The following is a 124,047-nucleotide window of genomic DNA, read 5'->3' on the forward strand; positions in this document are numbered from 1 at the left end:
AGCCTACATAAGGTGCATTTTCTATTTATACATTCTGTCTAAACGACTAAGGCCTTAACTTGTAGAATGGTGACGACTGGCTGAGTAACCTTAAGTAGTTACATGGTCCTCTAAACCTATAGAGCTTCAACTACTGTATTTACACAGTATGTGTGAGAAGTGCTTAAACAAGGCTTATATTTGTGTTTATTTAAAGTGCTAAAAATGCACTGGTCAGACGAGTGGCGCTGAAACGAGACGTTACCGTCTCCCAAGTGGACAGAACGTCCAGATAAAAAGCTAGACCATTTAGATGAGGATTGGAGTTATCTTGCTTCCCATGTTTCCTCCTCCACCAAATTCAATCTCAGCATCTCTGCTCCCATGGTCTGGTCTCTAAATCAATGTCTCTCTCTGGACATTCAGGCTCTATATGATTGGGCTGTTATTCAAATCGTAAAACTGTCAAACTGCTGAACTTTAATAACAGTGTGGTGAGACATAACACTACGCTACATCCAGTGGGTGCTTGGGTCCTTAGGTTTTGACCTGTGAACATTCTCTGATCTAGAGGCTGCCCTAAGGAATGCATTCCAGGGACACAAACAGAAAAGGCCCCCATTATATTAGGCTTGATCTGGATTACAGGTGATCCAAGAGATCACATTCACACACACACACACACACACCATCCATGGCTAATAGCACAACTGTACAGAACTTTTTCTATTTCATGAACATAATCCTCATACCCAGCTCCCTTCCGCATTTGCACGTTCTAGGGTGGACCATTCTGGGGTTAAGTGGTGGGGTGGCACAGGCCCCTGGCTGGCTTGGCTATAGTCATTTGCTCATCAAAAAGGGTGAGAAGGAGAGTTGTGCATGCTAGTTGTGAGTCGTGCCGTTGTGCATGCTACCAGCTTTGGGACACAATGGCCCTACTGTTCTGTAATCATTTATTACTGGATACCTAATCATTTTCCCCCTACACACTGTGCAGTTGTATGATTATGAGATAATTATTGTGTGAAATAGTGAACTAGAGCCAATTCTCTTCCCATCTATTTTGCAGGGGATTGTTTGCATATGATGGCATCACAAACAACCTCAAGCTGTCGGATTCTGGGGGTAAGCATGAATGACCGAAAACCTATGATCTGCCCTCTTATGACCACTAGGAAATCAACACAAGTCATATCTCTCTGACTTGAACTGCCGCACATAGGCCTACATGAGCTCATGCATTTGATTTATTTATATTCTCCTCTTAAAAACCACAGGTACAAACTTTGTGCAGGTACAAATGTCTAAATACAAAAATACCATCTCCCTCTCTTTCTGCAGCAGGTGATGTGTCTGACCTGGCAGGAAGGTTCCACCCCAGTCGTCCCCTCTGCGGGTTCTGCAGGGTAAGCACAGACGGCACAGGACACTGCATTGTTCTCATTGCCTGGGTGAGCTATGGATGACAATCAAATCATTTCTAGCTCATTACTTAATCAGTCACACACACACACGTGAAGTTCAAACGCTCTTCGAGTAAATCTAAGGCTGGGCCTTTATGAGAAAACATCTAAAACAAGGCAAGCAAGGTAACAAGAATATTTATTGATGATGATGATGWAAATACATTTTCCTGCCTGGTTTTTGTAGGTGGGGGACGAGGTGGATGAGTTTCGACAGGGGGAGTGTGCCAGCCATGTTCCTGCCATCAGGGCTTTCTTCAAGGTAAAACACAGAACATTAGAGACCCACAACAACACAGTAAAAACTGAGACTGGAGTAGTTCAATATAGCTCCATTGGCATTTACTGTAATAAGCTTATTATTATACATTATGTAAATGAAAGGGATCAGTAGCCCAGTTGATATTTACATTTTATTACCATATGAAACATGACTCAATTGACGATAAGAGAATCTTGAAAACACATGACAGACTTTTTTATGTACAACCTTTTGATATGTTGATGTCTTCATAATCGTATTTATTTGACATTTAAGTCAGAAATGTAATCTCTTTTACTTTGTCTATCTCTCACTCTCTCAAATCAAATCAAATCAAATTTTATTGGTCACATACACATGGTTAGCAGATGTTAATGCGAGTGTAGTGAAATGCTTGTGCTTCTAGTTCCGARTATGCAGTAATATCTAACAAGTAATCAAATAAATTCACAACAACTACCTTATACACACAAATGTAAAGGGATGAATAGATTATGTACATATAAATATATGGATGAACGATGGCGTGCGGCATAGGCAAGATGCAGTAGACGGTATAGAATACAGTATATACATATGAGATGAGTAATGTAGGATATGTAAACATTATTAAAGTGGCGTTATTTAAAGTGACTAGTGATACCTTTATTAAGTCCATTTATTTAAGTGGCCAGAGATTTGAGTTTGTATGTTGGCAGCAGCCTCTCTATGTTAGTGATGGCTGTTTAACAGTCTGATGGCCTTGAGATAGAAGCTGTTTTTCAGTCTCTCGGTCCCAGCTTTGATGCACCTGTACTGACCTCACCTTCTGGATGGTAGCGGTGTGAACAGGCAGTGGCTTGGGCGGTTGTTGTCCTTGATGATCTTTTTGGCCTTCCTGTGACATCGGGTGCTGTAGATGTCCTGGAGGGCAGATAGTTTGRCACCGGTGATGCGCTGTGCAGACCGCACTACCCTCTGGAGAGCCTTGTGGTTGAGGGCGGTGCAATTGCCGTACCAGGCGGTGATACAGCCCGACAGGATGCTCTCGATTGTGCATCTTTAAAACTTTGTGAGTGTTTTAGATGACAAGACAAATTTCTTCAACCTCCTTCACAACGCTGCGCCTTCTTCACAACGCTGTCTGTGTGGGTGGACCATTTCAGTTTGTCTGTGATGTGTACGCAGAGGAACTTAAAACTTTCCACCTTCTCCAATAATGCCCCGTCGATGTGGATGGGGTGGTGCTCCCTCTGCCGTTTCCTGTAGTCCACGATCATCTCCTTTGTTTGTTTTTTTTTACGTTGATTGAGAGATTATTTTCCTGBCACCACACTCCGAGGGCCCTCACCTCCTCCCTGTAGGCCGTCTCGTCYTTGTTGGTAATCAGGCCTACCACTGTAGTGTCGTCTGCAAACTTGATGATTGAGTTGGAGGTGTGCATGGCCACGCAGTCATGGGTGAACAGGGAGTACAGAAAATGGCTGAGAACGTACCCGTGTGGGGCCCCAGTGTTGAGGATCAGCGGGCTGGAGATGTTGTTTCCTACCTTCACCACCTGGGGGGRGGCCCGTTAGAAAGTCCAGGACCCAGTTGCACAGGGCGGGGTCTCGASCTTATTTATGAGTTTGGAGGGTACTATGATGTTAAATGCTGAGCTGTAGTCAATGAACAGCATTCTTACATAGATAGGGCAGTGTGCAGTGTGATGGCGATTGCATCGTCAGTGGACCTATTGGGGCGGTAAGCAAATTGGAGTGGGTCTAGGGTGGCCGGTAAGGTGGAGGTTATATGATCCTTGACTAGTCTCTCAAAGCACTTCATGATGACAGAAGTGAGTGCAATGGGGTAATAGTAATTCAGTTCAGTTACCTTAGCTTTCTTGGGAACAGGAACAATGGTGGCCATCTTGAAGCATGTGGGGGCAACGGACTTGGATAGGGATTGGTTGAATATGTCCGTAAACACACCAGCCAGCTGGTCTGCGCATGCTCTGAGGACGCGGCTAGGGATGCCATCTGGACCGGCTGCCTTGCGAGGGTTAACACGTTTAAATGTTTTACTCACGTTGGCCACGGAGAAGGAGAGCCCACAGGCTTTGGTAGCGGGCCGTGTCAGTGGCACTGTATTGTCCTCAAAACGAGTAAAAAAGTTGTTTATTTTGTCAGGGAGAAAGACGTCGATGTCTGCGACGGGGCTGGTTTTCTTTTTGTAATCCGTGACAGTAGACCCTCCCACATACGTCTCGTGTTTGAGCCGTTGAATTTCGACTCTACTTTGTCTCTATACTGATGCTTTGCTTGTTTGATTGCCTTGCGGAGGGAATAGCTGCACTGTTTGTATTCAATCATGTTTCCGGTCGCCTTTCCATGATTAAAAGCGGTGGTTCGCGCTTTCAGTTTTGCTCGAATGCTGCCATTAATCCACGGTTTCTGGTTTGGGAAGGTTTTAATAGTCACAGCGGGTACGACATCTCCGATGCACTTGCTAATAAACTCGCTCACCGAGTCAGCGTATACATCAATGTTGTTGTCTGAGGGTATCCGGAACATATCCCAGTCCACATGATCGAAGCAATCTTGGAGCGTGGAATCCGATTGGTCAGACCAGCGTTGTATTAACCTGAGCACGGGCGTTTCCTGTTTTAGTTTCTGCCTATAGGCTGGGAGCAACAAAATGGATTCATGGTCAGATTTGCCGAAGGCAGAGCACGGGAGGGCTTGTATGCATTGCGGAAGTTCGAGTAGCAATGATCCAGAATTCTGCCAGCTCGTGTCACGGCATTCAATATGCTGATAGAATTTAGGGAGTATTGATCTTAGGTTAGCTTTGTTAAAATCCCCAGCTACAATAAATGCAGCCTCAGGATTTATGGTTTCCAGTTTACATAGAGTCCAGTGAAGGCCTTCCATGGCAGACGAGGGATCTGCTTGGGGGGATATACACGGCTGTGACTATAATCGAAGATAATTCTCTTGGAAGATAATGCGGTCGGCATTTGATTGTAAGGAATTCTAGGTCAGGTGAACAAAAGGACTTGAGTTCCTGTATGTTGTTGTGATGACACCATGAGTCGTTAAACATAAGGCATACATCAATGGACATTGGCGAGTAATATGCTAGGAAGCGGTGGATGGTGTGCTCGCCTTCTGAGTCTGACCAGAAGGCCGCTCCATCTGCCTTTCCTGCGGGGACCGCGTTGTTTTGGATCGGCCTCTGGGATACGATCGCATGTCCAGGGTGGAGGTCCGAACAAAGGATCCGCTTCGTGAAAGTCGTATTCCTGGTCGTAATGATGGTAAGTTGACATCGCTTTTATTTCCAATAGTTCTTCCCGGCTGAATGTAAACACTTGAGATTTTCTGGGCTAACCATGTAAGAAATTGTACATAAAAAACAAATAACTGCATAGTTTTCTCTAGGACCCTGAGCTTGGCGACCATCTCTGTCAGTGCAACTCTCAGCTCTCTCTCTCTCTCTCTCTCTCTCTCTCTCTCTCTCTCTCTCTCTCTCTCTTCCTCAGGAGGCCCATGTGTTCCTCAGTGCAGGTTCTACAGAGGAGGTAACAGAGGAGAGGGTCCTGGCAGTTGTCAGTGAAGCCAGCCAGCAGAATGACACATCCAGAGACCATCTAGAGATGCAAAGATAGAGGAGACTGTGGTGAGACTGAGCGGTGGTGCAGTTCTTAACTCAACCACTGGAGGGCCACATCCACCACCTAAACTGACGTTACATTCCCTCTGACCATGTAAACTCCTTAAAGAAATAATAACTGGGGCCCTGTCTAAAATTAACCTCTACCTCTGAAAGGATTTGATAAGTATAAGCAATATAAGCCTATCATAGGTTTACTAGCATAAAATTGCAGTATCTATCCTATCCATTCTCAGCTAAGGGAGTACGGTATTTTGTACGGAAGCCAGACTCTGACCATTTTCCTCAATCCATCTCTCACCCACAGATAGAGGAGGAGAGGAGAGAGGAGGAACGCAGAATAGCAGCAGAGGAGAGGAAGCGCAGGGAGAGAGAGAGGATACAGCAAGAGAGGAGGGATGCGGAAGAGAGGAGGATGAAAGAGAAAGAGGAAAGGATACAGGAGCAGAGGTCAGTCATGAAAAATACACACACAAATTCACAAATGTGTACTACTTATACACCAGGGTTGGGTGCAATTCGAATTGAAGGCAGTCAATGCAGGAAGTGATTTGAATTTAAAAGTCAGAAATGTAAAAACTTACGAAATAAATAGCTTCTATTTTTTCGTCAGTGAAAATGAATGAAATGTTTTGATAATTGAATTGTAATTTTTGTTTACTTCTTGAATTGACTGCCTTCAACCCTGTTATACACATTTATTTTACAAGTTAATATAATCATTTTCTCTCTCTTTATCTCATTCTCTCAGGAAGTTACAAGCCCAGATTGAAGCAGAGACTCACAAACTAGAAAGACTAAGATGTGGGTGTGTGTGAGCTTATCTGCATGTCTTACATACAGTACACTTCTCCACCATGCACAGGAGCAGCAGCAGAGGGAGTGTGAGCAAGAGACAAGAGGTGGTCTGGCTCACACTGATTCTGTACAGAGAGTAGCTATAAGTATTGCCTTCCTATTTTGTCATTTCAGTGGCAAGTGGCAAGAAAAAGTATGTGAACCATTTGGAATTACCTGGATATCTGCATAAATTGGTCATAAAATTGGATCTGATCTTCATCTAATTCACAACAATAGACAAACACAGTGTACTTAAACTAATAACACACAAATTATTGTATTTTTCTTGTCTGTATTGAATACATAATTTAATCATTCACAGTGTAGTTGCGGATCAGGTTGGAAAAAGTATGTGAACCCCTAGGCTAATGACTCCAAAAGCTAATTGGAGTCAGGAGTCAGCTAACCTGGAGAGGTCTGCACAGCGCATCACCGGGTGCAAACTAKCTGCCCTCCAGGACACCTACACCACCCGATGTCACAGGAAGGCCAAAAAGATCATCAAGGACAACAACCACCCAAGCCACTGCCTTTTCACCCCGCTTCATCCAGAAGGCGAGGTCAGTACAGGTGCATCAAAGCTGGGACCGAGAGACTGAAAAACAGCTTCTATCTCAAGGCCATCAGACTGTTAAACAGCCATCACTAACATTGAGTGGCTGCTGCCAACATACTGACTCAACTCCAGCCACTTTAATAATCGAAAAATGTATGTAATCAACTTATCACTAGCCACTTTATATATAATGTTTACATACCCTACATTACTCATCTCATATGTATATACTGTACGCTATACCATCTACTGCATCTTGCCATCTTGATGTAATGTATCACTAGCCACTTTAAAACATTGCCACTTCATATAATGTTTTCATACCCTACATTACTCATCTCATATGTATATACTGTACTCTATACCATCTACTGCATCTTGCCATCTTGATGTAATGTATCACTAGCCACTTTAGCAAACTGACATTTTGTGTGTGTTTTTTACAGGGCGAGGCAGCCCTAACCAACATCTCCAATATCGTCTCATTGATTGGTCAAATCACATCAAATTTATTTGTCACATACACATGGTTAGCAGATGTTAATGCAAGTGTAGTGAAATGCGTGTGCTTCTAGTTCCGACCATGCAGTAATATCTAACAAAAAATATAACCTAACAATTCCACAACAACCACCTTATACACACAAGTAAAAAGGAATGAATACGAATATGTACATAAAAATATATAAATGAGTGATGGCCGAACGGCATAGGCAAGATGCAGTAGATGGTATAGAGTACAGTATATACATATGAGATGAGTAATGTAGGGTATGCTATTCACAAGAAGCATTCCCTGATGTGAACCATGCCTCGACACAAAAGAGATCTCAGAAGACCTAAGATTAAGAATTGTTGACTTGCATAAAGCTGGAAAGGGTTACAAAAGTATCTCTAAAAGCCTTGATGTTCATCAGCCATTGGTATCAGCCATGACAAATTGTCTATAAATTGAGAAAGTTCAGCACTGTTGCTACTCTCCCTAGGACTGGCCGTTCTGCAAAGATGACTAAAAGAGCACAGCGCAGAATGATCAATGAGGTTAAGAAGAATCCTAGAGTGTCAGCTAAAGACTTAAAGAAATCTCTGGAACATGCTAACATCTCTGTTGAAGAGTCTACGATACGGAAAACACTAAACAAGAAAAGTGTTCATGGGAGGACACCACGGAAGAAGCCACTGTCCAAAAAAACCATTGCTGCACGTCTGAAGTTTGCAAACGTGCACCTGGATGTTCCACAGTACTACTGGCAAAATATTCTGTGGACAGATGAAACTACAGTTGAYTTGTTTGGAAGGAACACACAACACTATGTGTGGAGAAKKAAAGGTTTAGCACACCAACATCAAAAACCTCATCCCAACTGTAAAGTATGGTGGAGGGAGCATCATGGTTTGGGGCTGCTTTGCTGCCTCAGGGCCTGGACAGCTTGCTCATCGACAGAAAAATTAATTCCCAAGTTTATCAAGACATTTTGCAGAAGAATGCTAGGCTATCTGTCCGCCAATTGAAGCTCAACAGAAGTTGGGTGATGCAAGAAGACAACGACCCAAAACACAGAAGTAAATCAACAACAGAATGGCTTCAACAGAAGAAAATACGCCTTCTGGAGTGGCGCAGTCAGAGTCCTGACCTCAAACTGATTGAGATGCTGTGGCATGACCTCAAGAGAGCAGTTCACACCAGACATACCAAGAATATTGCTGAACTGAAACAGTTTTGTAAAGAGGAGTTTTGAACAGAGAAATTCCTCCTGACCGTTGTGCAGGTCTGATCCACAACTACAGAAAATATTTGGTTGAGGTAATTGCTTCCAAAGGAGGGTCAACCAGTTAWTAAATTCAAGGGTTCACATACTTTTCCCACCCTGCACTGTGAATGTTTGCACGGTGTGTTCAATAAAGACATGAAAARGTATAATTGTTTGTGTGTTATTAGTTTAAGCAAACTGTGTTTGTCTATTGTTGTGACCTWGATGAAGATCAGATCAAATTTGATGACCAATTTATGRAGATATCCAGGTATTTCCAAAGGGTTCACATACMTTTTCTTGCCACTGTACACAACTGAAATGCTGCTCTTTTTTTCTGACCCATCATTTCACCCTAATCATTAGATGAAAGGATGTTCATTATCTCTAGAAATAATTTGGACTCACAATCAGATTAATGTGACTAGTTGGCAGACGACTGTTAAACTAATGGTTGGTAATGGCAGACTATCGAGCTATAACCATGGTATTGCACTGAAATATGTGACCCATTTGAGATAACTAGGCGTATGTCGCATTTCACGACTTCACAGGAGAGACATTTTAAATGTATTTTTATTTTTTTTCAAAATACGTTTTTTTGGCTGAAATGCCTTCTGGAACATGTGAACTTTTATGTGCCTTAATAATAAACTTGTATGCCATCTGTAAATATGAATAACATTTTAAAATGATGAGCCTTGTTGGTTAAGCCACAGACAAGTCAGCAACCTTCACACTAACCATGATTGGCTGAGATAATGAGTGGGCTGGACATGCCAGGAGAGGAGTTCGGATTGGTCTGCCATAGAGAAGGCTTCTGTCTATTTGAGCTGATCAGTCTGTGTTGGTAATACTGTCGAACGCTGCTTTTTTATGTATCGTGTAGTGGAGCTACATAAGTGTTGCTCTRCACTTTRTGGAGGATCGAGTTTTGAAATCAGAGGAATTAGAGTATGATAGCTGAAGGGATGGAGAAAACACCTGTCTCCGGATTACATCTTTAAACTAAAGGCAACCGTGGCATGGAATCCGTGACAGGGAGACARGTCCATCATGCATGATGATATATACAGGTAAGATAGTCTAGCTAGCAACATTTTCAGATATTACATGTTTCTWARTTTGAAAGTGGTTTAATTTCAAGCTAAAGTCTACTGTTAGCTAGCTAGCTAACATTAGCTGGCTYGCTCCCTGGCTAACGTTACGTGTATGARGTTATTATTCATATCCCAGAACCGTTGGCTTTGCTAGTTAGAGCCTAATGTTAGCTCGCCTACATTGAACCTGGTTGGTTAGCTCCCAGCAGATTAATGCAGGGTAGTAATGACATGATTTGGCACATTGTTCATTGTTGTTTAACTAGCTAARYTTAGCTGGCTGGCTCGTTAGCTAACGTTACGTGACGTGTGTGATCTTACACGTTGTTTATCTAGCTAGGTTCATTGTTTACCTAGCTAGCTAGCTACATGTCTTTACCTAAAGTGTACTGTTAGCTAGCTAGCTAARGTTAGCTGGCTGGCTCCCTAGCTAAAGTTACATGCATGATGTTATTATTTGTATCCCAGAGCCGTTTGCTTTGCTAGTTAGCTAACATTGAACCTGGTTGGTTAGCTCCCAGCAAATTCATGCAGGGTAGTAACGACATGATTTGGCACRATGTTCATTGTTGTTTAACTAGCTAACGTTAGGTGGCTGGCTCGTTAGCTAATGTTACGTGACGTGTGATCTTACAATCAAATCAAATCAAATGTATTTATATAGCCCTTCGTACATTACCTTGATATCTTCAAAGTGCTGTAAGAGAACCCAGCCTAAAACCCCAAACAGCAAGCAATGCAGGTGTAGAAGCACGGTGGCTAGGAAAAACTCCCTAGAAAGGCCAAACCTAGGAAGAAACCTAGAGAGGAACAGGCTATGAGGGTGGCCAGTCCTCTTCTGGCGTGCCGGGTGAGATTATAACAGAACATGGCCAAGATGTTCAAATGTTCATAAATGACCAGCATGGTCAAATAATAATATCACAGTATTATCGAGGGTGCAGCAAGTCAGCACCTCAGGAGTAAATGTCAGTTGGCTTTTTAGCACGTCCGGTGAACAGGTCAGGGTTCCATAGCCGCAGGAGGAACAGATTGTGAACATACTGCAAGGAATCATCATGCCAGGTAGTCCTGACGCATGGTCTAGGGCTCAGGTCTCCGAGAGAGAGAAAGAAAGCGAGAAGAGAGAATCTAGAGAGAGCATACTTAAATTCACACAGGAACACCGGATAAACAGGAGAATTCCTCCAGGATATAACAAACTGACCCTAGCCCCCCGACACATTAACTACTGCAGCATAAACTACTGGAGCTAGACAGGAGGGGTCAGGAGACACTGTGCCCCATCCGATGATACCCCGGACAGGGGCCAAACAGGAAGGATAAACCCCACCCACTTTGCCAAAGCACAGGCCCCCTCACCACTAGAGGGGGAACTTCAACCACCAACTTACCATCCTGAGACAAGGCCGAGTATAGCCCACAAATCTCCGCCACGGTACAACCAAGGGGGGCGCCAACCCAGACAGGAAGATCACGTCAGTGACTCAACCCACTCAAGTGACGCACCCCTCCTAGGGACTGGCGATGAAAGAGCACAGTAAGCCAGTGACTCAGCCCCTGTTATAGGGTTAGAGGCAGAGAATCCCAGTGAGAGAGAGGGGAACCGGCCAGGCAGAGACAGCAAGGGCGGTTCGTTGCTCCAGAGCCTTTCCGTTCACCTTCACACTCCTGGGCCAGACTACACTCAATCATATTACACGTTGTTTACCTAGCTAGGTTCATTGTTTACCTAGCTAGCTAGCTACATGTCTTAAGCTAAAGTTTACAACACCCSTTGAATATGGCCGGTGTCATTAAACGTCGGCAAAAAGGCGCAATGACATTTTTGKCAGCWAAGCTGGTTAGGCTGTTTTCCTGTTTTCCAGAGTTAAACAAATCATCAGCCAGAGCGTCAAGTGTGCCCTCTGAATGCTCCGAGAGTGAAACGAGATGGGTGGGGCTAACGCATAAGAGGGTGTGAACGATGCTGAGTGGGTGTAGACAAAGAAGATTTCTTCACTAGATACCAAAACATTCAAAGGCCATTTTCTCAAAAGTGAGTTTACAAGTTTATCAACTTTCAAAGCAGAATGACTTTCCCATTGTTCCTCAAAAATGCAGTGTATGCTATACCATTATACCATAGCTCTGAGTCTCTACTTTTATCCAATGTAAAAAACACAATTTCAAATCTTTCTACATARGACCAAATCCAGGTGGTGAGTCACATATGGCAGGTGTGATGTAAAACTCTATTTCTCCTGCAGGAGGCAGCAGCGCTCATGTCTCAACACTACAAACCCTAGGGAGTTTTTCAAGCACTCTTCCTCTTCCTCAAGACCTCTTCCTCTTGCACAGGTGTGTGTGTGTGCGGGTGTGCGCATGCGTGTGTTTATTGATCTCAAAATACTATATGCTGTTATTGAATATCATGCATACAGTTCTCTGTATTGGTATTTCAAGCAATATTCCTTCCACTTTCTTTGTTTGTATCCATGTTTAGGCCTCCATGTTATTTTAATGCAAATGTATTCTACCTGATGTGTATATTTGTGTATTCTCCTTTCACTTCATAGTGAGGCCTACATTCAGACGATACCAACGGACCCTAACAGACAACTCTTTCATATTCAGGAAGTCAGAACCCTCCACTCCCACCTCCCCCCATAGCCCAACAAGGGTCTGTCCCAGCTCTTCTTCCAAATCCTCTAATTCCATCCATCCGCAACAACCATCTTGTGTGGAGCCTAAAATTCCCCTCTCCCATGTCCTCTCAGGCCCCTTCCCTTCCCTTACCCTCCCCAAACCCCCTTCTTCACACGTCCAAGTACCTTCTTCACACGTCCCTCTGTCCCACCCCGGACCCTCTCTCTTCCTCAGGCCAGTCTGCCCCCTCTGCTCCGATCCAGCTCCTTGCCTGCACCGCCTGAGAGCCCCTGGTGGCTGAGAGACCTGGAAACAGAGCTGACAGAGGTGGAGGAAGAGGAGGAGAGGCAAGGAATTAAAGTGGTAGTTGAGAAGAAAGAAAAAGAGGATACAGATGCAGCCACCACTGCAGAGCAGGGGGAGGCGAATGAGGTACTACAGGAGAGGGGATGGATGTGTGTTGTGGAAGAGGAGAGGGATGGAGAAGAGGATGAGGGGATGGAAGGAGTAGAAGAGGAGGAGGAGGAGGAAGTGATTGAAAAGGAAGAGAAGGATAGTAAAACTACTGAGGGAGAGGAGAGAGTGAGAGAATCAGAGGATATAGATGGAGAGGAAGAAGCAGACACAGTATTAATCAGCAATTGAGTTAGACACATCCCTGGATGTAATAATGAATGATGAATAATACACTTGCATACAATCTGCAATACACATGACACAAAACAATTTTAAGACAGCATAAACCTAAAACCAGGTGCTAAAATGAAAATGTTTGTTGGCGCCGTTGGAGATCAAAAACACACGCTAACCCCACAGTTACTCACGGTTTCGTAGACCCCCCTTGAAACCAACAGTTCCAAGGCCGTTGCCTATTTATTAACCAATTGGCAGAAAGTGCCCTGCATGCATCCAAAAAACAATGTCCAGCGTCAATGAAGCCATCAAACTCCCTCAGACCAAACAGTCCTCTCCAACTCCCGATCCGACGAATCCAAACTAGCTCCCGAAGCGACCTTCGTTAATCCAGCCAAGCAGCAAGGGAATTGAGACAACTCTCTCTCTAAAATATTAAACTATAAATCTTATATGTTTAGGTGAGTAAAGTAGAGCGCAGTTCAACCCAATTAGGGGGAAAAAATGATTTTTCGTACATAAAATGTTTTCCCGCTTCACAAGAGCATCTCTCTCCCTATTGTTTCTCTCCTCAGCAACAATGGGAAAACCTGCAAAACCCTCTGCACACCACCCATAGTCCATCTTGATTGGCCCAAATGATCACACACCCTTCAGGTGAACAAAAACTGTCCTAACATATTTAAAGTAACAGTACATAATAATTTAACCAACATAGGCCAACAGCGAAGGCTGTAGTAAAATGTAATTTATGAAAATAAAACCAATCTGATTAAATGTATCCAAAATATACATTCACATATTATTATTACTATTAAACCATAYTTCTAAATACATGTTTTAACAGGGTATTACACACTCCACCTACCAAAAATAGACATGTCCTCATGACAAGTAGACCAGGGTAAAGAACAGTACGTACAAACACAGGAAATGTGTTAACCCTTCTGTTCTGTTTCTTAGAATAACTCAAAGGGAATACAGGATAAGCCTACACATAGTACTACCCAATCCACTTGTATATAGAYGTGATATATCTCACTATAGGAACAGACACCACACTAGGAACTCCAGGTGTATCACAGGTCAYTAGTGTAGGAGCTTTCTTAGTTCTTAGAGATCATCTTATCTCTGCTTCTGCTTCCTTAATTTCTTKTGAGTTGTCTTCAACTGAATCTGATTTCTTAACCTCATTTGTTTCATCCTCATRTGTTCTATAAGTTTCCTCAGCTTCAGTTGCTTCTTCAGTTTTATTTGTTTCTTCAGTGGACTTTCTTTTTCTTCTCCTGTTCTCGCCTTAGGTTCTCCAGTCATTACCTTCCATGTAATGTCCAAGTCCAAACTGTACGTTTCTGACGTTTCTTCATCTTCTTTGTATTGACAGCATTTGACTTTCAAAGGCATAGAAGCCCAGCGATCCGCCAGCTTGTGCTTTCCTTTCAGTCCTAGATTCCATATCAGGACTTCGTCTCCATGTATAAGATGGGAGTAGCGAATCTGCTGATTATATCTTTGTTTGTTTCCTTTGTTCTGTTTGTCAGCAGTGGTCTCTGCAAATTTGTATGCAGCTTGCAACTTTCCTCGTGTCTGACACGTACTTCAGGTAAGTCTTCTCTGATGCTCCATCACTTGAGACTCCGAAGAACAAGTCTATAGGTAACCTTGCTTCAATGCCAAACATGAGAAAGTACGGAGAGTATCCTGTTGCTTCATTCTGAGTGCAACTGTACACATGTACAAYACGTCCAATATGCTGACTCCATTTTATCTTTCTCTTTGGATCCAGTGTTCCAAGCATGTTCAACAACAATGTTCTATTAAATCTCTCAGGTTGTGGATCTCCCTGAGGATGGTACGATGTTGTTCTTGACTTCTCGACTCCAAGCATGCTGAACCTTTAATGTATAAGGAGACTCTCAAAATCTCTTCCCTGATCAAATCATTCTTCGGGGTAGGCCGTAATGGATTAAGTACTTTTCCAACAACACTTTTGTGACCTTGGATGCTTTCTGATCCTTAGTAGGAAACGCTTGAGCATATCTGGAATAGTGATCTGTAATGACCAGGACATTCACTGTTTTACTGGAATATGGTTCAATGGACAGGAAATCCATGCAGACAAGATCCAAACAGGTCCATCACTATGTATATGAGACAATGGAGCAACTCTCTTGGGTAGTTTTTCTCTGGATACAGCGAGCACAGGACTTGCAGTAGTCTTCGACTTCKGATTTCATACGTGGCCAGTAGAAACGGTCTCTTACTAATCCATAAATCTTGTCAAATCCCAGATTACCGAGTCATTGTGTAGTGACTTCAACACCACCTCTCTAAACATCTCTGGCATAAGTAACTGAGTGTGACGAGGTCTATGCAGAGGACTGGTAATCCTGTATAGCACTCCGTCTTCAAACTTGAATTTCTCCCATTCTCTCAGGAGTAGAGATAGCTGGATGTCCCATCTCCATTACTCTTGTGACATCACCCTTCACTAGAGCAGACCTCACCAATGCAGGGATCTTTTTGTTGGGCAGCTGACAGCTCAGTTGACTCAACCTTGGCAGCTGATGAGCACTCAACGTAGTCAGATTGCAGTATACTTGAGGATTGGCATGCATAGAAGCACCCAATTGGTCAATCACTCTGTCTTGAGATGATCGATGAATCAGTCTGATCACAGTGGACATCTGGCACATGGCTCTCACGCATTATGTGGGAATGTTTCTCCAATCTGGTTTCATTTCAGATTTCTCACGATGGGATAGGGAGTCGGCATCAATGTTCTGTTTTCCCGGCATGTACTTAAGACTAAAGTCGTAGGTAGACAACGCAAAAAGCCTACAATGACCAGTAGCATCCAGTTTTGCTGAGGTCAAGACATACTATGTCAGCAGATTGTTGTCTGTTCTCACCTCAAACTTTGATCCGTATAGCTAATCGTGCATTTTTTTAACGACGGCCCACTTTAATGCTAGGTATTCAAACTCATAGGCCGGGTAATTGCACTCAGACGGGGATAAACTTCGATTGATGAATGCAACTGGACGCAGATGTTGATCCTTGTCTTCTTGGTACAATACTCCACCTAACCCTTCACCGCTTGCATCATGTAGTACATCTGGCTGTTGAGGGTTTGCAAAAGCCATCACCGGAGCTTTAGTGAGGCTTTCCTACAGTTTCTTAACTTCTTGTCAATAGGGGGGCGCTGTTTTCACTTTGGAAAAAATCGTGCCCAAATGAAACGGCCTCGTAATCTTTTATAGATCATACAATATGCATATTATTATTACTATTGGATAGAAAACACTCAGAAGTTTCTAAAACTGTTTGAATTATGTCTGTGAGTAAAACAGAACTCATTTTGCAGCAAACTTCCATGCAGGTAGTGAAAAATCTGAAAACGAGGCTCTGTTTCAGGGCCTGCCTATTCAATTGCCTTATATTTATCGATATGCATGCACTTCATACGCCTTCCACTAGATGTCAACAGGCAGTGGAAGATGGAATGGGGTGTCTAGCTTGATCTGAGGTCGAACAAGAGCTTTTGGAGTGGCAGGTCAGGAATTTCCTTTGTCTACCAAGGCGCGCGAAGCACCTCGATATTGTCTTCTGATAAGCGTTCGGTTTACACGGCGAATATCTCCGGCTCTGATTTTATTTGATACATGTGATAATAACATCGTAAAGTAGGTTTTTTCAACCGAGTTTTATCAAATTATTCAACGTTTATTGTGACTTTTGGAGTTTTCCGTTCTTTGCGTCGAGAGAAAATGGGAACGTTATCAACATTGTCTAGCATTGTGGCGCGAATTCGACAGAAGAAAAGGACATTCTAAAACCAAACAACGATTTATTCTGGACCAAGGACTCCTTGTACAAGATTCTGATGGAAGCTCAGCAAAWMTAAGAACAATTTATGATGTTATTTCGTATTTCMGTGGAAAATGTTGATTCCTATTCTCRGCCATTTTGGCGAGCGCTGTCTCGCAATAACGCAAGCTGTTTGTTATGGTAAAGTTATTTTAAAAAATCTAACACGGCGGTTGCATTAAGAACCAGTGTATCTTTCATTTGCCATACAACAAGTATTTTTATGTTTTTATGCAATGTAAAACTATGATTTATACCTCAAATATGTACATTTTTCGAACAAAACATAAATGTATTGTATAACATGTTATAAGACTGTCATCTGATGTTGTTTCTTGGTTAGTGACTAATTATATCTCTATTTGGTCGGTTTTGTGATAGCTACCTATGCGGTAGAAACATGGTGAAAATATGCGGTTGAGTCTTTGGCTATTGTGGTTAGCTAATATAAATACATATTGTGTTTTCGCTGTAAAACATTTTAAAAATCGGAAATGATGGCTGGATTCACAAGATGTTTATCTTTCATTTGCTGTATTGGACTTGTGATTTCATGAAAATTATATTATATGATATCCCTGTCCCGTTAGGCTAGGCTATGCTAGTCAGCTTTTTTGATGAGGAGMYTCCCGGATCCAGGAGAGAGWAGTGGTAGAGGTTTTAAAGGKCATTTCACATTTCTCATCCCACCTAGATCCAAAGAGTACAGAGGGTTTGAGGTACTCTTTGTCTGTTCTTTCCTTGGGCTTCCTTTTTTGGCTGAGGGATGGTAACCATGCAGGAGATGTAGTCTTTCACAAATCTTCTATAATACCCACAGAATCCGAGAAAAGAACACAAAGTAGACACAGTGTCTGGTCTCGGCCATGTGGTTACTGCTTTGATCTTCGATGGGTCTGTAGCCACTTCATCCTGTGATACTATGTGTCCCACATAGTTGACTGACGCTTGGCAGAATTGACACTTGTTCAAAGACAACTTCAGTCCTTCTTCTTTCAAGTGATCCAACACTTTGAGAAGACTCTCTTCGTGTTCTTCCAGTGTCTGTCTGAACACTATCAGGACGTCTAAGTACACTAGAACCTCGAGCAGGTTAATGTCTCCAACGGTCTGTCTATAACACGTTGAAAAGTTGCTGGTGCTCCTGACACACCCTACGGCATCCTCTCAAACTGATAAAATACAGCCGGACATATAAAAGCAGTCTTCTCTTTGTCAGCTTCACTCATCGGTATTTGATCATATCCACTTCTGAGATCAAAAACGCTGAACCATTTGCTTCCATTCAAACTGGTCAGGGCATTTTCAATTTGTGGAACGGTGTATTGGTCAGAAACTGTACTTCTGTTGAGTYGTCTGTCGTCTACACACGTCCATATGTCTCCATACTTCTTCCTCACCACTACAATCCGCGACACATAGAGGCTTCTCGACGGAGAGATGATTTCAGCATCTTTCAGCTTCTTCAGATGTTTCCTTACATCTTCCACATCAGCTGGGGACAGCCGTTGAGACCTCTCCCTAAACGGTGTGTCATCAGTGACTCGAATGGTATGCCGAGTACTCTTGGAACAACCAACATCAAACTCATGAGTTGAAAAAACACAGTCACTGAAGTTGAATGAAGAAGAAGTCAGCTTCTCAGGTAAGTTGTCCTTACTCCTCTCAGGGGCAGCAGGAACAGGAGCTTCATCTACAGGAAACAGGTAAGCAATGGGTATGCCACGTTGTAAGGTTATCTCCCTTGACGATACATTCCTGACTTTAACTGTTATTCTAGACGACACAACCATAGACGTCTGAATTTCAGGTCGCACAATACGTTTTTCTGGAAACCGTAAATCTTCTGGACACTGGGTTTCTGCAGGCCTATCGACCAAAATGGTCTGAGTACAAGGTGATGCAGGAAACTTTGAAATCCCGGTGACTCTTGCTAGTCCACCAGGGGGCAATGTTACAGATTTTGTCTGTGAAAACCATACTGTTCCTTTTTTTCTGCTCATCAACATCAGTTGGTATCTCTTTCATCTACTCATAAGCCTCTTTGATAACAGGATGAACTCATAGTGTGCATAGGAAATCTTCACCTCCTTGCTCTTCGCAAAGCATCATCAGCCTTCTCATCACAGAAGTATTTGTACCAACCAGGATAGAGACTTCACCTTTCACGGCCGGGTCTGGACAAACCAACACAAGTGCTTCTATGGTCTCCGCTACACCTACAACTGATCCTAAAAACTCCAACTTCAACTATAAATAAAGCCATCATAGGGGTATTGCTCTGAGCTAAGGCCCCAAATCGCCAAGGGTTCAATGGGCTTTAATGGCAGATGTGTTAAGTACTTGTTGTAAAAGGATCTGTAGAGTAGGGTAATCTGAGTCCCGCTATCTAGTAAAGCTTTAGCATAGATGCCTTCAATCTGTATAGGAACAACAGCACAAGGGCCCACTGAGCCGATAGGTAGCATATCTTCTGCTTCTTCACGTTTCCTGTTGCACTTGGTGGAACGTATCTTCACCGGGATGTCAGGCCGCTCCTTTACTGGGTCCCGCTGTAGTTTCCCATTGACCGTTTCTGGCTGATGAGACGCTTGTGGACTTTCCTCAGATTTTCTTCACCCTCACAGATTTTCTTCACCCTCACAGTCTCGTTTGAAGTGTCTATCCTCTCCACATTTATAGCAGAATATACCAGGTCGGCCTTTATCCTTAGTGGGGCCTTGAAATGGATCAGCCAGCATTCTTCCTTCTGACTTTGAATGCGCAATCTGTCTTCTGAGTGAGTGTGTCAGGCTTACCTGTGGTGACAGCAGCAAACCTAAGACGAGTCATCTCAGTTTTCAAACCATTCAGTTCTTTCCTCAGCAGCTCCATGTCAGTGTTGACCTCTGTGGGTGCAGCAACAACTGGAGTGACAGCTGATGACATCACAACACATGTGGGAACAGTCCTGTTTTGAATCATATCTTCCTCCTCCCTTAACTCGTGAAGCAGCTCAGAGAAGGTAGGTGGATCACGCAGCTTGTAGGTCATCTGAATGCGAAGAGCAACCATGTCATGTGACTGTACACCTCTCACAACATGTTCAATGAGTTTGCTATTCATCTCAGACAGTTCAATCTCAGTTCGGAAGTTCGGATGAATGACATGCCCAAAGTAAACTGCCTGTACTGCAGGCCCAGAACCTAGGATATGCATATAATTGGTAGCATTGGATAGAAAACAGCTCCTGTTGGATAGAATTGGATAGAAAACAGTTTATCTTTAAAATGGGTGGATAATACTTGTATGTTCGAGGAATTTTATTTATGGATTTCTGTTGTTTTGAATTTTTCGCCCTGCAATTTCACTGGCTGTTGTCGAGGTGGGACGCTAGCGGATTTCAAAAAGGCTTTATGGCGAAAGCATACCATGAGATTATCTGAGGGCAGCGCCCATATCAAATTTTTTTCAAACCAAGCACAGGTGTCACAAAACAAACAACGATTAAATAAATCACTTACCTTTGAAGATCTTCCTCTGTTTGCAATACAAGCTCACAATGAATGGTCGTTTTGTTCGTAAAGTCCTGCTTTATATCCAAAAAAATCTGTTTAGTTGGCGCCATTGATTTCAGTAATCCACTCGTTCACATGCATACAAACGAATCCAAAAATATTGCGGTAAAGTTCGTCCAAACAAGTCAAACGATGGGTCTAATTAATCCTCAGGTACTCTAATATCTAAATGATCAAATTTAAGATGGAGAACAGTATGTTCAATAGGGAAGATAAATAACGCGTGGAACAAGACTTTTCTAATGAGGGATACCTTGGAAAAACTACAACTACTTCTTTGTTTTCCAAAAAACAAGCCTGAAACCCTTTCTAAAGACTGTTGACATCTAGTGGAGCCATAGGAACTGCAATCTGGGTCCTATCTATTTGTTTTTCCCATAGATTAGCATTGAAATGGCTTGTGACCTCAAACACTTTCTGGATGGATTTTCCTCAGGTTTTCGCTCTGCCATATCAGTTTTGTTATACTCACAGACATTATTTTAACAGTTTTGGAAACTTTAGAGTTTTCTATCCAGATCTACTTATATATGCACCATGTTCAATGAGTTTGCTATTCATCTCAGACAGTTCAATCTCTAGTTCGGAAGTTCGGATGAATGCACATGCCCAAAGTAAACTGCCTGTTACTCAGGCCCAGAACCTAGGATATGCATATAATTGGTAGCATTGGATAGAAAACAGCTCTCTGTTGGATAGAATTGGATAGAAAACAGTTTATCTTTAAAATGGTGGATAATACTTGTATGTTCGAGGAATTTTAATTATGGGATTTCTGTTTTTTTTGAATTTTTCGCCCTGCAATTTTCACTGGCTGTTGTCGAGGTGGGACGCTAGCGATTTCAAAAAGGCTTTATGGCGAAAGCATACCATGAGATTATCTGAGGGCAGCGCCCATATCAAAATACTTTTTCAAACCAGCACAGGTGTCACAAAATCACAAACAACGATTAAATAAATCACTTACCTTTGAAGATCTTCCTCTGTTTGCAATACAAGCTACACAATGAATGGTCGTTTTGTTCGATAAAGTCCCCTCTTTATATCCAAAAAAATCTGTTTAGTTGGCGCCATTGATTTCAGTAATCCACTCGTTCAACATGCATCACAAACGAATCCAAAAATATTGCGGTAAAGTTCGTCCAAACAAGTCAAACGATGGGTCTAATTAATCCTCAGGTACTCTATATCTAATGATCAAATTTAAGATGGAGAACAGTATGTTCAATAGGGAAGAATAATAAACGCGTGGAACAAGACTTTTCTAATGAGGGTACCTTGGAAAAACTACAACTACTTCTTTGTTTTCCAAAAAACAAGCCTGAAACCTTTCTAAAGACTGTTGACATCTAGTGGAAGCCATAGGAACTGCAATCTGGGTCCTATCTATTTGTTTTTCCCATAGATTAGCATTGAAATGGCTTGTGACCTCAAACACTTTCTGGATGGATTTTCCTCAGGTTTTCGCCTGCCATATCAGTTTTGTTATACTCCAGAACATTATTTTAACATTTTTGGAAACTTTAGAGTTTTCTATCCAGATCTACTTATTATATGCACATGTTCAATGAGTTTGCTATTCATCTCAGACGTTCAATCTCAGTTCGGAAGTTCGGATGAATGACATGCCCAAAGTAAACTGCCTGTTACTCAGGCCCAGAACCTAGGATATGCATATAATTGGTAGCATTGGATAGAAAACAGCCTCCTGTTGGATAGAATTGGATAGAAAACAGTTTATCTTTAAAATGGTGGATAATACTTGTATGTTCGAGGAATTTTAATTATGGGATTTCTGTTGTTTTGAATTTTTCGCCCTGCAATTTCACTGGCTGTTGTCGAGGTGGGACGCTAGCGATTTCAAAAAGGCTTTATGGCGAAAGCATACCATGAGATTATCTGAGGGCAGCGCCCAATATCAAAATACTTTTTCAAACCAGCACAGTGTCACAAAATACAAAACAACGATTAAATAAATCACTTACCTTTGAAGACTTTCCTCTGTTTGCAATACAAGCTACACAATGAATGGTCGTTTTGTTCGATAAGTCCCTCTTTATATCCAAAAAAATCTGTTTAGTTGGCGCCATTGATTTCAGTAATCCACTCGTTCAACATGCATACAAACGAATCCAAAAATATTGCGGTAAAGTTCGTCCAACAAGTCAACGATGGGTCTAATTATCCTCAGGTACTCTAATATCTAAATGATCAAATTTAAGATGGAGAACAGTATGTTCAATAGGGAAGATAAAATAACGCGTGGAACAAGACTTTTCTAATGAGGGATACCTTGGAAAAACTACAACTACTTCTTTGTTTTCCAAAAAAACAGCCTGAAACCCTTTCTAAAGACTGTTGACATCTAGTGGAAGCCATAGGAACTGCAATCTGGGTCCTATCTATTTGTTTTTCCCATAGATTAGCATTGAAATGGCTTGTGACCTCAAACACCTTTCTGGATGGATTTTCTCAGGTTTTCGCCTGCCATATCAGTTTTGTTATACTCACAGACATTATTTTAACAGTTTTGGAAACTTTAGAGTTTTCTATCCAGATCTACTTATTATGATTGCACATCCTATCTTCTGGGCCTGAGTAGCAGGCAGTTTAATTTGGGCAGGCTTTTCATCCATAATTCCGAATGCTGCCCCCTACCCTAGTGAAGTTAAGAACTTTGTAAACATCTTCTTATGTGGCATTGACATTAGTGACATGCTTGAAACCAATAAATATGCCTATGTGACACAGATGACAGAATTTGGCTCACTATAATAAAGTGTTGATATTCCCATTTTATTCCATACATTTTTTTGCTTTATGTCTCGAGAATAAAACATTTTTAGTTGGCTCGTGAACCCTTTATACACACACAAAAATAGATTTTTCACACATTATAGCCATCAGACAAAAATGGATAACCACGGAAAGTGCAATAAAAACTTCAGCAAACAAGAGCTTGAAGTAATGGTGAAGGAAATAGAAGCCTGGAAAAGGTTGCTGTTGGGGAGACTCGATAACTGCGGGGTCACTGCAGAGACCAAAAAGAGAGGATGGGCGAGAGTGGCCGAGTCTGTCTCTGCCGTTCGGGGATATGGCAAGGGACAGTGACGCCGTAAAATAGAAGAGGAACGACATCAAGTCAGCTGCTAAGAAGAAGGGAGCTGAGAGAAGCAGGGAGTTGAAGAAGACTGGAGGGGGGGTATCGACCATTCATGTGGCCCAGCTGGAGGAGAAGGTGTTGTCCATGATAGGAGAGACGTGGTAGAGGGACTGCGGGCATAGACTCGGACTGCTCAACCCGTAAGTTAGCTAGCTAGCTAACGTGTAACAACATTAGCTAATTAGCCAACATAGCTAACGACATTAACGTTCGCCAAGTTCTTCTTTGCAAATTGACGTACTAACTCTAGTTATATAACATTTCTAGAATATTGAAATATATTGTTAATTACTAGCTAGCTAGATAATGAACGTTTAATTAGTTTTCTTGCAGTATTTTCATTTCTGGTAGCTAACTGTGTCTGTGGCGCAAGAAAACGTTCATGGTTGCAAAAGTATCCAGTCGTGCAGCTAACGTTACACTTGTTTACTTCTCTCCTCATATCAAGTCTACAGCTCTTGAAACGTTGTCATGCTGACACGATGTGTTTGACTTTCCAGAAATATCCATATTCCCCTGAGCCTGGATGTGGGAGCCATGGATCGTCACGATCATATGACAGAAGAACAAGCAGAGGTAGGTGTTTGTTTGATTTCTCATTTAATAAGTTTATTATTATTCTATAATAGGCCTAAAACACATATCATTCCCATAACATTGTATTTTCTCAACAGGTCATCACTGAAGACACGGAGGAGATGCACCTGTTTCAGATCCTTATTCATCATGACACCCCAATGTACGAGCCAGTGCCACCCCGGGCAAGGAGGCTTGCTGGTGTGGAGGAGATGGTGGCTGTCCAGAGGACGCTCCTGGGGGAGGTCACGTCCCTGCGCAGGGTGCAGGAGGAGCTGCTGAAGGTGGAAGGTGAGAGATTAGCCCTGGAGAAGGAGAAGCTAGCCCTGGAGAAGGAGAAGTTTGCCATGGAAAAGCGAAGAAGACTTGAAGATTATTATTCTAAAATAAATCTGTTTCGATATCATGTAAATCTCCTCTTAATTACGTAATTTCTTGCTTCAGCGTTGTATCTACCAACAGCATTGTGGTCAGCGACAACATCCTGGTCAGGTACAGCTGGTGGAATGTCAGGTATATTAGGATGTGGCATCATGTATTGTATGCAGTTGTTATGCAAGWTACATGCTGAGGTTATGATCTTGCATATTTTTGGGGGGCTGTATCAAAGAATTCCCCCAGAGTGGTCAACCTGGATTTCAGGACTCCGATAGATCTCTCTACTAAACTCCTCGTTTTCATCTGAGCGTGGTTGTAGTTCTCTTCTGCATCGTTGTTAGTGTTTAGGATTGGTGTCATGAGCCATGTTTTTTTTGTCCAGAGCCACTATCACCTAAAACCCCAAACATACAAAGTAGTAAATTGATATCATTAGAAGCAACACTATTTTAAGTGTTTCTGTGGACCACAAAACAATTAACTTCGTGTGGCTGCAGGGGGGTAGTATTGAGTAGCTTGGATGAAAGGTGCACAGAGGTGCCCAGAGTAAACAGCCTGCTCCTCAGTCATAGTTGCTAATATATGCATATTATTATTAGTATTGGATAGAAAACACTCTGAAGTTTCTAAAACTGTTTGAATTATGTCTGTGAGTATAACTGAATTATGTCTGTGAGTATAACAGAACTCATATGGCAGGCAAAAACCTGAGAAAAAATCCAAACAGGAAGTGGAAATTATTAGGCTGGTCGATTTTCAACCAAGATCCCATTGAAATTACAGCGAGATATGAATGAGTTTTCACTTCCTACGGCTTCCACTAGATGTCAACAGTCTGTAGAACTTTGTCTGATGCCTCTACTGTGAAGGGATGGCCGAATGAGAGAGGAATTAGTCAAGTCTGCCATGACCTGACCATGCTTTCACCATGCGCGTTCACATAAGAGGGAGCTCTGTTCCATCGCTCATCTGAAGTCAATGTAATTCTCCGGTTGGAACGTTATTCAAGATTTATGTTAACAACATTCTAAAGCTTGATTCAATACATCGTTTGACATGTTTCTACTAACTGTTACTGAACTTTTGGACATTTCGTCAGCTTTTAGGGAACGCGCTTCGTGACTTTGGAATTGTTTACCAAACGCGCAAACAAAAGTAGCTAATTTATTGTGGACCTGGGATTCCTGGGAGTGCATTCTGATGAAGATCATCAAAGGTAAGAAAACATTTATGTCATTTCTGGTTTCTGTTGACTCCAACATGGTGGCTAATTTGACTATTGTTCTGAGCGCCGTCTCAGATTATTGCATGGATTGCAAAGTTTTTTTGAAATCTGACACAGCGGTTGCATTAAGGAGAGGTATATCTATAATTCCATGTGTATTACTTGTATTATCATCTACATTTATGATGAGTATTTCTGTTGAAACGATGTGGCTATGCAAAATCACTGGATGTTTTTGGAACTAGTGAACGTAACACGCCAATGTAAACTCAGAATTTGATATAAATATGAACCTTATCAAACAAAACATACATGTATTGTGTAACATGAAGTCCTATGAGTGTCATCTGATGACGATCATCAAAGGTTAGTGATACATTTTATCTCTATTTGTGCTTTTTGTGACTCCTATCTTTGGCTAGAAAAATGGTATAAGACACATGTATGTCTGAGGAATTTTAATTATGAGATTTCTGTTTTTTTAATTTGGCGCCCTGCACTTTCACTGGCTGTTGTCATATCGAATCCTGTTACCGGGATTGCAGCCCTAAGAAGTTTAAACAGGTATCAGATACATAATAGCCATCCATCAGGAATGTGACCTTCCTCAAACTTGATTCCCAGGGCCTAATTTGATTTAATGAAGGAGTCGTGTATGCTCCCGGGCCATTTGGCAACAACATTTGCGGAGGCTAGTATGACTTTGCAGACTACTTGCGCATTAATAGAATGGAAGTTCTTTCGATTGAAATACATTTCCTTCTCATCACGTGGACCCTATCAGGAGAAATGGTGCAAACTCTACTTATGTAGACATGTTTTGACAGAAGCTTGTCATCGTCACTGACCTTTATTGCCACATGGGTCCCATCCACAGCACCAAGGACATTGGGGAAGTTAGGCACCTCAAGAAACTTTTGTTTGGTGCTTATTTGTTCAGCTGCAGTTGATGGGAACTTGATAAACCTTTGCACATGACGACACAGTGCATCACACACTGCACTAACCACCCGACTCAGAGGACTGACTAACTGTCCCTGCAAGCAAGGCTTGAAAGGATCCCAATGCTAGAAATCTCAGGGCTATTATGATTTGAAGGACGATTGAAAGAGGATAGGATCTCATGGTCTTTCTTTTTAAGTTTTCATTTAGAAGGTCAGCCAACTACATGATAGTGTCGTGGTACTTGATATTTCCTCAGTAAAACATGGTCAGGAACATGTAGAGCAGGGGTGTCAAACTCAAATACCCAGTGGGCCAAAATGTAAAACCTGAACAAAGTCGCGGGCCAACATTGAACAAATGAACCTTTTAATATGGACCCAAACAAGTTTTGCTTTAACATTGAATATGGAACAAGCATCGCTTATTACCATACAATATATAATTTAATAGTGGAGACATGCAAAATCGAATTTCAAATGAAAAAACACATCAATGGCATTCATTTATTAAATAAATAAAATTTAAATAAAAATCGTATGCCTCCTTTCTATTTGCAGCCTTCTGATTTAAATACCAAAATAAACATTTTCCACTGGCTAATAATTTTACAAATAAAATGATAATAAATCAATCAACCATTCAAGCCCATGCCTTGTAGCAAGAAAAAGTGCACAAAGAAAACGTTAATTATTGCACACTGATCTAATCTGATGTGCCCAAGCCAGATACCTGGCATCTCTTCTTGGATGCTAGTTCACTCCTTACTTACAGCCACGTTGACTCCACAAACAAGACAAACAGGTTTGTCTTTTACATATGTAAACAGATATTCTGCCTCCCACTTGTCCAGAAAGCTCCTGTTTTCTGCCTTTCTTTTCGCCATTTTTGGGAAGGGATAGCGCGCTGACAGTTGTAGCGTCTATGTTGCTATGACTACTGTCACAGAGGAGAGGGCGTTTCTGGGTCCTGCCCGAATGGCCCGCGAAAAACAACAGCAGGGCATTATGGGATTCGTAGTATTAGCGGTGAATGCGCTGTATAATACCGGCGGGCCAGCTCTAGTAGTAATTTGGTATTGTCTCGCGGGCCAAATATAATTACCCCGCGGGCCAAATTCCAGAGTTTGACACCCATGATGTAGAGGATCCATCCGATCTCTGAGGGGCCTCTGTGGGTTCTCCCTCTCTCTCCCGCTCTCTAGCAGCTACCTAAAGAACTTCCATCCTTTAATCTACAGTATCATAGTAAGCTTTGAATCACAAAATATTCCTGTTTTATAATTCTGTTGTTATTGTTATTTTAATAACTTTTCTAATCAATACATTTAGCTTTGACATAATTTGATTTTATATGACCATTTCAACAATTATTATTATAATATTCATTATTTTGTCAAATATTTATTTTCCTTTTAACCTTTTATTTACCTAGGCAAGTCAGTTAAGAACAAATTCTTATTTACAATGACGGCCTAACGGTTAACTGCCTTGTTCAGGGGCAGAACAACAGATTTTTACCTTGTCCGCTTGGGGATTCGATCTAGCAACCTTTCGGTTACTGGCCCAACGATCTAACCACTAGGCTACCTGCCGCCCCAAAATATGTCATTAAAGGCTTTTCAAATTAAGGTTTACATTGATGTTTTTAGTTATAATGTATTTTTTAAATGCTCACCTCGTGGGCCCAGTCTGCACAAGACAAGGGTTTAGCTATCCTAAAGTTAAGTACATTTCCAAGAAGAAATCGTAAAGCATTATTTTCAAGGATCCCATTTCTTCTTAATTGTTTTCTTAGGAAGAAACATAGGGGGGGAAAACGTAAGAACATTTCCAATAACTTTATTGAGGAACAGCAACTTTGCTTAACTTTCTTCTTAAGTCTATTGTTAAGGGGAAAAATGGCAGTTAAGAAGATATTTCTTCTTAAGGTTTTGTGAATCTGGGTCCAGCTCCCGATCCGATGAATCCAAGCTAGCTTCCGAAGCCTCTGGAACCATCGTTAATGGTTTCCCGCTTCACAAAAGCATCTCTCGCCCTTTCTTTCTCTCCTCAGTAGTGACGGGTCGTTCGCGAACAAGTTGGCTCTAGGAGCCGGCTCTTGTAGGAGAACGTTGGGACCTGGCTCGCATATCAGAAGAGTCGAATCTATTTATTAAAAAGTAAAATAATTAAGATATGAATAATCAAAATATTTAAATTAATAGAATTAACTAATTCAAAGAACGAAAAAATAAATAAAATAATATAGGCCTAAATGCTCAAGCACACACACATTCGTTCTGACTGTCTGCTCAGACTAACAGCCTCACCTGTTGTTCCTGTCAATCAGACACGTAGTATCAACCAATGAACCAAAGATGCGTGAGGGAGGGCTGAGCCAACTCACTCACAGTCACACAGGAGGACAACTGTGAAAACAACAGCTGGAAAATGATTCGGAGGCACAGTAGCATTTGGATGCATTTTAATAATGTAGACAATGTTAGAGCACAGTGTAGAATTTGCCAAAACAAAATCTCATATGAAGCCGGTTCTACGCACTACCTACACCGGCATATGCGAACTGTGCACCCAACTGTGAAGCTAGCTGTAGCGGAGCTTCGAGAAACTAGCGGGCCTGCTAGTGATAGTGGTGGAGCCAGCACCTCCACACGTGGTCAGTCAAGTAGGCCTACTCCACGATCCACAGCAATGCAGTCTTCTATGGAGCAGTTTATGCCAAAGTCTATGTCTGTAGCAAAACAAGGCCAAATTGATATTGCATTGGCTAAAATGATTGCCACTGATTTCCAGCCATTTTCGATCAAGGAGGACAGAGGTTTTTAGAAATTATAGCAATAGTCTAAATCCAATGTACACAATTCCAAGCAGGAAAACCCTTTCAAAATCACGTATTCCACAACTGTACGAGAGCACACAGGCTTCAGTGCGGGAAAGAGTCCAAAAAGCTACTGCAGTTTGCCTTACCACTGACTGCTGGACATCAAGGCTGCTGGACACCACGTCTTACATCTTGGTTACATGTCATTTCATTGAAGATTTTTCAATGTCTACACCAGATGGGGATGCCTGAGCTGAGGCATAAACAAGACTGCACTACAAAGTGGAATTCAACATTTTACCAGGGCAACAGGAAGAAGAGGGATCAGATGGAGCAGAAGCACCAGCAGTAGTGCCACAAACGTCTGCTGTTTGACGAGAGAGCAACTGGGGATGCAGCACGAAGGAATCCCTCAGCAGATGCCATAATGGAGGTCCGATCCAATTTGGAAGAGCCCCTCCAAAGATCTGCAGATCCTCTGAGCTGGTGGAAGAACGAGGCCTCTGTCTACCCACGGCTTACTAAAGTCATGACAGGGAGACTCTGTATAGTGGCCACATCCGTTCCCTCTGAGGGTCTTCTCCAAAATAGGACAAATAATTACTGAGAGAAGCATCAGCCCCTCGAAAGTGAGGCAGCTTGCCTTTCTGAATGCAAATCTCTCATAAAAGCAAAATATGGTCAGCAATGCTGTGTGCTGCTGGTTATAACATGGTAATAAATAAGAGAGAGAAAAGAGAGACCAGTTTAATGTTTTAACTGGGATGCTGCAGTTTTGCACATTGTTATTTATTTTTCTTTGATATGGTGCAATATTCTATTATGCTGTTCAGATTGTATTCGTTTTGAATGGTTAGATTTATATGTACTTTGTTTATATACATTAAAAAGTTATACTTTAAATGCACATGTTTAATAGCATTTTTTTCATAACAAACCAATGTATTTTTAAATACATTGTGGTTAAGGTAGAGTATGATTTCATTTTATAATTTAATTTTGAATTGTTTTAACACTAATCATAGTCAAACTATCCAAACTGTTAGACTTTAAAAAATACAAAACGTATGTTTTAATTAAAGAGCCGTTTGGGAGCCAAAAGAGCCGGCTCTTTTTGGTGAGCTGAGACGAACGAGCCGGCTCACTGAAAAGAGCCGGAATTCCCATCACTACGAGGCCTCAGCAACAACAGAAAACCGCGTAGCCATCTGCACACCACCCATAGTCCATCTTGATTGGCCCAAACGATCACACACCCTTCACGTGAACAGAAACTGTCCCAACGTTTTTAATGAAACAGTACATAATAATTTAACCAACACAGGCACAACAACGGCTGTAGTAAAACGTAGAGTTTATGAAAATAAAACAAATCTGATTAAATTAATACAAGGTATACAACACATACATCCACATATTATTATTATCACTAAACCATAGTTCTAAATACATGTTTTAATAGGGTATTTCATATGCATACTTCCTTTTATTCTCCTCAGAAGCCGTGATTACACGTTGCATTAACATGTGGTTTTCGTCATGTGATCAAGATGATTCGATCACTATATAATCGTGACTTGTTGCATCTACACATGATAATAAAATGTGTCTCTAGCTGGCCACTGCATCCATATTGTGACCAGATTCCCTGTGCCCTCCCTATATATAAATTAATCAAACCTGCCTTGAACCTACCCTTATCAAATCAAATCATATTTTATTTGTCACATGCGCCAAATACAACAGGTGTAGGTAGACCTTACAGTGAAATGCTTACTTATAAGCCCTTATTAACCAACAATGCAGTTTAGGAAAATACATTTTTTATAAAGTAAGAGATAAAAATATTAAATAATTAAAGAGCAACAGTAAAATAACAATAGCGGTGCTATATACAAGGGGTACCGGTGTCGAGGTAATTGAGGTAATATGTACATGTAGGTAGAGTTATTAAAGTGACACAGGCTGTATAAATCGACAGAAAACAGCACACTTTTACAGTCAATAGTTTATACTCTCATCATTAGAGCCTACCTTTGTTATCCAACGATTTAAGACAGGGCGTAATAGGCTCCTTTCCGGATAACCGTGACCTGTCCACCACCATTCAAATAAATATTCAGAGAATCTCTCCCGTCCCCAAAAAGTCATCGCACAAACGAGCTGAGTATCTGGATGTGTGCACAAAATATAATTGATGCACGGTATAAATTCAAAMGACACGTTGGGCCCTTATGCACACAGTAGAAACAGAAGAAGGTTAAAATACAGAGTAGGCTAAGCACATCTCCGAATGGCGCAACGCATTAATTCAAACATGTCTGTACGGGTTGATCTTTACGCATGGATGTTTACATACGATGTCTTTATAATTCTGTTCATGATTGAAAAGGAAAATGTTTTAAACTCGCTAAAGAAACGGACATATATAGTCCTACAATGGACCACGCATGTAAAGCAAATACTATGGAGGGATAAAGTGTAAATCTAAAAGTAGCCTAGTTCTTCCTATTGTAGGCTACATTATATTGGACAGCGTCAAACAAAAATAGAAAGTTGTGCGCCTTTACGCATCAGTTTGGACATCTTCTGCACTTTATTGCTATAGATAGATTTGTCTGGAAAATGCTCAAAGATTCACAGAATATCCTATAATAAACAGGACTACATTTTATACCAGAGATTGTTATTTTTTATAGGGTTAAACAGTAGRCCACCAAAGGGGGAAAATGTGACATSCTGAGAGAAGAACCAACTTGGCTTCGTTTCCTCCAAATCATTGATCAATGATAATTCACTAACATAGTCTTATTGAGAGTTGATAGACTGATAGCCTGCCCTATACTAGCATTACATAATTTAAACTGAATTATGAATTGGGGATGCATGGGAAGGTGGAATTGGGATTGGGTTCTTCCATTTCCACTCCTACTATTACAGTACTTGACCTTTATGTACAATGTTTTGAAATGTTTGCTTTGCGCTGGCTTTGGATGTGGGAACGGGAGAACCCATTTTGCCCTCATCACAACTTACATATCTTTATTTCTATATGCTTGAGCTAATTTTGCCAATTTTGCCAATAGGCAATTGGTTTGTAATGAAAACTATGATCTTAATTCTGGAGAAATTGTAGAGGTATGATTGTCCGTAATTATACCTCAACTGGCCAGCGTGATTTTTTGTTGTTGAGAAGGCTTGACAACCGTGACGTTAGCCAAATGTTGTGCTTTGGTTGTCAGGATTCGTTTACACTTCAAGGATATCCATACAAGATGCGTCTTCGACTTCCTCTGGATGTGGTTAGGAAGATCTAATCATAGTCACATCACAATGCATTTTTTGACTGTCTACACCTGTCGACAAATGTGTGCACAATCATAGTCAACAAATGTGTGCACAATCAGAATGTGGACAAGATCAGAACAACAGCATGTTGGAACCAGGTATTAACGGGGCTAGGGAAACCTCAGCCCTGATGAAGCAGATCAGCACCCAAAATGGCCATCTATCAATTCGGTAGAGGAGGACTTCCTCACTATGACTCAAGTACAATTGAAAGCATCCTGTCGGGCTGTATCACCGCCTGGTATGGCAACTGCACCGCCCGCAACCGCAAGGCTCTCCAGAGGGTGGTGCGGTCTGCCCATCGCATTACCGGGGGCAAACTACCCGCCCTCCAGGACACCTACAGCACCCGATGTCACAGCAAGGCCAAAAAGATCATTAAGGACATCAAACACCCGAGCCACTGCCTGTTCACCCCGCTATCATCGAGAAGGCGAGGTCAGTACAGGTGCATCGATGCTGGGACCGAGAGACTGAAAAACAGCTTATATCTCAAGGCCATCAGACTGTTAAACAGCCATGACTAATATATTCGAGGCTGCTGCCTATAGGCATAGACTAGAAATCACTGGCCACWTTAAGGAATGGAACACCAGTCACTTTAATCATGTTTACATATCTGGCATTACTCATCTCATATGTATATACTGTTTTCTATACTATTCTACGATATCTCATTCACTTAATAATGTTTACATATCTTCRATTACTCATCTSAWWTGTATATACTATATTCTATACTATTCTACAATATCTCATTCACTTAATAATGTTTACATATCTTCCATTACTCATCTCATATGTATATACTATATTCTATACTATTCTACTGTATCTTAGTCCGTTTCGCTCTGACATCGCTCGTCCATATGTATTTCGTCTTAATTCATTTCTACTTAAATTTGTGTGTATTGGGTATACAATTGATATTCCTTGATATTACTTGTTAGATATTACTGCACTGTTGGCGCTAGAAGCACAGGCATTTCGCTACACCCGCAAAAACATCTGCTTGTCACGTGTATGTGACCAATAACATTTGATTTGATTTGAAGTAGAAAGGAAAGGAGGAACGCAGTGGACGTTGCACACGTATGCACGTACCTCTTATTCAGATCACTCAACTACATCATTCAAAATACAATGATATCGTATTATACAAAATGTTCTATCTTCACATGCAATCTATCTTGCAGGTTGTCACTAGTTTACAGCTATACAGCGCCTTCAGACAATATCCACACCCCTTGTCTTTTTCCAAATGTTGTTGTTTTACAGCCTGATTTAGGATTATTAAAAAAATTACAATTAAAAATMTAAATGATTTTTTGTTTTTACAGCTTTTCTGCTACATATACATACATTGTACTTTTAAAAACAGCAATCACATAACAATAATACATTACCGAACATAAACTCTTAATCCCACCCCGCAGCCGCTCTCAGCCCATCCCACCTATCACCATAGACCACCCTGGTTAGGTTTCCATGTGCCATATATTTGTCAATTGTGCTGTGATGTTTTACATAAATGTTGAACCTTTCTATCAATCAATCAATCAATTTTATTTTATATAGCCCTTCGTACATCAGCTAATATCTCGAAGTGCTGTACAGACACCCAGCCTAAAACCCCAAACAGCTAGTAATGCAGGTGTAGAAGCACGGTGGCTAGGAAAAACTCCCTAGAAAGGCCAAAACCTAGGAAGAAACCTAGAGAGGAACCAGGCTATGAGGGGTGGCCAGTCCTCTTCTGGCTGTGCCGGGTGGAGATTATAACAGAACTATGCCAAGATGTTCAAAAATGTTCATAAGTGACAAGCATGGTCAAATAATAATCATGAATAAATCTCAGTTGGCTTTTCATAGCCGATCATCAAGAGTTGAAAAACAACAGGTCTGGGACAGGTGGCGGTTCCATAACCGCAGGCAGAACAGCTGAAACTGGAATAGCAGCAAGGCCAGGCGGACTGGGGACAGCAAGGAGTCACCACGGGCGGTAGTCCCGACGTATGGTCCTAGGGCCCAGGTCCTCCGAGAGAAAGAAAGAGAGAAGGAGAAAATTAGAGAGAGCCAAGATTTTCAAAATTTCCATAAATGACAAGCATGGTCAAATAATAATCAGGAATAAATCTCAGTTGGCTTTTCATAGCCGATCATTAAGAGTTGAAAACAGCAGGTCTGGGACAGGTAGGGGTTCCGTAACCGCAGGCAGAACAGTTGAAACTGGAATAGCAGCAAGGCCAGGCGGACTGGGGACAGCAAGGAGTCACCACGGGCGGTAGTCCCGACGTATGGTCCTAGGGCCCAGGTCCTCCGAGAGAAAGAAAGAGAGAAGGAGAAAATTAGAGAGAGCCAAGATTTTCAAAATGTTCATAAATGACAAGCATGGTCAAATAATAATCAGGAATAAATCTCAGTTGGCTTTTCATAGCCGATCATTAAGAGTTGAAAACAGCAGGTCTGGGACAGGTAGGGGTTCCGTAACCGCAGGCAGAACAGTTGAAACTGGAATAGCAGCAAGGCCAGGCGGACTGGGGACAGCAAGGTGTCATCATGCCCGGTAGTCCTGACGTATGGTCCTAGGGCTCAGGTTCTCAGAGAGAAAGAGAGAACGAGAGAATTAGAGAGAGCATACTTAAATTCACACAGGACACTGGATAAGACAGGAGAAGTACTCCAGGTAACCAACTGACCCTAGCCCCCCGACACAAACTACTGCAGCATAAATACTGGACGCTGAGACAGGAGCGGTCAGGAGACACTGTGGCCCCATCCGAAGAAACCCCCGGACAGGGCCAAATAGGAAGGATATAACCCCACCCACTTTGCCAAAGCACAGCCCCCGCACCACTAGAGGGAAATCCTCAACCACCAACTTACAATCCTGAGACAAGGCCGAGTATAGCCCACAAAGGTCTCCACCACAGCACAAACCAAGGGGGGGCGCTGTATAGTATCCACAGATTGTAAACTAAAGATGAAAACCTTTCTTATGAGTATTATTATATTATTGATTGATAATATGACTTTCCAAATCATCCAACACTGCTATTTGTAAGGTTCATTTTGTGAATGGTGTGATTTTTTTTAACCATTCCTGAACCTGTGACCAGAAATATAGCATTATGTTAGTGGTAAGGATTTTGTATAATAATTTAAATGGAAAAACTCAGTGTTGAATCAAGTGTTGTTTTTTTGTATCAGTTCATATACCATGTGCCATGGAMTGGTACATGGAAAATCTCTTCCAATTTATTTTGCAACCTGTATGGCGCAGCAGCCAACATTTTTTTCTTCAAATGAAACAGGTAAATTGTTCCATTTATGCCAATCCTTTTCAGCCAATTTGTATCTTTAATATACATAACCAGTCAAAAGTTTGCACACATCTTCTCATTCCAGGGTTTTTCTTTATTTTTACTATTTTCTACAATGTAGAATAATAGTGACGACATCAAATGAAACATGAAATAATGAAATAATACATACTGTATGGAATCATGTAGTAAACAAACAAGAGTTAAACAACTCATATTATGTTTTATATTTGAGATTCTTCATGGGAGCCAGCCTTTGCCTTGATGACAGCTTTGCACACTCTTGGCATTCTCTCAACCAGCTTCATGAGGTAGTCACCTGGAATTAATTTCAATTAATAGGTGTGCCTTGTTAAAAGTTAATTTGTGGAATTTCTTTCCTTCTTAATGTGTTTGAGCCAATCAGTTGTGTTGTGACATGGTACTTGAGGTATACAGAATATAGCCCTATATGGTAAAATACCAAGTCCATATTATGTCAAGAACAGATCAAATAAGAGAAACGACAGTCCATCATTACTTTGAAACATGAAGGTCGGTCAATAAGGAAAATTTGAAGAACTTTGAAAGTTTCTTCAAGTGCAGTTGCAATACCCATCAAGCGCTATGATGAAACTGGCTCTCATGAGGACCACCACAGGAATGGAAGATCCAGAGTTACCTCTGCTGCAGAGGATACGTTCATTAGAGTTACCAGCCTCAGAAATTGGTTCCAACCGCTGTGTCTTTGTGAGACGCAGAGTAGGAGAACGAATGATCTCTGCATGTGTGGTTACCACCGTGAAGCATGGAGGAGGAGGTGTGATGGTGTGGGGGTGCTTTGCTGGTGACACTGTCAGTGATTTATTTAGAATTCAGGGCACACTTAACCAGCATGGCTACCACAGCATTCTGCAGCGTTATGCCATCCCATCTGGTTTCTGCTTAGTGGAACTATCATTTGTTTTATAACAGGACAATGGCCCAACACACATCTAGGCTGTGTAAGGGCTATTTTACCAAGAAGGAGAGGGATGGAGTGCTGCGTCAGATGACCTGGCCTCCACAATCACCCAACCTCAAACCAATTGAGATGATTTGGGATGAGTTGGAATGCAGAGTGAAGAAAAAGCAGCCAAGTTCTCAGGATATGTGGAAACTTCTTCAAGATTGTTGGAAAACCATTCCAGGTGAAGTTGGTTTAGAGAATGCCAAGAGTGTGCAAAGCTGTCATCATGGCAAAGGGTGGTAACTTTGAAGAATTTCAAATATAAAATATATTTTGATTTGTTTAACACTTTTTTGGTTACTACAGAATTCCATACGTGTTATTTCATAGTTTTGATTTCTTCACAACTGTAGAAAATAGTAAAAATAATAATAATAAAAATACCTTATTTATAAACGAACCACCAAGACTCTTCCTAGAGCTGGCCGCCCGGCCAAACTGAGCAATCAGGGGAGAAGGGTCTTGGTCAAGGAGGTGACCAAGAACCCAATGGTTACTCTGACAGAGGTCCAGAGTTCGTCCGTGGAGATGGGAGAACCTTCCAGAAGAACAACCATCTCTGCAGCATTTCACCAATTAGGCCTTTATGGTAGAGTGGCCAGACGGAAGCCACTCCTCAGTAAAAGGCACATGACAACCCGCTTGGATTTTGCCAAAAGCCACCTAAAGGACCCAGACCATGAGAAACAAGATTCTCTGGTCTGATGAAACCAAGATTGAACTCTGGCCTGAATGCCAAGCATCACGTCTGGAGGAAACCTGGCACCATCCCTACAGTGAAGCATGGTCGTGGCAGCATCATGCTGTGGGAATGTTTTTCAGTGTCAGAGACTAGTCAGGATCGAGGGAAAGATGAACGGCGCAAAGTACAGAGAGAGAGATCTTTGATGAAAACCTGCCACAGAGCGCTCAGGACTTCAGACTGGGGTGAAGATTTATCTTCCAACAGGACAACGACCCAAGCACACAGCCAGGACAATGCAGGAGTGGCTTGGGGACATGTCCTTGAGTGGCCCAGCCAGAGCCCGGACTTGAACACGATCGAACATCTCTGAAGAGAACTAAAAATAGCTGTTCGGCAACGCTCTCCGTCCAACCTGACAGAGCTTGAGAGGGTCTGCAGAAAATAATGTACCATCATACCCAAGAGGACTCGTGGCTGTAATCGCTGCCAAAGGTGCATTAACAAAGCAAAACAAAATGGTCTGAATACTTAAGTAAATGTGATATTTCAGTTGTTTTTAAAAATTAATTTTCAACAATTTCTGAAAACCTGTTTTTGCTTTGTCATTATGGGTTATTGGGTGTAGATTGATGAGTTTTTTTTTTATTAACATTTTAGAATAAGGCTGTAATGTAACAAAATGTGGAAAAAGTCAAGGGGTATAAATACTTTTTGAATGCACTGTAGGTAGTCTCTCCCTTTATCCCACAGGGATTACTGAACACAGACAGAGGAATTCAAATGCAAACTCACAATTACTACCAAACAGGTTTTTATGTCTCCTTAAAACCTTTTAACTACTTGTATTTGCTTGACACCGTTGATCTATACGTAGATATATTCCTTTGTCTTCATCACATTCCACTAAAAACAAAGCTTTTTAGGAGTAGGCTACTGCACTACGTGCACCACTATAAATATCGCTGTATTTTATCTGCATATGATGGCGAAATCCTATTGTCCTATCTAGTCATGCTCGGAATGTGTCTTTGTTTGCCATTGCTGTTCTGTATCCCACCCACACATACACCCGCACCGTGAAAATACACCAATGTATTATTGTGAATGCCTTCATAGAGTACAGATAATGACATAGTTACAATTACCACGTCATGGCGATTATTTTTTTGTTGTTGGGTTAAGGTTGAGAGAAAGACCACACCTCACATAGTTATGGCTGATATGAGGTGCTTAGGTAAACCCGTAGACTTAGTATAGTCCAACCGGATTGTCCACCCATACTGTACAGTTCACCCGTAAACTGTAAAGGACAGAATGCAGGTAAATTGACAGTGGTGTGTTGTGACAAGCATTAGTATCTCAGGTGTCTATCAGGTTCTGTTCCGATCCCGATTTGTTTTTGTCCTCTCTGCCTCCATCTGAATCTCTACTGTGAACCTGGTGTACTGTATGTCAAATTCTTCAAACATGTACTGGCAGAAACATTATGACACACTCGTATGACAGGGGCATTCTCTTTTCTGGTTGAACAAACTGGTGAGTGAACACATTATTTAAACACATTGACTGGAAGATACACTACATGACCAAAAGTATGTGGACACCTGCTCGTCAAACATCTCATTGCAAAATCATGGGCATTAATATGAGGTTGGTCCCCCCTTTGCTGCAATAACAGCCTCCACTCTTCTGGGAAGGCTTTCCACTAGATGTTGGAACATTGCTGCATGGACTTGCTTCCATTCAGCCACAAGAGCATTCCTGAGGTCGGGGACTGACGTTGGGCATTTAGGCCTGGCTTGCAATCTGCATTTCAATTCATCCCAAAGGTGTGCGATGGGGTTGAGGTCAGGGCTCTGTGCAGGCCAGTCAAGTTCTTCCACACTGATCTTGACAAACCATTTCTGTATGGACCTCGCTTTGTGCACTGTGCATTGTGCATTGTGCACTGTGCATTGTTATGTTGAAACAGGAAAGGGCCTTCCCCAAACTGTTGCCACAAATTTGGAAGCACAGAATTGTCTAGAATGTCATTGTATGCTGAAGCATTAAGATTTCCCTTCACTGGAACTAAGGGGTCTAGCCCGAACCATGGAAAACACCCCCAGACCATTATTCCTCCTCCACCAAACTTTATACTATGCATTCAGGCAGGTAGCGTTCTCTTGGCTTTACATCACTCCAGCCGACGCTTGACATTGCGCATGGTGATCCTAGGCTTCTGTGCGGCTGCTCTGGCCGTGGAAACCCATTTCATGAAGCTCCCAGCTAACAGTTCTTGTGCTGATGTTGCTTCCAGAGACAGTTTGGAACTCGGTAGTGAGTGTTGCAACCGAGGACAGACAATTTTTACGCACTACGCGCTTCAGCGTTCCCATTCTGTGAGCTTGTGTGGCCTTCCACTTCGCGGCTGAGCCGTTGTTGCGCCTACACATTTCCACTTAACAATAACTTTTTTCAATCTTTACTAATGACATGCCACAGGCTGAGTGCCACAGGCTGAGTAAAGCCAGTGTGTCTATGTCTGCAGATGACTCAACACTATACATGTCAGCTACTACAGCGAGTGAAATCACTGCAACACTTAACAAAGAGCTGCAGTTAGTTTCAGAATGGGTGGCAAGGAATAGGTAGTTCTAAATATTTGAAAACTAAAAGCATTGTATTTGGGAGTAATCATTCACTAAAACCTAAACCTCAACTAAATCTTGTAATAAATCATGTGGAAATTGAGCAAGTTGAGGTGACTCAACTGCTTGGAGTAACCCTGGGTTGTAAACTGTCATGGTCAAAACCTATTGATACAACAGTAGCTAAGATGGGGAGAAGTCTGTCCATTATAAAGCGCTGCTCTGCCTTTTTAACAACACTATCAACAAGGCAGGTCCTATAGGCTCTAATTTTGTTGCACCTGTTGCACTGTTCAGTCATGTGGTCAGGTGTCACATAGAGGGACCTCGGATAATGACCATTCGCTCAGAACATCTTAAATGTACACAGAGAGCTAACATTAATAATATGCATTTATATCTCTCATGGCTTAAAGTGGAGGAGAGATTGACTTCATTACTACTTGTGTTGACATGCTGAATGCACCGAGGTGTCCGTTTAAACTACTAGCATAGAGCTCGGAAACCCATGCATACCCCACAAGACATGCCACCAATGGTCTCTTCACAATCCCCAAGTCAAGAACAGACTATGAGAGGCGCACAGTACTACACAGAGCCACGACTACATGGAACTCTATTCCACATCAGGTAACTGATGCAAGCAGTAAAATCAGATTWAAAYAAACGGATAAAAATACACCTTATGGAACTCTACACACATGTACACATGGATTTTGTATTGTAGATACAGTATGTAATAGTAGAGTAGTGGCCTGAGGGAACACACTTAATGTTTTGTGAAAAGTGTTATGAAATGTAATGTCATGTAATATTTAAATTGTATATAACTGCCTTGATGTTTCTGGACCCCAGGAAGAGTAATGGTGATCCTTAATGAATACAAATACAAACAGCACTTACAGTTCTAGCAGTGCAGAAATTTTACGAACTGACTTGTTGGAATGGTGGCATCCTATGAAGTTGCCACATTGAAAGTCACTGAGCTCTTCAGTGTGGCCATTCTACTGACAATGTTTGTCTATGGAGATTGCATGGCGGTGTGCTCGATTTTATACACCTGTCAGCAATGGGTGTGGCTGAAATAGCCGAATCCACTAATTTGAAGCCGTGTCCACATACTTTTGTATATATAGTGTATGTCGCTCGACTGTGAAGTCTGCAACCTTTAGTCATGCCGTTCCCTTCCCTTCAAATGACTTTGCCCAATCAATTCTATAAAGAGATGTGTAGGTCAGGTGAGTACAGGAGTGATATCTGGTGGTAGAGGAAACCAGAAAGAATGTTTCTCTGTCACATACTCTCTAAAAATGTATCCGACCGTTTCATCTTACAGTTAGAATATTTGCAATGTTTTACAAGACGGCATTGTTAGCCTGACAGGGGTATCACTGCACTGCCTTGCTGGATGCAACACAAAGTGAAATGGAGAGGCACTGCTTAAACTGAGTATGGATGCAGCCAAACTAAATGAAGTGCCGAAAGTAGGCCTAGTGGCATGACTTGTTCGTCGATGAGAAGCCAAGTGAACGTTTAACTGAAGAGTGAGAGGTGCACCTCTACTTTCTGTACATGGGTGCAACACAAGCCCAGCATCATCTCCAGTGCTGTGCTCTTAGCCCAGTTTAGGTTAGAATTGTGAGATGTCTACCCCTGAGTTCAGTTCATTTCAAAGCTGCTTCTGATAGTATGTTATTAGTTCTACTACTGGTGGTGGTGCAAGTGTTGTTGGCATCAGTTACAATGTTCTTGGTTCTAGATTGAGTATTATCTAGTACTGTATCTAGTTCGAGGTTCTAGTTGTAGTAGAGTGAAACTGTTGGTTCTAGAGTGTCATTGGCATCAGAATGTTGTTGATTCTAGTGTCTTTTTAGAGGTTCTAATTCTAGTAGAATATGGTTATAGTGCTAGTATCATCCTGTAGACCATCTGGACTAGGGTGCTGAAGAAGATGGATTCTGACTTCTCCATCCTTCCAGCTGGGCATTTGGCAACCTGMAAGACGTAGCTGAGTAGAGTTAATAGGTCATAGATTTTCACCATGCACTGTCTAATCTCGTCACCCAATCACTATAAATCTGTATAGTTTTTAATCACACCATATTATAGAGATCATTTACATTTCACATATCAGTCTTGTTATTGTCTTCTGCTAATATTAAAACATACAGTGCATTCGGAAAGTATTCAGACTTTTTCCATGTTGTGTTACGTTGCAACCTTATTCTAAAATTAATKAAATATTTTTTTCTCTCATCAATCCACACACAATACACCATAATGACAAAGCAAGAAACAAGATTCTCTGGCATGATGAAACCAAGATTGAACTCTTTGGCCTGAATGCCAAGCGTCACATCTGGAGGAAACCTGGCACCATCCCTACGGTAAAGCACGGTGGTGGCAGCATCATGCTCTGTGGATATTTTTCAGCAGCAGGGACAGGGAGACTAGTAAGGATTGAGGCAAAGATACAGAGAGATCCTTGATGTAAACCTGCTCCAGACTGCTCAAGACCTTAGACTGAGGCGAAGGTTCACCTTCCAACGGAACAACGGCCCTAAGCACACAGCCAAGACAACACAGGAGTGGCTTCGGGACAAGTCTCTGAATGTCCTTGAGTGGCCCACCCAGAGCCCGGACTTAAACCCAAACGAACATCTCTGGAAASATCTGAAAATAGCTGTTCAGCGACGCTCCCCATCCAACCTGAAAGAGCTTGAGAGGATCTGCAGAGAAGAATGGGAGAAAGTCCCCAAATATAGGTGTGCCAAGCTTGTAGCGCCATACCCAAGAAGACTTGAGGCTGTAATATCTGCCAAAGGTGTTTCAACAAAGTACTGAGTAAAGGGTTAATAGGGTTAATAAAGGGTTAATAAAGGGGGAACGGGGAGGGGAGAAATACAAATGTCAGGCCTCTGGTAACGACGTGGCGGCTCCTCGGACCACCTGTGTTAATGAACAAAACAGAGAGAGAGAGAGCGATGAGTCCGGGGTTTCCATACATGCTCTCAACTTGAGCCGTATGGTGTGCTGCCCGGGAATGGGTCCTCTTTCTTTGGCGCAAAGAAAAGGAAGAGGGAGWGACAAGTGAGTCAAACATTTCCTAGTATCTTCTTAGGCGTCTGATCGAGGTGCTTATCATACTCACTCCAGTTCTTCTGAGGTCTAGGCGTACCCTTTGCCTGTCTGCCCAAGCGCTCAAGTGACTGCACCTCTACTTATACACATTTGGGGTAACAATAAGCAAACAATAAAATACTCATCCAGAAGCAGCACACCTAGTGAACTCAAGACCACCTTTATTCCACAAACAGAGAAGCATACAAAGCTCTCCCTCGCCCTCCATTTGGCAAATCTGACCATAATTCTATCCTCCTGATTCCTGATTACAAGCAAAAACTAAAGCAGGAAGTAGGAAGTAGGAACTACCAGTGACTCGCTCAGTGACTCACTCAATATGAAAGTGGTTAGATGAGGCAGATTCCACGCTACAGGACTGTTTTGCTAGCACAGACTGGAATATGATCCGGGATTCATCCAACGGCATCGGCTTCCTCAATAAGTGCATCGACGTCGTCCACTCAGTGACAGTACATAGATATCACAACCAGAAGCCATGGATTACAGGCAACATCCACATCGAGCTAAAGGCTAGAGCTGCCGCTTTCAAGGATCGGGACACTAATKCAGATGCTTATAAGAAATCCCGCTACGCACTCAGACTAACCATCAAACAGGCAAAGCATCATTACAGGATTAAGATTGAATCTTACTACACCAGKTCTGACGCTCGTCGGATGTGGCAGGGCTTGAAAACTATTACGGATTACAAAGYGAAACCCAGCTGCGACCTGCCCAGTGATGCGAATCTACCAGACGAGCTAAATGCCTTTTATGCTCGCTTTGWGGCAAGCAACACTGACGCATGCATGAGAGCACCAGCTGTTCCTGACGACTGTGTGATAGCGCTCTCGGTTGCCGATGTGAGCAAGACCTTTAAACYGGTCAACACTCACAAAAGCCGCAGGGCCAGACGGATTACCAGGATGTGTACAGTACTCAAAGCATGCGCGGACCAACTGTCAAGTATCTTCACTGACATTTTCAACATCTCCCTGACCGAGTCTGTAATACCTACATGTTTCAAGCAGACCACCATAGTCTCTGTGCCCAAGGAAGCGAAGGTACCCTGCGTAAATGATTACCGCCCCATAGCACTCACATCGGTACCCATGAAGTGCTTTGAAAGGCTGGTCATGTCTCACATCAACAGCATCATCCCGGATACCCTAGACCCATTCCAATTCACATACCGCACCAACAGATCCACAGATGAKGCAATCTCAATCGCACTCCACACTMCCCTTTCCCACCTGGATAAAAAGGAACACCTATGTGAGAATGCTTTTCATTGACTACTGCTCAGCGTTCAACACCATAGTGCCCACAAAGCTCATCTCTWAGCTAAGGACCCTGGGACTAAATACCTCCCTCTGCAACTGGATCCTGGACTTCCTGACTGGCCGCCCGCAGGTGGTAAGGGTAGGCAACAACACCTCTGCCACACTGATCCTCAACACTGGGGCCCCTCAGGGGTTTGTGCTTAGTCCCCTCCTGTACTCCCTGTTCACCCACAACTGCGTGGCCAAACACGACTCCAACACCATCAATACATTTGCTGACGACACAACAGTGGTAGGCCTGATCACCGACAACGATGAGACAGAGACCTGGAAGTGTGGTACCAGGATAACAACCTCTCCCTCAATGTGAGAAAGACAAAGGAGCTGATCGTGGACTACAGGAAAAGTCGGGCCAAACAGGCCCCCATTAACATCGACAGGGCTGTAGTGMAGTGGGTCGCCAATGAACTATCATAGTCCAAACACACCAAGACAGTTGTGAAGAGGGCACGACAACACCTTTTCCCCCTSAGGAGACTGAAAAGATTTGGCATGGGTCCCCAGATCATCAAAAGTTCTACAGCTGCACCATCGAGAGCATCCTGACAGGTTGCATCACCGCCTGGTGTAGCAACTGCTCAGCGTCTGACTGTAAGGCGCTACAGAGGGTAGTGCATACGGCCCAGTACATCAATGGGGCCAAGCTTCCTGCCATCCAGGATCTATATACTAGTCTTATACACATCTAGATGTGTAGAGGGTAGTGCATACGGCCCAGTACATCAATGGGGCCAAGCTTCCTGCCATCCAGGATCTATATACTAGTGTCAGAGGATAGCCATTAAAATTGTCAAAGACTCCAGTCACCCAAGTCATAGACTGTTCTCTCTGCTACCGCACGGCAAGCGGACCTAAAGGCTCRTTAACAGCTTCTACCCCCAAGCCATAAGACTCCTGAACAATTAATGAAATGGCCACCCAGACTATTTACATTGACACCCTCCCCTCCATTTGTWTTTTACGCTGCTGCTACTCGCTGTCTATTATCTAAGCATAGTCACTTCACCCCTACCTACATGTACAAATAACCTCYACTAACATGTACCCCTYCACAAGCATTTCACGGTAAGGTCTGCATCTGTTGTATTCGGCGCATGTGACGAATAAAGTTTGARTTGATTTGAGGGACAGGTGGGACCAATTTGAGGTGCCAATTGGTTGCAGCACCTGGACTGGGTAGTATTGGTGTTGAATCACCATCCKTAGTTGGTGCCTGTAGAGCTGTCCATAGTACTGACTCACTTTGGCCTCTCTAGCCCTCTGGAGCTGACCAAGGTCTTGCTCCTTCCTTTGTAGCTCCATGCTGGCTCCCACGTTGCCAGATTATSTAAATGTTATATTTCATTTAACAATTTAAACAATMTAAAGATGTCTCTTTTTCAACAAAACATCTGATTGTTTAATCATATTTGTTTAATATTTGTCTCTCGCCTATCAACTCCCAAGAGTAAAAGCCAAAATCCAGGCAGTCAACAAGTGTTTCGGCTTTCATTCTCTCCATCAACACTCACAAAAATGAATTCCTCTCTGAACAGACATTCCTGAGCGATGATACCAGACATGCCATCTGTCTGTCGTCACTCCCAGTCTGGATACTATCATAGTTGGCAAAGAAAATGGAGGAGAAATGCTTGTGTTCAGTCAAATGTCAAATGGAGACAACTGTCTGACGACTTGAGTGGTTATATATCACTCATACTGTATAAAACTAGCAGAAACAAAAAGCCCAATTAAGAAACAAAAAGCTTAATTTAGAAGTCAGTTTGTAGACATTGAGTTTGAATGATTAGGTATTAAATAAATACCTGACAATATAGGAACAAGGAAGTCTTGGCCAGGGAAAGCAAAAATGGGGAAATAGGTTTGTATTTCTTTCAACTGTCACCCAACCCAACTCTCACGCAACATACCAGATGCTGTCTGTAGATTAGATGATTACGCTTACCGAAAGTCATTCAATTGCAATTATTTCCAATAAAATAGATGATAGAATTTGCAATCTTATCAAATCAAATAAATGCTACCCACGGGAAGTTTAAGATGGATGTGGATAACAGCCAGGTTTAGCATGCAGTGGTGATTTAAGCTGTCAGAAATACAAGAGGACAGGTCAGATTCAAATCATTACTGAAAGTCAAAGATGCTGCGAGTCAACCACCAGAGGCTTAAAACAATAAGAAGAAACGCTTGTTTAGTCATGTCAAGGTGACAAAGTGAGATAATTGCTACATCTCCTCTGTGTCACTGACAAGGGTGTGACTGAATGTTTTTGTCCTGGTCCAACTGACTTTAGCTAAAAACAGCAGTACGTAATGTGATATCATCCAGGAATCTTGTTGTCTTGATTCTATTATAACTTAACATTCACTGATTACGTTTAGACCTATATCTGAACAAAAGTAGTACAACATTTTATGAGATACACATTCCAGCAAAATAAATGTCATCTTGGTCGAATCCAGTGGTTCCCAACCAGGGGTACTAGGACCCTTGGGGGGGGGGGTAATTGGCCTATCCACAGGGGGTACTTGAAACTATTCAGGAGACCATAGGTTTACTGGTAAAATGCTCATGAGGGGGTTCTTCAGGGCAACTCCGTGCATAGCAAAATTCAGTTGATGGTACAGCAACCGAAAAAGGTTAAGAACCACTGGTCTAATCAATAAGATCTAGACTTCACACCATGAATACTAATATATATGAGGAGTCATTTTCTATTTTGTCATCCCTTATTGCGCTTTGTGTCTCTCATGGTTTCATCCTATCCGTAGCCCAATAACAGTGTTATTAGTAGTAAATTAGGCATTTATTACCAATGTTCACAAATTTGATTGTGGTGAGAAARATTAGGTATACATTTCCCAATAAAAAATCATAATAATCCCAATCTGAGCAAAAGCATAGGTAGAGAACCGTAAAGGTCAAATCGGCGTATATTACATTCATTTTAGTAATTTAACAGACACTCTTGTCCGGAGCGACTTAGAAGAGCAATTATGGGGAAGTGCCTTGCCCAAGGTAAAACAGTGAGCTGACATTCCTTTATATTCTATGTATTGTAGCCAGACCTACATTATTTTAGCCATGCTTTGGATCTGCTTAAACCGCCCCCCCCTCCATGATGTAGGCTACATGTGTCTATGCTCACCATGAAACGAGAGATGAGAACCTCTATGAATACCGGGATAAACCTTGTATTTAGAAGTTATTTTCCTGTAACAATTGTTTGTTTTCCGTTGCACATTTTCTAAACCCGAAGCCCTCCATAGGCTACCCTTACCCTTTATTGTTTGGTTGTCCCCTATTGTAGTCCATTCAAGTTGTGATTTTGATCTTGATTCAGTATTTTTCCACCAATGGTTGCACAAATGTAATAATATAATAATAACATATTTGATTTGATTAGCAGATGCTTTAATCCAACACGATTTACAGCCATGTGTGCGTAAATCTTTTGTATGTGTGGCTCCAGCGAGAATCGAACCCATGAGCCTTGGTGTTGTTGGCACCACGCTCTTCTGACTGAGATTGCTTGCTCAACTACATGTAGATTTGCACTGCTGCACTCGCTTGGTCTCATAGTTGGATGGTTGGAAATGAGGCTGTCAACACCTCTGTACAGCCTTGCAATGTGACACCTCAAAATCTATGGCAAGAAAAGGTGTGAAAATGGAATCAAACATATCCAATAAAAAATTTGTTTAATCTTGACACATCTGATCTAACTGAAGATTTCCTTAAATCGGAATATGTCAATGAGGGTAAACAGCGTTCAGAATGTGACACTACCTGTATTCCTGGTGTTAATGACTGGGTTGAGGAGCATATAAGACAGTAGGCAGTCACACAATTAACTTTTATTGCATTGAAATTCAACCTTGCCACTCTGAGGAAGACGTCAGCTTGACATCAGAACCTTAGTCACCTGTTTGCACTCTATACAATGGATTAAAGTGAGCTAAAATAAATCAATCTCTGCTTTTTTTGAAGAGTGCTCCAACTTTCTAACTCGAGTCCTTGAAGGAAGTTTTTCTTGGTAAATCCTGCTCCTGATTTTTGTCATCGGTGTTGAGCACCCCTCCTTTCCTTTGTTTGCCTTTATTGGTGAAGGCCCACCTGAAATCAAGACTGGCAGCATCAAAACAGTTTCATTGAGAGAGATTCTTAAGGCTTAGGATAGTTTTGTTTTCACTGACAATATATTATATTGGTAAAACATTATGAATATGAATTCTGTATCTGAATTGTAACTATAAACTGTGATTGTGTTAGGACTGTAGCCTATGTACCAATTTCTTGTAATCACATATGGGCTGGGCTCCTGTAAAACGTATAGGACCGTAAAATAAATCATCAATCCATCACCAATCATTGACATATGGTTTGTTTTAAGATGGAGGTTTGTGTTTTAACAATCAAAATATAAAGAATACTCAACAACTTTAAGACAACTTTCAGACGACATTCAGACAACATTATGCAATGGTTTGTTTGTTTATTTGGATCCCCATTAGGTTGTGCAGAGGCAGCAGCTATTCTTCCTGGGGTCCACAAAAAACACAAAACATGACAAGTAACAAAACACCGATAGACAAGGACAGTCACACAAACTTAAAATACAATGATATACTGTACAAACAATAAAAAAATATATAATAATAATACAAACAATACAACAACAAAAATGTATGCGTGTTAGAGTGCATCTGTGTGTTTGTGTGTGTACTCTCACAGTCCCTGCCGTTTAATAGTTTTTAAAGGTCATTTTTCTGTTTGCTTGAGTAATTGGACATGGAAGGGAGTTCCATGCGATCATGGCACTGTATAATACTGTGCGTTGCCGTGAATTCGTTTTGGACTTYGGGACTGGGGACTGGTGGCACGTCTTGTGGGGTATGTATGGGGTATGTATGGGTGTCTGAGCTGAATGTCATTTGATTATGCAGACAATCTGGAATTTTCATTACAATAATATTTATCATAAAAACTACAAGAGAAGCAATTCATCTCTCATCAACCCTCAACCAGGAAAGACTGTCATGCATGTTGTTGCCTCAACGTAATCAAGACTAAGGAGATGATTGTGGATTACAGGAAAAGGAGGACCGAGCACGCCCCCCATTCTCATCGATGGGGCTGTAGTGGAGCAGGTGGAGAGCTTCAAGTTCCTTGGTGTCCACATCACCAACAAACTAGAATGGTCCAAACACACCAAGACAGTTGTAAAGAGGGCACGACAAAGCCTATTCCCCCTCAGGAAACTAAAAAGATTTGGAATGGCTCTTCTGATCCTCAAAAGGTTCTACAGCTGCAACATCGAGAGCATACTGACCGGTTGCATCACTGCCTGGTACAGCAACTGCTCGGCCTCCGACCGCAAGGCACTACAGAGGGTAGTGCATACAGCCCAGTACATCACTGGGGCTAAGCTGCCTGCCATCCAGGACCTCTACACCAGGCGGTGTTAGAGGAAGGCCCCAAAAATTGTCAAAGACCCCACCCACCCCAGTCATAGATTGTTCTCTCCACTACCGCACGGCAAGCGGTACAGGAGCGCCAAGTCTAGGACCAAAATGCTTCTCAACAGCTTTTACTCCCAAGCCATAAGACTCCTGAACAGGTAATCAAATGGCTTCCCGGACTATTTGCATTGTGTGTGTGTGTCCCCCAACCCCTTTTTACACTGCTGCTACTCTCTGTTAATCCTATATGCATAGTCACTTTAACTATACATTCATGTACATACTACCTCAATTAGCCTGACTAACCGGTGCCTGTATATAGCCTCGCTACTGTTATAGCCTCGCTACTGTATATAGCCTCGCTACTGTTATTATTTTGTATCGCCTGAGATCCCCAAAGATTGGAAAGCTGCCGCGGTCATCCCCCTCTTCAAAGGGGGAGACACTCTAGACCCAAACTGTTATAGACCTATATCCTGCCCTGCCTTTCTAAACTTTCGAAGGCCCCTTTTTTCTCCACTTCCTGTCTGAATGACGTGCCCAATGTAAACTGCCTGTTACTCAGGTCCTGAAGCCAGGATATGCATATAATTATTACTATTGGAAAGAAAACACTTTGAAGTTTGTAGAAATGTAAAAAAAATWATGTAAGAGAGTATAACACAATAGATATGGTAGGAGAAAATCCAGAGAAAAACCAACCGGAATCTTTGTTGTTGTTGAGAGACCATGCTCTTCCAATGGCCAGTATAAGAGCATACTCAATTCTACATCCCAGGATGCAATTCCTATGGCTTCCACTGGGTGTCAGCAGTCTATATTCAAGGTTTCTCGCTTGTAACTTCAATAACGAATAAAAAATAACAGTTTTAGTCCAGGGACACAGTCTTGGAAATCCGTGTTTGCGAACCAAGAAGACAAGACGCACCTACTAAAATCGGTTTTCTGTTGAACATACTTCAATCCGTAAGAAATATTATAGTTTGATTACATTTTAGGGTATCTGAGGATTAAATAGAACCGTATTTTGACTTGTTGAAACAAAGTTTAGGGGTAGATTTTCGGACTCCTTTCTTTGCATGTTGAACGAGTGGATTACTCAAATAGACGGCGCCAACTAAACAAACTTTTTGGGATATAAAGAAGGATTTTATCTAACAAAACGACACTACATGTTAAAGCTGGGACCCTTTGGATGACAAATCAGAGGAAGATTTTCAAAAAGTAAGTGAATAGTTAATTTATGAAACCTGTGCCGGTGGAAAAAATATTTTGACGTGGGGGCGCTGTCCTCAAACCATCGCATGGCATGCTTTCGCTGTAATAGCTACTGTAAATCGGACAGTGCAGTTGGATTAACAATAATGTAGGCTTTCAATCGATATAGACACTTGTATGTACCTAAATGTTTAATATCCATAATTTTTATGATTATTTATTTGAATTGCGCGCCCTCCAGTTTCACCGGAAGTTGTCCAGCTAGCGGGACGCCTAGGCTTAAGAAGTTTTAACAAACAGATTACAGACCATTTCGAATCCCACTGTACCTTCTCCACTATGCAATCTGGTTTCCGAGCTGGTCATGGGTGCACCTCAGCCACACTCAAGGTTCTAAACGATATCATAACAACCATCAATAAAAGACAGTACTGTGCAGCCGTCTTCATCAACCTGGCCAAGATTTTTGATTCTGTCAATCATCGCATTCTTATCAGCAGACTCAATAGCCTTGGCTTCTCAAATTACTGCCTCGCCTGGTTCACCAGCTACTTCTCAGATAGAGTTCAGTGTGTCAAATCGGAGGGCCTGTTGTCCGGACCTCTGGCAGTCTCTATGGGGGTGCCACAGGGTTCAATTCTCGGGCTGACTCTTTTCTCTTTATTTATCAATGATGTTGCTCTTGCTGCTGGTGATTCTCTGATCCACCTCTACGCAGACGACACCATTCTGTAGACATCTGGCCCTTCTTTGAGCCCTGTGCTAACAAACCTCCAAACGAGCTTCAATGCCATACAAAACTCCTTCCTCCTTCCTGCTCTTCAACCGATTGCTGCCCGCACCCTCCTGCCTGTATGCTCTCGTTGGCTGACCCTCACTACATATTCGTCGCCAAACCCACTCCCTCTAGGTCATCTATAAGTCTATGCTAGGTAAAGCCCCGCCTTATCTCAGCTCACTGGTCACCATAGCAACACTCACCCGTAGCACGCGCTCCAGCAGATACAGTATATTTCACTGGTCACTCCGAAAGCCAACACTTCCTTTGGCCTCCTTTCCTTCCAGTTCTCTGCTGCCAATGACTGGAACAAATTACAAAAATCACTGAAGCTGGAGACTATTATCTCCCTCTCTAACTTTAAGCATCAGCTGTCAGAGCAGCTTACCGATCACTGCACCTGTACACAGCCCATCTGTAAATAGCACACCCAACTACCTCATCCCCATATTGTTACTTATCTTCTTGCTCTTTTGCACCCCAGTATCTCTACTTGCACATCATCATCTGCACATCTATCACTCCAGTGTTAATGCTCAATTTTAATTATTTCGCCTCCATGGCCTATTTATTGCCCTACTCTTCTACATTTGCACACACTGTACATAGATTTTTCTATTGTGTTATTGACTGTACGTTTGTTTATGTGTAACTCTGTGTTGTTGTTTTTGTCGCACTGCTTTGTTTTATCTTGGCCAGGTCGCAGTTGTAAATGAGAACTGGCCTACCTGGTTAAATAAAGGTGAAATTTAAAAAAATAAAAATAAAATTATTCACTGTCTTTTTAATGTTGTTTTTTATTTCCTTACTTATCTATTGTTCACCTTAAACCTATTTTTTACTTAAAAATTGCACTGTTGGTTTGGGCTTGTAAGTAAGCATTTCACCTGTTGTATTCGGCGCACGTGACAAATAAACGTTGATTTGATTTGATGTTAGTTCTGGTTTCTACTGGTTTCTACTTGCCTAAAATCTGTTTACATCTCACCATCTACTAASGTAAGCATCATCAACGCAAGAAAAAGGCATTGATGACAAATCTAATAATACTTATGCATGAGTGAATGGCTGTCATCACCACCAATGATGAACAAAAGACCTTTCTCTCAGCAATTTTTTACAATTTTCTTTTCTCCCTACTTATGTGGACTATTCTGATGCCAAGCCTTTGGCATGCTACCATGAACAGGTTGGACTGGTCTGACTTCCAACACATAGCAGGAAGAACTCTGGGAATTCACCTCCACAAGAGCGTTGGACCTTGGTGTCATTCAGAGCCACAGGACAGGTGTGTGTTAGTATGTGTGTGTGACAGGGAGAGGTGACAATACTGTGGAAAACGGGAGAAGACTACAGAGACAGGAGTGGAGACTGTATTGAAGCTACCAATCTGCAGATATAAAACACTGATCTATAGAGCCTGTGGATGCGCTGCAGCCTGGTGTGGAGGCCTGAGACTGAGACCTAGCCACCTCTATTCTGTCTCTGAAATCACAGGTGAGCACCACCACTAAATACTCTAGTGTTACTCTCATACAGCTTGGTTGGTGGTTCTGATATCATCTTGGTTTCRTCCCAATTCCTAAGTCTTCATAGCTGAGAGGAGGCACTGATGTGGTCAAATGTTGGASCTACTGATAATACTCTTGGTACTGAAGGTATCTCCATATTCTTGTGTGATTTAGGGTCACATTTCCATTAAATGTCATACAATTATTCAATYCAAAAAGGGGATATGGAATTTAATTTGGGAAGAATACCCAAAGTGGAAGAACCTATTTTCCCTATTGAAAGCCAATTCCAATCATGAATAGGATAATAGTGTTTTTTTTCTTTACAAGTTTTTAAATAATGTGGTCAAATGTGGTTCACGTCTTCGCATTGAATTTCTCGTAGCTATTGAAGTAGTTTTGGAAAACCCAGAGCTAGGACAACGGCACTGTGTAACAGAACAACGTATGCTGGAAGATTGTTCACATTGTGGGTGTCAACCCATCTGCCTAAGGAGACTACTATTGAAGTAGCTGGTGCCACAATCAACATAACTTCTGTAACAGAAATATGTAGCCAATGGCCTGTATCCTCTAGGCTGATACTATTAGATTTTTTTAGTTCTGTAATATGAAATTCATATTAATATTATTTCATTTGTTTCGCAATCCATAGCTCAACCAGCCACTGGTATGTCAACACTCATGGAGTGATGGTGTCGCTCTAGATTGCTCTCAAACTGTCTGGTGTCTCAGAAACAAATTGCTGTTTGTGTTCACATACACCGAATACAACAGGTGTAGACCTTACAGTGAAATGTTACAGTGGGTACCGGTACAGAGTCAATGTGCGGGGGCACCGGTTAGTCGAGGTAATTAAGGTAATATGTACATGTAGGTTGAGTTATTAAAGTGACTATGCATAGATAATAACAGAAACTTTAATGAAATAATAAAACAAGCACAATATTTTTTACTTTTAATTCACATAGGAAGTAGCCAATGAAGGACCATATACAAATATACAAGACATATCTCTCGGAGAGATTTATAGTAGATTCATCAACGCCTGAAACAGCATATGAAAAACATGACAGAAACATGAGACACATATTTAAAATATATATTCTATACTATATAGTGGATCTCAATGACATGTTGAACAATAAAGTAGCCCAAAGATATGTACACGTCTCACAGGACCAAGTGTGAGACTGTGCCATATTCCATCTCTGACTCTTCTCCACTCTCCTAGCTCGGCAGGGCACATCTGGCACTTATTCAGCGGTCTTTTCAGGAGGGTGAAAAGTTACACAACATTTAGATAGAAAAGTATTGTGTATAACATGATTTACCAGTAAGCAAAATAGGGAATAATATTGGGTTTATTTGTTGGATTTCTATCTGCAATGTTGTGAACGCTTCACCTCACTGAATGCACTATTAGTCTATGATACACAACAGTTAAGGAAAAGTATAGGAAACAGTGACTGCATTGATCAAGTCTCTGATCTATGCCGTGACCACAGTCAGCTCAGTGGCAATGTTTGCCGATTGTGACAGCCTGGGTGTTGACACTGGTACCACTGTGCCAGAGACAAGCATGGTTGAGTGATCAGTCAACCAACGGATTTAACCGTGATCAGTCAAACAACCTTAGTCATCATCATCAATTATTTATATTTGGGAACACCGATTGGCAGACAATCAGGAGACTGTGGGCCCTTAAAGACCGGTTGAAATGCATACAGTAGTCAAACATGTCGTTTTATTTGTCCGTTCATCAGTCAAACTCATTGTTTGATTTGCAGTCAAGCCACTGTGAAATATGTTTTATGTGCATTGTAAATATGTTGTGTACAGTATGTGCACAGCCGGATCTGGGCATAAGCGACACGAGCGGTCGCTCCCCGACCCAAAGGAACTCAGTCGGGGTTTCAACTTACTGTTGCGAGTTAGAATAGTAGAATTTGGTTGTCTGTCAGCAGTTTGTCTCTTGTTTTGTCAGTCACTAACAATCACTTGAATAGCCATGTCAGCTAACAATTTTTAGATTGATAAGTTAGTCTAGCCAGTTATCTAAACTTGTAAACCCCGTGGCAAAATGTGTGGAACTGCAGAAAACGTGCTTTAAACATCTCGCTTGGGGACCCACCTGTGTATGTGTGATAAATGATTGTAAAATACTGTTGGGCTATTATGAAAAATGTTAACTATGAACGTCATATGAGTAAACGTTGTGGTAAATGGTGTGGTGTGTGTGTGTGTGTGTGTGTGTGTGTGTGTGTGTGTGTGTGTGTGTGTGTGTGTGTGTGTGTGTGTGTGTGTGTGTGTGTGTGTTCACAGGCAGACATCATGGCCCAGGCGCAGGAGGAGAGACCCTCAGAACAGGAGAAAGAGATGGGAGAGGAGACCTTCCTCAAAGACCTCTATCTGCACATGAAGAAGAGAGATACACCCATAGAGAGAATACCACACCTGGGCTTCAAACAGAGTGAGTGTACTGTACACAGAGAAACATAGACGCGCACACACACACAGTAATTGTTGACATCTCTCAGACAATGTATAGCTGATATTCTGTATATTTGTTCTATGTTTCTAGTCGATCTGTTCATGATGTACAAGACTGTGAAAAGCATGGGCGGCTACCTCCAGGTAAAATACTATCAATCATTTCCAACACGTGTTAGGTTTCAGTTTTTCGACTAAAATAGGTGTGAGAAGTTCATATTACAAGTCAAGCCCCAGAGTTAATCGAACATCCTGCAAAGTTGTATTTAAAGGAAACTTTCCTCATCACCCTCTCACCAGTTTTAGAACTATTGTAATGGGGCCACATTCCATGTGTGTTTTGGTTACAATGTATACAACGACACAATGTTCAAATTAAGCTGGATTTCTACCAGGTAACGACCCAGCAGCTGTGGAAGCAAGTATACAACACCCTGGGAGGAAACCCCAGAAGCACCAGTGCAGCCACCTGCACCCGTAGACACTATGAGAAGTATGTCAAAGAAACCGTATCATACATCTTATATGTATGCGTGTCTGTGCGTGTATGTGTGCTTGCGTGTATGTGTGCGTAGACGTGTGCGGTTGTGCACATGGCTGTGTGCTCGCATGTCTTTGACACAGATATTTTGAATACTACCAGGTAGAGACCCTCAATACAGTATAAGTGTGCAAGTCAGTGATGTGTGTGCGTGGTATGTTTTAATTGGTACAGTTTCAAAAATGGCCTTTGTGTTGTCGTAGGCTGCTTCTGGCATATGAGTGTCACGTAAGAGGAGAAAACTACATGGKGGTCCTGCCACGGCACCAGCAGAAACGTTTACATTACTGTAGTCTCGGTGAGGAGGAAGAGTGCCCCAGGACAGCCAAACGTAGCATGACATATGGCGCTCTCCAGACCTCCCAGCAACAGGTACACTAACAAGCAAACATACACACACACATAAGCATGTACACACACACACTGACAAGTGCCCGCATTTACACATGCAGCCCAATTCAGAGTTTTTCCCCCACTAATTGTTCTTTTGACAAATAACATCAGATTTTTTCACATTAGATCTTTTTCAGAGCTGATTTGATTAGTCAAAAGACCAATTAGTGAGAAAAGAAATTATTGGGCTGCCTCTGTAAACACAGCCATACACACTAAGACACACATGCACACACACAACACACACACACACACACACACACAAACACACATTTAAATGAATTGACTGACTCATTATTGGTATTTTCTCCTCTCAGAACCCCCATCATTTCCTGACAGACTCCAGAGTGAGGATCATCCCTATGCCTGCACACTACCATCCAAACTATCACCACCTTGGCCACCCCGCTCTGCCCCCCTATGTCCACCCACCTCTGACCCCCGGCAGCCATCCCAGCAGCCACCCCAGACCCCAACCCCCATATCTCCCCTCCCCTCAAGGGCAGACAGAAAGGGCCAAGCAGCCTCTGGAGCGCTTGCGCCTCCTGGCCAACCGGTACAAGTGCTCCTCAGACTGGAATGAGCCACTCAACCTCAGTTGCAAGAAAGCTTGCCTAGAGTCAGGCGGTCAGCCTGCTTCGTCCTTTGCCCCTCCTCCCTCCAACAAATCCCCAAAGTTTTTGAATACGCCCTCACCGCTTTACCCCACGAAGGAGATGGCTAAAGACGAGTGCTGTGAGACGCCGGAGGGGAAGTCACCCCCCGAGAGATCCTACCTCTACCCCTTGGCAACCAGAGATGGCTATGTCATCGACCTCACTTCCTCCTCTGGCGGTTCCTCCCGCAGCCCGACTCCAGCCTCCAGCCCAGGCATGAAGACGGAATCACCCGTCCCCTGTCCACTGCAGAGTAGCAAGACCAGCGCCCCCTCCATGGTCCACGTCCCTAGACCCCTGAAGAGAGAATACCCAGATTGGCCCATGGGGGAGAGGAGGGGAGAAAMCCCCAAGCACAGTCCGGGGCCTCTCAATCTCAGCTGCGCTCTGCCCAGTCCCCCCAGAGAGACAGGGGGAAGGATGGAGATCCAGATCCCGCTGGCGCTGCTCCAAGACTGGATAAAAGGAGGCCTGCTGTGTGGGCCTGCTGGTTCCCGGCCTGGGGCTCCATCCCTGCAGGGTCCAACACCACCAGAGCCAAGGGAGAGGACACAGACCAGAACAGACATCTCCCCCACCATGGCAAACCATGCTGACCAGGTCTTCCACAGCCCTCACAGAGACCAGGACAGGAGCTCTGGGTATCTGAGGGAGAGAAGTCTGGAGAGGTACAGGAACCTGCCTAGCCCCACCACCACCCCCCCTACTTCCAGTCACCGCCACCCCATGGCGCCCTACCAGATCTCCAGCTACAAGGCTCAGCTGTCAGGGAGCATCTTATGTAACCCGGCCAGCAGGGACTTGTACCCCTGGGAGAAACAGGAGAACACCAGGAGGCCCTACCACCCAAATCCAATGCACCCCCATGATCTACGGGACAGAGCCCAGCCAATCCCCTTGAAGATCCACCCCAGCAGTCAGGCTCTGGAGCAGGATGATGTAGGCCCCACATCCCTAGCCTGTAGTCCAGACACATCCCAGGGAATGGTGGAAAACTCTAGGATGGCGTTGATGGTGGACCCCTCATCTTCCTCTCTAATACCACTGACACCTGAGGAGTTCATGAAGTTAAAGAGGCTCATCTCGAGCTCCTCGTGAACAGAATGCAACAACAAGCCAACAATCCTGCTAATTAACAGAAAACATGATGCACTCTGGGCAAAAGATGTAACATGTCAATGTTGACATTGGACGCTTGGAAAAGCACGCATTACTGTACATACAATATTGCATAGAGAAATGCCCTGACACACAACAAAWATACATGTATATAGAGTACTGTTTCAGTTATAAGACACAGTTCAAAGGACATTGTAGCACTTTTGAAATACTACAGAATATGAATTGTCTTTTAATATTCTGTGTTTTTATCCTTTGAAGCTTGCTAACAATTTATTATGCACTCGAGTGAAAAGTTATTATCCAAAATGAAGTATTTTTGTGCCTTCATCTCTGGGATTTGTTTTGAACATGAAGTAGCATTGAAATAAATAAAAAATACAGTTTAATAACAGTCACGAAACTATAATAACAGTCACGAAACTATACAAGTTTACCACCTAGACAGCAAAGGTACATTTTGTGGGTGTTGAGAATTGTTGAGAATTGTGAGCCATACTGTTTTGAGGAGGAACAATTACAGCATATACAAATAAAATGTAAAAGAAAAGTTTTATTATGAAAATGTGAATGTTTTTATATACACTGAGTGTACAAAACATAAAAAATTACTGACCAGGAGATTTCAGGTGAAAGCTATGGTCCCTTTTTGATGTCACTTGTTAAATCAGTGTAGATGAAGAGGAGACAGTTAAAGGATTTTTAAGCCTTGAGACATGGATTGTGTATGTGTGCCATTCAGAGGGTGAATGGGCAAGACAAAATATTTAAATGCCTTTGAACAGGGTTTGGTAGTAGGTGCCAGGCTCACCGGTTTGTGTCAAGAACTGGGAGAGGGTGCAATGCAATATTAAGGTGTTCTTAATGTTTTGTACACATATATTTGTAAAACATTTTTTTCCCCTATTCTTATTTTACTACAAGTAATATTGGAATCTTTTAACCCTTTTCACGTTGGCAAATATTTCACACAATAAATATTCTGATCATTTTTTCCTTATTTGCTTCAAATATTGTCACAGTATTGTACAATATGGCAAAATCTAACACCTACATCAACTCATTACGCATAGTCAAACCCCTAACCAAGGTGGAACTTTGAAACGGTCACAACAGCGAGAATGTGTTATTTGTGGCTGTAACACAAATGAGATGCCAGACAGTGTCAGTGTGAAACCCCATGCTAACTACAGTATATTCCCCAGAAACATGTTGTGTGTACAGCAGCACCTGTCTGTTGACTTTGGACCTGAGCTTGTTTTGCCAGATGCGTAATTCCACAGGGCTTATCTTACATGAAATGTATAATTGCATTGACGACTCCCACTGAAGCATGTTGTGTGTTTAACAGGACATAGACTTAAACACAGGTTCGCCTGAGTGAAAAGGGAGAGAATAGAGAAAGAATAGTTATATTCCTAAAAAAAGAACACTAAAAACACATGTCAACTGACTCATATACTGAACAAAAATATAACTACAACAATTTCAAAGGTTTTGCTGAGTTACAGCTCATATAAGGAAATCCGTCAATTGAAATAAATTCATTAGAGCCTAGTCTATGATGTCTATGATGTCGCAGCCATGGGTCCACCCACCTGGCAGCCAGGCCCAGACAATCAGAATTAGTTTTTCCCAAAAAAAGGGCTTTATTAGAGACAGAAATTACCCTCAGAAAAAATATTTTTGTACATTTGGAACATTTCTGGGATCTTTTATTTCAGCTCATGAAACATGGTACTGACACTTTACATGCTGCATTTATATTTTGGTTCAGTYTATTAACCCTCATACTACCAACATATTTTACATACACGGATTACCAACTGGGGTCATTATGACTCTGATAAGAAACTATTGGAAAAAGCAACAATCACAGCAAAACATTAGATATGTAAATAATGTTATCTGAAATAGAAAAATAACCAAAACAGACTTATTTGAGTTAAATTACAATTATTTAGCATATACTGTTCAATAAAAATATGCAATTTTCCCTGAAATGTGCAGCCCACATTAGTACTAAAGCTGATTTACCATCATTTGATTGTATATACAGTAGTATCATTTAGTTTAGAATTTTGAAGTAAATATTAATGTTTTCATATTTGTGGTAAAAACAGCTGCAATTTAAAGGGGCTGTACACCAAAATGTGAAACATACTGTACTTAATTTCATTGACATAAAACGTTTCACCCATTGATCTGAGAAACCAAAAACATGGCTTAGTTCTCTTTATTTACATACCCCACAGCCAGCATTAGCAACACTGCTAGTGAATCAATGGGATTGGTATATAGAGCCTATGGCAGGATGTTTCAAAAAGCAAAGTCATTTCAAATTAAATGTTATAGCAACATAAATACCATAACAAGTTGAACATATAGAACTTTGGAAGATATTATAGGAATTATGGTATTTATATAACAGATAAATACCAGTACAGCACCACGTGTACATTCAGAGGGTAGCTGGTTTCTGTGTTACAGTTATACCAAGTAGTTATACCACTGACAGACTTATGACCGGTTTTGACTGCAACTAAGCATACATCGAAGTTTGTTTTGATTTTGAACAGGGTCATAAGTAGTTATAACCAGTTAACCATAGTACATAAGGTGCTCCATCTCTGCAGGTGATCCGTCTATCAGGCAGTGGCGACCCATCATTCAGGGCAGGTGTTTTGAGACGCACCTGTTTAGCTAAATATATAAAAACTGTTGAAGTCGGAAGTTTACATACACTTAGGTTGGAGTCATTAAAACATTAACAAACTAGTTCTGGCAAGTCGGTTAGGACATCTACTTTGTGTATGACACAAGTAATTTTTACAACAATTGTTTACAGACAGATTATTTCACTTATAATTCACTGTATCACAATTCCAGTGCGTCAGAAGTTTACATACACTAAGTTGACAGTGCCTTTAATAAACAGCTTGGKAAAGTCCAGAAAATTATGTCACAAACCGGCTCAAAGTGCATAACAAAAAGGAAACAATGTGGAGATAAGGAATAGCAATATATTTATTTAACTAAATTAAACTAAATATAATTAACAATAGTGTGTGTGTAGTCAGTAACCAGTAGTGTGAGTGAGTGGTTACGTGCATAAATGTGATAATGAGGGGTGTTGAAAGGTACCAATGCAAACAACCAAAAACAGCCACAAAAATGCCACAACCAAAATCTGTGTCTGCATGGAGAGTCTCCTTAATGAAAGCGGAAAAGGTGCATTTATCCTGGGACACACCCGAGCCCAGGTGTGTCCCATTTCGCTGATGAAATGGCTCCGGCTCCACCCACCGACATCCTATTAAGGAAAACAAGAGCAAAGAGAAAGAATTCGGCAGACAGAGTGGAAGGGTCGTCATAATGTCATGACTTTAGAAACTTCTGTTAGGCTAATTGACATAATTTGAGTCAATTGGAGGTGTACCTGTGGATGTATTTCAAGGCCTACCTTCAAACTCAGTGCCTCTTTGCTTAACATCATGGGAAAATCAAAAGAAATCAGCCAAGACCTCAGAAAAAATATTGTAGACCTACACAAGTCTGGTTCATCCTTGGGAGCAATTTCCAAATGCCTGAAGGTACCACGTTCATCTGTATAAACAATAGTATGCAAGTATAAACGCCATGGGACCATGCAGCCGTCATACCGCTCAGGAATGAGACGTGTTCTGTCTCCTAGAGATGAATGTACTTGTGCGAAAAGTGCAAATCAATTACAGAACAACGGCAAGGACCTTGTGAAGATGCTGGAGGAAACAGGTACAAAAGTACCACAGTAAAACGAGTCCTATATCGACAAAACCTGAAAGACCGCTCAGCAAGGAAGAAGCCACTGTTCCAAAACCGCCATAAAAAGCCAGACTACGGTTTGCAACTGCACATGGGGACAAAGATCGTACTTTTTGGAGAAATGTCCTCGGGTCTGATGAAACAAAAATAGAACTGTTTGGCTATAATGGCCATTGTTATGTTTGGAGGAAAAAGGGGGAATCTTGCAAGCTGAAGAACACCAACCCAACCGTGAAGCACGGGGGTGGCAGCATCATGATGTGGGGGTGCTTTGCTGCAGGAGGGACTGGTGCACTTCACAAAATAGATGGCATCATGAGAAGGAAAATTATGTGGATATATTGAAGCAACATCTCAAGACATCAGTCCGGAAGTTAAAGCTTGGTCGCAAATGGGTCTTCCAAATGGACAATGACCCCAAGCATACTTCCAAAGTTGTGGCAAAATGGCTTAAGGCCAACAAAGTTAAGGTATTGGAGTGGCCATCACAAAGCCCTGACCTCAGTACTATAGAAAATTAGTAGGCAGAACTAAAAAAGTGTGTGCGAGCAAGGAGGCCTACAAACCTGACTCAGTTACACCAGCTCTGTCAGGAGGAATGGGCCTAAATTCACCCAACTTATTCTGGGAAGCTTGTGGATTGCTACCCAAAATGTTTGAACCAAGTTAAACAATTTAAATGCAATGCTACCAAATACTAATTGAGTGTATGTAAACTTCTGACCCACTGGGAATATGATGAAAGAAATAAAAGCTGAAATAAATCATTCTCTCTATTATTCTGACATTTCACATTCTTAAATTAAAGTGGTGATCCTAACTGACCTAAGACAGGGAATTAGGAATAGGATTAAATGTCAGGAATTGTGAAAAACTGAGTTTAAATTATTTGGCTGAGGTGTATGTAAACTTCCGACTTAAACTGTATTTATATACACACATATTCCTTGTTTTTGAAAGAAAAGCACATTTTTTGACTTAAAATAACATCAAATTGATCAGATATACAGTGTAGACAATGTTAATGTTGTAAATGGCTATTGTAGCTGGAAACGGRTGATTTTTAAATGGAATATCTATATAGGTGTACAGAGGCCCATTATCAGCAACCATCACTCCTGTGTTCCAATGGCACGTCGTGTTAGCTAATCCAAGTTTATCATTTTAAAAGGCTAGTTGATCATTAGAAAACCCTTTTGCAATTATGTTAGCAAAGCTGAAAACTGTTGTTCTGATTAAAGAAGCAATAAAACTGGTCTTCTTTAGACTAGTTGAGTATCTGGAGCATCAGCATTTGTGGGTTCGATTACAGGCTCAAAATGGCCAGAAACAAAGAACTTTCTTCTGAAACTCGTCAGTCTGTTCTTGTTCTGAGAAATGAAGGCTATTGCGTGCGAGAAATTGCTAAGAAACTAAAGATCTCGTGCAACACTGTGTACTACTCCCTTCACAGCACAGCTCAAACTGTTTCTAACCAGAATAGAAAGAGGAGTGGGAAGCACCGGTGCACAACTGAGCAAGAGGACAAGTACATGAGAGTGTCTAGTTTGAGAAACAGACACCTCACAAGTCCTCAACTGGCAGCTTCACTAAATAGTACCAGCAAAACACCAGTCTCAATGTCAATAGGGAAGAGGCGACTCCGGGTTGCTGGCCTTCTAGGCAGAGTTGCAAAGAAAAAGCCATATCTCAGACTGGCCAATTAAAAGAAAAGATTAAGATGGGCAAAAGAACACAGACACTGGACAGAGGAAGATTGAAAAAAAGTGTTATGGACGAATCTAAGTTTGAGGTGTTCGGATCACAAAGAAGAACATTCGTGAGAAGCAGAAAAAATGAAAAGATGCTGGAGGACTGCTTGACGCCATCTGTCAAGCATGGTGGACGCAATGTGATGGTCTGGGGGTGCTTTGGTGGTGGTAAAGTGGAAGATTTGTACAGGGTAAAAGGGATCTTGGAGAAGGAAGGCTATCACTACATTTTGCAACGCCATGCCATACCCTGTGGACGGCACTTAATTGGAGCCAATTTCCTCCTACAACAGGACAATGACCCAAAGCACAGCTCTAAACTATGCAATAACTATTTAGGGAAGAAGCAGTCAGCTGGTATTCTGTCTATAATGGAGTGGCCAGCACAGTCACCGGATCTCAACTCTATTGAGCTGTTGTGGGAGCAGATCCAAGCCAATCCAACTTGTGAGAGGTGCTTCAAGCAGCATGGGGTGAAATCTCTTTAATCTCTTCTTTACCTCAACAAATTGACAACTAGAATGCCAAACGTCTGCAATGCTGCAATTGCTGCAAATAGAGGATTCTTTGACGAAAGCAAAGTTTGAAGGACACAATTATTATTTAAATTAAAAATCATTATTTATAACCTTGTCAACGTCTTGACTATATTTCCGATTCATTTCGCAACTCCTTTCATGTATGTTTTCATGGAAAACAAGGACATTTCTAAGTGACCCCAAACTTTTGAACAGTAGTGAGTGTATACATACAGTGGGGAGAACAAGTATTTGATACACTGCCGATTTTGAAGGTTTTCCTACTTACAAAGCATGTAGAGGTCTGTAATTTTTATCATAGGTACACTTCAACTGTGAGAGACGGAATCTAAAACAAAAATCCAGAAAAATAATTGATGATTTTTAAGTAATTATTTTGCATTTTATTGCATGACATAAGTATTTGATACATCAGAAAAGCAGAACTTAATATTTGGTACAGAAACCTTTGTTTGCAATTACAAAGATCATACGTTTCCTGTAGTTATTGACCAGGTTTGCACACACTGCAGAGGGATTTTGGCCCACTCCTCCATACATACCTTCTCCAGATCCTTCAGGTTTCGGGCTGTCGTGGGCAATACGGACGTTCAGCTCTCCTAAAGATTTTTCTATTGGTTCAGGTCTGGAGACTGGCTAGGCCACTCCAGGACCTTGAGATGCTTCTTACGGAGCCACTCCTTAGTTGCCCTGGCTGTGTGTTTCGGGTCGTTGTCATGCTGGAAGATCCAGCCACGACCCATCTTCAATGCTCTTACTGAGGGAAGGAGGTTTTTGGCCAAGATCTCGCGATACATGGCCCCATCCATCTCCCCTCAATACGGTGCAGTCGTCCTGTCCCCTTTGCAGAAGCATCCCAAAGAATTATGTTTCCACCTCCATGCTTCACGGTTGGGAGGGTGTTCTTGGGGTTGTACTCAACCTTCTTCTTCCTCCAAACACGGCGAGTGGAGTTTAGACCAAAAAGCTCTATTTTTGTCTCATCAGACCACATGACCTCTCTCATTCCTCCTCTGGATCATCCAGATGGTCATTGGCAAACTTCAACGGGCTGGACATGCGCTGGTTGAGCAGGGGACCTTGCGTGCGCTGCAGGATTTCAATCCATGACAGCGTAGTGTGTTACTAATGGTTTTCTTTGGACTGTGGTCCCAGCTTCTTTCAGGTCATTGACCAGGTCCTGCCGTGTAGTTCTGGGCTGATCCCTCACCTTCCTTATGATCATTGATGCCCACGAGGTGAGATCTTGCATGGAGCCCAGACCGAGAGTGATTGACCGTCATCTTGAACATCTTCCATTTTCTAATAATTGCGCCAACAGTTGTTGCCTTCTCACCAAGCTGCTTGCCTATTGTCCTGTAGCCCATCCCAGCCTTGTGCAGGTCTACAATTTTATCCCTGATGTCCTTACACAGCTCTCTGGTCTTGGCCATTGTGGAGAGATTGGAGTCTGTTTGATTGAGTGTGTGTACAGGTGTCTTTTATACAGGTAACAAGTTCAAACAGGTGCAGTTAATACAGGTAATGAGTGGAGAACAGGAGGGCTTCTTAAAGAAAAACTACAAGGTCTGTGAGAGACAGAATTCTACTTGGTTGGTAGGTGATCGAAATACTTATGTCACGCAATAAAATGCAATTTAATTACTTAAAAATCATACAATGTGATTTTCTGGATTTTTGTTTTAGATTCCGTCTCTCACAGTTGAAGTGTACCTATGATAAAAATTACAGACGTCTACATGCTTTGGAAGTAGGAAAACCTTCAAAATCGGCAGTGTATCAAATACTTGTTCTCCCCACTGTATATATATAAAAAAGTACAATACTGGGCGAGTACATGGGGATCTCTGCAGATGATCTGTCTATCTCGTCAAAATCACTGATAAAGGTCCCCCTCATCCCTCTGGTGGCATGGATAACTTCATATTATGTCTCCAGAGAAACCCGAAATTCAAATAAACAAACTTTCTATCAAATTACTATTAGCAGAATGTGTTTTTGGCTGGAGTCCAAATAACCCCAAAGGACTTTAATTTTTTTAAAGTTCATATTGATACAGAAACACTAAACAATGATTAAGATTTGTTAAGAACAAGTTGATTGACAAAGTTATGAACAATTTGAAGAATTGAATCAACCACCTTTGTGCTATGATCAGAGATGTGTCTCTGGGGTCAAAATGCCCAAAGTCAGTAGAAACCATCAGGATGGTAAATAATCCAACTTTCTGCTGTTTGTTGTGTTTTGTCTGACATAGCATCTTGTGTTTACCACAGGGTCATTGTTCATGGTGAGAGGAATGCAATGGGGGTGTGGTGGTGTCCTTACCATGCTAAGAGATAGCGATTAGATGTTCTTTCCTGGTTAGATAGCCACTGTGACATCAGCATTGATGAGTGACCAATGATATTATGTGACTAACACGATATAGTCTTTGTCACACACGAATGTTGGAACCGGTTCAGGGAAAAGAACAGAAAACCGGAAGATAACTAAATTATTTCAGGAACAGAACCCAGAACCAGAACCAACACCATAGCACCCTCAAAGCTCATCACTAAGCTCGGGGGCCTGGGTCTGAACCCCGCCCTGTGCAACTGGGTCCTGGACTACCTGACGGGCCGCCCCCAGGTGATGAAGGTAGGAAAAAACACTTCCACTTTGCTGATCCTCAACACTGGGGCCCCACAAGGGTGTGTACTCAGCCCCCTCCTGCACACCTTCAACTCAATCATTAAGTTTGCAGAAAACACAACAGTAGTAGGCCTGATTACCAACAATGACAAGACAGCCTACAGGGAGAAGGTGAGGGCCCTGGGAGTGTGGTGCCAGGAAAATAACCTCTCACTCAAAGTCAACAAAATAAAGGAGCTGATCGTGGACTTCAGGAAACAGCAGATGGAGCACCCAGTTTGCCAGTTTGTCATGCATAACTAGCTAGCTACCAAAAATAGCCACTGCGGAGCTACTGCTAATCAATTAGAAAGCTAAACAAACCCCATGTTACGTTATAGGGACACATGCTAAATTGGCTAGCTAGCTAGACACTATGAAATAATAGCTAAATAGCTAGCTAGCTATTGGATTATAGATTTCAAAATTAGATTAATAATACCATTTACAGAACCAGTCACAGGTTTGGACACACCTACTCACTACAGGGTTATTCTTTAATTTTWACAATTTTTTACATTATAGAATAATAGTGGAGACATCAAAACTATGAAATAACACATGAAATCATGTAGTAACCAAAAAAGTGTTAAACAAATGAAAATATATTATATATTTGTGTCACGCCCTGGCCTTAGTTATCTTTGTTTTCTTTATTATTTTAGTTAGGTCAGGGTGTGACATGGGGGATGTTTGTGTGTTTTTGTCTAGTCGAGGGTGTTTGTAGTGTCTAGGGGGTTTTGGTAGAGTTTATGGGGTTGTGTTCAGTGTAGGTGTCTAGGTATGTCTATGGTTGCCTGAGTGGTTCTCAATCAGAGACAGCTGTCTATCGTTGTCTCTGATTGGGAGCCATATTTAAGGCAGCCATAGGCATTAGACAGGTTGTGGGTAATTGTCTATGTCTATGTTGCATGTGTGCACGTAGTTTGTATAGCTTCACGTTTGTTGTTGTTGTTTTTTGTATATTTGTAAAAGTGTTTGTTTCGTCTTCGTTATATTAAAAGAAGATGTATTCGTATCACGCTGCGCCTTGGTCCTCTATTCCACAGAAAGACGATCGTGACAATTTGAGATTCTTCAAGTAGCCACCCTTTGATGACAACTTGACATTCTCCTAACCAGCTTCATGAGGTAGTCACCTGGAATGCATTTCAATTAACAGGTGTGCTTTGTTAAAAGTTCATTTGTTTGCGTTTGAGCCAATCAGTTGTGTTGTGACAAGGTAGGGATGGTGTACATAAGATAGTCCTATTTGGTAAAAGACCAAGTCCATATTATGGCAAGAACAGCTCAAATAAGRAAAGAGAAACGACAGTCCATCATTACTTTAAGACATGAAGGTTAGTCAATCCGGAAAATTTCAAGAACTTTTAAAGTTTCTTTAAGTGCAGTTGCAAAAACCATCAAGCACTATGATGAAACTGCCTCTCATGAGGACCGCCAACGGAAAGGAAGACCCAGAGTTACTTCTGATAAGTTCATTAGTTACCTGCACCTCAGATTGAAGCCCAAATAAATGCTTCACAGAGTTCAAGTAACAGACACATCTCAACATCAACTGTTCATAGGAGACAGCGTGAATCAGGCCTTCATGGTCAAATTGCTGCAAATAAACACTTACTAAAGGAGATCATTGTAAGCATAGACATGCTTGGGCCAAGAAACACAAGCAATGGACATTAGACCGGTGGAAATCTGTCCTTTGGTCTGATGAGTCCAAATTTGAGATTTCTGGTTCCAACCGCCGCGTCTATGTGAAATGCAGAGTAGGTGAACGGAGGATCTCCACATGTGTGGTTCCCACCACGAAGCATGGAGGAGGAGGTGTGATGGTGACACTGTCTTTGCTGGTGACACTGTGATTTATATAGAATTCAAGGCACACAGCATTCTGCAGCGATACGCCATCCCATCTGGTTTGCGCTTAGTGGGACTATCATTTGTTTTTCAACAGGACAATGACCCAAAACACACCTCCAGGCTGTGTAAGGGCTATTTGACCAAGGAAAGTGATGGAGTGCTGTATCAGATGACCTGGCCTCCACAATCACCTGACCTCAACCCACCTGAGATGGTTTGGGATGAGTTGGACCACAGTGTGAAGCTAAAGCCACCAACAAGTACTCAGCATATAGGGAAGCTTCTTCAAGACTGTTGGATAAGCATTCTTCATGAAGCTGGTTGAGAGAATGTCAAGWGTGTGAAAAGCTGTCATCAAGGCAAAGGGTGGCTACTTTGAAGAATCTCAACAACAAAAAGATGTTGAACACATTTTGGGTTACTACACGATTCCATATGTGTTATTTCATAGTTTTATAATGTAGAACATTTTAAAAATAAAGAAGGTGTGTCCAAACTTTTGACCGGTACCGTACATCTAGCCAGCTGGTAATTATGAAGCTAAATCTACGTAGTTATTTTGCATCTGCATTGCCGCGACAGAGGGTAGTGCGTGTGGCCCAGTACCTTACTGGGCCCAAGCTTAAATTTTTTTATTTATTTCACCTTTATTTAACCAGGTAGGCCAGTTGAGAACAAGTTCTCATTTACAACTGCGACCTGGCCAAGARAAAGCAAAGCAGTGCGACACAAACAACAACACAGAGTTACACATGGAATAAACAAGCATACAGTCAATAACACAACAGAAAAGTATATATACAGTGTGTGCAAATGAGGTAAGATAAGGGAGGTAAGGCAATAAATAGGCCATTGAGGTGAAATAATTACAATTTGGCAATTAAACACTGGAGTGATAGATGTGCAGAAGATGAATGTGCATCCTGCCATCCAGGACCTATAAACTAGACGGTGTCAAGTCCCAAAAATTGTCAAAGACTCTAGTCACCCTAGTCATAGACTGTTCTCTCTGCTACCGCAGGGCAAGCGGTACCGGAGCGCCAAGTCTAGGACCAAAAGGCTCCTTAACAGCTTCTACCCCCAAGCCTTAAGACTGCTGAACAATTAATCAAAAGGCCACCGGACTATTTACATTGACACCCCRCCCCCTTTAATTTGTTTTTTTTACACTGGAATTTGTCTTTCAGCATAAACCTACTCTCCGCAACCAGTACAAGATGATTGAGCAGGGTTGCCAGGTTAAGCCAAAATTTCTAGACCAATGACCTCTCAAAACCAGCCCACAAGGCCAGAAAACCTAGCCACATTTRTTGGGGGCTCAGCAAGAGAACAGTTGTCACATTTATCCAATAAACCCTTTCACCAAAACGTTATCGAGTGAATTAAGAAGAATATCGGCGTAATTTCTAACAACGTAGGCAAAGAAGCTAAGTTAGGTTTCCAATCAAAATAAGAATTATTGTGAGTTTAAGAATGTCACAAGAGAAAAGATAATTAGCCCTTATTAAACTCGCCAGATAATTTTCCATCAATGCGATGTTGATTTAACTTGTTAAGACTGCTATGATTATGAAATAAGGCCCAAGGAAATGTGTTACATGGCCAATCGACCATGACTAAGGACTGTTCTTAGGACACAGTGTAAAGGCAGTCATTGTMGTTCTCCTCCTCAGACGAGGAGGAGCATGGATCGGACCAAGATGCGGATTGGTGATTAATCATACTTTTAATGAAAACAGCAAACAAGACACTACAAAACAACAAACGTGACTAACCTTCAACCGTCCTGTGTGGCCCAAACACTGACACAGGAACAAACACCCACAAAACCCCAGTGAAACCCTGGCTMCCTTAGTATGACTCTCAATCAGAGACAAACGATACACACCTGTCTCTAATTGAGAATCATACCAGGCCGAACACAAAACCCAACATAGAAATACAAAACATAGACTACCCACCCAACACTCACGCCCTGACCAATAAAGACATACAAAACAAGAGAAAACAGGTCAGGAACGTGACACACAGCCCTCAGCCATGGTAATATGGCCATAAACAACAAACCTTCTCAGGTGCCTTATTGCTATTATAAACTGGTTAGCAACCTAATTAAAACAGCAAAATAAAAAGGTTTTGTCATACCCCTGGTTAACCATGCTGATATACCATAGCTTTCAACCAATCAGCATTCAGGGCTCCAACCACTCAGTTTATAATTGTAAATAAATACCTTTTTTCTGGCAATTGTGCCGTTATTATGTGCCAGATAAGACTACAAACCTTRATAAAGTGCCTTCGGAAAGTATTCAGAACCTTTGACTTTTTCCACATCTTGTTATATTACAGGCATATTCAAACATTGATTAAATTGTATTTTTTCCTCAATCTACACACAATACCCCTTAATGACAAAGCAAAAAACGTTTTTTACATTTTACCGTTTACACAGTACTTTGTTGAAACACCATTGGCAGCGATTACATCCTCGAGTCTTCTTGGGTATGACGCTACAAGCTTGGCACAGCTGTATTTGGGGAGTTTCTCCCATTCTTCTCTGCAGATCCTCCCAAGCACTATCAGGCTAGATGAGGAGCGTTGCTGCACAGCTATTTTCAGGACTCTCCAGAGATGTTAGATTGGGTTCAAGTCCAAGCTCTGGCTGGGCCACTCAAGAACATTCAGAGACTTGTCCTGAAGCCACTCCTGCGTTGTCTTGGTTGTGTGCTTAGGGTCGTTGCCGTGTTGGAAGGTGAACCTTCACCCCAGTCCGAGGTCCTGAGTGCTCGGGAGCAGGTTTTCATCAAGGATCTCGCTGTACTTTGCTCCGTTCATCTTTGCTTCGATCCTGACTAGTCTCCCAGTCCCTGCTGCTGAAAAACATCACCACAGCATGATGCTGCCACCACCATGCTTCACCGTAGGAATTGTGCCAGGTTTCCTCCAGATGTGACGCTTGCCATTCAGGCCAAAGAGGTCAATCTTGGTTTCATCAGACCAGAGAATCTTGTTTCTCATGGTCTGAGAGTCTTTATGTGCTTTTTGGCAAATCACAGCGGGCTGTCATGTGCATGTTACTGAGGAGTGGCTTCTGTCTTGCCACTCTACCATAAAGGTCTAATTTGTGGAGTGCTGCAGAGATGGTTGTCCTTCTGGAGAAGAACTCTGGAGCACTGTCAGAGTGACCATCGGGTTCTTGGTCACCTCACCGGTCAGCTCTAGGAAGAGTCTTGGTGATTCCAAACTTCTTCCATTTAAGAATGATGGAGGCCACTGTGTTCTTGGGGACCTTCAATGCTGCAAAAATGTTTTGGTACCCTTCCCCAGATGTGCCTCGTCACAATTCTGTCTCGGATTTCTTCGACCTCATGGCTTGGTTTTTGCTATGACATGCACTGTAAATTGTGGGATCTTATATATACAGGTGTGTGCCTTTCCAAATCATGTCCAATCAATTGAATTTACCACAGATGGACTCCAATCAAGTTGTAGATCAGCTTAAGGATGATCAATGGAAACAGGATGTACCTGAGCTCAGTTTTGAGTTTCATAGCAAAGAGTCTGGAATACTTATGTAAATAAGGTATCTGTTTTTCGTTTTTATTAAATTTGCAAAAGTTTACAGAAAATTGTTTTCGCTGTGTCATTATGGGGTATTGTGTGTAGATTGCTGAGGAAATTGTTTTACCTCACGTAACAAAATGTGGAAAAAGTCAACGCGTCTGAATATTTTACGAAGGCACTGTAAGTGACTGACTTATTTGCGAGATTTACTGGTTATTTCAATAGGCATAGGCTACTGACTAAAATCTGGGTTTATAATTGCAATTCAACTTTGCCATGGTTTGCTGAGATAGATGCAGGTTGCATATAGCCCCTGATAGAACATCTCATTTCAGGAAAAGTCCACAGTGAAACTGACATTAAATATGGAGAATGATACATTTGTGGTAGAGCTGTGATTATGATCACAATTGATAACCTCCAATTTAATAATAATTGCATAACAACACAAGGCTACAACAACAAACTGAAGTTAWAGSCTYGTTATTAAATCCGTTTTCTAGCTCCAGGTAGGCTACACAAGTAGCACAACTTGKTTTGCAATGACTCCATTTCAGCATATTTATTGTATCAAATGGTCGATTACAATAGCCTYCAATGGCATTGAAATGAARAGCCTACTTGATGGCCAACAGATGCAAATGTATCATTCTCCACATTTAATGTCAGTATCATTGTGAACTTTTTCCCATAACAGAAGCACCCAAGGGAGTTCCATAACTTCCATTTCAAATGTCCACTCTCGCCGCGCTCGAGACCCAAGAACTGAGCATGTGTGAAACCCTTTGCTTGATACAGGTTTCAAAAGTCGACATTAGAATGCAGTATTTTCTTTACACTGCATTGTTGATTTAGGGCTTGTAAGTGAGCATGTGATAAATTACATTTGATTTGAAACCACCTCTGAGCGAATTTATCTAAAGCGTTCTAGTGCGCCTAAAGTTGTTTTCCAGTGCTTGTCATCATTATATCAGTTCTAGCGTGTTAATATGTTTTAAGGAAAAGGGGTGGAAATAGGTGTCTCCATAATGACAATCTAAATAGCCTACATACAACTGGTAAAAAGGTGTCAGATGTGCGTGCATGCTGCTGTCTCCATGACTCAGCTGCTCTCTTATCCAGTGCTCTCAACACACACAGCACCCATCTGGCTTTCCCCAACACCCACTCACCCACACACCCACCCACTCACTCACCCACTCAATCACTCACTCACTCACTCACTCACTCACTCACTCACTCACTCACTCACTCACTCACTCACTCACTCACTCACTCACTCAGTAACAGCCTGTTCACTGTCTGGAAATCAACAGCACCAGGACAAGGTGAAATAGAATTTAGAACATTTTCACCCGCAACATTATTTTCAAAGTAGCCTTATTAGTTGAAAAACAGCAGACATGGCAACCTTGTGATCAAGGGTGAATAAGCAACACTTCAGGTATTTTGTCTTTGTACTTTGAGCTTATTTCTTGGACTTTGGGTCAATGAATGTTATTGCTGGTATGCAAGGTTTTAATATCTTGTCTATTTTTGCCTGCCTTCCATTTATTGTCTGGAGCCTGTTTTTGTTGTGGCCAATGAGCTTCACTCAGATGGAACCAGGTTTCAGCTGCTGTGCAATGTTGACGTCCTTCCTCCCAGAGATGTGAAACCATCCCCCGGACTGGACACAACCCAGAAAACATAGATTTTTGAGAAGATCAGGACTTTTGCAATGAAAAGGCCATGGACATTGTAATAAATTCTTAAAAAATCCTACAATGTGATTTTCTGGATTTTCTTTTCTCATTTTGTCTGTCATAGTTGAAGTGTACCTATGATGAATTACAGGCCTCTCTCATCTTTTTAAGTGGGAGAACTTGCACAATTGGTGGCTGACTAAAACCTTTTTTGCCCCACTGTATATATATAAAAATTGACAGATGACGGAAGCCTGGAGGTTTTTTTCTAGGTGTGAAGATATTTCAACAAGTGAGGGCGATAACTGGCTACACTGATTACTGGAGCTTGGTTCCCAAGTCTCTAAACCATCTTTGGTATAGTGTCGCCATAATATTTGAATTGAGGAAGTGGGATCATAATCATTAGATTTTAGCGATCCGCAGAAGAAGACGTCGAAAATTACCCCCCATCCATCAGATGTGAGTTAACAGCGCACTTGCACTTGATATCCATTTTTAGGCTATGAATGAGAAAGTGAACTTGTCATTTCCGAACGTTTAGCTTAGTTGTATGCTGCTTTCCGATGTATTTGCATTGAAGGTTTGCATTAAATAGGCGCAATATTTGTTTTATGATGCATTTGGCGATGTTCAATTCATTCCCACTGTTGGATTCTAGCTTGAAATATACTTATTCATGTTACCATACAATAAGTTATTGAGTACATTACATGTACACATATTCTGTTCCATTTTCCTAAAAAGAGGGAGGCGAAGGGTGATAGCTAGTCTCTGATAAGCCAGGCCAGCTGCGGCACTAGTGACGAGCGAGCGATGCGTCTCGAGGTCAAGTCAACAGATGAAGTGAGAAGAAACCTCTGGGAGGGGGGCCAGAGGGGCCCACCACAAATACTCTCCTATTACAGTCCTATCTCACACATACACTTCCTTGCCCACGAAGGTTCTAGTATCAGGCAGGGCTATGACTAGACCAGTGAGAGGAACCAATTACGTTCCTGCCTAGCAACAGAGATGTACAGTATTGGCTGTGTAAATGTGTAAGGAGTTGACCCCGCCTATTAGAATGTTATAAATATATGTGCTTGTGTAATCATACCTCGTCTTCGCAGCTGTATGAATAAYCTTGGTTTCAGCTTTTTATAGTCGTCCATTTCTAGACGTCTCTTCATTATTTATTTTCATATGACAAGGATTAAAAAGCTTTTGCCAGTAGATTGTCTACTTGATTCATGGTGATGACTGCTAGCTAAGATTTTGAAAGTATAATGTTGACATGATCAGTCCAATCAAAGCTACTGTAGATATAACATGATTTGACGTCCTTTTATCAGTGGCCAATGAACTTAAACCTTCTTGAATGGGCACTTCTAATGTTACTCCACGGCAGCACCCAAGGGGCTTGAATTTTATAATTTTATGAGTGACAGAACACTGAGGCTATAACGGCGCAACTAGAGAACATAACCAACACCTATGCTCCATATTTTCCGCTGGCTGCCCCACCACCCCAGAAAGCACTGAGCTAGGCTGAAACACCTGCATTTTGGAGCTGCCTTACTCAAGAAAGCAAAAATGTGACTTTATTAACTCAATTACTCTTTCTTCTTTTTTACATTGTTTGCAAACTGATATGTGACACGCATTAATAATTACTGACATGGCAGATTTGGATGGGACAAAAATGACAGATGTGGTGTTTTATGCTTGTGCACATAATTACATTACCTGACCTCCCCCAGTAAAACTAATCCCATCCGAATGTAGGTGTAAATATACCTATCATTCTATATAAATTTGCCCATGATCACAGATTTGACATCTGTGGTCATAAATCCTGCCTCCTGAGACGGTGCACAATTGGCCGAGTGTCGCCCGGTTTAGGAGAGGGTTTGGCTGGCCGGGATGTCCTTGTCACATTGCACTCTAGCGACTCCTTGTGGCAGGCCGGGCGCATGCACGCTAACTCATGTCGCCAGTTGTACAGTGTTTCCTCTGACACATTGGTGCGGCTTGGCAGGGTGGTGTTTCGGAGGACGCATGGCTCTCGACCGTCGCCTCTCTCTAGTCTGTACGGGAGTTGCAGCGATGGAACAAGAACTACCATTTGGATATCATGAAATTGGGGAGAAAAAGGGGTAAAAAAATAAATAAATAAATAATAATAAATCCTGCCTCAAGATCTACCTGAAATTACATCATGTTTTAAATAAACCTGTTTCATAACCATAAGTCCCGTCCTCTCATTAATCACACTTTTTTGACAAACTATCCTAGATAGTTTGTCAAAAACTATCAAAGCAAAAAATCAAGCAAAAAAAGAAACGTCCTCTCACTTTCAACCATGTTAATGTAACCGATGTGAAATGGCTAGCTAGGTAGCGGTGGTGCGCGCTAGCAGCCTTTCAGTCGGTGACGTCACTTGCTCTGAAACCTTGAAGTAGTGGTTCCCCTTGCTCTGCAAGGGCCGCGGCCTTTGTGGAGCGATGGGTAACGATGCTTCGTGGGTGTCAGTTGTTGATGTGTGCAGAGGGTCCCTGGTTTGCGCGAGGMGACGGACTAAATGAAAACTGTTACATTTATTTTCAGCAAACTTAAAATGTGTAAATACTTATATGAACATAAGATTCAACAACTGAGACATAAACTGAACAAGTTCCACAGACATGTGACTAACAGAAATTGAATAATGTGTCCCTGAACAAAGGGGGGTTCAAAATCAAAAGTAGTCAGTATCTGGTGTGGCCACCAGCTGCATTAAGTACTGCAGTGCATCTCCTTTTCATGGACTGCATCAGATTTGCCAGTTCTTGCTGTGAGATGTTACCCCACTCTTCCACCAAGGCACCTGCAAGTTCCCGGACATATCTGGGGGGAATGGCCCTAGCCCTCATGCTCCGATCCCAGACGTGCTCAATGGGATTGAGATCCAGGCTCTTCGCTGGCCATGGCAGAACACTGACATTCCTCTTGCAGGAAATCTCGCACAGAACGACCAGTATGGCTGGTGGCATTGTCATGCTGGAGGGTCATGTCAGGATGAGCCTGCAGGAAGTGTACCACATGAGGGAGGATGTCGTCTTCCCTGTAATGCACAGCGTTGAGATTGCCTGCAATGACAATATAACTTCACAGATCTTTGGGGAAGGTGTGTAAGAAAACAAGACAAAACAAATGGAAAATTGAAAGTGGATCGACAATGGCAAGAAGACCGGCCACTCGTGACAGTAGTACCRCCCCCCCCTTGACGCGACACCGGCCTCGGGGACAACCCGGGGGGCGAGGTGCAGGGCGATCCGGACGGAGACGGCTTCTTTTTGGAGAAGGCGAGAGCCAAATCGGCATATTCGGGGGGAATGCGCACGGTGGAAACCTGGTCTGGACTTTCCACCATAGTAACACCTACGGAAACCCCTAAACACCTCCCCGAGCACTCTCGCGACAACCCCGTGAGAGCCCTCCGTAGCCATGGAACAGTGAGCACAACCTAACCAGGGTAGCCCTAGTACGACGGGAAACGCAGGAGAGTCAATGAGAAAGAGACTGATTCTCTCCGTGTGACCCCCCTGCGTCACCATGCCCAGAGGAGCGGTGGCCTCCCTAATCAACCCTGACCCTAATGGTCAGCTATCTAAGGCTTGAACTGGAAAGGGCGTAGCCACAGGAACGATGGGGATCCCTAAACTATGGGCAAATGATCTGTCAATAAAATTACCAGCTGCTCCTGAATCGACGAGCGCCTTATGCTGGGAATGCGGGGAAAACTCAGGAAAAGTGACAAACAAAAAGATGTGTGCATCAGAGGGCTCTGGGTGAGAATGGTGCCTTCTCACCTGGGGTGACGCCAGAGTGCCCTGCCTGCTGCCTCGACCCCCAGAGGAAACAACCCGGCACCGGCCGGCAGTGTGACCTCTGCGGCCACAGATGGTGCACGAGACAGAACCTCCTCTGGTCTCCCTGAGCGCAGCACCTCCCAACTCCATGGGCATCGGAGCGGTGGTGCTGGGGGATGGAACCAGCAGACCTCGATCTGGACGTCTGCGGGTAGCCAACAGGTTATCCAGCCGAATGGACAGGTCCACCAGCTGGTCGAAGGTAAGGGTGGTGTCCCTGCAGGCCAACTCTCGATGGACGTCCTCGCGCAAACTGCAGCGATAGTGGTTGATCAGGGCCCTGGCGTTCCATTCCGCTCCAGAGGCCAAGGTCCAAAAGCCCAAAGCAAACACTTGTGCGCTCCTCGTCCCCTGCCGCGGTGGAAAAGATGTTCACCCACCGCTCTCCCTCGGGCGGGTGGTCGAAGACGCACGGAAATGACGGGTGAACTCCTCAAAGTGGTCCAGCACCGCATCTCCTTTAACCCACACGGCGTTGGCCCACTCCAGGGCTTTCCCCGAGAGGCATGAGACGAGGGAGGACACCCTCTCACGGCCCAAAGGAACCGGATGGACGGTTTCCAGGTATAAATCCAACTGCAGCTGGAAACCCTGGCAGCGGGCAGCCGTCCCATCGTACTCCCCGGGGAGGGTGAGACGAATCCCACTGGAACCGGGTGCAGGGGGAGTGAGTAGTGGAGGCCCCTGTTGTGCTGGGGTAGGCGCTGGAGAAACTCCCTGTCTCTCCCAGCGGTCCATGATTTGAACAATGCGGTCCATGGTGGCGCCGAGATGGTGGATCATCGCCTCTTGCTCCAGGACACGCTCCTCGACCCCTATACCAGGGGCACCTGCGGTGGCAGGTGGTGTCAGACGCAGGAGAGCAGAMATAGGTAATAGCCGGAGCAGTTTAATTACAAAAACCACGGCAATACAAAAAGAACCTACATGGGTACAAAACCCGACGCGCACCAGTAACATAGTGTACAAGCACTTACAAACAAACAATTCCACACAATTACATGGGGGGGAACAGCGGGTTAAATACAAAACAATTAATGATGGAAATGGAAACCAGGTGTGTAAAAAAACAAGACAAAACATAACCTTTCAGGTTATGTCGATATAGGACTCGTTTTACTGTGGATATAGTCACTTTTGTACCTGTTTCCTGCATCTTCACAAGGTCATTTGCTGTTGTTCTGGGATTGATTTGCACTTTTCGCATCAAAGTACGTTCATCTCTAGGAGACAGAACGCATCTCCTTCCTGAGCGAAGTGACAGCTGCATGGTCCCATGGTGTTTATACTTGCGTACTATTGTTTGTACAGATGAACGTCGTACCTTCAGGCGTTTGGAAATTGCTCCCAAGGATGAATCAGACTTGTGGAGGTCTACAATATTTTTTCTGAGGTCTTGGCTGATTTCTTTTGATTTTCCCATGATGTCAAGCAAAGAGGCACTGAGCTTGAAGGTAGGCCTTGAAATGCATCCACAGGTACACCTCAAATTGACTCAAATTATGTCAATTAGCCTATCAGAAGCTTCTAAAGCCATGACATCATTTTCTGGAATTTTCCAAGCTGTTTAAAGGCACAGTCAACTTAGTGTATGTAAACTTCTGACCCAATGGAATTGTGATACAGTGTATTATAAGTGAAATAATCTGTCTGTAAACAATCGTTGGAATAATTACTTGTGTCATGCACAAAGTAAATGTCCTAACCAGCTTGCAAAAACTAGTTAACAAGAAATTTGTGGAGTGGTTGAAAAACGAGTTTTAATGACTCCAACCTAAGTGTATGTAAACTTCCGACTTCAACTGTACATGTGTAGTTGTGCATGCACACACAAACAAGTGTGTAGCCTTATTACTGGAAGGAAGGTCTAGGCACATAACATCATCATTGCCAGTAAGTTTTACTGAGCAATACCACCAAACAGCATCACAGATCTACACACAGTCCTCTGACTGCAAGAAGACAGAGCGGTTTATAGTCAATCCCATGTCTATCCATATTAATCATGCTGTCATATTAAGGTACACCAGTTTCAGATATCAAACATTGTGAAAATTCCAGCCCATGTCACCCAGCTCCTCCGCCCACTCCACTGGCTTCCAGTCGAAGCTCGCATCCACTGCAAGACCATGGTACTTGCCTACGGAGCAGCAAGAGGAACTGCCCCTCCCTACCTTCTGGCTATACTCACACACTACACCCCAACCCGAGCACTCTGTTCTGCCACCTCTGGTTTCCACCCCTATGGGAGGGCAGCTCCTGCTCAGCCCAGTCCAAGCTCTTCGCTGCCCTAGCACCCCAATGGTGGAACCAGCTTCCCCCTGAAGCTAGGACAGTAGAGTCCCTGCCCAGCTTAAGAAAACATCTGAAACCTTAACTATGCAAAGACTATTTTAAATAATCCCACAGCCCCCCCCAGGACTTTACAGTTTTAGCAGGAATAACTGGTTAACCTGCCTCCTAGAACACTTATGCCAACCATATGAACACACTCCCGAGCAACTGACATACACGCAATGTTAGATTATAGACATTCTTGAAAGCCGGGACAAAAACCACATTTCCCKATAATATAAACAAAATGTGAAATATTTGCATTTTATTTATTGATATTTTTATTGACCAAAGTATCAGCTACCACATGTAAAGGAGCAACAAGTTAATAAAAAAAAAGCTTTACATTAAAATGAACTTAACTGGAATTATGTCAACTCTGTAAGACTCGATAAAAGGGATTTCGATGTATTGTCCAACAAGTGTTTAAAGGCCTTGCTTGTTTAATTCGAACACAATGTTCAAATATGTAAAGCAAATCTCCAAATTTCTCTCTCTTTAAAAAACAAATGACTATATAATGCTCCAGCGCAAATTTCGTAACCACTATGATACCACTAACAACAGGTACAGTGCTTTCGGAAAGTACCCAGACCCCTTCAATTGTTCCACATTTTGTTATGTTACAGCCTTCTTCTAAAATGGACACAAATAAATAAATAATATATTTACATTTAACATTTACATTTAAGTCATTTAGCAGACGCTCTTATCCAGAGCGACTTACAAATTGGAAAGTTCATACATATTCATCCTGGTCCCCCCGTGGGTAATGAACCCACAACCCTGGCGTTGCAAGCGCCATGCTCTACCAACTGAGCCACACGGGATATATCTACACACAATACCCCATAATGACAAAGCAAAAACAGGTTTTTAGAAATGTTTTCATATATTCAGACCRTTTACTCAGTACTTTGTTGAAGCACCTTTGGCAGCAATTACAGCCTTAATTCTTCTTGGGTATGACATTACAAGCTTGGCACACCTGTATTTGGGGAGTTTCTCCCATTCTTCTCTGCAGATCCTCTCAAGCTCTGTCAGGTTGGATGGGGAGCGTCTCMCCAGAGATGTTCGATTGGGTTCAAGTCCGGGCTCTGGCCGGACCACTCAAGGACATTCGGAGACTTGTCCCAAAGCCACTCTTGCATTGTCTTGGCTGTGTGCTTAGGGTCATTGTCCTGTTGGAAGGTGAATCTTAGTGCCAGTCAGGTCCTGAGCAGGTTTTCATCAAGGATCTGTGTACTTTGCTCCGTTCATCTTTCCCTCGATCCTGAAAAACATGCCCACAACATAATGCTGCCATTACCATGTTTCACCGTAGTGATGGTATTGGCCAGGTGATGAGTGGTGCCTGGTTTCCTCCAGACGTGACACTTGGCATTCAGGCCAAAGAGTTCAATCTTGTTTCTCATGTTCAGAGTCCTTTAGGTGCCTTTTGGCAAACTCCAAGCAGGCTGTCTTGTGCCTTTTACTGAGGAGTGGCTTCTATCTGGCCACACTACTATAAAGGCCTGATTGGTGGAGCACTGCAGAGATGGTTGTCCTTCTGGAAGGCTCTCCCACCTGGAAGGCTCTGTCAGAGTGACCATCGGGTTCTTGGTCACCTCCCTGACCAAGACCCTTTTCCCCCGATTGCTCAATTTGGCCGGACGGCCAGCAGTAGGAAGTCTCTTGGTGGCTCCAAACTTCTAACAATTAAGAATGATACAGGGCAATGTGTTCTTCGGGACCTTCAATGCTGCAGACATTTTTTGGTACCATCCCCCAGATCTGTGCCTCGACACAATCCTGTCTCGGAGCTGTACGGAAAAAGTGAAGGGGTCTGAATACTTTCCGATTGCACTGTATATAGCAAAGAGTATCCCTAGGTCTAGCACAGTAAATACTTTAAAGATCCAATGCAGCCTTTTTATCCTCAGTATCAAATAATTTCCAGGTAACAATGAAGTACATTAGTGATTATTTTCAATTAAAATTGTCAACAATTTTAAAAAAAATTGCTTTTCTCCGGCAAGACTGTCTGGGAGTGTTCTGAGTGAGTAGGAGAAAACTGAATATTTGCTGTTATTGGCAGAGAGGTTTGGAACTCTTTCTTATTAGCCTATTAACGTCACCAGGCAGGCCAAAACTCCATCCCACCACAGGTTGAAATTTCAGGCGGTCTTTTCAGACAGCTCTTACACTAAAAGGGCATTATCATTTTCACAATTCCACAGTATTATTTCAACCTCATAGTTATGAATTACAGTACCAGTCAAGTTTGGACACACCTACTCATTCCAGGGTTTTTCTGTATTTTGATTATTTTCTACATTGTAGAATAATAGTGAAGATATCAAAACCATGAAATAACACATACGGAATCATGTAGTAACCAAAAAAGTGTTAAACACTTCTAAATATATTTTATATTTGAGATTCTTCAAAGTCGTCACCCTTTGCCTTGATGACAGCTTTGCACACTCTTGTCCAAACTTTTGACTGGTACTGTATATATAAAGCACATGAAAATCATGTTTTGACTGCAATGGTCCTTAATTAGTTTATGCATGAACTGCAGAACAGTGAATATTGACAACAATTTGGGTAGCCATCAATGACAGAGTTGACACGCCACTGAAGGAGATGACAGTTCATGACAACAATCATGACCGAAAGACATACAAATAAAGGATTTTAGGTTTTTATTGTCATCCTCAAGTTTGAGTTACATTCTCCGCATTGCAATCATATTGATTATCTTGTCCTGAATTTTTGTGTCCGAAACAAAACGGTCTCATTTAAATAGGAAGAGAGAAGGCTAAAGAATGAAAGTAAGACTAAGTACCAAAATCATACCAACATATTTTTACCCTTTAAAATCAATTAACTGCATTTAAGAGCCGATTGGGTTTGGACTTTGGACAAGTAAAGAGAAGAGCCAAGTARCCTATAAAACATTGAGTCTGGACTAGAAAAGGTCAAGGCTGCATTACCAGAATAACTCAAGAGTGTGGAATGCTACAATTAGCAAAAGTATGTGATTGCAGCCCTCAATTTGTGGCATTCCTGTATGTGTTCCTGGAGAGCAGTGGCTAGCTCTTGTGGCTGTTTCGTGCTATTATAGGACAGGGATAGGTAGAGTACAGAGACACTGTGTCATGGGAGAGGAGTGTCACTGCACGTCACTCCCAAGAGCAGGAGTACAATTGGGGGTTGGGGGGGTGCTGTAGTTTGGTAAGAGGTGGATACTGTCCTGGATGATGCAGTTGCCTGATGTTGGTCCCCTTGACAGGGACAACCTGGCATTCATGGAGGGTCCTTCAACTATACCGGTACCACAGGAATTAATATATAGAGATAGAGAGAGAGAGAGAGAAAGAGAGAGACAACGAGAAAGACATCCGTTATACCAACAAATGATCAAAATCCTGTTATTCTACTCCATTTAATGTGTAACAGTACGGTTATACCATCGAGAAGAACTATTGGCTGGCCAACTGATTCATCTAGCTGCACGTGCCAAAGGGGACCTGTGAAGGGTCTTCACAGAGAGTCAGGGCTGGTGCCAGAACAAATCAGTTGCACGGGCATTTGACATCGATAGGGGGGACAATTTATATTCACGGGTCCGCCTATGTGTGCACATTGCCATACTTTTTGGGCCCAGACAGAATCAGARACATGGGCGCTGTTTTGTTCGCTCAGATGCTTTATCAGAGATTGATGCGTCTTTCTGTCGGTGCGCATCTCGGACAAATAAATTATCAATATTAAAATATTTTATTTGGACAGGCAGGAGGTATGGTAGGGCGGGCCAGTACCCCCAAGTCCCACCCATAACGCCAGCCCTGTGGAGAGTACAGATTCATGCTTTATCACAATAGCAGGTGCAGCTCTGAGGGTGGCTGCACGCCAATATTCAATTACATGTAAGAAAGAATAACACAAACAGAAGGCTAAACATCTCTGTCTGATGTTAAACTCTTGAACGTTACTTCAAAATTTAAATTTAGTAGACTAGTAAAGCTGCATAGTTCTAGAAAGTTTTGGATTTGATACATTTCTCCCCTTTCTGGTAAAAATAGTTATACATTGCTGAGGTGTACTTCCCTTTTGAGGACACAAGCTCAAATACATAGTTCAAATATTATGATWTTWTTTTTTWTTTTTTTAAACATACAGAAACTATTCCTACCGCTTGACGTGTTCCACATTTTGTTGTGTTACAGCCTGAATTCAAAATGTATCAAATCGATTTTTTCTCACCCAAATGTAATAAAAATTAAATACAGAAATATCTAATTTCCATAAGTATTCACACCCCTGAGTCAATACTTTGTAGAAGCACCTTTGGCAGCGATTGCAGCTGTGAGTCTTTCTGGGTAAGTCTCTAAGAGCTTTCCACAAGTGGATTGTGCAACATTTGCCCATTATTCTTTTCAGAATTCTTCAAGCTCTGTCAAATTGGTTGTTGATCATTGCTAGAAAACCATTTTTATGTCTTTCCAGAGATGTTCAAGTAGATTTAAGTCAAAACTGTAACTCGGCCACTCAGGAACATTCAATGTCGTCTTGGTAAGCAACTCTAGTGTAGATTTAGCATTGTGTTTTAAGTTATTGTCCTGCTGAAAAGTGAATTCATCTCCCAGTGTCTGGTGGKAAGCAGACAACTCTGTTTTCCTCTAGGATTTTGCCTGTGCTTAGCTCTATTCCGTTTCTTTTTTATCTTGAAAAACTCCCCAGTCCTCAACGATTATAAGCATATATAACAGTTTACTTTTAGTCCGTCCCCTCGACCCGGGCGTGAACCAGGGACCCTCTGCACACATCAACAACAGTCACCCACGAAGCATCGTTACCCATCGCTCCACAAAAGCCGCGGCCCTTGCAGAGCAAGGGGAACCACTACTTCAAGGTCTCAAAGCGAGTGACATCACCGATTGAAATGCTATTAGCGCGCACCACCGCTAACTAGCTAGCCATTTCACATCGGTTACACATACCCATAACACGATGCAGCCACCACTATGTTTGAAAATTTGGAGAGCGGTACCCAGTAATGTGTTTTATTGGATTTGCCCCAAACCTAACACTTTATATTCAGGACCAAAAAATAATTGCTTTGCCACATTTTTGCAGTATTACTTTAGTTCCTTGTTGCAAGCAGGATGCATGTTTGGAATATTATTATTCTGTACAGGCTTCGTTCTTTTCACTCTGTCAATTAGGTTAGTATTGTGGAGTACCTGCAATGTTGTTGATCCATCGTAAGTTTTCTCCAATCACAGCCACTAAACTCTAACTGTTTTAAAGTCACCATTGGCTTCATTGTGAAATCCCTGAGCGGTTTCCTTCCTCTCCGGCAACTGAGTTAGGAAGGATGCCTGTATCTTTGTAGTGACTGTGTGTATTGATACCCTATCCAAAGTGTAATTAATAACTTCACCATACTCAAAAGGATATTTAATGTATGCTTTTTAAATGTTTTACCCATCTACCAATAGGTGCCCTTTGCGAGACATTGGAAAACCTCCCTTGTCTTTGTGGTTGAATCTGTTTCTGAAATTCAGTGCTCGCCTGAGGGACCTTGAGATGAGGTAGTCATTAAAAAATTATGTTAAAGACTATTATTGAACACAGAGCGAGTCCATGCAACTTATTATTTGAGTTGGCAAGCACATTTTTACTCCTGAACTTATTTAGGCTTGCCATAACAATGGGGTTAAATACTTATTGACTGAAGGCATTTCAGCTTTTCAGTTTTAATTCATTTGTAAAACAAATTCTAAAAACATAATTCCACTTTGACATTATGGGGTTTTGTGTGTAGGCTAGTGACAAAAACATCTACATTTGATCAATTTTAAATTCAGGCTGTAACACAACAAAATGTGGAAAAAGTCAAGMGGTGGGAATAATTTCTGAAGGCACTGTATATGAAAGTGAAAGTGGTGGTGTTTCAATTCTACAAAATGATTTWGTATTTCTTCATGTTGAGAGCTCTAAATCCAGCTGAGAATATCACAGCAATCTCAAAAATGCCCCAACTCCAAAAACACTCCATACGCCCACAAGCATGCACTCACCCAACTCCCCACTCTGCCCAACACATACCTCGCCAAACGGCTTCATGGGAACGTTGCGCAACACAACTGCTAACACACACAGTGGAGTACCTGTCTAAGATTTCAGATCAGCAGCATTCTTTTGACTCCCCCAGTTACAGTGATTACTGATGTTGAGAAACAGCCAACATGCCAAGCAACCTGCCAGATAGGCAGGGTAGACGGCACATCTCAGGGGTAATGTGAGGGACAAGGTAGTACATAAATAATCAGATGACAGACAAGTAAAACAAAGCTCAGAACTATAGTTAATGTGATTCGATCAGGATTAAGGAATTAAGAAGTGTATTGACTCCAATATTTGTATATGTTCATTTGAATCCATCACAACAATAAGGTACCATATGACACTGTTGAAATCCATGATGCAATATAAAGAACGCACAGCCTACACACAGCCATCCATTGTCGGGTACAACAATGGTCTCGTATGCACTACATCAACTCCTGTATAACACGCCAACGCAACAGACGCTATGACTATGACGTAATTAAGACTTGGTAACCATTTTGACCCAACCCTAGCTTTTCTCTATAAACATCCATCAGCTACCCATCAGTGAGATATTTGGAGCGTTTGGCACATTGACTTGGATTATGCCCTGGCTTAATTAGTGTTTACCATGACTGAGTCAGTCAAACACTCTGCCAACCAGAACAGTTGACGTTTGATGTTGTACATAGTCTCCCAGGGACAGTGTGTCTCGGGTTTGTTTACCGTAGAGCTATTTGTTATGGTTCCTGTCAGATGACTGTAGGAAACCACAGCTGCTACTGACCTGACCTGGTTCAATGCGGGTCAAAAGTGTGCGCCAGTTTACGGGCCAKTGTTCTACACCAACTGATTCAGCTGATCAACTGATCACCAATACTTTGATTAGCTGAATCAGGGGTATTACCGCTGGGCTGAAATAAAAGCTCTCCAGGACTAGCAGGGAAGAACACAAGCCTACAGTAGAACTCAAACTGAACTATGAACCTGCCCAGTGCAGTAGCTGTCTCACAAAGCGGTAGTAATATTCTAGAGATTAGTGTCAATCTGCTAGGCTGACAGATCAGACAGTTGAAGAAACATTGATGATCATATCAATATGATTTGGGAGTATCAATGGAGTGTCCTAATGAGGCCTGGCTTTGGCAGGTTCCCCTGGCACAAGTCCCAACTATAATCAACCCATTAGTCCTTTGTGGTTTAGCAGGTGAAAATGGTGTATTGTTCCGGGGACATCATTTACACTTCCACTGTGACTCATGTTGTGAAGTTGAAGTGCCGGTTTCCTTTGTGTGTGTGTGTGTGTGTGTGTGTGTGTGTGTGTGTGTGTGTGTGTGTGTGTGTGTGTGTGTGTGTGTGTGTGTGTGTGTGTGTGTGTGTGTGTGTGTGTGTGTGTGTGTGTGTGTGTGTGTGTGTGTGTGTGTGTGTGTGTGTGTGTGTGTGTGTGTGTGTGTGTGTGTGTGGGGCTGTTACTGTTGGTGGTACTCTACCTGTGGTTACAGTAAGAGGAGAGCAGGCCCACACTTCAGCAGACAGAGTTATCCTGGATTACCACACTCTCCTGGGGAAGATGGAGTGACTGAGGAAAAGGAGGAGAGGAAGGAGGAAGAAGGGGATGATGAGTAGAGTGGGAGTGTGTGATGTATAGTAGAGTTGTATAAAAAAAGAACAATATGATAGATGGATTATTGTGAAAGAAAGGAGAGAAGGTGTAAAATAGCCCCGAACTTATTATCACTTTCTTCTGGTTCGACTCAGGCATGCGGAAGGAATAAAGAAATTCTGATCCATTTTCCCTCAATCATTTCCTTGAAATAACTCCTCTTTCCTGGATTCTTCTCTACCCATCATCTTTCACATCTGGTTCCTCTCCTTTTTCTCCTATTTTTTTCTTCTCTCTCTCCGTCAATCTCTATTTCTGTCTCGCTCTCAAATTCCTGAATAGTGCCTTGATCCATCTGAGTCATTGTGGTATACATAACAGGTGTTGGCGATAATGCCACCATTGTGCTTCTATTGTATGCTGTCGTTATGGTTCAAGTAATAAAAAATACATGTATTGTCATTTGCTCTCAAAACAGGTTTTTCATCCCAGTCTATCGGAGCAGGTTTCGTTCAGTCCATCTTCCATCTTTCACCTTTTTTAATGATTATTTTATCCCACGCTTTATCTTAAAGCCCGAAATGTGTGGTAATGGTGATCGACGGTATTTTCACTTCTTTAGAGCGTGTGGGGAAAGTTAGTTTAGATGATTCACAAAATATCTATTTACTAAGAGGTCGCACTACTGCGCTGTTGTAGAAGGACTACTTACAATATTGATGACAACAATATAATCCTTTGAGAGCAATCTTATTTCCCTACAGTTGCGAAAGCATCCAATTTGTCTAATAATTTAGAGAGAATTCTAGCAGGTCTGCAAACTAATATTAGAATCATTCAAACTGTGTAAGTGTAGGTGAGTGTATAGACCTATGTGATGGTGGTGTGTGTTATTGAATAGTTACCTATTTCGTGGTAAAGCGACCCCTGCTTCGCTGTGACCAAATGGGATTTCCTAGGAGAGGGTACCTCGATCTTCATCAGGCCATTACAACACTGTTTCCACTGACCTGTAGAGTGAAAAGTCGACATGTCTTTGTAAAATAGATTTATTGAAATGTTACTAGAATTATGTTCAGCTTCTTGGTGAAAAGTAACTCTAACCCACTTCAATTTAAATATAGTTAATTTACATGATCTTTACTTGTTCTTTACCCCACACAATCCATCCCTTTGTCCAAGAAGGAAGAAAAGAGTGAGTAGTATGGCAAGATTATTTAATTTCAGTATAATGCCAAATCAAGCCACATTCTCCAGACAGGTTTTTCTAATTTATATGCATCGGCATGGCCTTGTGCATGCATTGCCACTGTATTCCAGAAGTCAGGCCTCTCTAAGCATGTTAAAAAAAGATACATTCGCTGTTTGTAAGAGATCGCATAACTGGGCGTGTAGAACATGACATGACTTGAGTTACAGTATTTCCACTACTATAGCCGAGGCCGACAACAAATATCAAATCAAATCAAGTTTATTTTATATAGCCCTTCGTACATCAGCTAATAACTCGAAGTGCTGTACAGAAACCCAGCCTAAAACCCCAAACAGCAAGCAATGCAGGTGTAGAAGCACGGTGGGCTGGAAAAACTCCCTTAGAAAGGCCAAAACCTAAGAAGAAACCTAGAAGGAACCAGGCTATGAGGGTGGCCAGTCCTCTTCTGGCTGTGCGGTGTGAGATTATAACAGAACTATGCAAGATGTTCAAAATATTCATAAGTGACAAGCATGGTCAAATAATAATCATAAATCATTTTCAGTGGCTTTTCATAATTTTCATTAAGAGTTGAAATAGCAGGTCTGGGAACAGGTGGCGTTCCATAACCGCAGCAGAACAGTTGAAACTGGAATAGCAGCAAGGCCAGGGTGGACTGGGACAGCAAGGATTCATCATGCCGGTAGTCCTGACGTATGTCCTAGGGCTCAGGTCCTCCGAGAGAGAGAAAGAAGAGAGAATTAGAGAGAGCCAAGATTTTCAAAATGTTCATAAATGACAAAGCATGGTCAAATAATAATCAGAATAATATCAGTTGGCTTTCATAGCCGATCATTAAGAGTTGAAACAGCAGGTACTGGGACAGGTAGGGGTTCCATAACCGCAGGCAGAACAGCTGAAATGAATAGAGCAGGCCAGGCGGACTGGGGACAGCAAGGAGTCATCATGCCCGGTTTGCCGTGACGTATGGTCCTAGGGCTCAGGTTCTCCGAGAGAGAAAGAAAGAGAGAACGAGAGAATTAGAGAGAGCATACTTAAATTCACACAGGACACTGGATAAGATAGGAGAAGTACTCCAGGTATAACCAACTGACCCTAGCCCCCCGAACTACTAAACTACTGCAGCATAAATACTGGAGGCTGAGACAGGAGGGGTCAGGAGACACTGTGGCCCCATCAGAAGAAACCCCCGGACAGGGCCAAACAGGAAGGATATAACCCCACCCACTTTGCCAAAGCACAGCCCCCACACCACTAGAGGGATATCTTCAACCACCAACTGTGGTCAAATATTACCATTCATCCATCCCTTATTCAAGCATGCTCAAAATTAAATAGACCGGTAGACTATTTTAAATATTTGACAACAATACAAGGCTACAGCATGGTGTTGCTGTGTGATAGAAGCACAACATCATAGCCTATTTAATTTCACAGCCTATACCAAGGCAGGAGATAGATCACAATCATCTATTGATAAACAAAATATTGAACAGTTCCTCTCTGGCATAGAAATGTAGGCTGTAATATTTACTTTTAAATAGCTTGAATTAGCAATCAATCTTACAGAATGCGCAGCCAGTGTTAGGCACTCGCTATAAGCAGCATGTTTATTTTACCTTTATTTAACTAGGAAAGTCAGTTAAGAACAAATTCTTATTTTCAATGACGGCCTAGGAACAATGGGTTAACTGCCTTGTTCAGGGGCAGAATGACAGATTCTTACCTTGTCAGCTTGGGGATTTGATCTTGTAACCTTTCAGTTACTAGTCCAACGCTCTAATCACTAGGCTACCTGCCGCACAGGGCTGGGCAATATGGCCAAAATCTCATATCGGGAGATTTAGGTCATTTCATATCCCGATAACGATACATATCACGATACAGCACATTTTCTGTATTTTCAATTAATAAATAGTTTACATTTTGAATTAAACTTAGATTATTTCTCCTTTTATTTTGAACCTCTGTGCAAATAACAAAATATAAAATAATGTATAAAATCTAAAAAGGTAAATAGAAAACACTTCAACTATAGTTGCAAACAAAATAAATATAGGCCTAAAATAAATAAATAAGCCTCTTGCAACGTCTGAGTTTGTTTTGAGCACTCGACTGTACTGTTTTGGGTATCATCCGTAGACTCTCTCCGTACTGTTTCACATGATTATTGCGTAGGTGGTAAAAGAGGTTATTGGTGTTTGAGCCTGTTGGTCGGGACCGGCCTGCGGCATATTTTGCAGAGYACGATTTTCTGGTCCGCGTCAGACTTTTCATATCCAAACCACGTCCATGCGACCGAAGTAGCCCCTCTTTCAGGTACGAGCTCTGTGTCTCCGTGTTCTGTGTCACGTTCACTCTCCATGTTTGTTTGTGTTGCAAATTCCCTTCCACATGACAATACCTTGACTTTGTTGTCCTGAAGCCATTTTGCCACAACTTTGGAAGTATGCTTGGGGTCATTGTCCATTTGGAAAACCCATTTGCGATCAAGCTTTAACATCCTGACTGATGTCTTGAGATGTTGCTTCATTATACACACATAATTTTCCTCCTCATGATGCCATCTATTTTGTGAAGTGCACCAGTCCCCACTGCAACAAAGCACCCACACAACATGATGCTGCCACCCCCGTGCTTCATGGTTGGGATGGTGTTCTTTGGCTTGCAAGCCTCCCCTTTTTCCCTGCAAACATAAAGATGGTAATTATGGCCAAACAGTTCTATTTTTGTTTCATCAGACCAGAGGACATTTCTCCAAAAAGTACGATCTTTGTCCTCATGTGCAGTTGCAAACTGTAGTCTGGCTTTTTGATGGCGGTTTTGGTGGCTTCTTCCTTGCTGAGCGGCCTTTGAGGTTATGTCGATATAGGACTCGTTTTACTGTGGATATAGATACTTTTGTACCTGTTTCCTCCAGCATCTTCACAAGGTCCTTTGCCGTTGTTCTGTGATTGATTTGCACTTTTCACACCAAAGTCTCTCATCTCTCATCTCTAGGAGACAGAACGCGTCTCCTTCCTGAGCGGTGTGACGGCTGCATGGTCCCATGGTGTTTTTTACTTGCATACTATTGTTTGTACAGATGAACGTGGTACCTTCAGGCGTTTGAAAATTCCTCCCAAGGATGAACCAGACTTGTGGAGGTCTACAATATTTTTTCTGAGTTATTGGCTGATTTCTTTTGATTTCCCCATGATGTCAAGCAAATAGGCACTGAGTTTGAAAGTATGCCTTGAAATACATCCACAGGTACACCTCCAATTGACTAAAATTATGTCAATTAGCCTATCAGTAGCTTGACATCATTTTCGGGAATTTTTCAAGTTGTTTAAAGGCACAGTCAACTTAGTGTATGTAAACTTCTGACCCACTGGAATTGTGAAACAGTGAATTATAAGTGAAATAATCTGTCTGTAAAAAATTGTTGGAAAAATGTATTGTGTCATGCACAAAGTAAATGTCCTAACCAGCTTGCAAAAACTAGTTAACAAGAAATTTGAGTGGTTGAAAAACTAGTTTTAATGACTAGTAAACTTTAAAAACTAGTTTTAATGACTAGTAAATGATTAGTAAACTTCCGACTTCAACTGTGTATGTATATATAATATAATGACCATCTTATGAAGACAAGAATGATAAAACCTAACATTACAATTTAACAGTAATGATCATCATATAACTGGTAATGTCACTTCTATCTGTCCCTGTCGGATTTAAGAAGGGTGGGCTAGTAGCGTGTAATGGGTCAAAACAAAAACATGCACAGCCTGTGAGTATGCAGGACCAGGGATTGTGTCCACTGGTATACAGCAAATCGATAAGTATTTAAATTTAATAAAATAAATAACCAAATAGAATTTAATCAAACTTAATCAAATCCAATCAAATGTAACTAAATTGAATAAGTATGACTCACTCATGTCATAGAAGTGCTGCCAGAAGGCCTCCATCCAGCGCTGTGTGTCCTGGGGTGTGTGTGTGACCAGAGTGTGTGTGACAGCTTCGTCACCTCGGGTGTGTGTGCTGATGGATATACTCTGGGCATGGTGGAGAGGCCCTCTCTCGGACACATGGATGCGGGTCTCCTGAGAAGGAGAGAAACACACACAAGCCATACTGAAATCTTAACAGAAGCATGTTCAAATCAAATAGTATTTGTCACATGCATCAAATACAACAGGACCTTAGCGTGAAATGCTTACTTAACTCTATTTCTTGAGCTGCATTGTTGGTTAAGTAAATATGTACTAAATAAAGTAAAAAAATATTTTCACAGCTTTCTATTTTCTCACAACCGGTCAAACCGATGTCATTTGGACATTTTGCACAGGCATTTGTTGTTGTTGTTGCATTTGATCTCCGTTCCCTAAACGTCTTTGCTTCGTGAAAAAAGCAGATACGACAATTGCAACTTTACCGATGTCAACTAACCCATCTGGACAAGAGGAATACCTATGTAAGAATGCTGTTCGTCAACTACAGCTCAGCATTTAACACCTTAGTACCCTCCAAACTCGTCATTAAGCTTGAGACCCTGGGTCTTGATCCCGCCCTGTGCAACTGGGTCCTGGACTTTCTGACGGGACGCCCCCAGGTGGTGAGGGTAGGTAACAACATCTCCACCCCACTGATCCTCAACACTGGGGCCCCACAAGGGTGCGTTCTCAGCCCTCTCCTGTACTCCCTGTTCACCCATGACTGCGTGGCTATGCACGCCTCCAACTCAATCATCAAGTTTGCAGACGACACTAGAGTGGTAGGCATGATTACCAACAACGACGAGACGGCATACAAGGAGGAGGTCAGGACCCTCGGAGTGTGGTGTCAGGAAAACAACCTCACACTCAACGTCAACAAAACAAAGGAGATGATCGTGGACTTCAGGAAACAGCAGTGGGAGCACCCCCTATCCCCAGGACAGTAGTGGAGAAGGTGGAAAGTTCCTCGGCGTACACATCACGGACAAACTGAAATGTTCCACCCACAGAGACAGCGTGGTGGAGAAGGCGCAACAGCGCCTCTTCAACCTCAAGAAGCTGAAGAAATGTGGCTTTTACATATGGCTTTTACAGATGCACAATCGAGAGCCTCCTGTCGGGCTGTATCACCGCCTGGTACGGCAACTGCTCCGCCCACAACCATAAGGCTCTCCAGAGGGGAGTGAGGTCTGCACAACGCATCACCGGGGGCAAACTACCTGCCCTCCAGGACACCTACACCACCCGATGTCACAGGAAGGCCAAAATGATCATCAAGGACAACAACCACCCGAGCCACTGCCTYTTCACCCTGCTATCATCCAGAAGGCGAGGTCAGTACAGGTGCATCAAAGCTGGGACCGAGAGACTGAAAAACAGCTTCTATCTCAAGGCCATTAAACAGCCACCACTAACATTGAGTGGCTGCTGCCAACATACTGACTCAAATCTCTAGCCACTTTAATAATTAAAAATTGGATGTAATAAATGTATCACTAGTCACTTTAAACAATGCCACTTTATATAATATTTACATACCCTAAATTACTCATCTCATATGGATATACTGTACTCTATACCATCTACTGCATCTTGCCTATGCCGTTCGGTCATCGCTCATCCATATATTTATATGTACATATTCTTATTAATTTCTTTACGCTTGTGTGTAAAAGGTAGTTGTTGTGAAATTGTTAGATATTACTGCATGGTCGGAACTAGAAGCACAAGCATTTCGCTACACTCGCATTAACATCTGCTAACCATGTGTGTGTGACCAATAACATTTGATTTGATTGAAGCATTCATTCTATCGATTTATGCCATTCTGGTGAGCAAGCTTTTATTTAGTCTTCTAGGGCAACATATAGGCTAATGACAGAAGAGAAGCTGCATGTATCTAATTATAGACAAGTTGACAAAAAAATTGCATAACAAAATATCGGAAATTATAAGCAGAAACATATTRAAAATCAGGCAACAAAAACTCCTGCCCTCTGTCAAAAGAAATCTTTCAGCGTGTCTGACTGTAGCCTACAGCCCATTTTCTATATTAGCGGGTAAGGGCCTTAGATTTCCACTTTATTACATATAGTCAAGCGGTTGTGGATGGGTTATTAGCAAACACGGGCAGGTGCGGGTGAACAAACAGCTGACCCGCGCACCACTAGTGCACATAGCTGCTGTGATGTGCACATGGCTGATGTGCAGGTACTGTAGCTGCTGCCAGGCTGATAAGCACCCACATTGCATGAAATAGTTGGTTTCATTGTGAGAGAATGAGCGTGAAGGGGTTAAATAGCAAGCAAACCGAATTCCGTTCCTGTAATGCTCAAAGCAAGATCGGACTTTAAACTTGCTTGTTTACCCAACCGTGGGGCAGACGGTCTTTTGGCCTCCCATCCCATTCTAACCACCTCTCGCCGGCTTTGTATTCATGTTACCTGTTGAAATTGCTATACAATATTATCTTTTTGCCATCTGATGCACATTCAAATGTTAGAAATCAGAGAGAGCTCTCCCTGTCCTCTGCCGTGTCCTGATTGTATTACTACTGATTATATCTGGAAATGTGCATGCACACCCTGGCCCTTCTATTGTTGCTAGCCCCATTTCTGATTTGTGCTCTGATATCTGCTTCACTGATTTCTGCTCTAGTAAAAGCCTGGGTTTTCTGCACGTTAACACAAGAAGCTTATTACCTAAAATGTATCAATTGAAAGTGTGGGTTCACAGCTCCAATCCAGACGTGTTGGTCATTACTGAGACGTGGTTAAGAAAGAGTGTTTTGAACACTGAAGTTATCCTTTCTAGTTATAACCTTTTTCTGCAAGACAAATRTTCCAAAGGTAGTGGAGTAGCAATCTTTACCAAGGAACACCTTCAGTGCTCGTTTGTCTCCATCAAGTCTGTCCCCAAACAATTTGGTTTGCTGGTTTTACACATCAAACGTTCATCTAACTCTTTGTTGACTGTTGCTGGGTGTTATCGGCCACCATCAGCACCGGCCTGAACCCTAAATGCCCTAAGCGCTCTCCTGGCCCCTTCCACTAAGTCTGAATTTGTCCTGCTAGGTGACCTAAACTGGGACATGCTAACCACCTGAGCAAGTCCTAAAGCAATGGGACTTACCAATCCCACAAGGTATGACTCCAAACACCCAGAAAAGGCTACTCTCCTTGATGTTATCCTCACCAATAATCCTGATAGGTCATTACAGAAAACACCAGTGATCACGGTTTTACAGCCTGTGTTCGTAATGGCTGCTCAGTGAAATGACCTGTCCTGATTTGTTATAGACACTTGCTCATCAAAGTTCTTTAGCAAGCCTTCCTTCATGATCTGGCCTCTGTAAATTGGTATGGAATCAGCTTGATCCGCTCTGTTGAAGACGCTTGGACCTTCTTTTCTAAATATTTTCAGGTGGTATCGTTAACAAATACATATAACATAATGAAAATAAGAAATAAAAAAAACAGGTTCAGTCCCTGGTTGGACCGTGATCTGGCAGAGTTTAAATCACCAACTCATTAAGTCAGTATTCCTATTTGACTCAGCCATGCCWTAGTGCCCACCCAACATTTCCTCAAATCCCATCCCTTCTAATGCGCCTATACCCAATGCACCTCCCTCTTTTTCCACTGCCCCGCTCCAAAAGGTTTCTCCCTGCAGGCGGTCAGAGTCCGAGGTGCTAAAGGAGCTCCTTAAACTTCACCCCAAAAAACATAATGTTGTGATGCTACCATGTTGTTGTCATGTGTTGCTGCCATGCTGTGTTGTCTTAGGTCTCTATGTAGTGTTGTTGTCTTGTCGTGATGGGTGTTTTGTCCTATATATATTTTTTTTTTTATCCCAGGCCCCTCTCCCTTGCAGAAGGCCTTTTGCCTACTGGTAGGATGTCATTCTAAATAAGAATGTGTTCTTAACTGACATGTCTAGTTAAATAAAAGTGATATAAAATATAAAATAAAAATCTCCAGGCAAGGAGTGTCTTTGGGTTACACCTCGACAGTGCTCTCTAGTGGACTGATCATGAAACTGCAGCAGACTTCAAAGAAATCAAATTCTATGTCACATGCACCAAATACAACAGGTAGAACTTACCGTGAAATGCTTACTTACGAGCCCTTAACCAATAATGCTTTTTTAAATTAAGTAAGAAAAATGTGATAAATAAACCAAAAATAGCAAAAATAGAAACGATGCTATATATAACAGGTGTTGGTACCGAGTCAATGTGCAGGGGTATGGCTTAGTCAAGATAATTGAGGTATGTGTACATGTAGGTAGGGTTAAAGTGACTACGCATACATAAAAAACAGAGAGTAGCAGCAGTATATGTGAAGATTGTGAAGGATTGTGAATGGAAAAAAGTATGTGGACACTCGAACATCTCATTCCAAAATCATGGGCATTAATATGGAGTTGGTCCACCTTTTGCTGCTATAACAGCCTCCACTCTTCTGGGAATGCTTTCCACTTGATGTTGGAACATTGTTGCTGTGATTTGATTCCATTCAGCCACAAGAGCATTAATGAGGTCAGGCAGTGATGTTGGACGATTAGGCATGCCTCGCAGTCGGCGTTCTAATTCATCCCAAAGGTGGGTTTGAAGTCAGGGCTCTGTCCAGGCCAGTCAAGTTCTACTACACTGATCTCGACAAACCATRTCTGTATGGACCTCGCTTTCTGCATTGTCATTCTGAAACAGGAAAGGGCCTTCCCCAAACTGTTGCCACAAAGTTGGAAGAACAGAATAATCTAGAATATCATTGTATGCTGTAGCATTAAAATGTCCCTTCACTGGAACTAAGGGGCCTATTCATGGTTCAGGCAAACCATGAATAACAGCCCCAGACCATTATTCCTTCTCCAACAAACTTTACAGTTGGCACTATGCAGTCGGGGTGATAGCATTCTTCTGGTATCCGCCAAACCCAGATTCGTCTGTTGGACTGCCAGAAGACAAAGCATGATTCGTCACTCCAGAGAACGCGTTTCCACTCCTCCCTAGTCCAATGGCGGTGAGCTTTACACCATCCCAACGCTTGGTATTGCGCATGGTGATCCTAGGCTTGTGCGTCTGCTCGCCCATGGAAACCCACTTCATGAAGCTCCCGACGAACAGCTATTGTGCTGAAGTTGCTTCTAGAGGCAGTTTGGAACTCGGTAATGAGTGTTGTAACCGGGGGCAGATGATTTTTACAGGCTACGCGCTTAAGAACTCGGCGGTCCAGTTCTGTGAGCTTGTGTGGCTGAGCCATTGTTGCGCCTAGGCGTTTCCACTTCACAATAACAGCACTTACAGTTGACCAGGGCAGCTCTAGCAGGACAGAAATCTGACAAAATGACTTGTTGGAAAGTGGCATCCTATGACGGTSCCAWGRTGAAAGTCACTGAGCTCTTCAGTAAGGCRATTCTACTGCCAATGTTTGTCTWTGGAGATTTCATGGCTGTGTGCTCGAATTTATACACCTGTCAGCAACGGCTCGGTCTGAAATAGCCAAATCCACTAATTTGAAGGTGTCCACATACTATGTGTGTGTGTGTGTGTGGCGTCAATATGCATGTGTGTGTTTTGTGTGTTTGTGTGAGTGTATGGTTAGAGTCCAGTGAGTGTACATCGAGCCTGTGTAAGTGTTCGAATAAAATAAGGGGGTCAATGCAAATAGTCCAGTGGCCATTTGATTAACTGTTCAGCAGTCTTATGGCTTGGGGGTAGAAGCGTTAAGGAGCCTTTTAGTCTCAGACTTGGCGCTCCGGTACCGCTTGCCATGCGGTAGCAGAGAAAACAGTCTATGACTTGGGTGGCTGGAGTCTTTGACCATTTTTAGGGCCTTCCTCTTACACCACCTGGAATAGAGGTCCTGGATGGCAGGAAGCTCAGCCCCAGTGATGTACTGGGCTGTATGCAGAGTGGTGTTGTGCTGTTATAGCTTGCTACATGGGGTGTAAACCTCTAATAAAAACAATATTGTCCTTTTGTGGGTGCTAAATGGGATTATAGTTCAGTATTTATGCAAATTTGCGTCAGTCTCTGCATTTTGGCCGTGTGTATGGATGACAGTGTGAATATGCTGACATGTCTTGTGTGTTTACAAGAGTAACAAACCTTGTTGATGGCGATGGTGAATAACGGCTCCTCTTGGGCAACCATGCACTCTTGACTGTGGTAACAGGTAAGACTTGTCCCTTTGAGGACACCGTAGATGTCAGTCCAACACTCAGGCTCCTTCTCAATCTGATCATGAGAATGGTAGGAATGATTATAACGATGCTTTTGACTAAACTAGAGTGCATTCGGAAAGTATTCAGACCCTTTGGCTTTTTCCACATTTTGTTACGATACAGCCTTATTCTAAAATGTCTTAAATTAATTGTTTTCCTCATCAATCTACACACAATACACCATAATGACAAAAAAAGCCAGGTTTTTAGACATTTTTGTTAATTTCTAAAATAAAAAAACAGATACCTTATTTACATATGTATTCAGACTCTTTGCTATGAGACTCAATATTGAGCTCAGGTGCATCCTGTTTCCATTGCTCATCCTTGAGATGTTTCTACAACTTGATTGGTGTCCACCTGTGGTAAATTCAATTGATTGGACATGATTTGGAAAGGCACACACCTGTCTATGTAAGGTCCCACAGTTAACAGTGCATGTCAGAGGAGCAAAAACCAAGCCGTGAGGTTGAAGGAATTGTCCGTAGAGCTCCAAGACAGGATTGTGTGGAGGCACAGATCTGGATGAGGGTACCAAAACATTTCTGTAGCAGTGAAGGTCCCCAAGAACACAGTGGCCACCATCACTCTTAAATGGAAGAAGTTTGGAACCACCAAGACTCTTCCTAGTCTCTGTGGAGATGGGAGAAACTTCCAGAAGGACAACCATCTCTGCAGCACTCCAGCAATCAGGCCTTTATGGTAGAGTGGCCAGACGGAAGCCAATCCTCAGTAAAAAGGCACATGACAGCCCACTTGGAGTTTGCGAAAAGGCACCTAAAGGACTCAGACCATGAGAACCCAAAAATGTATCTGGTCTGATGAAACCAAGATTGAACTCTTTGGCCTGAATGCCAAGCGTCACGTCTGGAGGAAACCAAGACCCATCCCGATGTTTTTTAGTGGCAGGGACTGGAAGACTAGTCAGGATCGAGGGAAAGATGAATGGAGCAAAGTACATTGAGATCCTTGATGATCTCAGACTGGGGTGAAGGCTCACCTTCCAACAGGACAACGACACTAAGCACATAGCCAAGACAATGCAGAAGTGGCTTCGAGACAAGTCTCTGAATGTCCTTGAGTGGCCCAGCCAGAGTTTGGACTTGAACCCAATCGAAGATCTCTGGAGAGACATGAAAATAGCTGTGCAGCGATGCTCCCTATCCAACCTGACAGAGCTTGAGAGGATCTGCAGAGAAGAATGGTAGAAACTCCCCAAATACAGATGTGCCAAACTTTCAGCGTCATACCCAAGAAGACTCAAGGCTGTAATCGCTGCCAAAGATGCTTCAACAAAGTACTGAGTATAGAGTGTGGATACTTATGTAAATGTGATATTTCAGTTTTTATATGCATTTACCCAAATAATCTAAAAAACCATTTTTATTTTGTCATTATGGCGTATTCTGCGTAGATTGATGAGAGYAAAAAATGATTGAACCCATTTTAGAATAAGGCTGTAACGTAAACAAAACGTGGAAAAAATCAAGGTGTCTGAATACTTTCCGTAACTACGACTCTAATGATCAAACTAAAACTGAGAATGATTAAACAAATGATGTGAATGATGATGGTGGGTGTGATACTAAGGGCGGTGACTACGAGTTAACTCACCTTGATCCTGCCGCTGATAACCTGCTGGGTCATACAGAGAGGCTGGGCTGCCAGACGGCAACACACACTGCCATAGAGAGGCAGCCAGAATGCACTGTCCTCTGGAACAATATTGGTTGATGAGTTTGTTGCTTGCTATTCAAGGACAGTAAACAGCCAAAGGAGAGTCGCCACTCACCTGTGGCTGATATGGACAGGTCGTGTGTTCTGAAGCTGTCCTGAACATGTGCTATTGTCAGTGTGGTGTGGGCCAGAAGGTGATACTTTGGCCCCCTGCAAACAGAAACCACACACAATCAACAGTTAGTCGGAATGTACTGCATGTAAGTATGCATATTTGACGACTTGTGTGGCCAGTTTGAGTTGACATTATGTGCATCACCGTTGCATGTGATTCCAGTTGTGTGTGTGTCATGCGTGTGCAAGCTGTTACATCAACACTCACTCTGTACAGAGAGCAGGCAGCAGAGGTGGTGGAGACCCTCCTCCTCCATCACCTCCCTCTACGTTGGATATGGTACCACAGGCTGCAGACTCTAGAGCTGCCCTGATCCTCCTCCCAGAGGTGCAGCCCAGGGAGCTGCTGAGGCGGTTATGTCTCCTGGGTCCTAGTGCCCCTGGGCCCGGAGAGAAGTCCTCCACCACACAGGTACTGTACAGCTCCACACGGAGCTCAAAGCACGGGCTCGCCTCCTTACTGGATCATATACAGGAACCAACACACGCACACAGATGAATATAGCAACAAAAATTAACAAAGAAACATGGGCATAATGAAATACAGAATGACACAAACATAATTCAACTGAAGAGGACAGAAGTTCTCTATACGTTTCTAAGCAAATATTAAAACCACAGACAAAATGCTACATCACCTGCACTAATAGTGTCATATAAGTTAAGGAGACAAAATGAGAGCAACTCGAGCAGCCACTTGCAATATGATGGTGTCCTCGAAGCAGATGTCAGTCAAAGTCCTGTCCGCCATCACCAGGTCTGTGTCATAGATCTCTCTGCCACACTGGAGCAGACAGAACACAGCACAGCGATGCAGCTCTGAAAGATAGATAGAGAAAGAATGGAATAGAGTGGGAGATGGAGAGGATGGAGTTTTAGAGAAAAGAAGATGGGCAGAAAGAGAACAGGACAGACACGGCAGAAAAATAGTGAGAACGTGGTAGGTTAAGTAAGAGTCCAATAACTACACATTTACAGGATTAACATGTGTGACCTTTAAATCTGACCTGATTTCAGATGTAGCTCAGAGGAGCCAAGATAATACAAGTGTTCTTAGAAACAAACAGGAGGCAGTTAATTGAATGTGCTTACCCCACATGCACGAGTCATAATCTGCATGGATTAGCCACGTAACTGGTTTAGACAAGATTATAGATTGAGACCTTAGATTTACTCCATCAATGGAATGTATGTACTCAGGCCACTCTGGTAGTGGTGGGAGAGATATGGCTCAAATTAAACTCTGATGAACTGATGACGTACCGGCCGGATACACTTAAATACAAATAGCCAATAGACTCCACTCTCTCAATATGCACCACTTGCATTCTAATCTAACCAAAGGGTTTCCAGTAGCTGTTCCATTCAATTCAAACATTATTGTTAGGAGCTAGATGTTATCAAGTGCAATTACTGTCTAATGTTGTTATTGGATGCGAGATGTTCAGGGCCGATGTTCAGGGCCGATGTTCAAGAGCGCCGATTTAATACCAAAAAATTCTGTGTTTCCAGGCATTGCCACATGATGCGTTGTCATGACAGGGTTACTTTTTGGAGGCAGGCCACTCGATTTCATCTTTGCGTTATATTGGCATCGAACATGTCACCCTCCCTAGGAGAGGGGGTGACCTTGATAATTTATTGTTAAGACGAGAGGCTGCTTGGATATTTAATTTAAAGACCCTTGCTCCCTTCGGTCTTAACGTGGACTTTGATCTGAAGCCATTCTTGTGATTGTTGTGTTTGTTGTGACTTTGCCATTGTGGTTGTTTGTAGGCTTGTGTGGTCTTTAGTGAGTCTATGATCGTATGCTATCCATTTGTATTTATTGTATGTTGCTCTTTCTATGCCATTTTAATATGAGAAATTAACCTATGATATTAGGCCACTCTTGGCCATGATTACAGACACCTGTGTGTCTTGACACTATATATAAACGAGTCATCCCGCAGTGTCTGTGATTGTACCCTGATGAAGACAGCTTGCCTGTCGAAACGTTGGTAAATTAAATATTTTTGCATCTGAGCTCCTAGAGTGTGCGGCTCTTTTTTATTTTTATTTTCAAGTTTTCTACTCCGCTAGCCAGCACCTCGCCTAAATAGGTGTGCGTTTCTTTTTCTTCTAGAGGGTTAGTGACAGCACCATTTAATGTTATATGGGACTCACCTCCTTTGCTCTTGAAGTACTCTGAGTCTTTCCACATGAGTGGGATACGCAGGTCTGGAGTGGAAAAGGAAGAGCAGAATGGATGGATTGAGGGACAGCGAGAGAGAGAATGAGACATTTCTGTAAAATATAGTACTCCTACCTGTATCTGTTGGTCAAATCAAAATCAAATCAAATGTTATTGTCACATACACATGGTTAGCAGATGTTATTGCGAGAGTAGCGAAATGCTTATACATCTACTGTAGATCCGACAATGCAGCAGTATCTAAGAGGTAATATCTAACAATTCCACAACAAACCCTAATACACACCATCTAGTAAAGGAATGGGATGAGAATATATAAGTATAAAATATATGGATGAGCAGTGAGGGAGAGATGCAATAGATAGTAAAGAATAGACAGTGAAGGATACAGTATACAGTATATACATATGAGATGAGTAATGTGAGATATGTAAACATTCTTAAAGAGGCATCATTAAAGTGACTAGTGTTCCATTTATTAAAGTGGTCAATGATATCAAGTCAGTAGGTTGGCAGCCGCCTCTCTGTGCTTGTGGTGGCTGTTTAACAATCTGATGAGAAACTGTTTTTCAATCTCTATGTCCCAGCTTTGAAGCACCTGTACTGACCTCGCCTTCTGGATGGAATTGGGGTGAACAGGCAGTGGCTCGGATGGTTGTTGTCCTTGATTATCTTTTTTGCCTTCCTGTGACATCGGGTGTTGTAGGTGTCCTGGAGGGCAGGTAGTTTGCCCCCGGTGATATGTTATGCAGACCGCACCACCCTCTGGAGAGCCCTGCAGTTGTGGGCGGTGCAGTTGCCGTACCAGGTGGTGATACAGCCCGACAGGATGCTCTCAATTGTGCACCTGTAAAAGGTAGTGAGGGTTTTCGGTGACAAGCCACATTTTTTCAGCCTTCTGAGGTTGAAGAGGCGCTGTTGCACCTTCACCACACTGTCCGTGCGAGTGGACCATTTCAGTTTGTCGGTGATATGTACAGCGAGGAACTTTCCACCTTCTCCACTGCTGTCCCATCYATGTGGATAGGGGGGGTGCTCCCTTTGCTGTTTCCTGAAGTCCACGATCATCTCTTTTGTTTTGCTGACATTGAGTGAGAGGTTATTTTCCTGGCACACACCGAGGGCCCTCACTTCRTCCTTGTAGGCTGTCTCGCCATTGTTGGTAATCGAGCCTACCACTGTAGTGTCGTCAGCAAACTTGATGATTGAGTTGGAGGCGTGCATGGCCACCCAGTCGTGGGTAAACAGGGAGTGCAGGAGAGGGCTGAGAACGTACCCTTGTGGAGCCCCAGTGTTGTGGATGTTGTTTCCTACCTTCACCACCTGGGGGCGGACCGTCAGGAAGTCCAGGACCCAGTTGCACAGGGCGGGGTCGAGACCCAGGGTCTCAAGCTTAATGATGAAATTGGAGGGTACTATGGTGTTGAATGCTGAGCTGTAGTCAATGAACAGTATTCTTACATAGGTATTCCGCTTGATGGGATAGGGCAGTGTGGTGGCGATTGCATCGTCTGTGACCCTATTGGGGCTGTAAGCAAATTGGAGTGGGTCTAGGGTAGAGTGGAGGTGATATGATCCTTGACTAGTCTCTCAAAGCACTTCATGATGACAGAAGTGAGTGCTACAGGMCGATAGTCATTTAGTTAAGTTACCTTAGCTTTCTTGGAAACAGGAACAATGGTGGCCATCTTGAAGCATGTGGGGACAGCAAACTGGGATAGYGATTGATTGAATATTTCCGTAAACACACCAGCCAGCTGGTCTGCGCATGCTTCTGAGGACGCAGCTTGGGAAGCCGTCTGGGCCAGCAATCTTGCGAGGGTTAACACGGTTAATTGTTTTACTTGTGTCGGCCACGGAGAAGGAGAGCCCACAGTCTTTGGTAGCGGGCTGTGTCGGTGGTACTGTATTGTCCTGCAAACGCGCAAAGAAGTTGTTTAATGTCTGGGAGCAAGATGTCGATGTCCGTGACGGGGCTGGTTTTCTTTTTGTAATCCCTGATTGTCTGTAGACCCTGCCACATACAGTTGAAGTCAGAAGTTTACACACATTTAGGTTAGAGTCATTAAAACTCGTTTTTCAAACACTCCACAAATATCTTGTTAACAAACTCTAGTTTTGGCAAGTCGGTAAGGACATCTACTTTGTGGATGACACAGGCCAACCACCGTTGTGTCGTCAGGAAACGTAATGATGGTGTTGGAGTAATGCCACGCAGTCTTGGTGAACAGGGAGTACAGGAGGGGACTAAGCAAGCATCTACTTTGTGCATGACACAAGTAATTTTTCCAACAATTGTTTACAGACAGATTATTTCACTTATAATTCAATGTTTCACAATTCCAGTGGGCCAGAAGTTTACATACACTAAGTTGACTGTGCCTTTAAACAGCTTGGAAAATTCCAGAAAATGATGTTATGGCTTTAGAAGCTTCTGATAGGCTAATTGAAATMTTTTGAGTCAATTGGAGGTGTACCTATGGATGTATTTCAAGGCCTACCTTCAAACTCAGTGCCTCTTTGCTTGACATCATGGGAAAATCAAAAGAAATCAGCCAAGACCTCAGAAAAACATTTGTAGACCTCCATAAGTCTGGTTCATCCTTGGGAGAAATTTCCAAACGCCTGAAGGTAACACGTTCATCTGTACAAACATCATGGGACCACGCAGCCTAGAGAGCTCCTAGAGATGAACATACTTTCGTGCGAGACGTGTAAATCAATCCCAGAACAACAGCAAAGGACCTTGTGAAGATGCTGGAGGAAACAGGTACAAACGTATCTATATCCACAGTAAAATGAGTCCTATATCGACATAACCTSAAAGGCCACTCAGCAAGGAAMAAGCCACTGCTCCAAAACCGCAATAAAAAAAGACAGACTACGGTTTGCAACTGCACATGGGGACAAAGATCATACTTTTTGGAGAAATGTCCTCTGGTCTGATGAAACAAAAATAGAACTTGTTTGGACAAAATTACCATCGTTATGTTTGCAGGAAAAAGGGGGAGGCTTGCAAGCCAAAGAACACCATCCCAACCGTGGAGCAGCGGGGGTGGCAGCATCATGTTGTGGGGGTGCTTTGCTGCAGGAGGGACTGGTGCACTTCACAAATAGATGGCATCATGAGGTAGGAAAATTATGTGAATATATTGAAGCAACATCTCAAGACTCAGTCAGGAAGTTAAAGCTTGGTCACAAATGGGTTTTCCAAATGGTCAATGACCCCAAGCATACTTCCAAAGTTGTGGCAAAATGGCTTAAGGACAACAAAGTTAAGGTTTTGCGGTGGCCATCAAAAAGCCCTGACCTCAATCCCATAGAAAATGTGTGGGCAGAACTGAAAAAGCGTGTGCGAGCAAGGAGGCCTACAAACCTGACTCAGTTACACCAGCTCTGTCAGGAGGATGGGCCAAAATTCACCCAACTTATTGTGGAAGCTTGTGGAAGGCTACCCGAACATTTGACCCAACTTAAACAATTTAAAGGCAATGCTACCAAATTCTAATTGAGTGTATGTAAACCTCTGACCCACTGGGAATGTGATGAAAGAAATAAAAGCTGAAATAAATCAATCTACTATTATTCTGACATTTCACATTCTTAAAATATAGTGGTGATCCTAACTGACGTAAGACGAGGGAATTTTTACTAGGATTAAATGCCAGGATTTGTGGAAAAACTGAATTTAAATGTATTTGGCTAAGGTGTTGTAAACTTCCGACTTCAACTGTACGTCTCATGTTTGAGCCGTTGAATTGTGACTCCACTTGTCTCTATAGTGACGCCTTGCTTGTTTGATTGCCTTACGGAGGAATAACTACACTGTATTCGGCCATGTTCCAGTCACTTAGCCATGATTACATGCGGTGGTACATGCTTTCAGTTTTGCGGCAAATGCTGCCATCAAGCCACGGTTTCTGGTAAGGGAATGTTTTTAATAGTCACAGTGGGTACAACATCTCCTTATAAACTCTCTCACCGAGTCAGCGTATATGTCAATGTTATTGTCTGAGGCTACCTGGAACATATCCCAGTCCACGTGATCGAAGCAATCTTGAAGCGTGAATCTGATTGGCCAGACCAGCGTTGGATAGACCTAAGCACGGGCGCTTCCTATTTTAGTTTCTGCCTATTCAAGGGGAGCAACAAGATGGAGTCATGGTCAGATTTGCCAAAAGGAGGGCGGGGGAGGGCCTTGTATGCATTGCGGAAGTTAGAGTAGCAGTGGTCGAGTGTGTTACTCACTCGTGTACTGCAATCGATATGCTGATAGCCTTGTTCTCAGATTAGCTTTGTTAAAATCCCCAGCTACAATAAATGCKGCCTCAGGATATATGGTTTCCAGTTGCATGAAGTCCAGTGAAGGTCCTTGATGGCCGTATTGGTATCCGCTTGCGGGGGGATATACAAGGCTGTGACAATAACCGAGAAGAGTTCTCTTGGGAGATAATACCGTCGGCATTTGATTGTGAGGAATTCTAGGTCAGGTGAACAAAAGGACGTGAGTTCTTGTTTATTGTTACAATTACACCATGAGTCGTTAATCATGAAACATACACACCCACACTTCTTCTTACCAGAGAGATGTTTGTTCCTGTTGGCGCAATGCACTGAAAATCCTGTTGGCTGTACGGACTCCGACAGCATGTCCCCAGCTAGCCATGTCTCCGTGAAACAGAGTATGTTACAATCCCGGATATCTCTTTGGAAAGCAACTCTTGCCCTAATTCCGTCGACTTTGTTAACTAGGGACTGGACATTAGCGAATAATATACTCGGAAGCAGTGGGTGGTGTACGCGCATCCGAAGCCCCACTAGAAGACAGCTCCGGCACCCTCTCCTCCGACGGCGTTGTTTTGGGTCGGCCTCTGGAATCAGTTCAAATGCCCTGGGAGGTGCAGACAAAGGATCCGCTTCGGGAAAGTTGTATTACTGGTCGTAGTGTTGGTTGTGCTGTTAAGTTGACATCTCTGATATCTAATAGTTTTTCCCGGCTGTATGTAATAACACTTAAGGTTTTCTGGGCTAACAGTGTAAGAAATAATACATTAAAAAAAAATACTGCACAGTTTCCTAAGGACTTGAAGCGAAGCTGCCATCTATCGGCGCCATCTTACAATGGTGTCTGTCTGCGCATGCGTACACGCTCACCTGAGATGGCCACATTACCCATGCAGGGCAGCCTCTCATCCAGCGACCCACCAATACAGGACCTGCAGTGGAGAACAGAGCGGTTTTATTTATTTATTTACTAAATTGTTATGACAGCAAACTGCCCCCACCCAACCCCTCTCTCTCCTACCTGTTGCCTACTCTCTGCAGGACCTGGGCCTCCCTCATCCTCTGCAGCTGGCTGAGCAGTGCTAGGATGCGGGTGTTGCAGGTGAGCAGGCTCTTGGAGGCCTCCAGGGCCTGGTCTCTCTGGGAGCACGCAGCTAGCAGCTTACTGGCTCCCTCACGCATCCGCACCTCGCGGTCTATCTGACGCTGCACCTCACCGTCCTGAGTGGTTGAGTGAGAGAGGAGAGCAAGAACAATAGGGAGAGAAAGATTACAGAAAAGATAGTGGCTCTACTTTACTCATCAGTTACTATTGGTTTGTGTACAGCTAGGTGACCCTTCCTCCGCATTCAACAATGCCATATCTAACAGCAGCTCCCAACACTACCCGACTCAACAGTCGGGTAGTCAGAGGTCTTGGACCAGGCCTAGTCAGGAGGATGAMGGCAGTAAGGATATATTCTGTCCTGTTTACCAGAAACCCTAGACAAACAAGCAGCTGGGGCTTTCCACTTCAAACAGCACAAGAAAGAGGATTGACACCCACCATCTCAGTTTGTTCTGAAATTGTGTCTGTAGTTAGAAACAGATACAATTAGCATTCCTGCAACATTTTGATGGAATATAATCTGATCTCTTGAAAAGTTAAGATAATTGATTGTGCCCAAATTGGCCATTTAAAATGTATAGGATTCATATAGTATTCAATAAATATAGTACCTAACATCCAATTTGGTCCAAACTTTTTCCTTACAATCAATAAGATACTATGAGGAATCCCCCCCCCCCAAAAAAAAAATCCTCCAAGGACCCCCCACACCCCCGCCAATCCCACCACAAAGACAAGTATACAATATTAGTTCTCTGTGTATGACAAGTAGTATGGAGCTGCAGCTCTGAGTATAGTTTCTTCAAACGATGCAATATATTTTCAGTGAATTTGGTGTTTTTTTTCCAACTGTTCAGAGAAATTTGTCTTAAATTGTTAGATATTATGTCCCATCATACATCCTGACATTACCAGGTTCTGACCACTAGATTATGCCATTCCTGCTATTAGGTAAAACGTGTGAAAAATGTCATTTAAGTCATAGGAGTGATCTTGTCCCAGTTTGCTGCGTCAGTGCCATCCTGCAGCCCACTAAGAGCTGGATTGCGATATCATTTTCAMCAGTTTGACCCTGTAACATTTTGCAGAATTTGTTGTCAGGAAAAGGTTTGGTCCAACTAGGAGYTTTGGTACTATATTTATCAGCCGTGACCCCCACTCTCTGAGGGTGTCTCCAGGGGGGGGTGGGGGGGTTGGATGCAAAAAACACATTTCCAATTCACACGTGTATAATACACACTTGTACTTGTGTGAAATAGGACAAATAAGCACCCACCAAATWATWATTATTATTACACTGAACAACAATATAAACACAACACGTAAAGTGTTGGTCCCATGTTACATGAGCTGAAATAAAAGATCCCAGAAATGCTCCAAATGCACCAAAAGCTTATTTCTCTTAAGTTTTGTGCTATTCATTTACATCCCTGTTCGTGAGCATTTCTCCTTTTCCAAGATAATCCATCCACCTGACAGGTGTGGCATATCAAGAAGCTGATTAAACAGCATGATCATTACACAGYTGCATCTTGTGCTGGGGACAATAAAAGGCCAATTTCAAAATGTGCAGTTTTGTCACAACGCAATGCTACAGATGTCTCAAGTTGAGGGAGCATGCAATTGGCATGATGACTGCAGGAATGTCCACTCTGAAAGACCCGGTCAAAATAGCATCTTGGGTTAAACAGACTGATGTGTGATTATACATACATCTTTGGACTTTTAATTGAATTATACACGGAGTGTACAAAACATTAGAAACACCTGCTCTTTCCATGACAGACTGACCAGGTGAATCCAGGTGAAAGCTATGATCCCTTATTGATGTCACCTGTTAAATCCACTTCAAATCAGTGTAGATGAAGGGGAGGAGACGGGTTAAAGAAGGATTTTTAAGCCTTGAGACATGGATTGTGTATGTGTTCCATTCAGAGAGTGAATGGGCAAGACAAAAGATTTAAGTACCTTTGAACGGGCTATGGTAGTAGGTGCCAGGCCCCCCGGTTTGAGTGTGTCAAGAACTCCACCGCTGCTGGGTTTTTCATGCTCAACAGTTTGCTGTGTATATCAAGAATGGTCCCCCACCCAAAGGCCATTCAGCCAACTTGACACAACTGTGTGAAGCATTGGAGTCAACATGGGTCAGCATCCCTATGGAACTAAATATTCATGTTTGGTACAATCAGTGTACATAAACCTCGTATCCATTGTTTCTTGAAGAATATTACTTAGAAATGCCTCATGAGCCCCTTTCCTCAGCGGTTTACCAAAACAGTGGCGGGGTGCCGGCTTTGTTGTTGTTTGAGCTGCAGATTGGCAATTAAGACTCAAGTCAAGAAGAACGCTGTCTGTTCGGTCATGATGTAGTCTCTGAGCTCTCCTCACAGTCTTCTAACCTGTCCACTCAGATAATAAACACAATGTCCAAAACAAGCACTTCAGTGTCAGACAACGAGGAGGAACACCCGAGAACAGTCAGACATCCGAAAGAGGCACACCCACACACACATAGGCATTTTAAGTATATCTTACACTACCACTCAGTGGCCTTGTGATTTGAGTACCCGCCCTGAGATTGGATGGTTGGGAGTTCGATCCCTGGCCGAGTCATACCATAGACTGTAAAAATAGGACCCGGTGCGTCACTATTTGCACGCATTAAGGGGATAGAGTCGAGGTAAGGCCCTTCTATAGACTAGCTTCCTGTCCAGGGTGTGTACTTGTTCATCAAGCTGCCTCACGCTACAGAAATATGAGACACAATCCTGGGGCCTCATTTTCTTTTTAAAAAGCTGAGTACATTCTCCGTTGGTAAGGAGATCGCATAACTGGGCGTGTAGACCTTATATGTTTCTTTCATTATATAAATCAATCAAATTGCAGGACCTCTCTCCTTTTCTGACATGACTTACAGTATTTCCGCAACTATAGCAGAGGCCGACAACAAATATTACCATTCATCCATCCCTTATTCAAGCATGCTCAAAATGAAATAGACCGGTCGACTATTTTAAATATTTGACAACAATACAAGGCTACAGCATGGTGTCGCTGTGTGATAGAAGCACAACATCATAGCCTATTTAATTTCACAGCCTATACTAAGGCAGGAGATAGATCACAATCATCTATTGATAAACAAAATATTGAACAGTTCCTCTCTGGCATAGAAGTGCAGGCTCTAACATTTACTTCTAAATTGCTCTAATAAGCAATCAATCTTGCAGAATGCGCGGCCAGTGGTTGGCACTCGCTATAGTCGCATGCATGTTTAGTTTGAAAAAGTCACTGCAAAAGATTTAAATATTCTGCCACGATAATCCATCCACCTAACAGTTGTGGCATATCGAGAGGCTGATTAAAAAGCATGATCATTACACAGGTGCACCTTGTGCCGGGGACAATAAAAGGGAACTCTAAAATGTGCAGTTTTGTCACACAATCCCACAGATGTCTTTTTCTTCTTTTTTTTAAGGAGTGTGCAAATTGGCATGCTGACTGCAGGAATGTCCACCAGAGCTGTTACAGAGAAATTAATGYATTTGGCAGTATATCCTACTGGCCTCACCACAGCAGACCAAGTGTAACCACACCAACCCATGAACTCCACATCTGGCTTCTTCACCTGCGGGATCGTGTGAGACCAGCCACCCGGACAGCTGATGAAACTGTGGGTTTGCACSACCGAAGAATTTCTGCAKACACAGTCAGAAACATCCGAGGGAAGCTCATCTGCGTGCTCTTCATCCTCACCAGGGTCTTGCAGACTGCAGTTCAGCGTCGTAACCTACTTCAGTGGGAAAATGCTCAACGTCGATGGCCACTGGCACACTGGAAAAGTGTYCTCTTCACAGATGAATCCCGGTTTCAACTGTTCCGTGCAGATAGTAGACAGACGGTTTATCTAGTATGGCGTCATGTGGACGAGCGGTTTGCTGATGTCAACGTTATGAGCAGAGTGCGTCATGGTGGCGGTGGGGTTATGGTATGGGCAGGCATTAGCTACAGACAATGAACACAATTGCATTTTATCGATGGCAATTTGAATGCACAGAGATACCGTGACGAGATCCTGAGGCCCATTGCCGTGCCATTCATCCACTGCCATCACCTCATGTTTCAGCATGATAATGCACAGCCCCATGTCGCAAGGATCTATACACAATTCCAAATAGATTAGGGCCTAATTTATTTATTTCAATTGACTGATTTCCTTATATGAACTGTAACTCAGTAAAATCTCTGAAATTGTTTCATCTTGCATCTAGATTTTTGTTCAGTGTAATATATTTACTGAATATTATACGAATCTTATAAATAAATAAAAATMGCCAATTTGGGTGCAATCAATTAGMTTAATTATATTTCAACAAAATAATGTTGCAGGAATGCTAATCTTATACATTTTAACCACCAAAACCATTTCAGAAGAATCTGAGATGGTGGGTGTCATGGCTTACTGAAATGACATGGAACAGCCCAGCTAAAGTATCAGGGTTTGGGCTGTGTGTGTGTGTGTGGGTATGTGTATGTGTATGTGTGTGCGCGCACTGGCATTGGTACCTGGCAGGATAAATTAATCAGATCAGACTGCTAAGACAATACGTTGTTGGGCAAAATGTGGTGACATTATCTAGCCATGTGACTTGTGTTGTATTGTTTTAGGTTTTGTTGCAACATTGGTTTAACTCTATATCACTATACACATTCAAACCAGATTAAGATTGGAGGATTGGAAGAGATTAATGATCATGCTTTGTGCTGCTGCTACGTCATTTAATTATAGTATTTTGACCATTACCCTCAATGGTATGTTATGTTTCTATAAGCATGGATAGATCCCCTTTTATTTAAAACTTAACAAGTTAGTTATGAATTAATTCTTATTTGACAATGACGACCTACCCCGGCCAAACCCTAACCAGCATGACGCTGGGCCAACTGTGCACCGCCCTATGGGACTCCCAATAACAGCTGGTTGTGATACAGCCTGGATTCGAACCAGGGTGCAGTGCCTTAGACCGCTGCTCCACTCGGGAGCCAAAAAGGTAAAAAAATAATTTGTCCAAGCATGTCCAAATGAACTGTGTTATGTCTGATGTCTCTTTCCTCGAACATCTACCAGTTACCTACCAGGATGTAGCACACTTGACAAGGGGTCCCTGATTACCATATCTGTACAGAAACATAAAAATTCCTATCCAGGCCAAATTTACCTTCTAACAGATGTCTACAAAGCCCAAATTCCGACTAGAGTCCATATTCCTTCCAATACATTAATCAGATTATTCACTAGCCATCTTGTACATACATAAATACATGACCCTAAATACGTGATCATGGGCGCTCCTGAGAAAGATTCTCTTAGTATATTCACACGTACCCCATATATTACAATCATCTCTACGCAACAACCAAGCTACCCCTTAGTAAAAAGGTCTTGTGCTGCCTCTGTACCAACACTGTTCTGTACACTCACCTGGTTATTTTCGAAGATGTTCATGTTCCTCGATCCTTCAAAGAGCTCCATCTACTTTGTGAATGACTCCACCAGTTTTATAATGCCGAATATACAGTCCAGTCTAGTTTGAGTTATTAAAGCTACAGTCAGCCAGAGAGACGAGAGAAGGTCCAGTCAACAGGGAATGGAGGCAGGGATTTTACATGGATTAGTATGCCTTGTTATTTCAAGTCCCAGACTAGTCCCACCTCTGGGGAGACTAACTTAATACCTGGATGTGCTTTACCTGACATGTAATATACAGGCCATAGTCATATGTCATATAAACAGATATCTTAACACCATCTGCAGCTCTGACCTATTGTCAACATGCAGATTTTATCATGGCTCAGACAAAGTATTATTAAACTATTTGCATGTACTGTACTGTAACATGACTGAGTACATTTTAGGCAACAGTGTCCTCTCCTGGACTGTTTTGTACTACATCCAATTGCCTTTCTATTCGTAGTTCATAGAGCACATGGTTACAGACCTCAGGCATTGACAATGCAGTGTGACAGCATTGTCAAATCCATTCAACTCCAGGGGGGGGGGGGGGGGGGGTGGAGCCAATAATGTATAAAAGGATTTGGACTGCCTTAGTGGGTTACTGGTCAGTAAAAACACAATGAAATGCTGTCCAATCTGATATTGGAACCTGCCACAGTATTATCAAGGCATTTGTTTATGGAAAACAGATGGAAGACAGAGTGGACTACCTATGCTAATTAGCTAGCTTAAAACTGATGTAGTTTTAAGCTACATTTGAACCCAACCAATGTTTTTAACCAAGACCCATGTCTTAAGCCGTGACCAAAAAATAATTGAGCCAGCAACCAACTTGTGGACATCACACATGGACGGTCATGATTAGGTCAATATTAGGCTTACTACACAGGAGGACACAGGGTGGTTTCCCCAATGGCAGCATCACATACTGCAGGCTACAACCCACTGAGCAGTATCCAAGGAAAACCCCAAGCTGCTCTCAGACAGAACAGTCATTGTTTGAGACTGACCGCATAGTTAGAGAGGTAACAGAAGTTATGGATCAATCATCCACTGTGACAAATGTAGCTGTCTGGACTTCCGGCACTTGAGCAATGATATGAGTCACGGTCTGGTCTGCTCTCCTCCCACTCCCTGGCGTTAGGTCAGGTGTGTGGGTGTTTGTGTGTTGGGATTTCAGGTCTTCATCTCCCATCTCTCTATATCTCCTTCTCCCCTCCGTCTATTCTTCAATTCACCTGAAGATGCCCCTTGGTCTAGTCTTGGTGGGGACTTTATTATGTAATCAGTTGATTCTGTGAGTCTGAAAAAACATTCCATGTTTTTATGCAGCTGATAAAAGTGTTAAATGAGTCTGATAATAAATCTGGCTGTGGCAAGTATAAAGAGTAGAGGGCAAAGAGTTTGGGGGAAAAATGACAAAACGTCGGAATAAAAGCGTTGCATTTCCCATGGGAGGGAGGAATGGGGAGCGAGAGAATGAATGTGTATATGAACTATATATTATTTCAAGCATCGTATCACCTCTTATCAGTCACTTAAAGAGTTATTGTTACTCAAGACAAACAATATCATTTCAAGGCCAGGAAGCAATATGTACCTTCCAACTAGATTACACAGGTATGAGTCATTTCACAAGTTCTGAGAACCATTTAGGATTTATGTCATTTCCAGTATGTGATGTCATTGTATTAATCACCAAAAGCCACAATATTTTTTTTCTCAGGGAAAAAATAAAATCTACGCAATATTGTAAACTTTTTTTTCAATCCGCTTTTGCTACATACATTTTTGCGGGGCTTATAAATAATATACACTCATTGACTCTTGAATAATATAACTTCTAAATGACTCATGAGCTTAGTTCAACTGACATAGCCCATTAGAACTATAACTTTGATATATTGGATGGTCAGTCCTTCAATCAATAGCTCTGTCTATGAATTTAAGACTAACATTTCTCCAGGCTCATCCCTTCGTTTTTTATCAAAACAGGGGTCGGCGGTGCCCTTTGTTATTGTTTCAAATGCGAGTTGGCCCTTTACATTATAGTTGTTATGAGCAGAGCACATTACTTATTTCAAATAGCCTGATTATGGTGATCCAATTTATCATAGAGAACTCAAATACACCGCACCAACAGCAGAAAACAGGAAAATATGGTATAACGCATTAACACAGGCCGGGAGGATCACTTTGTGGAGTGAAACGTTAGGTCTCCACTCACCTGTGCCAAGTCCGTAAGAGTGTTGAAATGCCCCAGTCGTCGTATTTCCAGATCCAATGCTGACCCCCTTGCTATCGTGGTTCTCGACACCTGATTTCGGCAAAACATTATAATAACCTACCATGTACAGTTATAAATCGAAAGGATTATTGAAAAGCTATGACAAATGGTAGCCTGAAAATGCGAAGACCCGCACTATGACTATACTATATAGTAGAAGCTATCGAAAATAAGTTATTCAAGAAGTTATAGTAAGGTCCGTGGGTCATCGGCGTGTTGGTAACGTTACTACTATCCAAGGGGCCAGGGGTGCGGTTGGGTTGGGGGCGCGGAGGAGAATAATTCTTCTTCGGTATCAGGGCGTTCGCACATTTGTTTGTGCATGCCGCCACCTATTGATCACGTTACACATTGTGAAATGAAAAAGAAAAATTTGCACTACCAACTAATCCTACACCTATAATAGCACTATTTAAAAAAATAAAAAATAATTACAAATAAAATACAAAAAAAAAAAAACACCCCATTCCACTACTTTGACCCTAACTGATCCTACACCAGGCCAACGGCCTGGGACAATGGGACACTTTTGTTTAACACACCTTGTAACTCTGCAGTAAAACCTCGTACAACCAAGTACTTCTCTGCAGCTGCCACCACCACATCTATTCTCTGTGATTTACATTCCATTGCTGCGGTACAGTTGATAACCATGACAATGAACGCTAAGAGGCCAACATTACCGAAGCACACATTTGTATCACTCTGTATTGGCCTAGGACTACTACTCACCCTTGACCCATCATCCTCTACTCTCTTCATTGCCTCAGCATACGACACCTTCTGTTCTACTCTGACCCTGGCAACCGGTCTCTCTCAAACCGGGAACTTCTGATCTCCAGCAACATGAGTACCCACACAATTGACACACCGTTTTTTCCACCAATACTAGACATTCCATTTTCCCATGCCCTCATGCACACTTCTCACATCTCGGAATCTCCTTCCTACACACTGCTGCAACATGACCATAAGCTTAGCATCCAAAACCCCTTAGTGGGTTCGGCAAAAATGCTCTCACGGGATAACTGACTTATCCTTCCAAAGAGACATCATTGACTGTAACATACTCTGTTTTACAGACTCATGGCGCTCTCCAGATATACTGTCCCCATCCATACAGCCAGCTGGGTACTCAGTACATTGCGCAGACAGGAATAAAGAATTCTCCGGGAAGAAGAAAGGTGTGATTGTGTCCTTTTGTTCACCGGATCTAGAATACCTCACAATCAATGTGTAGTCTGCTGTCCCACTTGCTTCAAGATATACACCATTGTTCCTGTACCCAAGAAAGCAAAGGTACCTGAACTAAATGACAATCACCAGGGAGCACTCACTTCTGTCATCATGAAGAGCTTTGAGGGGCTAGTTAAGGATCATATCACCTCCACCTTACCTGACACCCTAGGCCCACTTCCATTTGCATACCGCCCCAATAGATCTACAGACGATTTAATCGCCATCGCACTGCAGACTGCCCTATCCCATTTAGACAAGAGGAATACCTATGTAAGAATGTTGTTCATTGACTACAGCTCAGCCTTCAACACCATAGTACTTGAAGTGTACTGTTAGATAGAGGCGCGTGACCAGAAAGCTAGCTACAGTTTGTTTTAATCCTGTATTGAACACAGATCGTCCCGTCTTCAATTTTATCGATTATTTACGTTAAAAAATAACTAAAGTTGTATTACAAAAGTAGTTTGAAATGTTTTGGCAAAGTTTACAGGTAACTTTTGAGATATTTTGTAGTCACGTTGCACAAGTTGMAACCGGTGTTTTTCTGGATCAAACGCGCCAAATAAATGGACTGTAACGAACGTTGTCGGGAGAAGGAGAAGAGGACCAAGGTGCAGCTTGGTAAGTGTTCATATTACTTTTAATAAAAATACGAAACACTTGACAAAACAACAAAAATGACAAATGAACAGTTCTGTAAGGTGATGACACACAAAACAGAAAACAACTACCCACCAACACAGGTGGGAACAGGCTACCTAAGTATGGTTCTCAATCAGAGACAACGATAGACAGCTGCCTCTGATTGGGAACCATACCAGGCCAAACACATAGAAATACAAAACAAGGACAACATAGAACACCAGACATAGAATGCCCACCCAAACTCACACCCTGACCAACCAAAATAGAGACATAAAAAGGATCTCTACGGTCAGGGCGTGACATGGACATTTTGGATATATATCGACAGAATTAATCGAACAAAAGGACCATTTGTGATGTTTATGGGACATATTGGAGTGCCAACAACAGAAGTTCGTCAAAGGTAAGGCATGAATTATATTTTTATTTCTGCGTTTTGTGTCGCGCCTGCAGGGTTGAAATATGCTTCTCTCTCTTTGTTTACTATGGTGCTATCCTTAGATAATAGCATCGTTTGCTTTCGCCGAAAAGCCGATTTGAAATCTGACATGTTGGCTGGATTCACAACAAGTGTAGCTTTAATTTGGTGTATTGTATGTGTGATTTCATGAAAGTTTGATTTTTATAGTAATTTATTTGAATTTGGCGCTCTGCATTTTTAGGTAGCCTGTTAAGGTAGCCTGTTTTTTCATTGTGTGGTGTGGGTGATTATTTTCTGCTCAGTGTTTTTTGTATTCACCGTTCAGGACTGTTTTGTTTCGTTCTCGTTATTTTGTTTTGTGTTCATGATAATAAATTATCAATATGGACACTTACCACGCTGCGCATTGGTCCTCCTCTTCTCATTCTAACGATGAGCGTGACAGAATCACCCACCACAACCGGACCAAGCAGCGTGGTACCCAGGAGCAGCGAGTTCAAGACTCATGGACTTGGGAGGAGATCTTGGATGGCAAGGGACCCTGGGTACAGCCGAGAGAAAATCGCCGCCCCAAGGCAGAYCTGGAGGCAGCGAAAGCCGAGAGGCGGCGTTATGAGGAGGCTGCAAGGCAGCGCGGCTGGAAGCCCAAGAGGCAGCCCCAAAAATGTATTGGGGGGGACACACGGGGTGTGTGGCTAAATCAGGTAGGAGACCTGAGCCAACTCCCCGTGCTTACCGTGGAGAGAAGTGGACCGGGCACCGTGTTATGCCGTGAGGCGCACGGAGTCCCCGGTGCGCAGGCATAGCCCGGTGCGTTATATAGCAGCGCCTCGTATCGGCCGGGCTAGAGTGGGCATCGAGCCAGGTGCTATGAAGCCGGCTCAGCGCATCTGGTCTCCAGTGCGTCTCCTCGGCCCGGGGTATAGGGTACCAGCCCTATGCACGGTGTCCCCGGGTCGCCAGCACAGCCCAGTGCGGTCTGTTCCACCTCGCCGCATTGGCCGGGCTACGGGGAGTATCCAGCCAGGGAAGGTTGTGCAGGCTCGGTGCTCGAGACCTTCAGTGCACCTCCACGGTCCGGTCTATCCGGTGCCTCCTCCACGTACCAGGCCTCCGGTGGCAGCCCCACGCACCAGGCTGTCTCTCCGGCCGGCTCAAGCGGCTCAGGACAGGAGGGAGGCTCAGGCGGCGCTGGACAGGAGGGCCGCTCAGGCGGCGCTGGACAGGAGGGTGGCTCAGGCGGCGCTGGACAGGAGGGAGACTCAGGCGGCGCTGGACAGGAGGGAGACTCTGACAGAGCTGGACAGACGGGAGCACCCTCCTGTCCAGCGCCGCCTGAGTCTCCCTCCTGTCCAGCGCCGCCTGAGCCGCCCTCCTGTCCTGAGCCGCATGAGCCACCCGTCTGTCCTGAGCCGCAGGAGCCTCCCGTCTGTCCTGAGCCGCATGAGCCTCCCGTCTGTCCTGAGCCGCCCGTCAGTCAGGAGCCGCCCGAGCCGCCCGTCAGTCAGGAGATGCCAGAGTCTCCCTCCAGTCCGGAGCTGCCCCTCAGTCCGGAGCTGCCCCTCAGTCCGGAGCTGCCCCTCAGTCCGGAGCTGCCCCTCAGTCCAGAGGCGCCCCTCAGTCCAGAGGCGCCCCTCAGTCCAGTGGTGCCCTTTATTAGTGTCCCCAGTCCAAGGTCGGCGGCGAGGGTCGCCGCTCCAAAGACCCCACTTAAACGGGCTAAGACTATGGTGGAGTGGGGTCCACGTCCCGCGCCAGAGCCGCCACCGCGGACAGATGCCCACCCAGACCCTTCCCTATAGGTTCAGGTTTTGCGGCCAGAGTCCGCACCTTTGGGGGGGGGGGGTACTGTCACGCCCTGACCATAGATTGCTTTGTATGTTTCTATGTTTTGTTTGGTCAGGGTGTGATGTGGGTGGGCATTCTATGTTGTATGTCTAGGTTGTCTGTTTCTATGGGTTTGGCCTAGTATGGTTCTCAATCAGAGGCAGGTGTCAGTCGTTGTCTCTGATTGGGAGCCATATTAAGGTAGCCTGTTTTTCATTGTGTGGTGTGGGTGATTATTTTCTGTTCAGTGTTTTTTGTATTCACCGCTCAGGACTGTTTCGTTTCGTTCTCGTTATCTTGTTTTGTGTTCATGATAATAAATTATCAATATGGACACTTACCACGCTGCGCATTGGTCCTCCTCTTCTCATTCCAACGACGAGCGTGACAGCCTGCTCTGAAATATGTGATAGTTGGCTTTTAAACATGTTGGACAAAGTGGGTTCGGTGTCAGTATCTATAAGTTTGGTGTCAGTATGATATCTTATTGACTGATGGCTGACTTCATGGCAGTATAATATATTGGCATTGTACATTTCATATTGCAAATGGACAGTGTACATTTCCAATGTATTTAATGAGGGATTTACCATTACCAAATGGACATGCTGAAATCAACACCAACAAGCGATGGAGAGGAATCACTATCTTTGCTCGACCATCCAGAGTTCAACGAGCCAGTCAATTGGCCATTTCTGCATTATATTAGACCATATCCAATTCGTGATGGTAAATGCCCATTGTAAGACATTGCAAATAGACAGCCGTGCACCTGGTAATCTGAACGGGTTACCAGGAGCGTATTTTTAATATGGCTCTAAATGGCTTCAGGGAGGTGCTAGGGGCCCATGGCCAGGCAGGGAGCACCTCCCATCCGGGTCCTGCCAATGGGGGTCGCCCCTGGTCATTTTGGATATTTTCCCCCAAAAAAGTTTTTTTAAATGAATCCTACAGACGAAGAATGTGACAAAAAAAAGAGATATACATGAAAAATCATTATTGGACACCCTTTTTCTCTAGTGAACTGGTTTCACAAGCTTTCCACGCGCTAATTAACAATCATTTTAAATTTAAAGATAGGCTGTCGTGGAATAACCGTTGATGTGCACCACTCAGAATGGACGGACAAGCGCACAACTTTTCTGTTGCTGATGAAAATCGCCAAAATGTGGAAAAGAAACGTAAAACAAAACTAAAATAATGGAAAGACAGGCAAAGGAAGATCTTACGGGATGCGGGAAAACCCTATACAAATCGTAAGGGTCAAGAAAAAACTGGGAAAAGCTGTCCAAAAGAGGTACGTGGAAGAACCGTATATCAAACAATCAAGCTAGCTATAGAGTACAGTAGCTAACATGTATGTTCTGGGTTGTCTAATTTGTAACTATAGAGAAAACATATTAGCTAAAGTTCGTTGGCTACTAACTTATACAAATATTATTGCTAGATTATAGAAGAAACATAGCTAGCTAATTTTTCTACATCCACCGGATGATTCGACATGGCTACAGTAGCTAGCTAGTTATAGGCGTATAGAAGCCGGCATCATGGCACCTGGCTCAATGCCCATCTACGCCCTACCAGGCGGGGAGGTGGAATAACCCGCACCGGGCTATGAACACGTACAGGAGACACCGGTGTGCTCTCTACTGGCGTAACACGGTGTGTCGCCGTACTCCCGCTCTCCACGGTTAGCCTGTGAAGTGGGCGCAGGTCTTCCTACCTGCCCTCGGCCCACTACCTCTAAGCCCCCCCAATAATTTTTTGGGGCTGACTCACAGGCCTTCCTACCGCGTCGTCGTGCTGCCTCCATTCGCCGCGTATCCCTCCTCACACTGCTCCAGAGAATCCCAGGCTGGCTCCGGCACTCGGCCCTGGGTCGATCGCCCACCTGTCGATCTCCTCCCACGTAGTGTATCCAGATTACGCTCCCATTTCCATTCCTCCTTGCGCTGCTCCTGTTGCCGCTTTTCGCGCTGCTTGATCCCGCATTGGTGGGGTATTCTGTCACGAACGTCTATAGTAGAGAGTGAGGACCAACATGCAGCGCGTGGAAAGTAGTCATCTTCCTTTTATTTGAAGAGAACGAACACCAAACGAAACCACTTTACAAAATAAACAAAACAGACGAACGTGAAGCTAAACATGAACTAGCTGCTACAAGCAACATAGAACATCGACATAGACAATACCCCACAAACAGCTAAAGCCTATGGTTACCTTAAATATGGCTCCCAATCAGAGACAACAATAACCAGCTGTCTCTAATTGAGAACCCATTCAGGCAACCATAGACTCCCTAGACAACTACACACAAACCATAGACACAGCTAGATACCTATACTAAAACATAAACCCAACTACCTAATAAACCCCCTAAACCTTACAACCACCCTAGACACTACAAAACACATACATCCCCATGTCACACCCTGACCTAACTAAAATAATCAAATA

General features: G+C 42.7%; 2 protein-coding genes and 1 long non-coding RNA gene across 5 annotated transcripts; 2 read left to right on the plus strand and 1 right to left on the minus strand.

Annotated features, from left to right (window-relative positions):
* The first annotated feature begins 53,543 nt into the window (after window positions 1-53,543).
* Window positions 53,544-59,990, plus strand: LOC111963942 (trithorax group protein osa). Its single transcript, XM_023987543.3, has 6 exons — window positions 53,544-53,774; window positions 56,114-56,261; window positions 56,373-56,425; window positions 56,677-56,774; window positions 57,026-57,194; window positions 57,533-59,990. The coding sequence occupies exons 2-6, from the start codon at window positions 56,123-56,125 to the stop codon at window positions 58,967-58,969; spliced, it is 1,896 nt and encodes a 631-aa protein (XP_023843311.1). The 5' UTR covers window positions 53,544-53,774; window positions 56,114-56,122; the 3' UTR covers window positions 58,970-59,990.
* Window positions 59,991-62,017: 2,027 nt separating this feature from the next.
* Window positions 62,018-117,718, minus strand: LOC111963943 (rhotekin). Of its 3 annotated transcripts, none has more exons than XM_070443564.1 (13): window positions 117,399-117,718; window positions 109,570-109,769; window positions 109,419-109,480; window positions 104,237-104,290; window positions 102,772-102,889; window positions 102,279-102,530; window positions 102,012-102,106; window positions 101,834-101,934; window positions 100,104-100,232; window positions 93,931-94,099; window positions 89,704-89,808; window positions 88,686-88,774; window positions 62,018-62,303 (listed from the first exon to the last, which is right to left on the minus strand). In XM_070443564.1, exons 1-12 carry the CDS (start codon window positions 117,504-117,506, stop codon window positions 88,734-88,736), a joined length of 1,434 nt encoding a protein of 477 aa, XP_070299665.1. In that variant the 5' UTR covers window positions 117,507-117,718; the 3' UTR covers window positions 62,018-62,303; window positions 88,686-88,733. The 3 variants fall into 3 exon arrangements, with proteins under 3 accessions (XP_070299665.1, XP_023843312.1, XP_070299666.1); XM_023987544.2 differs by lacking the exon at window positions 62,018-62,303 and adding an exon at window positions 83,764-84,402; XM_070443565.1 differs by lacking the exons at window positions 62,018-62,303; window positions 88,686-88,774; window positions 89,704-89,808 and adding an exon at window positions 90,873-90,997.
* LOC139027747 (uncharacterized) lies at window positions 100,526-104,095 on the plus strand. Its single transcript, XR_011479869.1, has 2 exons — window positions 100,526-100,633; window positions 103,720-104,095. It is a non-coding gene; the product is annotated as an uncharacterized lncRNA (long non-coding RNA).
* Window positions 117,719-124,047: the final 6,329 nt, after the last annotated feature.

The sequence above is a fragment of the Salvelinus sp. IW2-2015 genome, linkage group LG5 (genome assembly GCF_002910315.2).
Source record: "Salvelinus sp. IW2-2015 linkage group LG5, ASM291031v2, whole genome shotgun sequence".
NCBI lineage: Eukaryota > Metazoa > Chordata > Actinopteri > Salmoniformes > Salmonidae > Salvelinus > Salvelinus sp. IW2-2015.

Coding starts and splice junctions, on each gene's coding strand:
- LOC111963943 (XM_070443564.1), bottom strand. CDS start 117,506: ATGTTTTGCCGAAATCAGGTGTCGAGAACCACGATAGCAAGGGGGTCA. Junction 109,770..117,398: donor CTCTTACGGACTTGGCACAG/GTGAGTGGAGAC, acceptor TCAACCACTCAG/GACGGTGAGGTGCAGCGTCA. Junction 102,107..102,278: donor CTGCCTGCTCTCTGTACAGA/GTGAGTGTTGAT, acceptor TTCTGTTTGCAG/GGGGCCAAAGTATCACCTTC.